General features: G+C 41.6%; 1 protein-coding gene across 1 annotated transcript; it reads left to right on the forward strand.

Moving 5' to 3' along the window:
- Positions 1-44,523: 44,523 nt before the first annotated feature.
- PGBD5 (piggyBac transposable element derived 5) lies at positions 44,524-119,293 on the forward strand. The gene is made up of 7 exons (XM_021527145.3): positions 44,524-45,161; positions 77,724-78,151; positions 86,052-86,186; positions 97,091-97,271; positions 103,968-104,165; positions 109,975-110,080; positions 111,568-119,293. The coding sequence occupies exons 1-7, from the start codon at positions 44,729-44,731 to the stop codon at positions 111,761-111,763; spliced, it is 1,677 nt and encodes a 558-aa protein (XP_021382820.1). The 5' UTR covers positions 44,524-44,728; the 3' UTR covers positions 111,764-119,293.
- Positions 119,294-121,896: the final 2,603 nt, after the last annotated feature.

The raw sequence follows: 121,896 nt of genomic DNA on the forward strand, positions 1-121,896 counted from the left end.
TACACATGTGAAGCCCTTGTAGCAGCACCACAACAGAGGAAATAATGAAAAAGGCTTAGATGTGCCATTATTGTATAAACCAATTAAGAGGAAAAATACACATCTGAAGATTTTAATAAATGTGTTTTAGGATGGCAAAGCACCTTCTGGCCAACATCCCCATGTAAGTGCCACCACTGCTGTGCCTTTTGCAATGCAAGTCTCAAGAATACCAAATGACTTAATGCTGTCATGAATTTTGCATCAAATTAGCAACCCCTACAATACCTGTTACAGATGTGTGTAGGACTTCTAGACCTCTCTTCAAGAAATCCTAGAGAGCGATTTCTATTTATGCAGTGCGCATGCCAGATACCAGACATACCCCAGCTGCTTCAGATTTGCTGTGCATGTATAGATCAGCTGTGCATCTGCTGTGCAAGGGACTTTGTCTGCTGCAGTCCAGGCAGGGGTTTGGTCAGGTCCACTGGCCTCAGACACATTCCTTTTGACTGGAATGCTACAAATTTCCTGACATACCCAGCCAATCTTCTCAAGCACCATCAGTTGTCTGACAGGGGATGCCTGTTTTCTAGAAAGTGCAGAAAAATAACCAGACTCTGCTTTTTTTCTAGGGCATAAAATGCAGGAAGGAAAAGAAGGCATGCCAATCAGGAAATGAATCTATGAGCAAGAATACAGAGATATTTTACTATGGTTTACATTGGTTTAGGCAACAATACTCTAAATACAGGCTAACCATTCCAGTCTGGGGAGTGGCACACGTTGCCGTTATTAATGAACGTTGTCATTTCAGTCTTCGGGTTTTTTTGCTCTTTCTGTTTTGAATACTATTATTTTTTGGTTTGTCTATAATATTTTCTATTTTAAAGTTTTGTCCTGGTTTCTAAGCTGTAGTCATGTGAATGTTTTTGTGCTTATTAAAGCCCAGGCACAACTGAAAGTGATAGTGGTAGTGTATTCAAGGTGACAATTTTGCAGTATGTGTTATAAAACAAACTCAGGCAGATTTTAACAAGGCTCAATGTATTAACCACCTTGGTACAACTCTTATGACTTCAGATGGATTGTCTGAATTGAATAAAAGTTTAGTTTCTTAGTGTACAAAAGGACATGCTGTGCCATGAGGCACAATCAGTCAATGGGTGCTGAACATAAGAGAGACATCTGTGCTTTTAAGGGACTAATCATTCACAGACACCATCCTCATAGCTCTCTTTTATCAGTGCTAGGGGCCAAGGACAGATACTACAAGATATGTTATCAGTTCCTTTGTGGGACTGTATCCTGATTTAAGGCCTTGGGGAGCTGAAACTTAAAATCTCAGCTCTGACATTAAGTTACTTTTTAATCAGAGACAATGTGCTTACTCTTTACATTTTTTAATGTACATTCCTGTTTATTTTAAAACATTATTCTGCACAGATAGAAACTTTAAGCTACATTATTTAAAAAATAGTCCTCAACTGAAAAAAAAAGAAATTAAATTTTAAAAACCCTAAAAATAATACTTCTAAACTTTATTTCAGTTAAGCTTACCCAAAGGCTCATAAAAATCATATTTGATTGGAATTAAGTTTGGCTGTTCTTACCAGGATGCTGTCAGGCTGCATCATTTTTTTCTGAGAAGAATTCTTAATCTTCATGCAGATGGGAAGTAACAATAAACACCATCTGCTGCAAATTAGGTTACTCTCTTAGCAACGAGTGAGATCAAGCTCTGTCTCAGCCTCCCATTTTCTCTGCTGAAGTACACACTGGTACTTCAACCTGTAACAGAGCAAATTATCAGAAACGAAGTGGAAATAAGAAATGAAAAATCTTTCTTACTCCCCTCCTGGCAAGATCCTTCCTGTCCCTGACAACCCCACAGTTTTATTGTTATATGCCAAAGGGGCCAAGATCTGCTCATCGGCCCATCTTCCTCTGGATCCTGCTTCTCCTGTGGGAGTGGGAGCAGCATCATGAAGTGCTGGCAATCTCTCATGACTGCTAGGTGCTGGGAGCCAGCCCAAGAAGTAAATAGGATCAGCAAGGGAGGGCAATGTTTCAGTTGAGGGTGGATTTAAAGCTGCCTGCTGTTGGCAGAGCTCTCAGGGAAGAGGGCCAGTGAGACACTGCCTGGCTTCCCCTGGCAGAGCCTGTTCCCTGACTCGGCTGCCCCATGGATGCCCTTCTCCTTCTCCCCAGCTCCACCCCAGGACTGCTCCATGATTACAGCGTGGCAACTTGTTAAGGACAGCAGGTGTCAAAGCAGACACTTCTCATTAACTTGGCATGACATCTCTCCAAACAAAGCTCTCCTGCACCAAGACAAGGTGATTTTGAAAGACAATGGTCTGGTTTTTTCCATTGTTTTATACTGTGTCTGATGAGCTTTCTCTATTGGCAATGTTCACAGCGTCTTGACCAGGTTCAGGCAGCTGTTAATTCAAGTGCTGTGCAGATCACTGATTCATATACTCTCTTAGAAGATAAAAATCCATGAACTTTAGAAATCATTTAAAGCATCTTTCTGATGCAACTATATAAGGAAATGTTATATTTGCCCTCAGATCACCAAAAATACACTTGTAGTTAAAGGACTCAAGTCTGACTCATCACCAGGGGAAAGTTCTCTTTGCTCCTTATTCAAGTATTTGTGGAAAAACTTGCACATCTTGACAGTTTCAAGAACTCATAGAAATAATGTTTGTGCCATTCTTTTTTTGTATTTGTCATGCCATGGTTTCCAGTTAATGCACAGGTAGGTGAGTGTCAGCATTAGTCACAGGGAACCAACCTTTTGTAATATGCTCAGAAAATTTTACTGGCTCTCTATTGGATTTGGTAAATTAACACTGGAGATGATCCTAAAGTTTTAAGATCCAGCTAAATACTAAAAGACATATAGAATATTCAGTTCTTCTATGATACATCTCCTGAGCATGTACAGATGTGCTTATCAGCTGGTGCTCCTGAGAAAGGTAGATGTTATGAGCACATGTGCCACACCATCCACATGGCCATGTGCTGGTCCTGCAGGCCAAGCACTACAAATCTAATCTACTGATGCTCTGAGGAAATATCCCTGTGTTCCAGACATACAATAGGCTAGTTTGAGCTAGTGAGAAATAATGCCAGCTGCCCAGAAATCATAGGTAAATGTGAGAGATCCCTTCATTCTACCCAAGAAAAAATTTTGATTGGAAATAGACCATACCTGAGACAGATGGCATCCTGAACTACACATAGGGTTGTGAGTCACTGCCTTTGTCTAATGCTATACAGATAGAGAGGGGGGAAAAAAACCCAAACCACAAGACCATGATTTTCAATCCTCATTCTGTCCTTAGGCTAGTTTTCTCAGACTCTCACTTGGGCTACCAAATAATTTACACACAGCAATAAATGATTGGACATGAGCTTATATTTTCTGTTGATTCCACCATTTTCTGCTTGTCCTCTGCCATCTAATCTTTACAAATGGCTCTTGTCAGGATGCTTGTGCAGCCAAGAGCCTTTGATAAAAAAAAGTTTTCCTCTGGCCTCAGCTGCAATATAGAAAGACATTGCAATTGCAGATGAAATTTTTCAATCAACTAGTTTTATGGAGATTCTGGTTTAGATAAATGACAACATTTTAAAATCCATGCTTGAGGCTTCTTATGAATCAGATCCCCATAAAATGGACAACATTCAGCATCTGAAAAGCAAGACAGGCACAATCGTGAGTCATTTATTTAAAAAGTAGGACATATCTGTGCTTTACCAGTGGTGTAATTATATGCACTGGGTTAAGAAATTTCTTTTTATTAAAAAGAATTTTTACCATGCACCCTCCCGAGATATAAGCATAAAAATTAGCAATAGAAATTACCTGATTGGTCATTAAGTCCATCCCTTCACAGCAGTATAATTGCTGTGCAATAAAGAACACAAATTGCTCCGATAAGCCTAAATTTGTCATGGGGAAGACTAAAGGCATGATATGATTTCTTTATACAGATTAAAAGGACTTGTCCTGATGGAGTGGTCACCATTTGTTATATAAGAAAATAAATCTTTGTGCCAGAAAGGCAATGCCCTTCCTGACTCAGTTCTTCAAATGCAAAAACTGCGTTTTCATCTTTTCCAATGTCTTTGAATATACAGCTCCAGTGAGACATGGAAAAGATGTGCAGTGGAGATTGATTACAAACAGGAGTGTTAAATATCTTTTGCTATGAGGAACAACTACCTCTCCCTTACTTATCAAGGTTACTGGCATTGTCAACTTTCTGACAAAATATGTGTGGTCCTATTCTGCAAATCTGTCATGAGGAGCACTGGATATTTGGAGTTTTTTGCTGGGGCTCCCCAGACCCACACTGAGCAGGATTCTGGGATGCAATATTACCTGTGGCCTTTCTCTAAACTGACAGAGCCAGCTACGCCTGAGTCACCCCACTGTGGGACAGCTGCCAGTGTGAGGGAAGCATTTATATCAACTGTGCTCAGTGCTCCCACACCTGCTCCTTGCTGGTAATTTTCATTAAAAGTCTCACAATGTAGCATTTTTTCCCTTGAGTTCTTCTTTCATTTCTCTTTGTCATAGCCAAGTGGCAGAGAGACAACTGTTTCTCAGTACTTGGGGCCACATACAGGGGATGAGGTGTATGTATTTGATTCACAATTAGAGAAATTAGGAGAACTTCTCAGACTGAGATCAGAGTTGCACACCTCCCGGATAGAAGGTGCAACCTGCACCCAACCTGCTTGGCTGACAGGTGTTTTTGAGAGTGTTCTCTGGGCTGCTGTCTTTAAAAACTCATGGCATTGAGGAAAGCCACATAACATATTGAATGTTACTTTGCATTTTAGCATACTTGCATCTCAGGTAAGGAGAGCAAGAGAGCAAAGATGTAGGTAGAAAAATAATGAAGGAGCCAGAGTGGTTTGATCTTACTAAATAATCCCATATACAGATGCTGCTAAGATGTCCAAGAGTGCTGTGTGAAGCATTTGAGGGAATGGAATCACAAGAAACAAACCTGGAAGAGTTCAGTACATCTGGAAATTCTGGATTGAACTCAAGGGAAGGAATAGTTCCTGCTTCAATTATGGGAGAAAGTCATGAGGAAAACAATGAGAAATTGGTTTTTTTCAAGGAAAAAAAATGTAATACTTTAAGCCTTTCTGAAGCTCACCTCTAAATTACTGCCTTCAAAATTCTTGGCAGTGCTGCGTCATCTGGTGCTCCGTGATGACAATTTCCCTCGCTGTGCACAGCTTGATTCTGCTTGACCAGGTCCCTTAGATCTACCTCCATTGCTTGATTGGTTTTGCACACCCCTGAAGTCTCATAAGCTGCATTTCACATGGCTGTAGTAAGTGATTCCCAACTGTGTATGTTGTCATCCACAGCAATGACATTGTTTGATAAAGAGAGAAAAGAGCCTGGGAGAATTTTCAAGGTAAAAGTACATTTTGAGTAGACAAAAATAGACTAAAGCCATCATCACACCTGCTTCTCTTCTCTAAAGTCCTGCAGATCACAGGCTCTAAGTGTCACACTCAGCAAGGACAGGAGAATACAGAAGAAAGAAACGAGTGCTATAGGCAGTATAAAAAAATACAAGGTTTAAATTTATTTCTGACTCATGGGCCCTAAACCATGATTATTTTGTACAAGTTGTGAGTTCAGCCGTGAAAGCACCTTGGGTCACCTTGCTACAAATAAAACTCATTGCTATTTTCTCCCATCATCTCATAAAGTATGGCAGGTGAAATTTCAGTTCTGCTCTGCTATTCCAGCTCTCTCATATTCTGCAACATCCATGTCCTAAAATGTTTTCTCTAATCCCCTCTTTAAATTAAAAATGTTTCTATAATTCAGGTTTTGGGGTTTTTTTTAAGATGATAGCAGTTGCTTGAGAAAGTCTGATTGACAGCTCAGCTGGCCCCACATTCTATCTTTGATGGTGTCTAAAAAAATAAGAATATTTATTAAATCCCTGAAAGAGACTCTACTGAAATCTTTCCCTAGATAACACTGGAAGGGACTCAGATGCCTCAAAGCAAATTAGCAGCCATAGATGTCAAAAAAGTATTTTCTTATGCCAAAAATTGATTGCAATATCCTCATTAAGTAAACAAAAGAACAAGACTTAGGCTTCCAGTTAGATCCAGCCTCAGCCAGATCCAGTGGCTATTTTAGCCTTGTGCTTATAAGAACCCTACCACATACCAGACCCTTCATTCTATCAAGCCAGCCCTCTGCAGCAGCCACTACTTGGAGAATTTAACTGAATATAATTGAAGATCCCTTTCCCTTGGAAGGAAAGACAGTTTGATATGCACTGTAGAACAAGTTAGTAGTGATGCTGAAGCAACAGATGTGTTCTTGTGGGCTGTGCTGGGTTCACAGCTCCCAGATCTCTTCTGCAGTGCCCCATGCCAACATTGAGCCCATGTTGGGATCAGCACTGCCCTGTAAATATCCTGGTGAGGCTTGGGAAGCAGGTACCATGTGGAGTGGCACATTGGAGGTGAGCGAAGAGAACATGGGGGAGGTGGAATGGAAAGGATGAAAACAGTAATGGGATGGACTCTTTCCATTTGGTAAAGGTAAATGTGTTTATTTTAGGACAACTTAGAGCTCTGAAACCAAGTTTGGCAGATGGCCCAGTTTTATTTCAGGCCAGTCTTTACAGCACACATTCACTCCTCACCAGAGAAGGAGGAGAATTTTCTTCAAAACATCTGAGCTGACAGGGCCAGCTGGAAGCAGATAGTGTGGAAAAGGGAAAGCAGACTTTGAACTGGTCTTCAACCAGCTTGGATGATGGCAATAATGTAATTTGTTCCTTCAACTCAGAGGCTTTGCAGAGAGCAGTATCTCATCAACATCCCAATTTATCTTTGTGACCCTAGGACAGAAATCTCTGCTTGCATTTTTTGCACTAACATCTCAGATTTTTGTTTGGTTTGTTTTGTTGTTGTTTTTAAAAGAGGGACAAATGCTCTAACAGCATTTGCTGTTTATTATCCTCCATCTCATTCAGATTATGGCTTGCAGCTTTTGCTCACTGGGGAAGTTTGCATAATAGTTTCAGTTCACTTGTTAACAGTAATTATTTTTTTCCAGTCTCTCTTTTGATGCAAGCTGAATAGCTTGGCCTTTAAGAGATGTAATTAGTGATTCCTGCAGTTTGCTGTGGAACGGGGCAATAGCATCATTAAATTCAAGATAAGTCTTAACTCGGTGTTTCAGACACTCACATAATGTGTTATGCAAGAAGGAGATAAAAGCTACACAATCCTGACCTTCAGAACTTTCCCCCAGTTATTTCTCCCCACAGCTTCAATGCAGAGAGGAAACACAGATTTCCCAATGCAGATGGAAGGACATCAGCTGCTCAGATAGCTCAGCTGGCATGTGGCTGGCTTGTGTGACATGGGATGAGGCTGCACAGCTCCCCCTCTCCCCCCACCCTTGGTCCGTGCAGCTAATGGAGTCTGGTATAACTTGTGCAGCAGCAAGGATGAGATGTGATCCTAACACAAGAGAAAGCAAATAAATAGTCCCAGCTTATTTGGATGAATTGTATCTAGAGAAGTCAGGCCATTCATTCAAGAGGTTTATAATTTACATGCATCCTCTCAGCTTGTTGATTGTCTTCTCTGAAAACCCATTTACTGTAACAACAACACTTGAAATTTTTTTAGCATTTACTCTCAGTAGATCTTAAAATTCTTAGTGTTATTTAAGTCTCATCTCACTCCTTTAAAGAAATCATGGTGATATTAATAGAAATAACTATTACTTACCTCATAGGGAAACCAAAGCATAGATATTGTAATGTTGTTTGTGTATGGCTGTGCATGAAGTAAATTATAGACCAAAGAACTGATCTCTGGTACCATGCAACTTTACCAATTCCCTACCTGCCCATTTTATTTCAGTAAAAAAGTAAATCAGTAAAAAATCCAATCACAATGAAAAATAGAATTTTATTTAGTAATATTAAAATCTACTGTTTAAAATATTATTTACTATTTTCATTTTATTCACACCCTTTCTTTGCAGATAACTAGAGATGATTTTAAAGCAACAGTTCCTGAAGTTTCTGTATAATCTCCTTTAAAAATCCTGGGTTTGGGACTGTCCTTTTCTCAAAGTCATATGGCAAACATCTGATTGAAATCCAAACTGCCATGAAGATTGATAGTAAACTACAACATAGGAGACAGGAACACGTTTTTAACAAATTTCAGTCCTATCCAAGACTGTTATGCAGAAGTGCATAACACTCAAGAAAATGGCAAGTACACTAAAACACATCACTGTTTTTTTTTCTTTCTGTCTTCCCTGACCTGAAAGCAATCATATAGCTGGCTGGGCATCTCCAGAGTTTCTTATCAAACCATCAGTTGTTCAAACTGATGCAAAGCCCACACAGTCATTCTTTGACTGTTCCCTCAAGTGAGGACATACAACATGTGTCCATTCTACAACCAGAAGTTTTAATAGGACTAATGCCTTGTCCCTCTGATATTCTCAGAAAGCAGAGAGAGAGGAGAATAGAAATGTTCTCTTCTTTCCTTATGTAGCCTTTTTTCACATATTTTTGTGTGGTGTATCTCTTGGTTACATACATATTGTGAAATGCAGTAACTGTCTCTTCCTGCCTTCCCTTTCATGTGTTTTCCAACAGTTTTTACTTCCTGTTCTTTCTGCTCTTCCATTCCAATTCTTCATTTTAACATTCCTAGGAGTCTATCCTAGATATCCCAATGGATTTTGGGACAGATTTAAAATACATTCTAACCAAGGGAAATCTCTCCATTTCTGCTGTAGATGGAAATAGCATATCAGGGACTGGCAGCTGGCATATCTGGTGTCTTCTTCCACAGCACATATCACACACTGGAATTTGGCAGCTCTGTACCATATGCTGATTTTTATCTTTGCAGAGATACAGTTCATTTGTGGGCCTTGTGCATGTTTCCTATTTTCTGAATTAGCCAGAGCTCTTTTAATTTTAACATCCAGACTGTCTAGTAAACATGTCTTATTACAGCAGTACCAGTATTCCCTTGAAGATAATATCCATTTCAATTTTTGCTTTTTTGGACAAGCTACATCTTGCCTAAAAACTAAAACCCAGAATCATTTATTTAAAAAGTTCTTTTACATTCAATTGATTTTTCTGTTGTATCTAATGTATGATGCTTTTAGTTCATTATTCTTGCTGTGGCCAGTAGGCAAGAGGAATTCCCCTAAAGCTTATTACCATTGGGATCAAGCCCAATGTTTTAGGATGATTTATGGAATACGCATGGCTGTACTCAAGTGACTGATCCTCTGTTTCTCTTCCCCACAGCTGCCTGTCCCACTGAAGAATGCACATTACTGGGATCTGTGATGTGAGAAGGACTGTGCAGTGTATCTCTTCCCAGCTTTGTTTTTGCCAAAAAGACAAAAAAGGTGAAAATCTCTGATTAGGTTGGGAGCAGAGACTGTTCTAGTGACATAGGTGAAGAGCAGCTCCACTTGCATTCCCAGGAAGATCAGCTACCAATAGATGATAATGAGTTCATTAGCATCCCCATTAGTGTCTGACAGCATGTGATTAAGCTGCAGAGAGCACAGTGTAGGAGCCAGCCAACAAGCTAGGAGGAAGCCACCCAAGCCAGTCTGAAGAATTCTGCCAGGAACAGAGCATTGGGAAATACCACTGAGGTGTCAATACAAGTCACAATGAAAGGGATTGGACATCCCACCAGATCTGAGGGAATGTGAAATGGTATTTGCCTTGTTCTCTACTTCCTCAATATCTTCTTTCACCACTTCCCTCAAAACCACAAACTTTTAATTGATTCCCAACATGAAGCAGTTCCATGTAAGAGCTCTGCTCATCTCTGGATGATAAAGGCCATGGTCTTTCATTGTCTCTTCTCCTTAAACCACAGTTTAATGACTAGCAGCTCTGAGCAGCATAGCAAGGCACAAATGCAGATAAAAGTTCAGGAAAGCAGAGCCCAGTATCACAGACAATGTAAGTGTGACTGACTTGTTGTTTTGGTGGTAGCTTTGGTCCTGTAGATGTTGAAAGCTGTCATACTACCCTGGGATCAGTACCTCACCTGAAACAGGTTTCTGTGTCCTTATAAAGACCTCTGTAAAATAACTGGATAGGGAGTTTTTGAAAGAACAGCTATGGGGATTATTAATCCATTAATTGCTAAGACATTTTCTTACACTTTTACTTTCTATTGTCTTAGCATAATTTTGTTACTACAAGAAAATGCTACCCAGTACTATTTCTTTTATTTTTTGCTCTCTTTCATGTAATAAACTGTGTTGCTGATGAAAAAACCATGTCTTCTTACCTATGATATAGATTCTGTGCATTAACTGTAAATCCTTACAGGTGGTAAGGACAATCTTTGACAACCAGAATAGAAAATGATCTAGACTTCATTCTGTTTCACAGAGAGGGAAAGGTGTATGATTGTTTGCCTTATAGTTCCTCTGTTTTCCAAGACCTAGCAAGGCTTCTCTCTTTGCATGGGAGATGGGTAAGAGCATCACTTTTGTGTGTTTCTGCCTTGAATGGCTACTCCATACCCAGGACTCAGCAGTGAGGAGGTGCAGAGGTTCAGATGCCACCAGCAGCTGCCTGGGCCAAGCCCACTTGCACAGGCACTTCCACCAGCCATGCTCTGCCCTGTCCAGTCGAGTAATCCCTCACAAAGCCACCTGGAAAAAGAGCTGAAGACCTATCAGAGCCCCTATCCTTCTTGTTACAAATTCCCATTCTTCTCAAAGGCAAAGAGCATAACCTTGCAAGTCAGCACACACACAGGCCCAAAAATCCAGAACTGTGGTTTCCCTTTAGGATAATGTAGCTGCTAAAACACCTCCTCCACAATTGCTAAAGATTGTATTCTATAAGTTATTTTGTGCTCACCTAGGGAAATATCTTCTCCATGCCTTGCCTATTGCAATGACTTTGCAATTTGTGTGAGGCCTAGGCTTTATTGATTTGAAGGATTTCTTACAGTATACTCACCTCTTTATTTTTAATGAAGTGGCCTAAGAAAATTCTGGCAGCTATGTTTTAGCCATTTTCCCCCCAGTGTGGCTTAGGCACTATTTTTCCTGTAGTTACACCTCTTTTATGAGCAGCATATATCATCAGTTGTATAGCACTGTATTGGGGATACAACCTTCAAAAATGTGAGAAAGAAGCCAATTACTGTAGAAAAGATTTTGGATAGGCAAAGAAAACTGCCTTCATATACCAAACTTAGCTGTCTTGACAAGACATTAATATTATGTTGGCAAACCCTTTCTTTTTTCTTTTAATCTGTATTTTTAGTTCAGAGGCTACACTGATTTTACAGAAGACTAATAATGAACTAATCCAATCCGTGTAAAATTAGGGCACAAAGTTACAAAGAAAAAGTAATGAAAAGGAGAAGAAACATGAAAAAACATATTGTGGCAGGGACTGAGTTCCTATCACTGCCTGTAAGTCTGCCTGACACTTCCCAGATAAGACTGCTTTCTGATGACTGTAATTATATAACTCTTTAGCTGTTTAGGATGAAACATGCCTTGCTGGGTGACTGCCACAAATAGATTTTTTTTTTTAAGCCAGTCAAATACTCAATAACAGAAAAGAAACCCCAGGGAACCTTTCTCTGATGTTCACCATCTGGAACAGCAAATTCCAGAATGGTATCTTACAAACCAGGGCCATCTACAAAAGCCTTCTATGGATTATCATATATGTTGCTATTGACATAAGCAAATAAAAAACCCTGCCTGCTTCTTTAACCTAGTTAGCAGTTGTCTGTCCCTGGAAACCTCAGTCTTATTCAGTGACATATCCATTTTAAAAACCCACCGTTTCTGTGATGGGATGTGACAACTTCTCAGTTTTGCAAGGCAGTGCACTACATCAGATCTAATTTTCTGAAACTGAGGACAGCAAAGGTGACCAGCTTTGCTGGTGATGAAGATGCGAGTCTAAACCACTCTATGTATTTTGATCCTTGCAAGAGGGAGCTGTGGTCAATGTTGTGAGCTGCAAATGCAGTGACACATCTTTTGGTGAGGAGGCAGACAGGCTTTGCATGTTAACTTCACAAGGTGACTGTTCCTTTGTGCTTTGAGAGCAGTACTCCAGAAGTGCTTTATGACTCCACCTGTCAATGGCTCAGATCCCAACTCTCCTGTGTAGAATTATGAGTTGTGTAAAAGCTGTCACTTTACCCTGAGCCTCTCTGTCTCTTTCCTCAGCCCTCAGTAAATGTGTGTTTGAGGCTCATTCTTGTCCATCAGTTCAGTCATGTCCACTCTTGGGTTGCTGTGAAGGATGGATGACTCCTCCTTCTGTAAATGCTGCCCAAATCCCTTAGCTTCAGCACCCTTAGCAGAAAGCAAATACCCAAAAATACCTTTCCCTGGGGTCTGTTATCAGTGATCTACTTTGGCTGGGTAACTTCAGGTCTGCAATTTATGACAGACTCAGACCTCATTTCCAGTGAACAGAAAGCGCCTGATGGACCAATCTGAGGCACACAGCCTAGAGAAAAGCCACAACAGTTTTAGGGACTGGTCCTCACTTCTCTGAAGTGTTTATGGGTGTCATGGTTTAACCCCAGCGTGCCACCAAGCCCCACACAGTCAGTCAGTCAGTCAGTCACTCACTCACTCACTCACTCGCTCACGCACTCACTCACTCACGCACTCATTCACGCACTCACTCACTTTTTCCCCCACCAGTGGAACTGGGGAGAGAACAGGAAGGGTAAAAGTGAAAAAACTCATGAGTTGAGATGAAGACAGTGTAATAGAAAAAGCAAAAGCCATGAATGCAAGCAAAGCAAAACAAGGAATTAATTCACTGCTTCCCATGGGCAGGCAGGTGTTCAGCCATCTCCTGGATCCCCCTCCTCATTGTTCCCCTACTTTATATACTGAGCATGATGCCATATGGTCTGGAATATCCCTTTGGTCAGTTAGGGTCACCTGTCCTGGCTGTGTCTCCTCTCAATCTCCCTTTCACCCCCAGCCTTCTTGACAGCATGGCAATATAAAAAGCAGAAAAGGCCTTGGCTCTGTGTAAGCCCTGCTCAGCAATAACAAAAACATCTCTCTATTATCAGTCCTGTGTTCTGCACAAATTCAAACACAGCTCTGTACTAGGTGCTGGGAAGAAAATTAACTCTACCACAGTCAAAACCAGATCAATGAATTATGTAAGTGAATAAAGGGCACACTGCCTTTGCAAGAGACACATCTCAGTTTTATTAGCAATGGTGGAAAACAGTCATGACATAAACAAACTCACTAAAGCCATACTTTTTCTAAGCATGACTTCTGAAGCTGAAGAGGTGCTGAGCTTTTCTTGCTTTCTTTTTGCATTCTCAAGGCATCCTTCTGCAACAATTGGAAGCCAAAAGACATCAGATTTGTCCTTGTGTGAAATAGAAAATATTCTTGAGTTCTGATATACTGGTCAAAGTCACATTTTTAATATAACTTGCAAAAGGTCATTGGTTGTATATATACCATTGCCAGTTCTACCAAATCAGCTAAACAAAGCTGAAAAATCAACTGGATTGTTGCTGGATTCAGAATGCTGGTCTATAAATATACCCCAAGCTGAAATTTTTGTTAGCAATAAGATTGGTAAATTGTCAGATTTTGAACAATTTCTGTAGCTCTTGCCTTCAGATCTTTATTTGATACTAAACTTTGGGAAATAAATTATTTTAAATAGATGGATTAAAACCATGAATCTGTTACTTTGATTGTCTGAATTTACCTGTCACATGCTTTTGCATTTTGTCAGATTTATTTATTATTATTATTATTATTATTATTATTATTATTATTATTATTCACTTGCAGACCTCATCAATTTCCAAGCTTCTGGTAGCATTGCTACCAGAAAAAGTTGTGGTGTGTCCTACCACTTGGGGTGAATAGAACTGAGCTGGATGTTGTTTTCATGAGAGGGTAGTTGATACAATTTCCAGACTGCAGAACTTCAGAGAGATGTTGTTCATTGTGATTCAGTAGTAAAGGGAAAGATTAACATTTCCATCTGACACGACACACACTACCATTCAAAGTCTCATTTCATGAACTTTCACTGCACCCTTTCAAAACACAGTGTACCAGACAATTTTAGAAATTAAAGCCAATGCCTTTACACAGACAGTTCCTCTTGCTGGATTAAAGACATGCATGCCTAATGCTGTGACTAACACTTCCCACCTTATGTCCTGAAATGCAGCATCCTGTTCGGATCATCTTTTGCTTCCTTTTTCTTCTCCATGGAGTTATATAAACAGCTTTTGTCTCTTATGGCAGTTTTGGCTCACTGCATTCAGAGCATGCCTGTGGCAACTACTACATGTAGCTCAGATTTCCTTCTGTTGCCATCTGCTTTCTACACCTGATACAAAGCCTGGCCTTTTAGCAAAATCATCACTGTGTGTGCTCTATTTTTCTCCATGAGAATCTGTTATTGTTCCTCGGAATTGCTAATCCCAATCACATCCATCAAGGACTTGGGGGTGCTGGTGGATGAGAGGCTCGACATGGCCCAGCAGTGTGTGCTTGCAGCCCAGAAAACCCAGCTGTACCCTGGGCTGCATCCAAAGCAGCATGGGCAGCAGGGCCAGGGAGGGGATTCTGCCCCTCTGCTCTGTTCTCATGAGTGCTCACCAGGTCTGGGATCCTCAGTGCAGCAAGAACGTGGGCCTGTTGGAGCAGGTCCCAGAGGGCAACAAAAACAATCCTAGAGATGGAGCATCTCTGCTATGGAGAAGAGCTGAGACAGCTGGGGTTGTTCAGCCTGGTGAAGAGAAGGCTCTGGGGATGCCATATAGCAGCCTGACAGTCCCTAGAGGTGGCCTACAAGAACCGTGGAGAGGGACTTTTCTGCAGGGTCTGTTGTGATAGACCAAGGGGCAAGGATTTTAAACTTAAAGACGGTCAACTTAAATTAGATATAAGGGAAACTTTTTACGATGTAGGTAGTAAAAGACACACAGATTCCCCAGAGGGCTGGTAGATGCCCCATATCTGGAAGCATTCAAGGTCAGATTGTATGTGGCTCTGAGCAGCCAGATCTAGTTGATGTCCCTGCTCATTGCAGGGGGGTTGGACTAGATGACCTTTAAAGGTCCCTTCAAACCCAAACTGTTCTATGATTCTATGTGACTTGTTTATTTAATGTCCTTCAGTTTATTTATAGCTAATTTGAAATCATGAGCAGCTCCTCCCTCATGCAGCAGAGTATTTGAGCATGGAAGCTGGTTCACAAAATTGCCCTGAGCAGGATGGTTCACAGAGGAGCTTTTCTTGACTCTGCATCCAAATATCTGGGCAACAGAAGATCTAAATAAGATTCCTCCTTCCCTAGACTTTTTTTTTTTTTTTTTTTTTTTTTTTTTTTTTTTGTGGTTCTGCACTAGACATGCAATTTCTGCGCTTAAAAATACCATTGTCTCTTTGGAGGCTACTTTAATTGTATACTGAAAGTACCTGAGCTGGAGATCGTGTTTACTTGTCTCCATTCTTGCATAAAGATGCTTTTTATCAACAGTTTCTGTACAACCTTTTTACTTTAATTACAAGAGGGCTATTGTACTAAGTCAGAATAAAGACAACTCTAACTTGACATCATAGCTCTCATACTGGTCAATACTAGCTACTTAGAAGAAGAAATTGAGAAAAATGGCAAATATGAAAGAATCTTTATTCTATTTATTGATGCATCAGCATCAAGTCCAGGTTTTTGGACTGGGAGGTTTTTTTCACCTTCAAAATTTAACTAGGCTTAAGTTAAATGTCCCATGGCCAAATTCCACATTAATGAATATATCTAGCAAGACTTTTTTTACCCATTCCTGCTTTTGTCTCCCTAACACCTATGCCAAAGAGTTACATGGTTTCACTACCTGCTGTGCAATAAAAAGCACTTATATTTTTATTATTTATATTTGCTACTGGCTATTTTGGCCTTGTACACCTTAATCTTTCATTATAAGAAGCAGTGAAGATCTGTTGTCCTTTTCCAAGCCATTATAATTTCATAAATGTTGATCCTCTTTTCCCTCAGTCATCTCTTTTCCAAGTTAAAATGCTCTGAGCTAGTTCCATAGCTTTGAACAGACTTTCTTTTGTCCACATCTTTTACGGAAAAAAAATATTTTCAGAAAAAGCGTAGGCACACTGTAATAATCCAATTAATGATGGTTTCTACTTGTGATTCCTGTTCTTTTTCCCCCCAATGTCAGTAGCTAAATTAGAGCTCATTCACTTGTATGTATACAGAGAAGTGTTGTTCCTGTATGTGATACACTGGTCTTTATGTTTTACCTGTTATTATATCTCACAGCTATTCAACATTGTGAAATCCCTCAGACACTTTTTGCAGTCAGCCTTAGAACTGATTTTACTAAACTATTTTTAATCATCACAAAAAGTTTTTTCACCTATACATACACTTTCCTTGTCTGTCTGTAACTACTTCCCAAGTCTGAGCACATTATCTTTGGGATTCTTAGTGGTAATTTCCCTTCTCTGTGAAAAGTGACCATTTGTTCATCTCTTCTTTTCCCTATGTCATTAGCAGATTTTAAATGCAAGAATGACTTATCTTCCATGCCATGACAACTATATTTGTCTAAGAGCTTTCCGTGAGAGCTCACTGAAAGCACAAAAAGGAGCAGTGCAGCAGCAGCAGCCTCTGAAAAATGGGGATTCAGATTACAGAAGCAAAGCATCTGGGTCAGCTGGAGGGAGATAGAGCTGCTGAAGGTCACGACAAAACAGATGCAGAAGTATTAAGGAAACCTAAAATGAGGTCTGTCTGAGAGAAAATCAGCTGGAGAGGCTAAATGATCGGCCCATATCAGGTCTTGCTCAGAAAGCTAATTCAGATTAAGCCATGCAATGTGAATGTGAAGAATTATATTAGAATCATGTCACAGAAAAAGAATTGGATTACTTGAGGGACATGCTGTATGTCTCATTCCTATTTGATTGTCATTTTATATCCAGATTAGTGCTGTGCTCTTTAAGACTTACTAGCATCTCATGACCTATCTGAGTACATTATGAACCTCTATTTAGAAGCAGTCATTCAAATAGCAGAACACAGAATTTCCTCTGGGTGACAGCTCCATGCCTAGACCAGTCTTCACGACCAAGCCTGCTAGCGTATATTGATGGTACTTTGTCCCAAAATTGCATATTAAAAACAGTTCCTCTTTCGGTGGCAATTAATTCAGAGGAGGAATAGCACTTGGGTCTGTCCCACAATAAATTTTGAGGAGCCAGAGCATGAAACTGGTTTTGCTTCAGTCTGTTAGTGATGAAAGGTGCCAGCAAAGATGCCAAAGATTGACTGGATAGGAGGGAAAACATCATTCACAGTCCACCAGCAAATGCATTTCCAATGGGCTTGCACTAATGACTGAAGACACATTTTTTTTGCTTAGTGAGATCTTTCACTCAGCCTACTTGATTTTGTCTTTATGCCACTGCTTACCTCTGATCCAGCAGATTTATACATTTCATCATTTTGAGAGAGAGATTGAAAAATTGTTTTGAAAAATATTAGGAGCTGCTTCTTCATTTCCCAGCCCTGGCTTGTTGTATGTGCTGCCTGTTTCCCAGCCTTGGCTTTTTGTATGTGCTGCATGCCCAGTCCATCTTTGTAAAGGTCCATGGAGCTTGTTGCCACCAAGTTGTCCTTCTCAGTAATAGAATTGTGGTATTTTATCAGATGTATTTTTATTCTCCAAACTTACATTTCCAACTGCTCCTTCTGCAGTGTTAACACATATTTTTAAAAAGGCAAGGAAACAAATATACTACATGATCTATTTGCAGCAAAGCAATGTCTGACTGGAAACTTGAGTTTATTAAAAAATGTACATGTTTTAGTTGACTGAGACAGGGCTTTAACCACATATCAGAAAATTCCTTCTGTATGCGTAGTTATGTGACTGACAGAATTACAGCGAAAAAGAGTTGGCATTTCTTTGTAGAGTTTTCTCATGTGTCATCACAGAAATGTACCTGGTTCACCACTGAAGGAATGTTTTTTCTGTGTAAAAAGACAGTGTTTGTTATGATATGCAGCTGTGCTGTGCTAGTGGAGGCTTTTGTTATGCTGTGCACAGAGCCAGAAACTCTTTCAGTTTGGATGACTTTAATTAAAATTTCAGATAACAAAGGCAGAAAAAAATTCTATGTCTGAGAAAATACAGCATGTGTCCGTGTGTCTTCTTCTCAGACTACTCCCAGAGGGGTATTAGCTTGAATAGTTAGACACTGGAAAGGTTAATTGTATTTCCAATGCAAAACCTTTGCCTTGAGCATCTTTGTCCCCATCTTTCCAATTTAGTAAACAGACATCCAGAAACCTCCTTGCCACGTTCTCTGCCTTTACCCAAACATATTTGCTGATCAGTTTTCATTGGGAATTTGATGACTGGAGTTGAAGATATCCATTCTGGGAATACCCTTTCATTCTCACCCATCACCCATTCATTCACAATTTCCAGACAATATCTTTGTGTTTGGGTGAGTGTGGGAGGGTGTGAATTAGTGAAGTAGGCAGAAGGTGAGAGAGTTAGACTAGCAGAGGGAAAAAGGCTGCTTGAAACAGTGACTATTTAAAGGGGGTAAATAATGTTGAGTTTAAGTGTTTGTTTGAAAAAAGGGGCAGAGAAAAGCAAAAATGCTTGAACTGAGAGAGAAAAGGGCAAAAAGAAAGCAAATGATCAGAGAGAATGAAAGAATAAAGCTGCAGGGGTAAAGTAATAGAAGGGGTGAAAACCTAGGAAAGTGGTATTTTAAAACCCTCAGTATTTTCGTGAGAAAACACTTTGGTTTTATGGCCATGCCTTACTGAATGAAGTTGGCTATGCTGCCAATTAGTTTCTGAGAGTTTACAACTTGTCCTCATTGTTCACTGCACTTTTCCTCTTGTCTCCACTGCAGTTTCATTTCAGGAGCACAGGTGTAAGTCTCTTTTCTCTTGCTGGAGTTCTGGGAACCATGACCTTCCACCAGCATCTCACTGGACAAGCATAAAAAGCTTCAGGGACCATCCAAGGCAGGACAGGCAGCAGCTGTCTTTAGACAGAGCTTCTTCAGCACCCACACATGTTCCTCAGAGTAATAACCCAGCTTATCAGGATCTAGATTCATCTTGGCAACTGCTCACACATTCTCACAATGGCATTGTCGCAGTCTGGGGCTTCAGAAAACATTCATTTCTCTATAGCCCTTTAAAAGGTGGAAATGTATAGTTTTTCAGAGGAGATGGTGTGCTTTCTGTAGCATTTTGAAGTAGTAGGGGGGAAGGCATCATTTTTCCTTGAAAATTATGGGCATTTTAATATTCATTTCAGTTGAAATCCATTTAGACACTTGAGTGTTGTTCCCAAAGACCACTCAGACAAAGATCTTCCCAAGGCCATAGGATGTTGTGCAGGACAACAGGAGCAGCAGTTTTGAAATATTTTTTTTTTGGCATAAGGAATAAAAATAAACTTTTAACCAAAGAAAGGAGAAACCTGAAAATTCTTTCACTTTTCCAGATGAAGAAAGCATAAGAACCCAATTCCAGAGCTCCCTGAAAGAAGTGGTGAGCTTCACATTTATTCTGCATGTTCCACAGTGGTGTCTTAGCTCTGTCTTTAATATGAAAGCAAGGTACCTTATGACTCATTTGTTTAGCATCTAAAAGCTCCTTAATTCCTCACACCCTGTAAAAAATCTGCAGTGAGACAACAGCAAAAAACCCTGTAATTTATATTAAAAAAAGGGGTAACAGTGTAGTAGTTTCCTTATGCATAAATACTTCAGTAAGAAACTCTGGAGAGCATTTTTATTAACAAGAAGAAAAGTAACAATAATAATGATGGCAAAAATGAAGAAATACATTTTCTTTATACAAAGGAAAATGTATCTAGAAATTTCCTTCCAACAGTGACATTCTTCTAGGGACATGCACTTATTGTGTTACATACGTATCTAATGAAATCTAGGCAACCATGCTCCAGTTTTAGATATCTGATATTTTTAATAAACTGCAAGAATAAAATCCATCTGTCAATAGCATGAAGGTCTTTCAGGGGCAGGTTTATTAATGTTTATTCCTGCCAATGAGCCCTTAGTCACATGAGGAATCCTAGTTAAATGAACCAGAGAATAATGTGAAACTTCTGCACCTCTACAGATAATTATACATAACTTAGTGAAGAAATCTTAGCAATATTTTCTTTGTTCCTTCTGTTATTGAAGGTGTGGCTAAGCAAAACATTTATAAGTCACATATACAGATTTGTAAACAGTGCCTGAAATTAAGGTTTTAAAGTCAATTTCTATTGTTTTTGATCCCATCGTAAACATGAATGTTAATTTAGTCCTTGTGTTGACTCCAGCTACTAAAATGGAATGCAGTCTGCTTATCAATAATGAAATGCTTTCAGTATCAGATTTGCATGGTACAATCCTGAGTCTACATTTTTCCTCTGGCTTTGAGCCCTTTAGAGTTCCCTTCATGATTCTAATGGTCAATATATGTTTTAGATTCTGCAGCCCTTAATCTAATTTTTCTTAATATTACTGTTGTTATTATTGCCAGATATCCTTTCTTCTTCAATGAGTTCCCCCACTGACAGAAAGAATGATGTGTCAGGTTTAAGAGAAAATTTCTGAAGTCCATGCTTATAGAATTATTCACATCTCTCTTCACTCCCTCTCACCCTTTCTTTTCTCAGATACAGGGGAGGTAAATGATTAATCATGAAGTTGATTGCTAAAAACAAAAATAACATCAGAATCCTTTGATTGTTTTTATTGTGCAGTAAATTCTTACATTTTAATGTTTTTTCAGTGCAAATCACATTCTGTTCAAAACTAACTGCCAATTTCTTTCTAGATTGGAACTGTGAGGTATTACACTGGGGATTTATTTTGATTCTGGGGTTTAGATACGTGCTTTTTCCTTCATTGATTTGCCCCTGGCATTTCAGGTACTTATCTCAGCAGAATCATTGACTTAGGCTAAGACAACCACAACAAGCAAATACAAAGATACACACCCACACAGCAATTTCTGCCTGGCATAGTACACGAATGACAAATGTTCTTTTGCCTGTATATTATGCCAATCACCTGTGTTCTACTTATCATAGTTTGAATGCTATCATCATTTTCCCTTTCATCAGGTAACTTTAACAACCTCTCCACTGCTGCAACAACAATTTAAGCATGAATGCTCACCTATCAGTGCTCAGACTCACTCTGAGCGAGCTAGTGCTCAGCAGAAGTGTGAGTGGGTATACAAGCATCAAAGACGATTTTTCTGGTAGCAGTTTTTCTCTGAGTCACATTCTACATGAATGATGAGAACACAGATTGAAAACCCCTCCTCTAACTTGATTCTGTATGTATTCTCTATTTTTCCAGCCTACAGTTGTAGGCAGACATCATTAGTGTCTACAGAGGAGGTCATAGCTCCAAATGATGCGAAATACAGTAGTTGGGAAGAGCATCTGAAGTTGTTTACTGTCTCTAAAGAGAGTATTCAAATGCTGTGACATCCACTCACCAGCACCTACAAAGGAACTAAATGAATATTAGATATTTATCTTGAAAACTAGGTCGAAATTTGTCCCAAATACCAGCTACTTAACCATGCTTGCATGCTTTCTTTTGAAGCATCCCTGGCAAGTAATAGGAAACACGATGAAAAAAAAAGAGATTTTGCCTTCTCATGTGCTTAGCCCATTACCTATTTTCAGGTCTGGGGACTATTCATCATCAGAATTTTGTTGCTCAAAGCCATCTTGATTTTGTATTTGAAAAACATTTGCAGATGAAGCAAAGAAGCCTGTTTCCTGCAGTGAACACTCCTCTCTGTGCTACTTTCTTGTTTTCTTCATGGTGATTTTTTTGTTTTTAGGGGGAAAGGCAGCATTTAGTTGAGTATCACTATAATGTTTTCTAAAAGCACTTTCCATGATTGAAGAGACCACTGCTGGATTCCTCACAAGCCAGCTTGGTAGCCTTGCAACAAGCTAAAAAAAAAAAAATAAAAGTAAGGTAATGAGAGAAATCTGCAAACTGAAATAATTCCCCACATTAATAAATATTTCAAGTCATCCCAGTAATGCTACAATTTTCTAAGAATACCCAGAACCTTTCATTAATGACCTCTGCTAATGCCTTTTACTGGCTGGAGTCGTTCCTCTCCGTCGCGCTAATAGCAGCATGACAGACAGGCAATAATGGCATCCTGGGGGCTGCAGCTCAGCCGGGTTCTTGCCGGGGACAGCGGGCTGGAGGAGCTGAGCCCTTCCCTTTGTGAGCGCCTGGCGTGGCTCTCAGCCAAGGATGGCTCTGCAGGGCTGGCCAGTGAAGGACTGGTGCCCACGGGACAATAGGGATGATCCAAAGAAGGGGAAAGCTGAGGCAGCCCAACTGCTGCTATGAATTATGTGGGGGACTGAGCACACCCATGGCAACTTCAGCAGCAGGGAAACAATGGGTGAAGGTTGTGAGAGCCCCTTTCTCCCCACCTCAGCTGCTGCAGTCAGGAATATTGTCCAACATCTATAGCTAGCATTTACCTTTGGTATTAATGTTGGGAGCAACATCTCCTAAGAACACAAGGGGCTAGGAGCAGAAGTTAGCTATGTAAGGTTAAAAACACATCCAGATTTTGGTAATCATGACCCAGTCATCATTTTGGTCCCTATATGCAGACCAAATATTCTGAACACTTCTCATGGAATATTTCTGATGCATTTTTCTGATATCTGTTGAAAATGTAGGTTTGCTCCTGGCCCCACAGAGTCCACTGAGGAGTGGAAACTGTCATCATCTAAGTGGGGAGGAAAAGGCTGCTGCCCTGTTTCATGCTCTGGGATACATTCATTTGAAGCAGATGTGGGGAGGGGAGGGCTGAGAGCTACAACAGCACCCTGAAAGGCCCCTGCCTGTCCCCAGGGCTGGCTGAGAGCCTGTCATCAGGGCCTCTTACACTGTAGGATCTTACTCTAGCACTGGCACAGAACTCACTGCAGGACCCAGCCTTATCTCTGCCCCTGGGAACACAGCTAACTAGTGTCATTTTTCAAAGTGCCTTGCCCAGTTTTCAATAACAACCCTCTGTGGGAGACTTTGGGACCGCCACTGACATTGGGGCTGACAGCTCCACCCAAAAATGCCCATACTGCCAGCCATTCCCAAGGTCAGCCATTCCCAAGCTACTGTTTTCCCAAGGAAACAGGGTCTAGATTAGGTTATGCACTGGATTGCCTGTGCATGGCCATTACAAGAGGGAGGTGATTCTTGGGATCAGGGCTTGAGCTGAACCTGAGCATAAATTGTATTAAGTCGGCAGATTGATGGGGAGCAACAGTGATCTCTGAATTCTTGTTTGAAGCAAAATTGCGTAAGCTCCCTCTGTGTGCCAGAAACAAACCTGACACTGTGATAGATGGGTAATGCAGTTGTTGACTCTCACAATTAAGAGGCAAATATTATGTGTCTATGTTAACAGAAGTTTTATAGATTTATAGTTATGTTTTACCCCCCCTTGCATTGTTATCATGGGGTGGCCTGGGTTCAGGACATTTGGGAGGGTCAGCTTGTTGCTGTGGCAGCACCTGACCTCCAGTCAAGATTTAAGGAAGTAAACTCCACCACTGGACAGTGAAGAAGGAGTTGATGGACAGAACTTTGAGAGGGGCTATGGGGTTAAAAGGCAAAACCACCATTGTGTGGACAAGCACATGGTGGGGAAAATCCTCTGCACCCAGCACTGTAATATTTTCTCTATTCAGTCTTCTGTTGTATTTTTATAAGGTTTTAATAAACCTTTTACAGTTTTTAGAAGTGACTACCATTTCTCACAACACCATTCCTAACATTATCCAGCACTATCTGTGTCATGCAGGAAATTATTGACAAACAACTCCAAGTTATGCAATACAAGTCCACCTGGTGTGCACCTCACACTGTAATACCATTCATCCATTCACAGTATCAGTGTCTTTTCAGATAGATGCCAAATTGTGGTTGCAGGGGTGTTTTTTTTCATAGGCTTCTGGTGTGAACATCTTTTCTTGAAACCTCTCATGAAAAAAATGTAAGTCTATAGCTCAGCATGATCAGTTTTCTTACAGTCCTAAAAATAGCTTAGAAGCAAAAAATTTTTCAGACCTAGTGAACTGAGTTTGTCCTCCATATTATCTTTAAATATACACAATTAAGGGAGAAGCTGAAGAAGCAAATTTAGAAAAATAGGACAGGTACTCTTAACAGACTCTTAACAGATGCCTGACATCAAACTGAGGTGAAATCAGCTCTGCCTGTGTATTGCATCTTGTAGGGAGGAAGAGATTTCTAAGCTTAAAATGACTGAAGGACATCTTTGCTTACTCTACACTGAATGACTTGGGTCCTTTTTCAAGTGGCAGTGGCCAGCTAAAGTGATAGGTAAGGAGCAATAAAGGTGTGCAATCAGAGATGCAGAGCTCACTCTCCTGGCTAGCACCTGATTCAAAACAAAGGGCCACATCTACAGATGATAAAACTAATTTCACTGTAACCTAAGGGCAACACTGGTCTGTTTGCTTACAGGACGTGGCCAACTGTGTTTCCCACACATTCTTGAGTAATGCACTGCAGGCTATCACAGACTACAACTTCCACTTCAGCTTTGACTTAGCACTTTATAGTATGCCACATCTGTACCTTTCAAAGAGAGGAACAAAAAGTCAATACAGGCAAAGTTCTGCTTAGCGAGTTTCAAATGTTCCACTTTTGGATATATTATCTAGAAAAAATACTACCTGTAAAACCCACTGAAGTGTTAAATTAAAGGATTTTTCTTCTTGATTTTGACTTTTGATAATGATTAATTGTTTTTCTTAAAATACCGCTCTTGATAAAGATTGTTACCATGCAACAACCTTGTCTGTAGTTTTCATAAAACATTGAGCTATAGCAGTCCCTCCACAGGGAAGTTTAAATGTTTAATAAATGCACATAAACTAACCTCACCACTTACCCAAAGAACAGAAGAGTAATTCTGTGTTTCCGGTTTTACGAAAAAGGACAGGATCCTGAATGTGCCAGTCAGTGGAAGGAGCAGCTCTGGTTGTGATTCCTGACTGTGCCCCTTCCTTCTGGAAGATGGGTTCCTTGCTATTTGTCTTCCTACATGCTGCTGTGATCCCAGGGATATTTGTCATCAAAAGAGGGATCGCCTTCATGTCTAGCATTTCACAGAATTGAGTGCCTGATCAGTCCAAATTTGGATTAACTTAAAATCATTAAAAATAGCTTTTTTTCATTTGGAATGTTTCCACTGAAAGCTATTGGCATTTTCTAAAAACTGATCGAAATTCACTTCCAAGTGGAATTGTTGCTTTAGTACTTAAGAGAGATATTTGGACTCAACCAGCTATAAAAAGGCAAGTTGTTCTCTGACCACTGCTGAGTAATTCATGCATCTAATTTCTAAATTGATTTCTCTTAAATTACATACAGCTGAAGAAGTCAGAGAGCCAAAGAAATTCTGTTTTAGTTTAAAATCAGAAAGTCAAATTGAGACGAGACTGAGAAATCAGATTTCAACACATCTCCCCCAACAAATCAGTTGATCTAAACTGTGCTTGCTTGAATTAAGTAAGAAAAATAAATTTCTAACATATAATGGAGTTCCTTAGAAACTTTGTATCAATGAAAATATATACATTTAGGTAAGGGACTTTGTGGAAGTAAGGTCTCCTAAAGAGTTCTCATGTCAAATTTACTCATTATTGAAAATGATAAAACTCTTTTGCATCAAAGGATCATGTTGGATGCCATCTGTGATGCATAATAATCAGCTTTGAATGAAGCTTTGGACAATCAAGGTAATTTTCAGCAAGCTGGTTTCTTAAGGAATAATGAAGATTCGTTCAAGACAAAACTTTTTACAGGAATGTGTCAGTTCTGACATATATTTTTACCCTTAAAGTTTTGAAATTGATAAAAACATTTCATTGAAAGTATTTTTCTAATTACAGCATATTTTTATTATGTTTAGAGAATTTCCCCATGTTGAAACACTTGTTTATTACTCAATGGTTTGAGAAATATAAGTATGAAAATTGTGTGGAAATATTTCAAAGGTTTTGAAAGAAAAAATTGGCAAAAATGAAATGTCTTTCTTCATTTTTTTTCTTTAAAAGCCCAAAGAAGTAAACAAGCAACCTCTAAAGCCCACCAAATTGCAGGATTTAACCTCTTGGTCTATAGATAAAGTAAGTTCTTTTATTTGTTTGCTTTTTCTTAAGAAATCTGAGTCAATATATCTGCATTTAACACAGAAGTTAGTTTCAAAACACTGATTAATATTAGTACTGTTCTTTTTTTTTTTTTTTTTTTCCAAAAGACTCTGATTAAGTTGTGAAAGAAACCAATGTTTTAAAGTTCAGCACCAGGAGGAAATTACAGATGGTGCATCAAGCCCATGAGAGCATCTCTAACAGAAGGGAATGGGCTTGTAATTATGAAAACACAATAAAGGTCTAAAAATTCCTGTATGAATTCCATAGGCTGTTCTCAGCCCTCCAGCAAAAATTAGCACCAGGGAAATTTCTGCAGCTGAAAGCCTCAAGCCCAGTCTCAAGTTCTATTCTTAAATGTTAACATCTGTAGTTATATTGTATAGTACTTCCAGAAGATCTCTCACTGAATAAATATGATCCATCAATAACATGTTATTTTTTAGGTTGACCTGCAGCCTCATCTTGATAATTAGAAGATGAGTTTGTGTCATTAAACCATTTTCTTTTCCAAGGTAGCATCAAGTCACGTCCACCCCCTTGTGCACATTGGCGCATTAAATCCCCATGAACTACTTATCATCATTTGCATCTCTCTTCTAGAAACAAAAGGTGGCCTGGGGCATGTTCTTCCATTGTTTTTTATTGGTTTAGCATTCTTGGTCCCAAGAATACTAACTTTTAAAATATAGACACATCAATGGCAAGTATAGATGACAGTGACATATGTGTTCCTGCTATGACCTTCATTTCTCTCAGCTTTAACACTATTTTTAGTCACAACTGAGCAGCTCCACTAGCATTGCAGGGGTAAGAAAGGCATAACTGAGACTGAAACAATCTTCATTTGTAACTGCCCTTCTCACCCTGGCACCTAATGAGAGTGTATTTTGTTTTCTATTTGTATTTGTATTCTCAGCATCTTCAGCAAGCAACACCTGCATGCAACTGTTTGCGTTGTTAGGAAGAGCAAGACGGCAAACACACAACACAGACTGTCCCTGCAGGTGGAAAGGACTTGCCTCTTCCCGAAGGACCTTGATCCAGCTGCAGCATCCTGCTAACTGCATTGATTTTCGAGCTGCCTCCTGGGTTTCAATAGGATCAGATAGGATCCTTCCACACTGCCCTTGTGCTGGGGCTTGATTTGGTTTCCTGAGAGCACAGGTATTCCCCACCTCCCTGGACTGTCCTCAGCAAGACGGATGATCCGTGCCTGCAATGACAGTGCAGTGACAAAATGGCCTCTCAACTCTCTCACTTTCTTTTGGATAATTTGTTACTTTCCTTGTCTGTTTAGCGATGCATTTTACAGTGGCAGCTGATTCTTTCAAGCTTAATAATGCACCCAAGCTGCTTTCTGACATTATCCCAACATAATCACCATAATTCCTTCTGTTTCCAATATAGGTCAAGTTCTCCCTGATTCAATAAAACACCATTTTAAAGTAAGCATCATTCATCTTAGGGTGCATTAGTCTGTTTCATTTTGGTAATTGGTCTCTAGAATTTTTTGTTTGCTCTTTCACATTTCCGTTCCGCCTTAATTTTCTAATCACCCTACGGATTATTAAAAAACTGAATCCCTGTGGAACATATGAAGAAATTTCTTTGCAGTTTAATTTTAATTCTTTCAGGATTCAGAATTCTTGGAGCTGAGCAAAGAAGTGAGTTCTGATTTTCAATTATAGGCATAGAAAAGAACAGGAAATAAAGGCTCTAGTTGCATTCAAATCTGAAATTGAATAGAAGTGGAACTAATTTTAAAAATAAATGGACTAACAGAGATGGTGTAGGGGGCACAGGGACTGGATAGTTTATCCTATGGCATATGATAACTTTTGGAAGGTGGAAAGCATCAGCAATGTTGGAGAGGGAAACAGACAACTGTAGGTGTAAGGGATTGTACTTTTCTTTATTATTAAATGTGTCTGCGCCCCGTCTCCAAAATGACAGATGTGCAAGTTAAAGTTATTTGCACTGGCACATTAAAAATAAATACTAACCCTTTTTTGTGACTATTAAGTGGCTTTAGCCTAGAAGAGGCCTCTCAGCCACAGCAGATGAGGGTCCTAAATGTAAAGACTTGTTTCTCAAGAAGCAGTTTTTCACAAAGTTCCAAATATTTGCGGAAAGAATGCTTGATAAAAATGGGCCTGATCTTCAGTATATTTTGGTGGGTAGTAAAAAGTTGCAAAAAGAGGTTGTATTTTGTATTAAAAACATAAAATTTGCTTAAAATAATAAAAGCCTAAATTCTGAATTTAAATTAGTTTATATGTTAAATACTTTATTCTGATTCTACTGAAACACTTATAAAGTCTAAACATAAAATATAAATATATTTAGTACCTGTACTGATAAACATAACATTTTATTAATATTTTAATGAGTCAAAATTATGTGAATGAAAACCATGCAACCTAAATTAAATTATCAAAACAAGACAAATGCAAGCTATTTATGTCCATTCCCTATTGAACATGTGAAAAAATTGGCATATTTCTGTGAAATATGGGGAGGGGAAAATCTCATTTTTAGGGAAAATGGGTATATAGATAATTTTGCAGCCACATTTCCAGCAGACATGTTTAAAAACCACTCTGGTTGAAAGTTTAGCTTATACAGTACAAACAGATGATATTGAAGGTAATCACAAGTAATTACTATACATTATTTATTCTTAGTTATGTGCCCAGTGCTCTTACAGCTCCATAGACCGAGCAGAAGGAGTGCTACCTTCCCAAGAGAGCAGATGGAAGACTTTGATATGTGACAAGCTTTCTACTCCTTCCAATAAAATAAATATAGAGCAGAGGTCTACCTTCTTATGTTCTGCGAACAACTGCCAAATAAAATTAATACAACCCCTGTCTGATTTGACATTTTTTGCTGGGTTGGCCTAGAAGATACTTTTGCCACACTGAAGAGCAGTTCAGGATGATGTGATTTCTTATACTGGTTAAGTCTTTGACATGACTTCTGGAGGAATCACGTCTTTTGAAGATAACAATTTTATGTAAGTGTGCTGTGATTTCCAAGTGTATCCATGTGGAAAAAAAGGCAAGCTCCTCAGTGTCAGGGACAGCAATTAGGGTTGTGAGTTCCTGGAACAGCAGCCACTAGCTTTTAGTTGACTTAGAAGATGACTGAAATCAGAATACGAGATGAAGATGCTGTGCAAGAGGTGATTTTAAAACTAGTCAAGACATGATTCAAATAACAAGTGAAGTGGAAACACAACTATCTTAAGGAGAAAAAAACGTTGAACTTTAGATTTTCCCTAGCATTTTATTTTATGCACTCCAATTCATGGAGGCCCAAGAGACTTCATAATTTCTTCACAGTCTCTGCCTTTGTAGGGGAGCTTCTGCAAGCATAACGGCCTCTTGATTTGGATCAAAGTCGGACCCCAGGCTAGAGGAGATGTAGGCAGACTTTTTCTGCTATTTTGCTGCCATTTGTAATAGTGTGCATGTGGTTAGTGCTCCAATCTATCAAAAAGTTTGTCTACAACACCTGTTAAATATGGAAGCTGGCTGGGTTACCAGGTCAGACTCATCCTACACAGATGTATATACACAGGGAGCAGAAATACTCAGGTTTGCTGGATGCTTTAGCCTGCACCAAACATCTCCCTTGGGTGCACAGTGTGGCTGCAGGGCTGGGCACACAGCAGCCCAGTGCAGCTGTCCTGCACGGAGCTCTGCTGAGGCCCAGGCATGTACTGCTGCACCAGTGCACACTGGCGCTTCTCAATGCTTAGGGACAAGATCCACCGAGTTCTCTTTACTGCTCTCACTACAGGGAAAGGGGGCAGATTGCCAGCAAGACACAATAAGTTTCCCTCTTGTAAGATTTTCTGTCTCTGGTGCCCAGAGGACACCATCAGAGGACTGCAAGGGCCATTCATTATCTCTGTGCGAGACCTCCAGTGAAGTAGTGGGACAAATCAGATGCTTTCCAAACCCTGGGGAAACATGCTATAATTCTTCATTTTTCTGGAAAACAGTGTGGTGTTTGCTGTTGTTTGGAAGAAACTACTTTTTTCTACTGTGACCTGTTTATATAAGAGGGCAGAATAAACCAGTTTCCAAAGATGCTGTTATTTTCTTCTGCGCTGGCACCCTTCCCCCATTTAAGTCTGTTTTTAATATGCTTTTTAAGTCTGCTAATGAGTACATTTATCACATTTCCCAAATATTCTTTTGTAATACACTGGTTTGACCATTCTGGAAATTCCTACATTATGCTAAACAATTATTTTAAGGCAAAAATATCTGGGGGGGAAAAAAAGACATTTATTGTAATAAAATTGTTCCTTTTTCTTCAGGCTTTCAAGCTATTTTTTTTCCTTAGATTGCAAAGTAATCAAGAGTAACTAACTGAAACCAAATCAATTATTTAATTAAAAATAATGAATGAGAAAAAATAAGATTTATAACTTGAGGGAGAAACCTTACAAACTTCATTCTGTCAAGTAACAATTTTTACTAAATTAATCAGTTTAAAACAGGTGAATTGAGACATTCTTGAGGTGAACAGGAGAATATAAATATCTCTTTAACCAATGGTCATCTCCTTGTAAGGGACTGAAAGGATTAAACTATTCAGATTGCATAAAGCAAAAGTATGCATCATAATCCCATAAAGGCAAGAAAGACTAATAATGTTTGAAGCACATGAATTTTCACATGAAATATTCTAAGACAGAACTGCTGGAAGCCTCTTAAGTCAACAATGGCTGTAAATTCATATATTACATGTAAATAACCTTGCTATCAACAAACACAGGGAAAATTTAAATCAAAATAATTATTTTCATCTTTTTACAATTTCAAAAATAACAGAAAGGGAACTGGGGACTTATCTTCTAGTTTTGCATTTGTTGTTCATGGTACTGTGTGCTTAATACAGGCAGCAGTGCAATAACCATTTATCCTACCAGCTGCTGACATTTGCTCCTTGCTTCCCTCATCTTCCTAAGCTGCACCTGGTCCCCTCTGATAACTGGTCCCTGGTGTAGTTGCGTGCTGAATAGCTACATCATTTCTTCTCTCACCTTTTTGTCTCCTCCTGTCTCGACTGAAGTGTCACCATTTGCACAATGGTGGCATTTCTATTATTTTCTGTCCTCATCAAGAATTACAATAAATGCTGTTATTCCTCATTGTTAATGTCTACTTCATCCAAACGTGAAAAGAGGAGTTGTATGGTCCACATCTTGGTCATCTCTTACTTCTCACTGCCACTTGGTTCTCTGTAGCTTCCTCTCATACAGCTGCCTGTTCTTTCTGAAGAAAAAGTTCTCATTACATATTTTCCTATGATTGTATGCACCCTTGTTTCCTTTTCCATGCTTTGTCTCTTTTTGCATGAGATTAAAGCACTTCAGTTCTGAAGTTCTCCACTTCATTATGCTTTGATCAGCAGCTATTATCCATTAAAGAGAAACTGCTTACTTTTCTGACTAACTCCAGAAAACAACAGATCACTATTCCAAAAACAAACAAAAAAAAAAGCAGAAGGCAAAAAATTAGTAAGAAAGGAGTAGAAAATAGAAACATCAATAAGTCTTTGCCAAAGTCTGCAATGCACTCACACCTAGAAAACTTAATGTATCTTTGATTAATCAATGTTTAAAAAGATATAGTAAAACTAGAACAAATACAAAATAAAATAAAATAACATTTTAAAAATATGTAAATGTATAAATTTATGATTACCACAGAGAAGATGAATGGGAAATAATTATTGACTTTTTCTCACAGTACAATAACTGAGTGACACCAAATGAAATGATCAGGTGACAGGTTAAAAAAAAGGAAATCCTTTGCAAGATGTTCATAAATTATGGAATTCATTGTCACAGCATGATGCAAATGGCCTTGAGAAAGCTGATAGAATAAGTTTGCTCAAAAAGGAAACAGAAAAGTGATTGGAAATAAAGCCTACCAGGACATTAGACAGAAAGGTATAGTTTCATCTGGTTTTGAAAATTCCTAAACATTTTCATTCTTATTTTGCTTCCTTCCCTCTTGCTGAGACTCCTTTTCTCTTCTTCTTGCCCTCCTGAAGGCCACCATTCCTACTGTAATACTCCCATGCCCTTCACACCTTTCATAGGAATTCCTGGGTATTGATTTGTCCTATAACCACATCATGATAAGACTTACACTTTTAGTGCATATGTCATAAATTGAACTGAAACATCAACTGGTTTTCCTAAGGTTTCATCCTTTTTTAGCATTTTCACACTGCTGAGAATACCTCCAGGAATGAAGAAATGTGACTATATCTTCCAGCTTCATAATATCATGCCTAATCTCGCAGGCTTTCTTGTGGTAGTAGAGATCAATATGAAAACAAAAATAGGAGAAAGAAATAAGAGCTGGATAGGTGCACTCTACATTCAACATTGATCAAGGGAATGACTTTTGCTTCTGAGTTAATGCAGAAAAGGTATGACAGTGATGGAGATATCTGAAATCCTGACCAGAAGAGCTTTTATGGGAACAAGACTCCATGCTCATGCCAGAGAGGGATGCTTCTGAGGAAAGGCACAAAAATATGGCCCAACATCTGTCTGGTGACAGGACATCCATGTGCTAACAGCATGGCATCTGGCACTCTCTGTCAAGCAGCCTGACACACCCATCACCCAGTGGCAGCACTGATCTCTCAATTACCATGATGGGTGCACACCCAGACACGCCGAGCAGGCTGCCACTGTTGGAACTGCTCATCCAGTTGGCAGCTGGCTCTCTGCTGTGTCTGAAGTGTCTTTCTGAAAGAATGTGGCAGAGCCTTTGTGAAGGAAAAATGGGCACAGATAAGGTGGATCTTGCTAGTGTCTCATGGGATCCAGGGTGCAAGCCTGCATTTCTGTGCTGCTTCCCATTCTGTGCACAAGGCAGAGGAGAGCACTGACAAATGGAGTTCTCCAACATGCTCAGTATCCATCCTATGGCCAGATAAGGCTAATAGGGCTGATTATTGAATCACTGTTACCGCCCCAGATTATCTGGCCTTATTTATTGATTGATCTCTGTACCTGCTGGAAATACATATCCTCATGAACAAGCAATCATTCACTGATGTGGCAAATTATAAATACATTTATGTGATTAAGAAATAGGCAGATTTTCCTTAATATATGAGTACATTGGTGCTCGTGGAGTCTCCCTCTCTGGAGATATTCCACACTCACCTGGATATGTTCCTGTGTCACCTGCTTGAGGTGATTCTGCCTTGGCACGGGGTTTAGACTGGATGATCTCCAGAGCTCCCTTCCAACCCTAACTATTCTGTGATTCCATTATTTTCCATAATCACAGAAATTCATATATATGCTCTTATTCCTAAAGAAGTGAATATATACAGTCAGTTATTTTGTAAGCAGTTTTTACTTATTATTTTCTCTCAGTGGAATCAATGTCTCTTTACTTAAACCACCAGCGAAAAGGTGTCCAGTACTGAATACATCTGTTTAACAAGCTTTGTAAGATAAATCTTGCAGAATATATATTTGGAAGTACATTTCCAAGACAGCTAAATGCTCAAGCTTTTCTTTTAGATTTCAGTGTGCTTTTGTGTATTTCAAGATGAAGGAGATTTAAGGGATTTGAGCTTGCTGAACCAGAAGAAAGGGGAGAGTGTTACAGCCAACAGCTGACAATTTGACCTCTGCTCATCTTTGTAGAGTCTCTGCTTGGAAATAAAAAAAGGAGTTCAAATTAAACAAAGATGGTTTAAAAGTATAAATCCAGATACTTTCATAATATGGTATATTTGGGGCTATGAAATGACTGAACATTCAAAAATAAGCCTAGTAAGTGTCCTTGAAAAAGAATTATATCAAATTATTAATCGACATTAAATAAAGTTGTTTCTGCTGCCTGCAGAAAATACCTACTTTACTAAGAAGATCAAGGCCCCACAGTAAGATAATTTACATATCAGTCTTTAAGTACTGCTAAGACTAATTGAACACACATACTCAGTGTGTTCCTGAGGTATCACCTTGTTAGTAGGTGCTGAAGTAGTTGAAGATATCCAGGATGCAAAAGTGGTTGGGAAGTTTTCCTGGAGAAGACATTTGTCAGACACCTTGCAGCAGTAACTGAGTGTCCTGGTTTGTAAGATTAGCTTGTATTCTATTTGCCATCTGTTGGAGGTTGGGTAGGTTTATTATCTCTTCCAAGAACAATGGTTTGCTCCGAAGAGGTAATCGTTTGTTAATGGGCTATTGACTGACTCACTGCAGGCCTGGTAATATTACACCATCCCATTGTGAGATGCTCCACCCAGAGGGGGAAGCCAAGCACTCTTTTATGGCATAAAGTGGTACCTTTTGGGAGACAGAGCAGCTCTCTCTTTGTGGGACTCCCAGAGAAGTGGCCCCTTCGCTGGATTCCCAGAGGAAGACCGGCCCAACTGCCACCAGATCTTCAGAGAAAACTATACCCTTCTAAAGATCACCACTGCAGCTGCAATTCATCAGCCACTGCAAGAGGAGCAACTATCATTTCAACCGGACTGCTACCAACACCCCGAATCCTCAGGTTGTGGACTTTATCACTAGTTCTGTTTGTACCAATTGCATTTGCCTTTTTAAATTGTTATTTAGTTTCTCCTAGTAAAGAATTGTTACTCCCATTCCCATATCTTTGCCTGAGAGCCTTTTAATTTAAAAATCCTGGTAATTCGGAGGGAGGGGGCTTACCTTCTCCATTGCACAGGAGGCTTTTGCCCTCCTTCACAGACTTCTGTCTTGTCAAACCAAGACACTGAGGATGGGAAGAAAACATGAACTGGATTCTGCCTTCTTTCTAGAAGGCTAAGACATGGGTTACATAGGAAAATGGAGCCCCAGGAATGACAGGTACAGAGTTACCCAGGGACATTGCTTGGTATTTCAGTGGCTGTTCAGACCATGCCTGTAATTGCAGTACAGCTTGAGAAGGAAGGCTGAGTCGACAGAGCAGTATGATTTCCCTTCTTTAATGGGTAAGGAATCACAGTCAAAAGAGAATGTTCCCTCTGCAATTGTATCAATCAACTAATAAGGATGACCAGAGGAGAAATCCATCCATGCAACATTTTTTTGAGTAATTACTATAAATCCAAAAACCTACAAGATATTTTTTGTGTCATCCAAGTCAGTCAGTTCCTGATTCCTCATTCCTCCACAAGCACACACCAGGGAGTAATATTAATTTGTGATTTTTTTCTTCTATATTTTGAGTATGGCAGGGGGAAGAGGATTTTTAAAAACCCCAACAAAACAAAAGAGAAAGAGTGAGCCACCATGGGAAAGGACTCCTAAAATGAAATATCCTACCAGGGAAACTTTACAAGGAAGATGAAGTGCATGAGCCTATGCTTAGCTGAATCAGTGCGAAAAATCCCCACTGGTCCTGATGAGACAGGTGGGCCAAATGGGAGACAAACTAATTCAAGGCTGTGTGTAAAGGAAATGCAGGGAACCAGTGTGTGTTCTCAGCCTACAGTCAGCAAAGGAAGCTCTCATCTATGAAAGCACATTTGCCAGATAATAGTTGTAAAAAATTGAGAAGATGAAGGGAAATGAAGCTGTTGTATAAATCAGGAGAACAACACCATATTTCCTTAAGTTGCTTATGCAATCTCCTCCAGGGACTTATCTTACATATAAAACATTTTGAAAAGGCAGGTGGACCAAGTGAGGAAAAGTTAAACAGACACTGCAGTGCACAAATGAACAGTTGGACAACAAGCAGCTGCAGTATTTTGTGTAATATCTATCTTAAGCTTCAATAACTCAGGTGGCATTCAAAAGTGTTTCTCTTTCTCTTTTATACTAGACTCCATGTTACAGACTAACTTTGAAAAAGTAATAATTAAGTACCTGACAAATATCAATGTCCCTCTAAAATTTAGTAAACTCTTTACCCACTGTGGTTTTTCATCTACTTCATGAAAATAAGCATACTAGGACATGACACATGAAGCAAATATAAATTTATAGTGTTAGCTGAATTTCCATGTACATTCTGCTGCATTCAGCAGACATAGCTTTGCAGAAAAAAAAAATCTCAGGAAAACTGTGCTCACCTAGCAGGATTTTTTTTTTTTTTTTTTTTTTTGCATATATATAAAAAAGAATATGAAAACAGTTGTTTTCTTTGTCCCTTTTTGGAGAAAGCAGACAATGGGGAAGGGTGATACCCTGATGTCATAGATGCCTATTCCAATCCAGGCCAATGTGTTCTGTCCGACTTTTGTAGATTTCTGATAGTTGGACAATGATCTAATGGAAAAACCATGGTAAATCTCTAGACAAACTACAACTTGAGCGTTTGACAAGTGACAGAATAAGCACAAAGACAGAATTGATCTCTACAAGTAGTCTCTGATGATTTAAGAAGAGCAATCCCCAAGCTGAGCCACTAGGAGACCTTCCAGGGTCTGAGAAATGGACTGCTCTGCCATGAAGCCTCAGTGAGCAGGAAGTAGCCCCCCCAATGTGGCACAAGGAGCTGTGTTAAACTGAGATACAACAAGAAACAGTGACTTTATAACTCTTATATGGGATTTAACCTCTAGGTTGGTACTGTCAGGAAGAAGATAGTGCAGTAGCTGGGGCATTGCCAGCAGCTCTCTGCAATGGTGATCCATTCAGTGATCCACCACGTGGCAATGCCACACCGCACATGGAAGAACAGCCTTCTGGCTCAAGGTTGCTACAGCTGGTCACCAGCACTGCTTTAAATATTCCTCTTGGACCACATCATCTCCCTGCAAAAAAAAAAAAAAAGGCTCAGAATAGGATTCCATCATGTAACTATGTTCTCACATTTGCTTAAGACAGTCGGAACAGGCTTTTTAAATAAAATGTTAAGCTTCATTTGAAATGTAATCAACCCAACACACAACAAGGTCACCGAACGATGAAGAAATATGGGAGTTTGTCGGGGCATGCCCATCTGAATGAAAGTAACAGTCATCAACCAAACCATCTGAGCTACACAAACAACAAAGGGAGAATGTAAATCTGATGTAAAAGCTGATTGGTATTATTTCTTTTGGTTTTGCAAAATTATTTTCAGCATTACTTAGAGGAAACTTCTAAAAATGCATTTCAATTAATAGTTTTTGCCATCTTGCAGTACCAAAAATTCTGATTTTTATCTTGACAGCACTCTTTGGAAATATTCCTCTTTTGAAACCTCACTGCATATTTGGAGAAAAACCAGCATGAAAATAAAGTAATTTCTGACTGAAGTTCACAAACATTTTTTTCCAGATGTATTTTAAATATCCTATTTCTAACAACATTACAGACTATTTAGAGACATCAGCTTCTGGAATTGGTAGCTTTCAGTGGTGCATCTCAGAATAGAAATTCCGAGTGTGATGAGCCAGCAGCCAGTTCCACGCCCTGAAAGGAACACTTGATGGGCCAAATCCTGAGAGCTGGGAAGTGTTTGTACATTTCATTTACTTCTGCAGTTGTTCAATTACTTTCAAGAGCAAAACCTACTTATTTTGTGATGGTTGAACATTCAGCCTTTGCTTGGAAAAAGAAATTATCTCCCATGGTGGGGGTAGATGTTAAACAGAAAGTTTTTTTGAGATTAACAATTATTTTTATTAATGAAAATAATCTGTCACTCTTCTTCCCTGCTCCCTCATGCATTTTCAGTGTTGCCCCCTTTTATGATCAAAGTTTGACTTCTGAAAGTCTTTTGCTACAGCTAATTGAGACCTGATCTATTTCATATTTGCACTGATTGAACAGAGTGGGTAAACTCTCCTAATTTAGTGGTGACTAACAGACATCTGCCACAGTCTATGACTAACATTACTCTGTTTTTGTGGGAAGATGTGATTCCATTTCAGATTCTTAAGAGATTCAAATCACCCTATAGAGAAGATATTTTGACTTTTTAGCCTTTTTTTTTCCCCTCTGGAAAGAAACTGAATCCCATAAAAAATGTGATGAAGAGGGCTGCTTTTAAGCAAAACAGAAATGAATCTGGTGTCTGATGAAATGTAACGGAGCATGAGTCTAAACTCACTTTGCTAACCTGTACTGCTTTGCAAGGACTAACTATTTCAGTAGGATTAAAATTAAATCTGGCAAGTTACTAGAACAAAAAAAAAAAAATAGGAAAGAAACAATCTCTTCTGAGAAGGTTTAGCACAGGTTATTGATGAGTTGGAGCCTTTTTAGATAAAACTAATCAATGCATCTTGGCAACTGCCAGATGAGGTACTGTATTTCCTGGTGGCTTTAAAGGGTATTTTAGAAAAACATGCTAGAAACCAGAATGCATTTCCCCATAGAAAAATAAAGTGATGGTAGATAATAAAGATAAACATCTCCAGAAACTGGTTTTGGGTACTATGGCTCATCTACCTACTCATGGGTTATGTTTTCTGTCTCCAAGAAGAGGCTTTCATAATATTGCATATTTGGGGCCTCTTTTCAATAACATCATATCCTAATTTTATTATATGATTATTCTAAACATTAATGGTTTCATAATAAAAATATGCATATTGTAATTTTAAATTTATCATTAATTATTAAATATTTATTATAGAAGATGAATGTTTGCACTATTTAATGATTTTACAACTTCTATGTTGGAAAGGTAAATTAACAAGCTGATACTCGGAAAGAATTAACACATTCTGCAGCTGAAGAACCCTCCAGTATGAGCTGCAATAACAGCATAATCTGTGGAGGAAATACACAGAATACCCATGCACCCAGGCAGGCACCTGACTTGGCAGCTGAGGCATCCTTCAAGAAAAATCTCAAGACAGCAAACTGGGGAATCTGCAGACCAGTGGTGATAAAGCAAGGATGGCCATCGCAAAACAAATACTATGCAAGACAGCAAACTAGGAACCAGTCTGGATAGAATCCCATTTGCTAGTCACTTCCTTCATATTTTTCCACAACATGGCTTTCCCTGAAAATCTTATTATGTTTTAACTGAGCTAATGAACAAATATAGGATAGGATCTGAAATTATAATTTACAGCAAACAGGGTTGTAGATGGTAGATATTCAGGTAGCTTTGCATGTGTGATTTGCATGATAAGGAGTGTTCTCTCAGACCTGACTGTGCGTTGTAGGTCACAAGGAACTAAGTTCCTGTCACTAGCTTTGGGCATCAAGCCCTGCAAACTTCATCATTCTGTAGTGTGCTTTAACAGAATTAACTAGCTAAACAAAGAGCCTCCAGATGGTTCCACACTATCAGTCCCACAGACTTTCTAGGTTTAGCTCCCACGATGATCAAAAGTTAAGCCTGAACTACAGTGCAGGGAACACAGGCTGTTGTAGAGCATTGGTTTATGGACTGCAGCCTTTAACAGTGCTCCCGAGGCTCTGCCTGACTGTGCGTGGGGTCAGCCTTTCTAAAAGTGCATTTCAAAACTGCATGGTTTTCAATGGAAAAGCAAGTGCAGCCCTACAGCGCTCTGATTTTTGAGTGACAGCACTGCTCTGCTCTGGCCAACTGCATTTAGCTTCTTCCACACCCCTACCACAGAGGAAGGAGGGGTTTTTGCAGACCATTGCAGAACACCTTATGGGCCCTCCATACATTATTGATTAAACAGCTGATTTTCCATGCATGATTTCCATGCATTTATCTCTCCCTTTGGAGCTTAGGTGAGTCTTGTTCATAATACAGCTTTTGCTAAAATGTACTGGGCATTGCATAAAATTTGGTTTCCAAACTGAAAATCAAAATTGGTCATCACTGAAGCACTGAAATTTCTCTCCTAAATATTAAATTGTCAGTGCACTTTAGCTCCAGTATTAGAAGAGTCAAAAATTATTTCTCCCTCTCATACAATAAGAAAAAAATTTTTTTCCGTTTCTCTCATGTGAAAACAGCAGCTTGCTTTATTCATTGAGTTCTGGGTTAACATTATACTTGGGAAATATTAAACATCAATCCAAGAAATACAGGGTTCAAACAATACAAAGCAGTTGGAAAACAGAAAGCAAAAAAGAAATACTAGACAAGCATTTTTATTGTATTCAACATGCCATGTGCTGTTGAATACTTGATGAATTTAAAAGAAGACAGCAACATTATCAATGCTACTTCCAACAGGAGACTTGCAGGGTGGATGGGAAAGAGCTCAACAAAATGTGTGGAGCAATGTATTACACAGAGCAGGACAGTGGCAGATCAATCCCTACTGAGCTGCTTTTCCCTGTGCCATGCAGCAAGACGGGGAACAGAAACCTTTGTGGAGGGTGTGCAGAGCCCTGTAACAGGACTGGCTGTGTTCTTACCTGCAAAGTAGGGACACCAAATGGCGATGTACTTGAGAACCAGACTGATGCATGACCTCTGCCAGGGATGGGACAGTCCCTCCCTACCCTCTTCTCAGGGGATTGGGAAGAAACAATCCACTGGCTCCAACTCAATATTGTTTTCAAGTCTTGATGAAGCTTTTCCCCAAATTTTTCTGAGGCCATGAAATAATGGAAGAGGGAACTGAAGCCTAGTGGCCTTACCCTGGATAAGCAACTTGACTCTGACTCTACAGGCTCCTTTTAGTGGGGCGTTGAGATGAAAGACAGTTTGAAATTCAGATTACAGGCTGCACTTTTGGAACAAAGGATTAGAAAATAATAATTTTGTAATCTGATTAAATATTATTCCATCTTGGTGTATTTGTGTTATAAAAGGACCAGGCACATACCACAGCTTGGGTCTACAAACTCTGTGAAATCAATAAGAAGTGAGGAAGCTTAGGTAGGAGACAGAAATGTCAATATTCTGTTGGATCTAGGCCAGAGTTTGACAGTGTAAATACGGTGGAAGATGGCACAAGAACCCTCCTCAAAGAGTTAACTATGAAAAATAAGTTACTGAGAACTGAGAAAGATTTCCCACTATCACAGGCTTAACCATGAAGATTATCAGGGTCAGAAGGAGTGCGCAGAAGGCGTCTTTGCTGTTGCAATAAAAACCAGAAAACTTCAAGGAGAATAACACCAAACATTTTCTCTGTAGACAAATTAAAAGTGGATCCACAGGTTGCCATGGCTACAAAAGTCCATTTACTCCAGTAGTGTTTTCTAGCAGCTAAACTCAAGTTTAAGTGATTCAGGAGAAAACACAGCTATGTTTATAATGTTCCATTAGGTTTATATAATTAGATCTTTCAACTGCAAACCACCCCTGGTGATGGTTTACTTGACTGTTCATAAAAACCCAGTGGACTTATGTAACCACTTTTAGAACCATCCATCATATCTCTGTGCTTCTGCAATCATTTGGGATCAAATGACTACTAGCATGTCATACATGGCAATTTTCATAATCCAGAATACTCATTTTGGATTAGAGTAATCCAATCAACAGCTTCTGTGGATGGTCAGAGGGGTACATATGAAAAGCTAAGTCTTAGACCATAAGGCAAGTCAAAACCTTAGGCATGCAGCCCTGTGTGGGAGCCTCTATACTTCTGCCTGAGAAAAGTAATCTTCCCATGCACGCATGAGAGACTAAAGCTGTTTCTCTGCTTGTGGGACAGGCAGAAGAGGGACTTGTCATTGTATAGACTATAGTGAAAGAGGGGAAATTTCCATCAACAAAACCTGCATGTGTGTGTGTGGCAGCAGACTCTATCATTAAAACATCGTGCTGGATTGGTAGATGAAAGGGTTAGTCCCGCCTCTCTCCATCAGTGCCATGCTCTCCTCCCAGAGCTCTTGTGTGCATCGCTCTCTTTAAAAAATGAAAATTGAAGTTTTGACCATTAGGTGGGAAGGTTCTGGCAGTGTGCATCAGCCAGCTGGGATGGGAGCCTGTTTTTGGCACAAAGCTCACACAAGTTGGGAGACATTGTCTTTGCTGGAACCAGCAGCTGGAGAGGGCTATGTGGGTTTCTTCAGTCTCTGGACAGTTCCCAACAATTCTTTTACTGGGAGCCCATTCTGAAAAACCTTCTCTTTCTGTCTTGGGCTTTGGAGCAGTTCTTCCAGCTGGTGTGTTTCATAGAAGAGAATTGGAAAATTCCAAGATATTTGAGACATGAATGGTGTCAATCCATGGACACTTCCATAGAACCTGGATGCTAAGGTGAATTCTACATCACCTGGATGTGATGAATCACCTCCATTCTTGTAAAAATCAAAAGTTTATTTCAATGTCCCTACTACAAAAAACATGGCAACATATTTAAAGTAGCATTTTTCAGTCTTAAAAACCATTATGTGAGGTCAACAAATCAACCTTTTTTTTTTTTTTTTTTTTTGTTTCATGAGAACAGCTATAAAACAGACAACATTTGTGAAGAAGAGTCTGTGGCTTTCTACATGCCAACCAAGCAAAGAGGATTCATGAGGTTCAAACTGATCACTCATCATTACCAGCAAGAAAGGTCCTCATGATATCAATCATGCCTTCCCATCACAATATTCTGAAGACACAGGGAGGCATGGATCAATTAAAAGGATAGCCTGCCCTACAGAGCTATGATTTCTGGTGACCAGTGAGATGAAATGAAGACAGTGCAATGCTCAACTCACAGGTTAAGTTGGCTGAGCTTGCAATTAAAACAAAAAGGTTGTATATAAACTGACAGATTTTTTTTAATATAATCAATAAGACAGTTTTGACATTTTTGAATGTAGAAATGAAACTTAAATCTCACCCTCAAAATACACTGGTCTTTCCTGTTTACTTAAGGATGCAGAAAATGGATTATTTTCTCTGGATTTGCCTGTATACATTATATAGAACTTTAAAGTTTTAATGAAGCTATTGCAATTTTAAAATATCTGAATAGAACAGCCCAGCTTTTATAATTTCCCATGTTGTGCTGGAGTCCTTGAGAATCATCAGAAGGTCATTAATCTTCCTTTTCTAAAAACAGAAACATTCAATGTTATAAAATTTGGTAAATCTGCAGCACTATCAGATCTTCAGACCAACCTGCACTGAAAGTTTGCATCAAAAATTGAAAACAATAAGCTGCACACCTCCCCCCCCTCCCCCCCCCCCCCCCCCCCACCCGAATCCAATAACAGTTTATTTTGAAAGCAGTGCTGTGAAAGGGCAGGCTTAGTAGCTGCTATTGCTCTTGACAAGGGAGGGAAGGACTGTCATCCTAATATGTGTTTGTACAGTAACCAGCACAGTGGGATGCCCAATAACAAATAATAAACCTTGATCAGAGATTTCAAACATTCCTGTAACATCAGAGAGACCATTCTGACTGCTGCACAGCCAGGGCCATCAGCTGCTGTATGAAATCCTTAGATTACTCCAGGGATACTTTGGAATCATGTTTAACTAACCCAGTCAGGGCACGGGTGTTTTCACTTCCATCGTTTTTCTTGTGCCATGATATGGTTATTTCACTCTGTACTCACTTGAGAAATCAAAGCACGGGGTGGAGGCGCTGAGCCCCACACCTGCAGAGAGCCGGACAGACAGGAGCATGTGTATGCCCCCTAAGGCCGGTAAAAGTCTCCATGGAGCCCAGACCGGGTGTAGGACCTGCCAGGCGCCAGGTGTCCCACAGCCCTGTGCTCCAGCACCTTCCCCAGTTTCCTTCCAGGGCTGCCCTGGCCCTGGAGCTGTATGTCCTGCTTTGGGGCAGCGACATGACAGCCCCCGCTGCTCACGCTGTCCTGCATGACGAGCAGTGTGGCCCCGGGCACGCTGTCGGGGCTCGGACCCGGCGGGTTAACACCCCGGAGCCTTTCTCCGCAGCCGCGGGAGCCCTTCAGCCCGTCCCCGCCCGGCGGGACCCGCAGGCACCGCGGCCAGCGCTCCTGCCGCCGTCCTGCGCCGCTTCAGCACCGCAGCGGCGAACAGCTCCGGCCGGGGCCGGGGGCCGGAATGGGGGCTGGGACCAAGGGCCAGGGCCAGGGCCAGGGCCGGGGCCAGGACGGGGAGCTGGAGCGGCGCTGGGCTTAGAGACCCCCTCCCGGCGTCGGGGCGCAGCGCCGGCCCCGCGGCAGCCGGCGCTGTGGTTTTAAATGGGCGGAGCGGAGGCGGGCGGGGGGCGGGCGGGGGCGGGCCGCGCCGGCCCGTGGCGCCCATATAACCCCACCTCCCGAGCGCGGAGTGCCGCGGCAATTGGCTGGATGTGGTACTTGGAGATGTTGAGCTGGCTCCTTCCCCCCATGTCCCTGCACACACACAGGGGCGGGTGGTGCGGGCGGGAGCGGGAGGCAGGGCTCAGCCCCGGTGGTGGCGGCGGTGGGGCTTCCCCGACTCGCTGCCTGCCCGCCGCCGTGCCCGAGCCGCTCCTGCTGCTGGGCTGCTGCCTGCGGCCGCAGGACCCGGCCGAGCCGGGCCGAGGGGAGCGCGGGCGGCTGCTGGCGGCGGCCGAGATGATGGCGGAGGGCGGCGGCGGGCCGGCGCGCAGGAAGGCGCTATCGCTGCTGGAGGCGGCCCGATCCCGCTACGAGAGCCTGCAGATCTCCGACGACGTCTTCGGGGAGTCGGGCCAGGACAGCAGCGGGAACCCGTTCTACAGCACCTCGGCCGACTCGCGCTCCGCCGCCTCTTCCCAGGACGAGGACGACGACGAGGAAGAGCAGGGGCGCCTGGCGGTGTCGAGCCCGCGGAGCAGGGCGGCCCGGCGCCGCGCTCCCCGGGCGGCGGCCACCCCGGCGGAGCGGCGGCGGCAGCGGCAGGTCTGCGGCGGCGGCGCCGTCCCGGGCGGCCCCGGCCCCATGGAGGAGGAGGAGGAGGAAGCGGAGAGTGGGGGATGGACCCGGTCGCTGCGAGACGTCCCACCCCCTCATTTCAAGGATGCCAGCGGTACGAGGAGAGCGGGCTGCCGGGGGCGGCGGGCCCGGGCGGCCGTGGGGATGCTGGCGTGGGGTGCCCGGAGCGCGGCCCCCAGGGTCGGGTCTCGGCTCAGCCACGGGAGAGAAACCCGTACACGGCCCCGGCTGCCGCTTGGGCTGCTGCCCGGCGCCGGGCCTCGCGGGGGGACCAGGGCAGGTGCCTCCTGCCCGGGAGCGGCCCCGCTCTCCGGGCGCCGGTGGCGGAGAGCCCGGCCGAGGCGGCGAGCGGGAGAGCGAGGAGAGGCCGCGTGTGCTTAGTCACAGGCGTCCCCTCCCCGGCGGGGCTGTGGCGGTGCCCCGAGCGCCGGCAGCGCAGGTTCCCCGCGGAACGAGGCCGGGCGCTGCCCCGAGCAGGGTGGGTGTCCGCGCCCCCGCCGTGGCTCCGCTCCGGTGTGCCCCGGCTCCTCGTCCCCACTGACAGGCGGGGAAAGCCGCTGGTCTTGGAAAGGGCGCTGCGGGCCACCTGCCCTGCACCGTGCACTAGGGCTCTGGGATTGGAACTGGGATTCCCTCTGGCTGCAGGGTTTTCTATGCAGCCGTCCCTCAACTTAACCCTCCTTGCGTGGCTTTTGGCCAGAGGGAATACCAGGAGAGTGGCGAAATGACACAGCGCGACCTACAGCAGCAGTGCACAGCACGGAGATCTCCGAGGAGTGGCTTGTGTGGCAAGTTACACCGCTGGCTTGCCAAGGGAGCCATTATAACCTATAATAGATCTGCAGGCCTCGACAGCCAAGTTGACCGTGTAGCAGAGCAGCAAGGCATTGCAAGAACAGGTTATGAAAAGCTGGGATGTGAAATTCAACATGTGCATCTCAGCATAGGATCAGATGATTGCTGTCAATTGAGTTGACAGTTTGCCTGTCCTAAGGTTGCTTGTCTTTTCTTTTTTTCAGTAGTGTGTAATTCCTTCATTTGGCTGTTAAAAGTAAATGCTAAAGAGTGCTGCTGCACTCAGTGTAGTGTGCTGAAATTTGTGCCGTGGGGTAGGCAGGAACCTGTCTGAGGAAGCAGCTTTGGATGGTTCGGAAGGAAGGTGGAGCTAGCACTGGAGCCCAGAGAAAGTTCAGTTGTGCTTCTGACAAGTGTGCAAATAGGAGCTATGTTTGCTTCTATAAATAGCTGAACTGTGTAAAATGTTTAAAAATCACTGCTATGTGTCTCTGTAAAAACTTCTGAGTTCTAGTGAAGATTGTTATTCATAAGCATATCTAAGATGATGTTCTGGACTATAAGCTTCATGATGTGATGATATTTCAGCATTTATTATAATTTAGTTTATCTGCCTTTGATGGCTTATTACTTCATATTATTGCTTTATAGTAATATTCTTTTTAGCACAGGCAGAACTGAGATTAGTGCTTTAATACTTTTAATTCCTTTGAAAAGGAATTGAGTTGATGACCTGTTAATTCAGGAATTCATATTTCCTTTGAAACAAAGGAGTCAGATTTATGGTTGACAGTGCAGAGGTCTCTTGAGGAAGGTGTATGGATATTGCTGTGAATATTTCCTCCCACTAATAGATGCAGAAGAGGTTACTTCTGCCCTTTAGTTGTGCTGATAATGATGAGAATGATAGATGCTGCGTGCTCTTCATAGAATGGTGATTTGGTTTGGCAGAAGTTCAGGTAGTGTCATGATTCGATATGTGGGAAACATGTACCATCTGTGATATTTTTATTTTTGACTACTCAAATTCCAGGCTGTGGAAACTACTGCATTGTATGTAACTGGGCTCTTATAAATCTAGTTTGTACATTGACTGGCTTTAGGCCTTGGAGATATCATCAGAATCATGCTAAATGTACTCGTGCTGGTACCATTGTTGCTTCATTGGACAGCATTCTGGCACAAAAGTTTGTATCTATACTTGTTGAGGAAAAGGTCTCCACTGAGGTGCCTTGTAGTGACATCATGTCTTTCAGCCCCTTATGGATTACAAGAAAGAAATACAGGGTAAGATAGAGCACCAAGAAAACTGTATTTTCAGTTCAAGTATGTTGGATGTAAGATCCTTTCTTTCTAGGTTTGGAGATTAAAAGGAATAGGTTTACATGAGACTGAGATAAAAGTTACTTTTGGTTAGCACCAAAACTTTAGAGCATGGCCTTTTGGTCAAAATCTCTCAATGTTTGCTTAGGGGCAAGTACTTGACATCATCTGATGCCAGGAGACAAATATCTCATGAGACTTCAGCTTCATTGATGCTGGAGATAAATTCTTGAATCTGACTAGGGTCAAACCTGGTGTTAAGCCCTTTGGTTTGGGAGCCTGCCCCTTCATGAAAGGGAGTGTGTGGAGGAGGAGGACAAAGTTTGGGTTAGTTGTTGAGTGAGCTAAAGCTCCCAAGAGAAAAGTGAGCCACATATAAAGCTTGTGGTCTTTTTAACTACAAGTAGAAAACACTATCACTTCCCTTTTTTCTTTTGAATAGATTGCATACTACTGCCTTTGCCTTCCCAGCCTCAATATTAAACTAATGTCTTTAAAAAGCATATCCATCCCTGGAATTAATGTTGAGCACACAGGCTAACTGATAATTCATTGCAGAAATACACTCAAGACCCAAATGTGCTGGGAGCTGCTGGCAGTGTGTCGAGTATGTCCTCAGTATGCAGCATGTATGTGTGGTGATGCTGCCTTGCTTGTGTGCAGGTTTTGGCAAACTGGGAGAGGTCTGGCTTGACTTCTGTGCCAGGAGGTAAGTGACTGGCATAGCTATGCAACACAGTGCTCTTTGTGTCCCAGATTTGGTTTTCTGCCTCTTCTTCAGGAATCTCCACTTTGTGTTGTTCCTGATGCATTTAATAAAAATAGTGAGTGCTTACATTCCCTGGGAAGAATAAAAAAAGCCCTGTAATGTGAATAGCTTTAGGTGACTTCTTTTGTTGAAATCCAAAGTAGCTGTTAACTTTAACACAGAGGTCAGAACAGATGGCTTGCTGCCACTTTGTGTTATTTCCTCTTAAACTATTTTGCAAATCACTCTTTTAGTGGGTGAGAGAATTCTCAACCATATGATTTGATACCCTGATTTTTAAACTGGTAACTTGTGGAACTGTGTAGTTCTAATGAAATCAGGTTGAGGAAACAAGTGTCTGTTACAAACATTGAGGCGGTAATATAAGTTTGTCCTGGGTTGTAAGATAAGCTTGTATTCCATTTGCCATCTGTCGAAGGCGAACCGGTTGGACAGGTTTTTTGTTATCTCTCTCAGAGACAATGGTTTGTGTATACACCTTTGACTGATTCAATGAAAGGCTGAAAAAAATGTAACGCCGTGAGGGGTCCCACCCAGAGGGGGGAAGCAGCTCTCTCACTCTCTCTTCGCGGGATTCCGAGAGAAGCAGCTCTCCCTCTTCTTCGCGGGACTCCGAGAGAAGCAGCTCTCTCTCTCTTCTTCGCGGGACTCCGAGAGAAGCAGCTCTCTCTCTCTTCTTCGCGGGACTCCGAGAGAAGCAGCTCTCTCTCTCTGCGCGGGATTCCCGGGGAAAGCAGCTCTCGCTCTCTCTCTCTTCGGCGGCACTCGCAGCGAAGCAGCCGGCGCGCGCAGAGGCGACGGCAGCGGAGCTCAGAGGCAACCCCGGCGCAGAGGAAGACCGGCCCCCACTGCCACCAGATCTTCAGAGGAAAATTATACCCTTCTAAAGATCACCACTTCAGCTGCAACTCATCAACTATTGCAAGGGAAAGCAATTGTCCCAGCAAAACCTGATACTGGCATTCCTCAGGTTCTAGACTTTTTCTTTCACTAGTTTTGTTTGTACCGATTGCATTTTCCCTTTTAAATTGTTGTCTAGTTTTCTCCTAGTAAAGAATTGTTACTCCCACTCCCATATCTTTGCCTGAGAGCCTTTTAATTTAAAGATCCTCGTAATTCAGAGGGAGGGGGGTTTGCCGTTCTCCATTGCACAGGAGGCTTTGCCCTCTTTCACAGACTCCTGTCTTGTCTAACCAAGGCAGAATTTGGCGCATCAACGTGAGGCCCGAGGGCATTGAGAGGGAAAAAGGATTAACAGTTCTTAAGTAATTTGGTTTTGTTGTGTGTAAAAACATCTTCAGCATCACCATGTGGTCTAGTTTACCTTGGTTTGGGTGGCATGTGATCGTAGCTATACTTTTCCCATTTGCAGACCCTTATCTAAAAATGGGTCCTATGACTAAGGCTACGGTGTCTGTTATCAAGTTTGGCTTCTGGGTTAATTGGGTGAGGAATTCATGGATCTTTAATTTCCTCTGGAAGGCAGGTACATGGATTCATAGCTATCACACGTTAACTGTATGTTTTTGGGGTTACTTTAATAACGGTACCTACTGCGAGGAAATAGCACCTGGGCAAACTTTCTCTCAACCTTTTAACCATCTTTTTGGGTCTGTTCCACCAGTTCTCAAAGGGTTAAGATCCTTTATAAGTGCTAATGATACCATACAATGGGTGGTGTTGCTGATAGTCCTGTTATATTTAGCATTCAGAGATAAGGGAAGATTAACCTGGATAACTACCCTCACACCTACACCACAGACTCGAGATGCTGCTGCTCCAGAGCCTGACCCTGCCCCACAGCCCACCTCAGAAATGAACCGCCCAGATTGGGTGAGGGTTCTGGTTAAGGAGATACGAGAGATGCTGAAGGAGTGCATTTCCCCAGCTGGTGAGAAACCGGCCCTTTGCCTTGAGGAGGGACAGTCTAATAGTACAGCTGTGGAACCCACTAATGTTACAACTGTCCAGGTTCCAGCTGAACCACAAGGGCAGTCACGGTCAGCAGCAGTGGCCCCGGTAGAAACAAGGAAGTCTAAGGTGAAAGCAGAGCACCCTGCAGATAGGGACAGGAATGGAGGAACCTCACAACCCACAGGGGAGCCAGAGATTGCTATCATCACCGAGTCCCTGACGTACGAAAGTCTTCGCAATCTGCATAAAGACATTGTGCGACGAGGGCGTGAGGCTTATGCTACCTGGCTACTCCGGGTTTGGGATCTTATGGGTACAGGCGTGCAGCTGGACGGTGGTGAGGCAAGGAACTTGGGACCCTTGACCCAGGACTCGGGTATAAATCAGGTTTTTGTAAGGGAACCAGGGTCCCTTTCTCTCTGGGAGCGGCTCTTAATGAGTGTCAGGGAGAGGTTTATCCACAGAGAGAGAATGCAAGAGCACCATCATAGAATGCGCTGGAAGACCCTCGAGGAAGGGATCCAACAGCTGAGAGAAGTGGCAGTATTGGAGGTACTCTTTGGGAGGGATGGACGACACAATAATGACCCTGACAAGGTCAGGTGTACGGGACAAATGCTGTGGAGTCTGGCAAATCTTGGGCCATCTCAATACGCCACCTTCATTGCAACGATCAATGCTGACACCCACCGGGAGACAATAGGTTCTGTTGCCAACAAACTTAGGAATTATGAGAGTATGATTAATGGCCCAATGCAGGCTCATATCTCAGCTGTGATTAAGGAGTTTAAAGAGGAGATGAGGGAGGAGATAAGGAAGGTTAATACAGCACCCGTGAGAGTCACAGGCCCCAGAATCAGCACCCAACAATCCCCAGCTAGAGAGAGAGGGTACACCCCAAGGGCTAATCTGTGGTTCTTCCTGCGTGACCATGGGGAAGACATGGGGAGGTGGGATGGGAAACCCACCTCTGTCCTGGCAGCACGGGTCCGTCAACTCAAGGAGGGAAACTCTAACCGGGGGAGTTCCACCAAAGTGAAGGTAGCCTCAACCTCCCGTGACCAAGCTTGTGGGTACGATCTGTCAGACCCCCTTGAAGGGACCTCTAGTATGTATGCCCAGGGAAGGAATGATAACCAGTGTTAGAGGGGCCCTGTCTCTAGCCAGGGAGAGGCACGGGAAAACCGGATCTTCTGGACAGTGTGGATCCGATGGCCTGGCACATCAGAGCCACAAAAATATGATGCTTTAGTTGATACTGGTGCACAGTGTACTCTGATACCATCGGGACATGTGGGGGCAGAGCCTGTTTCCATTGCTGGTGTGACAGGGGGATCACAACAATTGACTCTGGTGGAAGCTGAGGTGAGCCTGACTGGGAAGGAGTGGAAGAAACACCCTATAGTGACTGGCCCAGATGCTCCGTGTATCCTAGGTATAGACTTCCTCCGGAACGGATATTACAAAGACCCAAAGGGACTCAGGTGGGCTTTTGGAATAGCCGCTGTAGAGGCAGAAGACATTAAGCAATTGAACACCTTGCCTGGACTGTCAGAAAACCCCTCTGCAGTAGGACTCCTAAGGGTGGAAGAACAACGCGTGCCAATTGCGACCTCGACAGTGCACCGCCGGCAGTATCGGACGGATCGAGATGCCGTGATCCCCATCCACAAAATGATTCGGGAGCTGGAGAGCCAAGGGGTGGTCAGCAAAACCCACTCACCCTTCAACAGCCCCATCTGGCCTGTGCGCAAATCTGACAAAGAATGGAGATTGACTGTGGACTATCGTGGCTTAAATGAAGTGACTCCACCGCTGAGCGCTGCTGTGCCGGACATGCTGGAACTCCAGTACGAGCTGGAGTCCAAGGCAGCAAAGTGGTATGCCACCATTGATATTGCTAATGCGTTTTTCTCCATTCCTCTGGCAGCAGAATGCAGGCCTCAGTTTGCTTTCACCTGGAGGGGCGTGCAGTACACCTGGAACCGACTGCCCCAGGGGTGGAAACACAGCCCCACCATCTGCCATGGACTGATCCAGGCTGCACTAGAAAAGGGTGAGGCTCCAGAACACCTGCAATACATTGATGACATCATTGTGTGGGGGAGCACAGCGGCAGAAGTGTTTGAGAAAGGTGAGAGGATCATCCAGATACTACTAGAAGCTGGCTTTGCCGTCAAGAAGAGCAAAGTCAAGGGACCTGCCCGAGAGATCCAGTTCCTGGGAGTGAAATGGCAAGATGGACGGCGCCAGATTCCCACTGAGGTCATCAACAAGATCACAGCTATGTCCCCACCAACCAGCAAAAAGGAAACACAAGCTTTCCTGGGTGCCATAGGTTTCTGGAGAATGCACATTCCTGAGTATAGCCAGATTGTGAGCCCTCTTTATCTGGTTACCCGAAAGAAGAATGATTTCCACTGGGGCCCTGAGCAGCAACAAGCCTTCACCCAGATCAAGCAGGAGATCGCTCATGCTGTAGCCCTTGGCCCAGTCAGAACGGGACCAGAGGTCAAGAATGTGCTCTACTCTGCAGCCGGGAACCATGGGTTGTCTTGGAGCCTTTGGCAGAAAGTGCCTGGGGAGACTCGAGGCCGACCACTGGGATTCTGGAGCCGAAGTTACAGAGGGTCTGAAGCCAACTACACTCCCACAGAGAAGGAAATCTTGGCTGCCTTTGAAGGAGTTCAAGCAGCCTCGGAAGTAATTGGCACAGAAACACAACTCCTCCTGGCACCCCGACTACCGGTGCTGGGGTGGATGTTTAAAGGAAAGGTTCCTACTACCCACCATGCCACTGACGCCACATGGAGCAAATGGATTGCCCTCATCACTCAACGCGCCCGTATTGGAAACCTGAATCGCCCTGGGATTTTGGAGATAATTACGAACTGGCCAGAAGGTGAAAACTTTGGTCTCACTGATGATGAGGAGCAGGTACAAGTGGCAAGGGCTGAAGAAGCTCCACCATACAACCAACTACCAGCAGAGGAGACCTGCTACGCTCTTTTCACTGACGGTTCCTGTCGCATCGTAGGGATGAACCGGAAGTGGAAAGCAGCCGTATGGAGCCCCACACGCCAAGTTGCACAAGCTACCGAAGGAGAAGGTGGATCGAGCCAACTCGCTGAACTCAAGGCCGTTCAGCTGGCTCTGGACATTGCTGAAAGGGAAAAGTGGCCAAAGCTCTACCTTTATACTGATTCATGGATGGTAGCCAATGCTCTGTGGGGCTGGCTGGGAAGGTGGAGAAAGGCCAACTGGCAACGTAGAGGAAAGCCAATCTGGGCTGCTGATATATGGAAAGACATTGCCTCTCGGGTGGAAAAGCTGACGGTGAAAGTCCGTCATGTAGATGCCCATGTCCCCAAAAGTCGGGCTAATGAGGAGCACCGGAACAACGAGCAGGTAGATCAGGCAGCAAAAATAGAGGTGTCAAAGATAGACTTAGATTGGCACCATAAGGGGGAGTTGTTCCTGGCTCGATGGGCTCATGATGCCTCAGGTCATCAGGGCAGAGATGCCACCTACAAGTGGGCACGAGACCGAGGGGTGGATCTAACCATGGACAGTGTTTCCCAGGTTATCCATGACTGTGAGACGTGTGCTGCCATCAAACAGGCCAAGAGGGTGAAGCCCCTATGGTATGGTGGGCGGTGGTCCAAGTACAAGTATGGGGAGGCCTGGCAGATTGACTACATCACACTGCCCCAGACACGCCAAGGCAAGCGCTACGTGCTGACCATGGTAGAAGCCACCACTGGATGGCTGGAGACTTTCCCTGTACCTCATGCCACTGCCCGGAACACCATCTTAGGCTTGGAAAAACAAGTCCTGTGGAGACACGGCACCCCTGAGAGAATTGAGTCTGACAACGGCACCCATTTCAAGAACAGCCTTATCAACACCTGGGCCAGAGAACATGGTATCGAATGGATATATCATATTCCCTATCATGCTCCAGCTGCCGGCAAAGTTGAACGGTGCAACGGACTCCTTAAGACTACCCTGAAGGCACTCGGTGGGGGAACATTTAGAAACTGGGAAATTAACCTGGCAAAAGCAACCTGGATGGTCAACACCCGGGGGTCTGTCAATCGAGCTGGCCCTGCTCAGTCAGAACCCTTACACGCAGTAGATGGAGATAAGGTCCCTGTAGTACATATGAAAGGTATTTTAGGGAAAACTGTTTGGATTAATCCCACCTCAGGCAAAGACCAACCCATTCGTGGGATTGTCTTTGCTCAAGGACCTGGTTACACTTGGTGGGTAATGCAGGAAGATGGGGAGACCCGCTGTGTACCACAGGGAAACTTAGTCTTAAGAGAGAACTGGGTGTAAGATTTCATGGTGTGCAGATGGAAATAGAATAAGGGGTGGATAATGTCCTGGGTTGTAAGATAAGCTTGTATTCCATTTGCCATCTGTCGAAGGCGAACCGGTTGGACAGGTTTTTTGTTATCTCTCTCAGAGACAATGGTTTGTGTATACACCTTTGACTGATTCAATGAAAGGCTGAAAAAAATGTAACGCCGTGAGGGGTCCCACCCAGAGGGGGGAAGCAGCTCTCTCACTCTCTCTTCGCGGGATTCCGAGAGAAGCAGCTCTCCCTCTTCTTCGCGGGACTCCGAGAGAAGCAGCTCTCTCTCTCTTCTTCGCGGGACTCCGAGAGAAGCAGCTCTCTCTCTCTTCTTCGCGGGACTCCGAGAGAAGCAGCTCTCTCTCTCTGCGCGGGATTCCCGGGGAAAGCAGCTCTCGCTCTCTCTCTCTTCGGCGGCACTCGCAGCGAAGCAGCCGGCGCGCGCAGAGGCGACGGCAGCGGAGCTCAGAGGCAACCCCGGCGCAGAGGAAGACCGGCCCCCACTGCCACCAGATCTTCAGAGGAAAATTATACCCTTCTAAAGATCACCACTTCAGCTGCAACTCATCAACTATTGCAAGGGAAAGCAATTGTCCCAGCAAAACCTGATACTGGCATTCCTCAGGTTCTAGACTTTTTCTTTCACTAGTTTTGTTTGTACCGATTGCATTTTCCCTTTTAAATTGTTGTCTAGTTTTCTCCTAGTAAAGAATTGTTACTCCCACTCCCATATCTTTGCCTGAGAGCCTTTTAATTTAAAGATCCTCGTAATTCAGAGGGAGGGGGGTTTGCCGTTCTCCATTGCACAGGAGGCTTTGCCCTCTTTCACAGACTCCTGTCTTGTCTAACCAAGGCAAAGTTCTGAGGTACTGGGATGTGGTTAATGGATATGAGGTCCTGGGGAAGTTGCTGAAATGCTTTTCCTCCACAAAGAGCACCTGGCTACAGCAGGTCCATGGGTAGGTCAACATGTATGTTTAAAAAGATGTCATCCATGATCAAATGCTGGATCCAAGCTTTTTGACCTAGTTGTAGAGTGCAGAAAGAATAAGAGAACAAATTGCTGATAGGATAGGGGAAGCAAAATTGAAAAGGAGAGAGAGAGAGCAAGCAACTACTATTACAAGCCAGTAATTGCCAGTAACTCAACATAAGCCCTTAATTTCTGGTCACTCCTACCTCAGACTTAATTGGTGTGCTCTTCCTTTCTTTAGGAGTGGGGTGGCTCTGAGTGGTTCTTTCCCTTGTTAGCTCAGTAATCTTGCCAGGAACTGTTGTGTAATACATAGAGGTATTGCTTCTGCTCTTGGTTCTTTGGAGGTGTGAATATCCTGGTATTGCTGCAGCTGGATGTTCCTGATTTGGGGTAGCTGGGATTTTCTTCCTAGGATCCAATGTGTCTTATATCCATGTAGTTCAGTAACCAGAAAATTTGACCTCAGATGTAAGAGCACTTCTTACTGTTAGGATGCTATGTTAGACTTGTGTTTTAAGGTGGCAGCAATAGCAGGAAAAATCTAACCAGAAGTTAATGTTTAAATCCTCAAAGATAGAGGCAATTAGTGCTACTATGCCTTCATTTTCTCTGCCCTCCAAACCCTGTTCTTAAGCCTAGACCTAAGGACAAAATAATGTTCCTTGCTGAAAGAGCATAGAAAAGTTGCATTTAGACAGTGAAAATAGCTTTTATGAATTTTCAGAGCGTTTCTCTGAAACAGCATGCCATAAGTTGCCATCTTTGAAGAACATGCTACTGTATAACAGAATGCTCTCAGGAAGAAGCTGCTAAGACCATGTTTAGCAATCTTGTCACCTTGAAGAAGTTTAAGCAAATATTTAATGTAGTTTCTAGTATTTTCTGTTCCCAAGAGTATGGACAGTCAGATGGGAGGGCAGCATTCCAGCTGCAAGGAGCTGCGCCATAAAAGAGGGCCATGTACATGATACCACCTAACAGTGCAGGAGCTCTTGGTTCAAATCATGAATAGAATCTGAAGGCTTTCGTCTTACTACATTGATGTTGATATTTAAAAGTTCTAGAGTAAGAAAAGCATGAAAGCTATATAGTCACTTATGCCAGATTCTGCTTCAGAAATATCTGGCCCAAATTCTCTAAGTGGGTAAAGTGATGCTGATATGCTTTGTTCTTATTTATGTCATCAGAGAACTTAGCTACTTTAGACTTACATAACCATGGAAAATATTGGGAAAGAATGCATATTTATATAATCTGTTCTTGCATTCTATGTAGAAGTTACTTATAATGACAGTATCACAACATTTTCTGGAAGATATGATAAATACATCTCAAAGATGTACATTACTACTTTGCAAAGCCTTTATAGGATGACTTAGTCTTGAAGTTTTGCTAAATAAGTGAATTGTGCAAAGGCTTAATATCTCATACATCTTACAAAATCAAGATATGCTTTTCAGGAGGTTTTAATGGCTTTAGAACACATTTTCCTGCTTCCATTGTCACTGAAGAGAGCAAAGTGCATATGACAGCCGTATTGATTAAAAAAATTAGTGCAACTTAGCTATCTTGCCATGTTCTTTGCCTCTTTTGCTCATACCTCTGCATTTGGGTAATAACCTGGTATTTAGATATACTTTACAGGAAAAAAGAACTGGCACTGTTTTTTCTCTGCTTTTATAAAGAGAATCTGTTTTAGTCAGTACTTGAGACAGGAAAGTCTGTAAGCACTGCAGATTAAGGTCTTCTCCATAGACACTTGCCTAGCCTTTTACAGAGAAAAAGCATATTTGCTCCTAGACTTTTTACTGCATAAAATGAGTGTTTTCTCCTTGAAGCTACTGATGGGGTCATTTAAAGTAGATCAGTTCCTACAGCTACTAATGTCCTTTAGTCAACATCTCAGAAACAGGACAGCAATACATGTCTGGTATACATGTCAGTATACCTTTAAGCCAGCTTAGAGAGGAAATCAGCCTGTCTGCGTAGTCTAATGAGGATGCTAATGGTGGAGTTGACTCACAAACTCTGCATTGACTGCTAGGTCACAGGAGGCTGTCCTGGATGCCCTAGATTTAAAAGAAACTGGAAGTGTCTCTTACATGTTAGTGTTAATATAAGAGTTTTGCTTCCCTCCTATGCTGAAGCTTCAAAAATTTTGGAGTAGATGGATATAGCAGCTTGGAAATAAAAGGTATTTCTAAAAGGGAAGGTAATCATGGATACAGTTACACATCCTGACTAGAGGTAATAATCACTGAAATACCTCATTCTTTCCAGTACTGCCAAAAATTGGGCATTTTATTAGAAAACAGAACAGATGAACTGAAAAGGAATGCATGGCTAAGACAAATGCATGAGGATACTAGCATGTGGCATCTGAGTTCCTTGTAGCAAGACATTGTTACTGCTACCTTATCCAAGCTCCCCCTTCATATTCTTTCAAGAACAGGATGTTAACCTGTCAGTGGCTCTGTGTGAAAATGAATGAACTCATACCTGAGAAGGTAATTTAAAAATTGAGGCAGAATTCCTTGATTGACAGACTGCAGGATAATAGGCTTGGAAAGTTCCACAGCTGATTTTGTCTGTATAAATTACTCTTGGAATATGTCCTTATTTTCTGTGAAAACAACTGGTATTCATGTGACATGGTAGAAAACATGCTTTTGATTCTGCTTTCTTGGATAACATGGGGGATTCACATGACCTGTGTTGACAAGCCATATCTGGTGTTAAGGACAAAGAACAAAACCAAGCAACTTCTATTAAGAAAGCAATACAAAGTTGTAACTATGCACCTGAAAACTGGGCAAGTTGAAATGTAGTCAATGAGGCACACTGTAAAGATGCCAAAATAGTGTTGGAGCGGGATACACAGGAAACATGAAAGAAGAATACTTTGTATGTGTCTCTATGGATGGGGACAATTAGCTGTGTGTTGGACAGGAAGATTATTGGACGGACATAAAAGATACTGTAAACCCATCAGTGGGCACAAATGAAGGTGTTATTTCTAGTGAAAGAAAAGCAGAAAAAGATTTAAAGCAACTGCTGTTATAACTGTGATTCTGATTACATATGGCAGAGAGGTGGGGTGTGTATGAAAGAGTAAAGTCAAGCAAAAAATGATAATATTTTTCTTTTTTAAAATTACTTACAAAATTCGCTGTTGTGGAAAGTCTGCTTTTCCAGTGCATGTAGCCATCTCTGCCTTTTTTGGAAAGGTAGATGGTAGTTAACTTCTGAGTAGGGAGCACTTGTAGGTGTACAGTGCTAGGGGTCAGCATGTAGCTGTGAGCTTGTGACTCTTCCCATTGATGTCATGGTGCTGTCTGCTGCTGGCTGCACCCTATTGACAGAGGGCTTGGACAATGGTAATCTTGTCAGTTCATGTCCAGGAAAACTACGTGCCCTGGAAGAGGCTACATATATTGAAACTTACACATTCAGATTCACAGAATCATTAAGGTTGGAAAAGACCTTTAAGATCATGAAGTCCAACTGTCAACCCAGCACCACCACAATGTTCACGACTAAACCACATTCTCAAGTGCCATATTCATAGGTGTTTTGAATGCTTATAGGATGGTGATTCCACCTCTTCCCTGGGGAAGAGGTGGTCAGCCCTCTCCAGAGGGCAGGGTGGTGTTTCATAAACCATGTGCTGCAGCAGCCAACTGAGCAGCAGAACCTTTGGTTTGGGGCAAGGATGATCTTGAAAAATGTAGGATGCTCTTACATCTGAATTGCTGGATGTGTTGAATTATGGATATAAATACCTACGTGGATATAAATTCTCATTTAGCCTTTCAAAGGGCTTCTAGCCTTCTGGATTCTATTTTTGAAAAGATCACTAGATGAGAAGACCTCCTTAAACTGAAGTCTTTCTCATTTTTTGGCAATTGTAGTTATTCCTTAGCCATAAACATGTCCTTTTATGTAGTTAGTGGTTGTTTTGAGATGAAGAAAAATTAAATCTTTGAAGGTTTATACTTGGAGATCTACATTAGTTCCCTCTTGTCACTGACTGTGAGATTAAAAGAAATTAAGCTCTGAGATTTGGACTGTGTTTGAGTGATCTGTAGCTTTTTCATGGTCCTAACATTGTTTCAAGTAGTTTAATTTTTTTTTTCTTTTAAGGGTTTGTCTTCAAGTGTATCAGAAACCTTCCCCCTTGGAAAAAGAGTGATGGGTTTTAGGGTAGATGACATCTTGGTCTTTCTACTTGATGAGGTTGTAGTTGATGAATAAAGAATAACCTCTCAAAAAAGGCCTTTCTTCATCTGATTCTGTTCTACAGGGTAATGACTCAAACTGACCTCAGAGATGGTCTAAGAGATTGTCCAAATTCTACAGCAGCCCCTTGACACTGTGCCCTGGAGTCTGTCAGAGCCAGGGCCATCCTGCCACCCAGCCAGGACAGCTGCAGCCGAGGGCACTGAGGCGTCCTTGGGCACTGGGGTGGCGGGTGAGGCTGGCTCAGGATGTGGGCCCACGGCAGGGCAGGGCTGTGCCGAGCTGCAGCCTGGCCTAGCTGGGCTGGAGGCTGATGGCCCTGGGCAGGTGTCATGGAGCACTGGGCCAGGAGGGCCAGGCAAGGCCAGTCAGGCATGCTGGTGACCCTGGGGCACTGCCAGCAGCTCCTTGAAACAAGCTCCTTGGCAAAAGCCATGACTTTCTGTATGGTTCTTCCACAAAAAAAGCATTGGGAAGGAATTTGTCAGTCTCAGTTGAGCCATTCATTCCAGCTCACTTCCCAGTGGCTGTGGATTCTCCCTACCCTGTCCCTACAGGCTGTTGGTAGCCAGCCCTCCTGTCAGCCATGGAGAGCCTGGCTGCTGCCACAGTGGAGTGGCACTGGGAGTCACAGCGTGGCTGGGAGATAGTGTGTCTTGCCATTACCTTTTTTTCATGGGTGTCCTGCAAGTTGTTTTGGTTTAGATTACCTTCAGTGCTTTTGTCTTGGGTATGAAACAAACCTGCAGGGTTTTTGGTGCATGGAGCAGTTGTGGAAAGCTAAGAATCAGCTGATCCTTGTGGGGGCCCCCCATGGCCACTGTGTTCCCTGACATTTTACTGCAGTGAACTGGAAGCAAATTATTGGGCTGGGAACCATCTCTGCAGTACTGACTCTGAGTTTCACGTTGTGCTTTGCATTACACTGCATCTGTTGTAACAAACCTTACAGACATTAAAATACATAGTGGCAAAAAGCAGGCAGATGAAGAAATATCTGATTGGATAAATACCATCTAATCCTCATCAGGTATTTTCACTAAAATTGTTATTACTGAAAATGCCTGTTTCTCTCTGTTTGAATTGGATAGGTGTGACCTGGCATCTCCAAAACTGTGTAGCATAAAGATCTGTCAAAAGCTTAAATATTTGGATGGGACATTTTTACTTTATTTAATTTAACTTAATTTTACTTTTTATTTTTAATTAATAGGAACCTGAAAGCGCATTGCCGAAAGGAGCTGGATTTCTTGAATTTGTTTATTAAACCTTTAGATAACATGAAGTTGGGAGTGATTCCATGTACACTGAAGAGCAAGCTGAGAATTTCCAAGGTTGTTGATAGTCTGAAATAGTCTGGTGCAGGAAACAAAATGGCATGGTGCAAGAGGGGAATGCTTAGTGTGAAGGCAGCACTAACAGCAGAAGTGGAAAATGGAGGGGAAGAACTGTCTAGGTAGAAAGGGAACTGGTGGTTGAAACTGAGCACCAGACAAATGTGACTCAATGTCATGCTGTTGTGAAAAGACAAACATTGAAATGGAGTGTACAAGACTTGAAATGAGACTGTTTTGCCACTTAAGAGAGAGCATCTGGGTTGCCAGCCCAGGTGAGAAGCACATAGTTAAATATGAAGAGAAAGGACAGAAGCAGAAAATCTACTAACTGGGCCACCTTTTAGTATTCTGGTTTTAAGCCAAAGGGCCATATGGGTAAGTAAAAGAGCTATTATAGGAAAGGGAATTATCTGCCTTACCTGCTCTGAAAACTAAATATGAGGACTAATGGGTATAAATTGATGGATAATTGAATAAGACTTGATAGAAACTCTCAGACAGTGCAGTGGTGCAGAAGACAAGTGTGTCACTGAAAACCTAAGAACAAGTGTCATTAACCTGTTGTATCTGGTGTAACAGACTGACAGTATGTGTGCTGAATGGAGATAGAGGCCTTGGACTAAAGGACTTCCTAAGGTCCCTTCCAGCACTCTTTTCCTGTGTTTTAGATTGGCTAAGATAAACTAGCAAGCTGCTTAGTGTCAAGTTAAATGCTGGAGTGTTATGCAAAGGTCTTGCTGCTTGCATCTTCCATGTTAACTTTTGGAGTGGGGAGAAGGCTGTGCAGCTTGTGGGGAAGAGCTGTGTGGTTGCAGAAGGCTGCCTGATCTGTTTAGGTGAAACTCCCTCCTTCCCTTTGTCCCAAAAAGTGGCCCAAGCAGATTTGATGGTTACTTAGTGTTGTTTCTGCACTCACCTTCTATGGTAATGAGCTGTGTGTCCATGAATCTTGTATCTCTACTCACATGACTTACATTGAGACTTGTTTATGTTCAAAGCACTAATCTGCTTTTGTTAGGGATGTCTGCTGTGACACTACCCAAAGATTTGTGAGATTAGCAGTGCTGCACTCTGGAGGCAGTCCATCCCCTGTGGTGCCTGAGTTTGTAGTTGCTTCTGTTCATGACAATTCTTGAGGTATAAAGAACTTCCTTGCAACTGAATCCCAAACCAGCCCTCTATGTAGACCATAAGGATAGACACATGGAAGGAAAGTTCAGGTCTGGAAGAGGCTCAGCTAAGTGATGGTGCAGACACCTGCAATAATTGATGATGTAACAAGTGTCCTGGCAAGAAAGAACAACAGAATATCTACTCCTTGTTTTTTTCAGTTCATGAACTGGGCATCAGAAGGTTGTTCCTTCACTTTTTTGTGAGCATTGCAAAATTGTTTCATCTTCAAAGACTACTTTTTGGCACTTACATCTTCTTTTTTTCTGCTATTTACCTCAAGTATATTTAAAGAGATTTGCTGTTGAGCTTTCTTGTGTTTTTTTTTTCTTCTCTAGCTATTTCTTTTTCTCTTTTTTCTTCATTTTTTCTCCCAAGGCTAAAAATAAGAAAGCATCATATTTCTTCACAGCATTGCAAGAATACACCTACTTCTAGTAGTGATTCTCAGCCTTTTCCTGTGTAGGATCAACTCTTTGTTGACAAATTGCACAGGTGTCCAAGTAAGGTCTTACAGTTCCTTGTTCAAAGGTACTAGTATGTCACTATCTCCACTAAAGATAAACAATAAACTACTTTGTGTTATCCAAAAAGTGACTGTTCTAGAAGTCAGTTGTGTATCATTTTTTCTGCAGAATAAGAGATTGTGTCTGATTTCAACAGATAATTAGAGAAGAAAATTTCAATATGGGTATTTAAGATTTATTTTGGCCAATAAATTCAGGTACTATCTAGTAGGATGATCAGCCCAGTATTTTCCGATAGTGTTTTGGGCATAAAAATGGATCTAATTCCATGTCCTGGTAAAAAAAATGAAATAATGCCTTTCCTAAAATCACCTTCCTTCATCCAGAGAGCTTCTTTCTCAGTCAAGAATCTGGGTAAGGAGGACACACTAACACTCTTACTCATCTGTGCTGCTGCCAATTCACAAGTATCTAGCTAGAAACAGAACAGATAAATTCAACTTTCCTGTAAGTAATATCTTAGAAGCTGATGCACTAAAAATGGTTTTAATGTGACCTGTCTATGATACAAATGTCTGCATTTCTCTTCATGTCTTTTATTAGTCTTTCCTTAAAATCTATTCAGTGTTTAAAGTATTGGGGATCAGAGTAACAAGTTACAGTCACCAAGGCTCTTATTTCTTTTAGGAGGTCTTTGTTTTCCCACCTTAACATGTTACCTTGAACTTGGATTCACTTAGGTTCTTCTTATGGGACTCCTCGTATTTGAGGATTAGAAACAAAAATATATACTAAACTGCAAGATTCAAATTTTTTTCTGTCTTTGTTGCAGGTATTTCAGTTTCTGGTGTCCTGTCCTCAGACTCTTGAAACTTACTCTGTTATGAACCTCATTAGTTGCCTTGAGAATGAAGCCAAAATCCTTATCCTAACAGGTCAAACATACCTGGGTTATCATGAATCTCTGTCATGAAAATTGCTGTCTTCACTTTCTCCTTCTTCCCCTTCATCTCCCTTTATTTTATTGAAGAGCATTTTGGATCTTTCTATACAGGGCATGGCTATTTCTGGTTAAGAGGGGTGTGAGTTCAGCCAGCAGTACCAAAACCTGTAATCCCACTAGACTCAGGTAAATTCAAAATGCATTGAACTCTGTTAAGTGCAAATAGTAGTGCAGACACCTAATTGCTTTATGGGGACAGATGGTGGGCATAAAATAGTAAGCTATGGGTATTTTTGAGTTGGTGCTGTCAAAGTGGGTATTGAATATGAAATGGTTCTAGAAATATGAAATGGACGATGCTGTTGATGCGATGCTGTTGTTGAGATTATACTAGTTTTTAACTCTTTTTTTTTGTCTACTAGTTATCTCTCCCTGAATCAATGAAAAGAAACTAGGTGAGCATTAGTTTTTTTCTAAAAGTAGCCACTTGTATCGTATGATGAAGCAGAAATGTTTGAGATCATTTTATGGACATGTATTGCAGGAGAGTGAGTGAGATGTTAAAATAAAAACTGTGCCTTTTCTTCAGGTCTTTCGCTGAAAGGTTGACTCAGAAGGGGTCCGAGTACTGCCCTAGAGCAGCTTGACATGGAGCAGTGCACTGTCAATTGTCCTAACGTCAGCTTTCTTCCTAAGATAAAAGGGTGATGGGGTTCTTTGTCTTAAGCTGAAATGAGTAGCTAAAGGGAGAATCCTTCAGCACAATACTTTAATCGGAAAAAGTGCAAGAAATATGTCTAACAAATGCTGCTCAAAACTTTACTTTTAAGCTTTCAGTTTCTACTGAATCCTTTTAATCTGTACTATAACCTCTTTCTAACCTGCCCTTCTGTGCTGAAGCATTTATTTTCTCTAATGTTTAAAATCTCCTGTCATAAAAATTAATGTTTCTCTTATATCTTAACATAGATTCTACCAATACTTCCCATTTTAACATCTTGTTCTTAGTCATTATGAAACTTCCTTTTTTTTATTCTCTGGGCTCTGCTGGATACTATGTCTCCACTGTTCTTGTTAAAATTGCAGGCAGTTAAGGGCAGGAGTTAGTCAGATTTTGCTTCTTAGTAAGCCAGGCTTTGTGCAATTTGCTCTGCCCCATGTCCATTCTTTTGGGACGAGAAGGTAAAGTGAAATATCTTTGAGATATTGAGTTCCTACGTAACTTACAGGAAGATAGCTGGTGGGGTGACAGCCTTTTCAATTGCCCTTGCTGAAAGATGGCTCACTTAAGTTCAATCTTTATTAGTCAGCACATTTGTAGTGAGAAGTGCCTGTAGGCTCCAACAGCATCTCCTGTGATGAAAAAGCAGGTTGATGGTGAGATGTGAGGTCATGTGAAACCAGATTCTGCCTGTTCTTGCTTCATAGTGTCGCATAAAGATAATAGCTGGTACTTCTAACATAACAAAATTATGGCCAGGTGCTCTTGACCACATTGCTCACCCAACTTGCTACAGCTGATGCTCCAGATCTGCTTTTGTGGATGATACAATATGTGAACTGTCACACCCACCACAGCATCTAACGTAGCATTAAAAAGCTGTCAGGAATGCAGCATGCAGCTCCAACAAGATCTGAGTTCAGATCTGATAGTTCATATGGATTTAGTTATCCCATGATTATTCAGTTCAGATCTGATAGTTCACATTGGTTTGGTTATCCATGATTATTCAGCCTTTATTTTTGAGTGAAGGTTTCACTTCAGGAGTGTCAGCTGCCCCTGCATGGAGTTGAATTAGCATTTTATTGTGTCTGAGTTGTGAATGCATCTGTGCTCTTGCTGCCTAACAGAAGAGACTAGTGCAGTTTTAGAGGCTAATGCCCTGAGTAATGGGCCCAATTCTTTATAGCAAGCATTTAAGGAATATTCTCCCTTCTTGATCACCTGTATTGGCAGGAGTGGGGATTATGTTTCCTGTGTCTAGTTCTTCACTCACTTTGTGATGTGTACCCTGTAGTCCCTTATTTGCCTGACATTGGTTCTAGAGGCCGGAGGATGTGACCAAAATCAAGTGATAGTTTCTATAAAGAAAGCAAAATGTTACAGTTTCTATAAGCAGTTCTGGTGTAGTTTTCCTTTTCCTCTAAGGCTAGCTGAACTTAGTGGTCTGCATATTGGTGGATCTTGAATGCTTCCTAAAGAAAGGAGACAAAGATTTATTCTAAGTTTTGCTTTCTTTGACTATTGCTGTAGAGAGTCATTGTTAGCCACCTTGTTTGTAATTTAGAAGAGGGAGGAGAATGTAAGCTAATTTTTAAACTCATGTAAAAAGGCTTTTCTAAGCAGAGTTTTAAGCACCTCTTTTGCTGTGTCTTCAAGTACTCCATGCTACACTTGCCAATATTCATTCTTTTGCAGTTATTTCTGTGTTTTATTATGGACTGCATCACTTGACATTATAATATTTATATAGTTAAATCATTTGTTTGGAGCAGTCCTAGGCTAGAAGAAAGATGCTTAATCTCACTTCAAAAATATGCACTTCAGGGTAGTGTTGCACTGATGCATAAGAATAATTTGATCACCATAGTTTAAAGTTAAGTATCTGCCTCAAAATGTTTCTGCTGAGCTGGAGTGAAAAGACCCTAGAAGATGTTACTATTGTTAAACTGTAGCCTCAAAAATTTCTTAAAAGACAACCCTTTTGATGTTTATTGAAAGTATTACCTGTTTGCTTCATATTGTCACAACAGCAGAAAGTTTCGTATCAGATCTGAGTGGTAGGAACTAAAATTAAATCCCTTGATCGAAAGGAAAAATCCATGCTTCCTGAAGAACATGAGTTCCAATTTGCTTGCTAAGGTTTGCAAAGAGTGAGCAAAATCTGGTGGTCATAAGGCCCAGGAGGGAGGACAAAGTGGCTGCAGGATAGACTACAAAAGATTTTCATAGTAAAAAGACATTCCCCTTTTTTCCTGCCGTGACACATATCGCAGCCTCAGTCTTGCTTTTAGGATTAATAATTTGCATGGCTGACTGCAAGATGAGTATCTGCTCTGGAAACCTATTTCCGCTAGAGAAAAACACAAGGCTCTTACACATCCTTTTGATTTGCAAGTGACACAAATTGAAATTCAAAGGGGAGTGTCAAGGGATGTAAATGTAATGCATTATTCTTTGAATCCAGATGTGCATATAAGTATATGCATAGATGGTACTACCTTAGTGATATGTGACATATGACTTGAATGATATGTATTTCTTGAATACATGAGAAGTGTTATACCAATGCAGAAGGACCTCTGACTGATACCACCACTCCCCTGTTCTTACAAGATGGTTTTCTTAAAGGACAAAGGGAAATTACTCCTTTTTATATTGGTATAAAACCTACAAGTAGATCAGCTGAAGCTTATAGGATTTGAGCACACATTCATCTCTCTGCTAAAAAGAGAACTGTATCTGCTAGGCTGCTTTAGTCCTGAATGCAGCTAATGGAGACCTCTAGGGCAGTGTTCCCCAATAATTTTTGATCATCCACCCCTATCAGTGGAAGTTTTTTCAACAGATACCCCAATCTATGTATATTTATTTATTTATAGATTATATACCTGCACTACTGTGCTAATATACTACGTACATTATAAAACATACACAAAACCAGAATTTAAACCAGGATGAGCTAAAAATTAAATTAACACTGTTTAATTTTTTAAATTTTTTATTTGTTAACAACAGAGAAAAATGTTTTCTTCCTGCAGCCCAGTAGATTGTCTTGTGCAGCACCCCATGTTGGAAGGCACTGTGCTAATGCCTATGAAAGGATCTTGATAAAGGTTCATGTATGACCAAGCAGATGGTACCTGGATCTTGGCAAGGAGGACTGTGGTAATTTGTGTCCAGCTCTGCCAAACTGCTTCAGTTCAGGCCCAGAAAGAGAATTTCTGTGAAGTGGTTTGAATCCTGCTGCCAGGGATTCTACCAGACCCAGATGTAGCTGTGATGAAAAGCTGTATGTTCACCTGCTTTCTCTGTCTTCTCTCTTCTCCCCAAATAAATAACATTCTAGCTTGCTTAGTAGGCTTGGAGTTTTCTCAGACAGGGGTATAAAAACTCCAGGCCTGGTTTTGCTACTAATAATCTGAAGACTTTTTTTACCCCCTACTAAAAACATCAATGAGGGTTATAGAATCTAGCCCTTAAAGGAAGCACATAAAAAATTCTTGATGTGGAAGGTAAAATGCTACCTATTCAGGGCTATTCATAGTGAGCAGGAAAGGAGCTGTATCAAAGGTGATGGAAGAAGCTGATGGAGTTTCACAGTAGATCTCTTAATTTTATGAGGCAGTCAACATAAAGAATTAATGGAAATAAATGTTGTTTAAATGAGAGCTTTGTGAATATAGTAATAAATGGCTGAGGAACTGGAAGGGCCATGTAAAGGAACAAATCTGTCTATAATATAAAACCAACTTTAGCAGCTAGGTCCAGAAAGCTTAGGAAGTGGGAGGCTCCCCTTTTATTTTTTTTTTTATTTTTTAATGTGAACACAGCATGAAGGTCTTTGAAAATCTCTGCTGTATGAAATCTCTCTTGCTGCTAGGTCCGAGATGAGAAATACAAGCTACTTTCTCCTTTTACAACCTAAACTATGTTCTTACAGTGATTAATTTTTATGAGATCTTTCAGCTTTTAATTGGTTCATATGAAGAAGTGTGGACAAGCTGACCTGTAAGTGTAGCTGTGATCTGGTGCTCTGGAAGGCTATTAGGATGCAATGCCTGTCTGGTGACCTCCAGTCTTTTCCCTGCCAGGTCTCAGGATATAGCACGCTAAGCCTGTGTTTGAAGAGGTGGACTTTGGCTCCAGAGCAACAAAGCATTTTACCTGAAAGGCTGTGGAGGAAAGTACACAGTGCTTTCCTTTGCAAACCTAGTTCTGTAGCCTGATTCCTGCTGCACTTGTGTCCGCCAGCCGTGCAGCATGGCATGGGCTGCGGTGGGAGCTGCTGGGAGCTGAGCAGCTCTGCAGGCTGCACACAGTAGCTGGGCTGAGGTTGTGGCAGTGGTGCTGTGTTGCTGAGGGGCTGCTGCTCAGAGTGGGCAGTGCTGTGCCACTAAGGATCCCACTCTGACTCTATGTGCTGTTTAGCCCTGAGTTGTGTTTCTGGCTTGCTCTCTGCAGATGCAGCTCCCTGAAAACCTTTCCGGGGGTACAGTGGCTTGTAAACACATTTGTGTCACCCTGAAGTTAACACAGGCAATACAAGTAATAAATCCCCTCTTTTCTACAGGGGAATGCCTTTTTTTTTCACTCTTAATTGCTGAAGAAGTGCACTGACTTCTTAAAACTGGCAAGTTGTGGGTTTATAAGAGTTATTAGGAAGCCTAAGCACTTGGAGTGCTGTGGAATGTGTCATGTATCCTGCATGTGGTAAGAGGATCAGGCATGTTGATGTACATGGTATATAGAAGTAATCTACTGAACTTTTCAGCTGCTTGCCTATTTTGAGTTGAGATGTTGAGACAGTGTTCAGCGCTGGTCACTTCTCAGGGCAGGCAGAGCCTGTAAAGGAGTCCTGACCCTAGCAAGGATTGCAAATATGTGACCTCCACTTTGCATCTTAGGTGTCCTAAGAAAATATTAAGACTTTCATCTGCCTCTAAGCCTAATGCACCAGCAAAGAATATGTGGCTTGTCCCAGTATTTTTGACGGTGCTGGGGAAGAACATGGAGAATATAAAGCAAGGGAATTACAAATTTAAAAGTAGGTGTAAGTGCAGATGCAATATGGAGTGATGAGAGCACCTTTGCCTCTTAATCTGGGGTGATGACAGCAGGGAAGACTTTTCTTACTGGGCAGTTGATAAAACTCACCTAGAAATGCAAGTGCACTCTTTCCTACAGAGAGCAGTAAAATCCAAGGGAGGCTGGTACAACCTAAAAGAAACAGGTTTGTAAAAGCCTGAATATTATCCCCATACTCCTGTCGCGAGCCTCCTTGGCAGATTCCAGATTTTGAGCTCTTCTAGCAGACCTGCAGCATCATCCTACTGATCACCCTCTCCCAAATAGGTGCTGCAGTAGGTGCTCACATTGGTTTGTGAGAAGTAGCATTGAATACTTTGGGGACTATGTGCTTACTCTAACAAATACTCCTTTTCTTCTCCAGGAAGAGCCTGTTGCTGCAGGGAAGCAATTGCAGAGACCAGTACTGTACCTAAGCTTATGTGAGATGGAGATGAATCATTAGGAGGTTCTGTACTGAAAATAATGTTTGTGCATTATAAGGTTGTCTCCAATCCTTTACTGAACTGTCTGGATTTCTGATTGCTGTATTCTTTTATTTTATTTTTTTTTTTCATAAATAACTAATTGTTGTACAAAACAGAAAGCCATTTCTTTGTGAGCCTTGGTCAAAAACTGGAGTTTCATTTTTCAATGACATATGTGTGTGTTGTATGTAAAAGGCAGGAGTTGATGTGAAGGCTTTCAGCATCTCCTTAGTTGGGTCATTTATATGGACTTATTGACTTATATTTACAAAAGATAAATTAAATATTCCAATGATTTGCTTGGAAAATATATCAGGCTATTTTCCCTCCTTCAAACACAAAAGCCCTTCCTTTCAAGGCAGCATCCTCACATCAAATATTGCTGATGCTTAAGATGGATTTTTATTTTAAATTTCTGGAAAGGAGCAAGTTGCATGGGAGTAATGATATTTGTGACCAGTGTGTACTAGAACAGACCAGGAGCCTGGGAAAGAAAGATGAGATGGTGGGATTGCACCTGCAAGAGTTACCAGAGCAGGAGAGGAGCTCCCCCATGGAACCATCCCAAAGCGGTCTTCTGGGATTTAGCTATCAAGGTCACCCTGCTGGTAATGGGAGTTGTGCTAACATAAAACTATCCATGCTGCTTTGTATAGTTATTTCATAAATGTGCACAGCTGTGCCCACAGACAGATGTGTAGCTGCTACATGACCTTCTAAAAGCTGTATTACAGGTGGTGTATGAAATCAGCACATTGATGGTCATCTCTAATCTGCTAGATGTGCCCAGTGTCAGCTGGGCTGCCAGGAGCAGTGCAGTAAAACATTAATAGAAAACTACAGTGGCAAAAGAGCGCAGTGGACTATCAGCTGTGGAAGCTGCTGGAGCAGGAATTCCCCTGAGGAGGAGCATATGCAGTCCCACAGCTAAGTAATGTGCAAAGAATTATGTAAAGTGATACAATACAGTATTACTTCAGCATTGACTCTGCTGCTTTAGGGTCTTTGGCTTTTGGAAATTATTTTAACCCTAAGACCTTGTTTTGGGAGGTTCTGTTGGATTTTGGGAAAATGGTGATTGGTCGATTGCAAGATCTCACCACAGAAATTAAGTATATAATTAAAGGTATCAACATCAGCTGCAGAGGGCTGTTTATTCTTTGTACTTGTCACAGCTTGAAAGCTTTGTAGCTTTAAAACATTATGGTAGACACAAAGAAATACTCTCTTAATTAAACAGTTTTTTGCCATGGCTTAAATCTCTAGCAAGGCACACTTCCATGGAAGACTGCCACAACATGTCTGGCATGTTCTCATTCTCGGACCAGTGCTGTTGGTGGCACAACATACATTTGATCAATGAAAAAGGTGTAAGACCTGCATGCTTGGTCTCTTGAAAATGTCTCAAAATTTAGTTGTTCTTCAACAGTGTTTTATCACACAAGGTAATCTACTGAGTGATGGCCAAAATTATTTACCCTCGGTATCCCAGTCTTGATGCCCCGTTGAAGTTCTTCATCTTTTGCAGGCTGAGCTGCCAGCACATGGCAGTATGAAGGAGGAATGGGCAGGGTGCCTTCATTATCACTCCAGGCTTTGGGAGGTCACTATCTCATGAGGGGAGGAGACTGTCTTGTGCTTGGTTGAACCTGACCCATGCCAGGTTGGCCTACTACACTTGATGCTCGAAGGTTTTGCTATAATGCTTTAAAAAGCTGAATGACAGTCTGGATTCAGTACACAGCATGGAAACAAGCTGAATTGCAGGAAGTTCCTTAGTTTGGTAAATACTTCATTAATTTTACTGTTTGTTTTTCTAAATAAGCTCTCTATTTCATTTATCACTACTCAGTGCTGCTTGCTGGGGAAGCCAGGGACTCATAGGACCAGAGTCTGCACGGAGCACCTCTGTTCTGGTTTTCAGTCCACTTTCATTTGTCCTTGGATTGCTTCTAGACACAGCTCTTAATGCTCTCTATGGATAAAAGTCAGACTGCAGTCTGTGGATCCCTTTATTGCTGACGCTGTGAAGAAAACAATCCTCTTTAATGCCGGGGAGGGAAGGGAAAGCAGCCTTTCAGAGGAGCTGTTTGGAACAATTTTTTGACTACGGTTATTATGTGCAGACATGGAGGCATTGTCAAAGGCTTACTTATAAGGTTGGAAGAGTGCAAGCAAATCACACTTTACTAAATAGCTTGGAATAGACTTACTGAAACTAAATGTAGAGCAGAAGTGTGGCTACTGAGAGCCCATGCAAGGTGCAAAGTAAGTTTCTGTAAAGGTGACCTTGTAAAAACTTAGCCAGAAGCATGGGCTGCTGAGAGTGAGCCCTTATAGTCTACAAAAAGTACCATCTTTGAAAGGACTATGTCCAGTTTCTTCTTTCTAAGCCAAGAGTGCCTGCCTGGGAGTTGTTGACTTTTTAAATTGCCTCCTCCTAAGTTGGTTCTCATCTCTAAGCAATTCCACAGTATGGATCATATTTTCAAAATTTATTTTGAATTCTTGTGCAAGACAGTCCCTAAAGGAAGCTTTGTCTATGAAAATAACAGATGCAGGCATCTACTCACCCAAAATACTGGTCAGAATCACAGCTGATATAAATTAGGATAATGCCTTTGACTTAGCAAAGTAGGCTTGCCACTGAAGCTTTGGTAGCTTTTTCTAATGAAGATGAACAAAAGCATGCAGCATAATATCCTAAAAACCTGGATACTTGCTGGCCAGTTCCTACAGGACAGCAGTCTCTGAAATAAACTGGAATAAAACTTAGAAAAGAATTACGTGAACTTACTTCAAGCTGTCTTGACAGGCTTGTCATAATGCTGTCAAACCAGCTATGGTTTGAGGATGGTCTGATGTACATTTCCAGGCCATTAAGAATAGAGCTGATATGAAGACTGATGCTCTGGCAAGCCGGATAATCTCCAGTGCTTCTAAAGGTTACATGAGGAAACCTAGTGTGAACAGAAATTCTGAAAAATGTTAACTGGGGAAATACTAAAACACCATTTTTTTGTTTTCTTGCATTTTTTATTTTTTAGCTCTTTATAATGCACCCTACACATTGAAAAAGATGAGAAATTGTTTTAACTGTCATATTTCATTAATTGACACCTTCCATAAAGATGTCATGATTTTTTTGATGGATGAGTATTTTCTGACAAAAGGCTTCTGTCAGCATCTTTTTATGTTCTCTAAATAAGACTCAAAAATCATGTTGTGCACTTTTGCAAAGGTAACTTGTCAGGAATATAAAACAGTCTCTAATTGCTTGGACTTAGGAAAAAGGAATTAATTGACTTTTTAAACCTTGGTTTTTGAAGGCTGTGCCATATGTTGGAGGAGAAAGTACTTCCCAACGGCCAAAAAAAAAAAGTTTCTGGATTGATTTTGCTTAGGTATGTATATTATACACTTAATGTGCTATTCTCATGGGTGGCTATAAATGGTTAGATTTTTCCTCAAAGAAGATAATAAAATTACTTCTAAATTTGTGAACTGATACTTCTGTCACTCCTGTTTCTGATTTGGGAGTACTGGGGTCTGCTAAGCTATTAATGAAGTTGCATTAATTTCAAAGTCAGCTGTGATAGCTCTACACAAGTCTTTTTTACAAACCATGAAATTTGGGTTATTATATGTAGGGTAACACCTGGGCCTGTCAGAATAATGGGATATTTTATTATGGACCTCGATTGTAGTTTGAATGAGAGCAGAATCTTTTGCACAGCAAAGCAAAAGAACTTTATTTTACTGCATTTTCTCCTTACATATCTGATTTATCCTGCCCAAAATAAAAATGCTTTTGGCCTTCTTAAGATTTGTATGCTATGTTGTAAGCACTGATAGGTTTCAGTATGTTTTGAAACTTTTCGTCTTTTGTCCATCCTTTATTCTGAGTCTGTGAACTCTGAGCTACTAAATTACAGGTTGGTACTCAGAACAGAAAAAATGGGAAAGGATACATGAACCTTTTAAAAATGCTCTCAAAATATTAATTCTGCAAACCAGTTAAGTAAGGAAAAAGCATTGCATTCACTTGGGATTCTTATTTTTTTCCTAATGTGTTGCTCAGCGAGGAAGACTAGAAAGTGATATTGAGCAGGGGGAAGAACATGACCAGTGGGGTCCATCCAAGAGAGTAGACCAGAGATTGTAGGACAACATGCAGGGGCTGCCTGAAGTTCCACCTGAACTTTTTCATAAACTGTTCTGGGTGTTCTGCAGTGGGTATGTTTGCTGAGAAGTTGAGTGTGCAGCCTGCTCTCCTGCTAGACATCAGAGGCAGCGAGGCAGCTGCAGTTTGCCCTGAGCCGAGTTGAGCCAAAACGGGCTCTGCAATGCACACGCTCCAAGGCCAAGCTGCCAGCTTTTGCTTCACAGTCGGATCGCCAGTACAGACACACAAATGGCTTTTCATGCTTCGTTTTTTCATTCATTTTGAGACTATTCTTACAAACGGAGATGTCTCTTTGTGGGAGACATTCCTTCTGAGTGCAAAAGAGAAAATGGAACCAACTAGTCAAAATAACAGTAATGACTTGCAAGGTGGTTGCTGTGGATTGCGCAAGCAAGTACTTGCTGGCAGACAGAGTGAGAAGGAAGAAGAGCTTCTGTGTGTAGGTTGTATCATAACAGAAGTTGTTTTTTTTCCACATCCTGCAAGGTCACTTGGAGCAAGCCCAAAGTTCTGGTGCTGGAGTATGTGCTGCCCAATCAGAGGTTACTCAGTAGAGCTCTGTCCCTGTCCTGTCTGTGCATGGAAAACTGGGTCTGGCTGCATGTTCAGACACTCCAAGAATGCTTTTGCACTTTGTCACTGTCATTTGTATTGGAAACCTGACTGGCTTTTAAAGAAACTCTATGAAAGTAAATATATTCTCCATGCAAACACTCTATAGCAGAGGAGAGAGAAAAATCTGAATTTTACAGTCGTAATTGTATAATCATTCTGAGAATGGACAACTAGGCAAAGCCATTCTTTCATTTGTCTGAGTAAAGCTTTGAAAGCTAAACAGTGCATGTATGAAACACTGAACTCTTCATATCAGTATTTTCTAGGTAAGTGCCATTTAAGTCAATGTAAAAATCCTTTAAAAGTACAAATTAGCTATTTAAGTTCCTTATGCAGACAGTTGGCTCTCTCTATGGGATATATTTGTGTATTTAGAAAGTCACATTTAAATATTTTAGACTGGTTATTAACTATGCAAAACTCAATGTTAAAAAATTCACTTATTTTCCTACTGAAATTCAATGTTGCTCTTGTTATATTGCATATCAGTAAATTATGAATCAGTTGTGCTCACTGTGCCAATAAAGGCTGTTTTTAAGACAATGAGATTATACAGGGGCTTTCATAATTTTATTTAATCAACAATTATGTTGATGTTTGACTCAGAAAGTGATTCAGCTTGCTTTTTAAGAGCTGTGTGGGTTCTGCATGACCAATGAGATACAAAGCTTGTATATTTATTTCAGGAAGGAGAGGAGGTAGCAGGTTCTCTGTGTCTGGAGCAGGACTGCTGGGTAAGGAAGGATTATTGTATCCCATATACCTGGCAGGTTTCCATTATCACTTTTCAAGGTAAACTTGTGCAGTTGCTGAAAATTTAATTACACTAAAATCACATTTTTTTTTGCTTCTGACTGCTCTTACCTCTCTGAAGATGGAGTCCAGCATGTACCTATTGTCCATATCCAAGAGTCTCAAAATTAACATATTTCCCTTTGTAAGACTTAATGTTTTATGAATTCTTGTTCGTTGTAGACAAGGTTTATAATATTACCCTTACACCCCGCATCTGCTTCTGAAGCCAGAAAAAAACTATCTAAGCTTTCTTTATGTGCTACCTGGAAGATTTCCTGAGCACTGGAGTTGAGTTCAATAGTTAATCAAGATTTCATACATAACTAGGAATACACTCTGTTCCATGTGTTGGTATCAAAAAACCATACCTACCATAGAATATAAAAACTTGATTAAGTTATGGGGAAGAATGAAGATACAGAATCATGCATAGATCATCTTTGTGAGTTCTAACAGTCAAGCCAGTGCTAGCAGAAAATAAACCTCCTGATCAAAAAAAGAAAACATTTGTTAAGCAGCTTTATTATTGCACTAGCACTTAAGGTGAAGTAAATATATTTATTCTAGCCCCAAAGTTTTCACCCGATAATGAAAATATTTTATCATTTAAACTGAAATTTTCTCTTCTGTCTTTACCAAAACATGGTTTGTGTGATGCTCTTTCTTCTGGTCTTACAATATAGAGGAATGTGCTTTCAGCTGGAAGTTCCTCAATCTCACAAATTAGAATTTGAAACTAATCTTTAAATAGATGGGTTTTTTTTCCCAATGCACTTATTAAAAAATAAGTCCAGTTTTTTTTGGCATTCTTTGCAATCTGAAGGTTTACTGTTTCAAAGTCTTGATGCTATTTTTGCTGTCCTTCTAGTAGCTTGAGTTCACCAGAGTACACCCAAACATTAAGGCTTATTAGTAAGGCCAACCACAGTGTTTGTGTAATCCCTTGTAGTTCTGTTTCATGGAAAAATTCTGCAAGCTGTAATTGTTGCTGTAACTAGGAATGCAAACTGAGATACAATGGTACTGGAGAACGCAACCTGAGCAATGTGCTAGTGGATCATTGCAGAGCCAGGCTGTGGAATGGTCAATCTTATGCTCTGATGCATCTGGGAGAGCTGATGCTGAGATCCAGACAGCCCTGTAGTGCAAGAAAACCTTGCTCTTGTTGGGCAGAACTCCAAATGAGAAGCTGCATGCCTTCTTTTGATTAGGAGGACTGTTTCAGACAATCCCAGGGCTGAAGGCTGCTGAACTAAGGTGCAGTATTTCTTGGATCCAGCTCTTGGTTTGAGATTATACTCGTGACATTGTCTTTATCACAGGGGTGTAGAGCTGCTTTTAAGTGCTCCCTTGTCTGCTGGGTTTGAAGAGGCTGCTCCTCTCAGGGTATTGGTTTTCACTGCTTCTGTAGAACATAGAATGTTCCCCACCCTTACCTGGTAACTAAAACACTACCATGAGATGCAAGCATGAAAACTACTACTTTTAGAATGGAGCTTGGTTAGTTTGCAGGAGGGATTAGAGGGGAGTGGGCTCTAAATACTGGTGTCTGCATCCCTGGTATTGTGGGTTTGATGTTCCTAATTCAGTTTAGTGTAATCTGGTGTCTGACTGGCTGACCTTGTAACACTCATACAGTGCTGCCAGCCCTTAGAGCCTCCTTTTATCACCCTCCTCTTATGGAGTAGTTGAAACTGGCAGAGAAAGGTGCAAGATCAGTGAAATGCTAGAGTAATTGCAGCATGGGGCTGCAAGGCTTATTACATTATGGGAGGAAGAGGAGCAATGCATGCATTACAATGCTAAAAATATTTCCTGTGATGTGGGACAGTGATACTAGCCATATGGTAGCTGTGATTTGTTCTGGTAATGTGTTTTCTTGGGGATATCAGAGTGCAAGATAAAACTCTAATGTGGTGGCAGAGGCACAAAACTCAAAAACACATAGACCTTTATATGACTCCGTGTGGAGCAGGGTCAGATATGAAAGTCATGGAATTATGACAATGCATTAGAGGTGCAGGAGAAAAGGTGGGATCAAGTTATAGAGCTTAGGAATTATGTCATCTGGGATGAGGGCAATGCTGTCTCTGGAGGACTCACATTGTCTTTCTGTGCTGTTTGGAGGAAGGCACTGCTTTGACATGCATATGGACAAATGAAAGACTATCCAGAAAGAGTTCAAAGTTGCTAAGGACAAAAGTTGCAGATATTGTGTAAGTGGAGAAATAAAATGCCTGCTTGTCTCACTGCAAAGGCCTGCATGCTGCAAAGTAATGAGCGCGCAGAGCAGAGGGAGGAACATTTCATAGTGTATAGTATCATACAGGAGGGAGAATATGGGGGAGGGGAAGTTTCTTGATGAAGTCCGTCAGGCAATGGGTACATGCCATCATTCACATGAGAAAAATTAATCATTCTTTTAATTTCTGGTGTTGGACGTGCCTTGTGGTTATCAGGAGTGTGCCTATCTTTCCTTCTTTTATCCTAGGTCCAACACGAAAAATGCCCCTGACTGCCAGTGCCATGGACTTTTTTCAGCTCTTTGTTCCTGACAATGTACTAAAGAATATGGTGGTCCAAACCAATATGTATGCAAAGAAATACCAGGAGAGGTTTGGTAGTGACGACGCCTGGATTGATGTCACCTTGACAGAAATGAAGGCCTTCTTAGGCTACATGATATCAACCAGCATCCACCACTGTGAGTCTGTTCTCAGCATCTGGAGCAGCGGCTTCTACAGCAACAAGAGCATTGCACTTATCATGACACAATCAAGGTTTGAGAAGATTCTGAAGTACTTCCACATTGTGGCCTTCCGCTCGAGCCAGACAACGCATAGCCTCTACAAAATCCAGCCTTTTCTGGACTCTCTGCAGAATGGCTTCGACTCCGCTTTCAGACCTTCGCAAGCCCAGGTAAGAGTTAAGCTGTTGGAGGGAACATCTGCCCTGTGCACTCTGGTTGTCTCACGGGGACAGAAAGTGCACAGCACAGCTGCCTGGGGAAAGCTGGGGCTTCCCAGTGTGCAGCTGTGCTGCAGTGCCTCCATGAAGCAAGAGAGGGAGCAGCACTGTCCTGTGCAAGTGCTCATCAGTGTCAGTGCCAGCATCAAACAGGTTTCAGTGGTGCTCTCTGAGCTGGAGCTGTTTGCTTTAGTGACCTAAACAAGCCTGGGCACTTCTCAGTGAGGCTGGCCACCAGTAGGTTTTGCTGTCCTGAGGATGGGAGGTTGCAGGTTGTGCAAGGGTAGAAAGGGCAGAGCTGGTGCAGCTGGGCTGGAGGGAACCAGGCTGAGTTGGATGGAGGAGTTTGAGAGTGACTGTCCCTGATCTTAGCAGTAGGTGCTTGCTGTATGGTCCAGTAACCCTGCTGCTTCTTCAGGACTGGAAGGAGGGACAGGTGAAAATCTTTTAATATTCATCATAATCTATTTAAACTATGCTCAATACAAATTATCTGCTTTTGAAGCTGTTGCTACTGGTCGTGTTCAGAAATCTGGAAAGAAAAAGGAATATGCATGAAATACGTTACTGCTTGATACAACTTTTCAATCAGTTCTCTATTTCCAGAATATAAATATTTCACTTAGGCATTTGGAAAGGGTGTTGTGTCCATAGTCCTCTTTTTCTTCCTCTTTCCCCTCTGAAGCATCCCATTTTTGCCCACTTCACAAAACTAATAAAGGCATAGATGCTACACATCCATTGAAGTGTGCCTAAAATAAATGGTAGGTGATCACAGTTTATTTTATAGACAATAAAAATCATACCTATATAACCTATATAACAGCTGCCTAAAAAGCTGTTAAGGAGGAGGAGGAGGGAGGAGTGCTCTCACTAAGCTATGCAAGGTATGTTTCCATTAAGACAAAACAGTCAGTGAAAAACATGGAACTGTTGGGACTGAGCTCCCTCAAAGATATGAAATCTAATCCTTATGGCTGCTGACTTCAATGGGCAGAAGATAAAGGCTTCAGAAATTGATCACTGTGTCTAATGCAAATGCTTATAATGATGTGCTGTGGCACATGCTGTGAGTACAAATCCATTAAAGGATAAGATTTTATTTGCATGTATATCTCTTCTCCCATTTCCCATCCTGAGCAAAGCTTGAAAATTGAATTGACAAAATCTAAGCACCCTGTTTGCAGTGGCAAAACATCTAAATCTTCACAAGCAAAATGTATTATTATCCTGAGCTTGGTAAGGAGATGCTACATAGAAAAAAATAAGGGGGAAGAAGTAGAAACAGCCCAGTTTTCTTCCTTCCTCCTCCACTTCTCTGTTCCTTTGTCAGTGTTTACGTCAGAGATTTCTATGCAGCATGTTTCAGTGATACTGAGTGGAACAAAAAGCACTAAAATAAAGCTTCAAAAATAACTCTGTGAGAAAGGATAAGGTTTTGAATCTGTTGTTAAAAATACCCTAGTGTACCTCCAGTTGGCTTCTGGGGGGTGTTCCAGGCTTCCTTCTGAATGGAGCCTTGTGTGTGACATCCTCCTGGGTGCCATCAGTCAGGGCAGCACACTACCTGTCTCAAGAGATGAGGACCCCATCTGCTCAAAACAGTAGGAAAGACGTCTCCCTGCAGATTGTCTTGAATGCAGACTGCAGTAAACATGAAACCCAGAATGCCCAGTGAGAAATACCAGAAATAATTAAAAATAATAAACCAGTTGCACATAAACAAATGGAAAGATGAGCGGAAAGAACCACTTAGATGGGATTTTGGAAGTTCTGCCTCTGAAAGCCAATTGGAGAGGGGGCCCAGGTTTCTGTGATTAGTGATACCTGAAATCCCAAGTTCAGAATGGATTTGTTGCTTAAGGTATCTTAAACATGAAAGTTGTGGTGCCTGTGTGGCTTGTTGCTGACCCACCCACCATCTCTCCTACACACCAGCTTTATGTTACCTTGTAAGTGGCATCAAACAGCTAAATCACAGTTCCTGTTGAATGTAGCAGGGCTGTTTGGGCTTATGGGTAGGCTTGTTACTGATTTTTTCCTCTGGCAGTGTGGACTCACAGAACACAGATTAGGAAGATGCCATGTTTAACTCACCCCTATGGACAGAGCAGGGACAATCTACATCCATCAAGTAGTACAATATCTGCCTTCACAGTTATTTCTTCTACAGAGTTGATATTTTCTTTTTTGAGAGCTAGAAAAGATTCTTCAAGTGTAACTTCAGTCAGAAAATACTTAGGAGTTTTTATCTTGTCTGTGACACCTCCCCCTGCCCAAATGTGCCTGCAAAAATACCACAGTTGCTATGAAAGGAAACAGGGAGAAAAAACTATGCCGGTATACCAAAACAAAGAAAACAATCTAGTGAATTATAATTATTTTGCTAAATATACTGAGCAAACAAAAGGAAATAATTACTCTCCAGCTTATGAAGGAATTGCAAGTCCAGAACATTTTAATTGTGTATCAGCAATGCTAGCTGTAGTTTCTGAAGTCAAAAATACGGTGTTCTGACCTAGATTGGTAAAAAAAAATGACAGGAATATTCTGTGCATCTTATCCCTCCTTGACATCATCTGTATAAATGAACACTACCTCTACCTGAGCAACAAGAGGTGATTTGGGTGTGTTCTTGTAAGCAGTGTTATTTCTTTGCTACTTAGCTTTGTAGCTGTGCTACTGTCTGCAAGCCTGAAGGAAGGGAGGATGCCCTCCCTGCACTCGGGAGGTACAGAGCAACAAATTCAAGGGTACTTACCTGCCAAGGATATACACTGAATTCCAGAAACCAGAGGAGTTCAGGGAAAATAATATCACTGCTCAAATATCCTTCTGTGCCTGCTGAGTATTTATATGCTCGTCAGCAGGATATGGCTAGACAGTATTGCTGTCTCTGTCTGTCCCTGAGAGAGGTGTGGGAGAGATGAGGAGCATAACTCCAGGTTCTTTCTGCTTCCCTCTCCCTCTAAAGTACCTTCTCTTTGGTGTTTTGGAACCAAACAGTTTTGCATCTACCCAGTGAAATATCAGCTGGTAACAGTCACCTGCTCTCCAGCAGGAATGAATTCCCTGGCAAAAAGAGAGAAATGAGTCCAACCTCTTGCTCCAAGAGCACAGTGCTCAACTTTGACCAGTTACTGGGCAGCTTCTTTGTGTTTCACTATTGGTATCATAGGGTACAGCTAAGGAGTTTCACCATAGCTCTTCCTAACCAGCTCACAGCTTTAGATGACAGCCTCTTTGAAAACACAGAGGGGCAAAACCAGGCTGGTCAACTTGCTTTTCTGTCCTCATGCTTTAATGTTCATTTGATATTGGGTATTTTCAAATCATAAGACTTTGCTTGTGCTGTACCTCTATATTTCAATTTTCCTGTTCTCAAAATGATTCTTTAGGAGTTGAGGGTGCTGATCCCAAATGAGAATCATTCTGTCTTAGCATTTCTGTGAGTGTGACACAAATACATAAATCTGCAAAGAACGCTGGCCAAGTATAAGGCATTGAGCAAGAGAAAGACAGACAGAGGAGCATTAAGAATATTGAGTAGCAAGGTAAATTTCTGATGTCCTGTAGCTCTTGGCCAGTTGATCCTTTCGTGAAGCCAGATTTTAGGGAGAGTTTGGCAACAGAAAATGATGACAATTCATTGCTATTTTTAAATTACCTAATGGTAATGGAGTTCTGTAAGAACTGACTTTTTGTTTTTTAAGAGGATTGATTGATGACTGAACAAATGGGCAGAGGAGTATGGAATCATGGCTCCACTGGGGGTCAGAGTTAACCTTTGAATGATGGCAAAGAGGATCTGTAAAGTTTGAATTTGAAAATGAGAAGAGAAAGAATCTGTCTGATATACGGGAGAAGTACTATGAGAGAGAAATAAAGAAAAATGATGTGGTCAGTGTGATGGATTAGGAAAATGGCTTTCCAGCAGCAGTCTGTAGGAGAAGTAAAACTGTTGCAGGATGGTTGTGGGTTTTTGATGTAAACTTGTCTGGGTGGGTGGGTTGTTACTCTAAAATGAGTGCCATTTTAGAGCTCTTACTCAGAAAGCATGGAAAATACAGGCATTGCCTGGCTGAGGAGATTCTGGAAGTAGGAGGTAAAGACTGACATTCAAATTCACTAGCCAGTGATATCTGTAGTAATACAGGAGGAGTGGGACATCTACAATGACCAAGAAAGGAAATACTGAGGGGTTCTTAAAGGAAGGGAGATGTTCTCAAATGCAGCATAACGGAATCAGAACTGGCAGCTAGATATGCAAGCAGAGATGTCAGACACCAGCAAGAGAATTTAGATTAGACAGGAGGAGCTTTGGAGCAGAGAGGCAGAAGCACGAGCTAGTCTTGCAGGAGGAATGACCGACATGCATCCAGACACAGTTACCAAGGGGCCTCTGCAACTGGATGGTATCCAAAAGCCTGAGACAAGGCAAGGTGAAGCAGCTTCTCCAGGAGACAGGAGAAGAGAGGAGGGTGAAGGCTGAAGAGACAGCCTGTGTTGTGGACAGCCATGGAGCTCAGGGGGAGATGTTTCCTGGATCTGTTGGGTCGATATCTAAGTATATGGAGTCCAGGAGTTCCAAGTACAAAAGACTTAGTGATTCAGGGCTTTGTCTACAAGCCTGTTTGGATTCTGGTGAGAGAGGATGGGTGGAATTTTGGGTGGAATTTTTCCTGGATCTGTTGGGTCGATATCTAAGTATATGGAGTCCAGGAGTTCCAAGTACAAAAGACTTAGTGATTCAGGGCTTTGTCTACAAGCCTGTTTGGATTCTGGTGAGAGAGGATGGGTGGAATTTTGGTGTGGAAAGAGCATTGGAAATGGTCTAAAATGGAGAAGACAGAAACGCGCTCCTGACAGTGGCTGCTCTGTTCTGTGAGTGAAAGATATTGTGAGACAGAGCAATTGATGGAATCCCATCTTGGAATCTTGCCTTTGCAACACTTAGAGTGAAAATACATATTGAGGGGAGAACAAAGAGTGAAAGTATGGCAGGTAGGTCTATCAGGGATAAGGATTACTATAAAGAAGGAAAGGAAAGGGATAGCAGTGGGGGAACAAAGCAACTAGATGATGAGCTTCTGAGATCTGAACAGAACTGGGAATTTGAGAGAAGAAAATTGATATTTCTATGAAGAAATCCACAAACTATCTTACATCATAGGAAGTCAGAACAGGAAGTGGGGAGTACTTGGGGAGTGAGAAAAAGATGGTGAAGAGGCGGCCAGGAATACATGTAGGAGTAATTAAGCCTGAAAGTAGGTTTTTATCAAGGAAGATGAGAAGCAGGAAAGAATATGCCATGGGGGCGGTAAGCTCACTCCTGTAAAAGTGTGTATTGCAGCAGCAGCAAGAATGGGGAATACTGAGGGAGCAAATATACCTTTGCATGAGGATTTGGCAAATAGATGGATTTGAGATTACAGGAAAAGCAGGGAGACTGAGAATACAGGAGGGTGAGCAAACTAATGGATTGGGATGGGCCAGTAGCAACAGGGCTAACTTTCGTCCTAAAACCACTGTGTCAGTGCCAGGGGCAGGCACAGCCCATACAGTGCCTTGCTTGAAAAATTCTTTACAGCTGTTGAAGCAGTGGTTGCATGTGGAGGAGTGAAAACCCCTTGTCCCCTACGCTCTGAAGGAAGCTCTAGGATTTTTAGTTCATTTTCCTTGCCTGTCCACATTTTGTCTCTGCAACGATAGCAAATCTTTCTCTAATCTGTTCACAGTTTTATTCCCTCTTCACAAAAGTTGACTTGGAATTTACAGAGAAATTACTTAAATTCAGTACAGAGGAACGAAGGAGGGAAGGCAGGGCTGAGCATGGGCAGGAAGAAAAGGAAGATGGAGAGAGGTTTTAAATATTCAGATTTTCTTTCTAGATGTATGGCTGACAGGCCTTACTGTGTCATAGAAGGCAGAAGGAGTGTCAAGGGTAAACAGGATGCAGTAGAGCTGCTGCAAGGAGCTGTGGTGCAGAGGGAAAGAAGCTAATGACAGAGGGTAGAAGATGTCCTAAGGTGATGCTTATACAGCCTTTTCTTTCTGCTGCTCTCCATCCTACAGCAGGGAAGATTATAACAGTGGAACCACACCACTCAATGGGATCTAGCTGGTAAGAGAGCCTTTCCAGAAGCTGAGAAATTCTTAGCTATGTATCCAACCCTATCCCAAAGGATGTGCTCCTTCCCTCTGCACTTGAGAAGCAGAAAGGCAAAAGCGAATGAGGACAAGTTTAATATTTGCAAAATGCTGTTCAGAATCCTCTGGGGCAGAAGCAGGAAATGCCCCAGATGGCCTTTAGATAGGAAGGGTTCTGTTCTGAACCTTGAGGGAGGAAGATGTGGCTTCAGTGGGGAAACAGGGCAGCTGCAGCTGGAAGAACAAATAGCTTTGTGTACAGCTCTCCTTGCTCGCATCTGCATTTTGGTGTATAATTTGAACATTTCACAAGAGTGCTTTCAGATGGTCCTGTGAATGTTTCATGAGTCGTTAAGAAGTGGAGTGCGTACAAATGACAGTGTGCAGCCATCACTGCAGGGGGGCGGCACATGTGCCTATTTTGGGCTGCCAGAGTGATGTTCAGCAAGCATCTTGTGTTCAGGAGACCAGCAGCTGCTCATCTCTGGTGCTTAACTGCTCATCCACCACATCTCTCTGACAAGCATCACTCCTAGGTGTAGTGCAGCTTTGTTCTCATTTCTGCCACTGACTTTGCAGATGTGCACAAAAGTAGCACACATGCATGTGTGGAAAGGCTTTGGCTGAGGGTGGGAGCCTTTGCATACCTGTATCTGAGCCTGTCTCCTGGAGGGATGGTCACTGGAAAAGAACAGACTCCTTTAAATTATAACCCGTCTGACTCTTTTGCATGTCTTTACAAGGACATGAATTATGGCCTGCTGGGACTGCTTTCCCTGCATATACAAAGAGGGGAGCCTGCAATGACTTGCTCTGATTTCGATGTACATGTCTGAGTTTGGTCAGCATTCATCAGCTGAGACCTTTCAACAGTTTGCAAGTCTGTAATTTCACAAGTGGCTTGCTAGACAATTTGCACATTGTGCAGTCAGGTATGTGTATGTTATGCACAGCTGCCTGTGAGCTGTGGGGAGCTACTAGTGCTTTTCTATAGGTGAGTTCCACAGTGAACTGCTTACATCATCTAGATGCAGAATGCAGAAGCTGCTTCACTATCATAGGTCCTCATTACTTGCTCCAGTCTGCCTTATCTTTACTACTCCTGCCTCTGGTGGTTTATCCTTGTCTCCTTTTGTCAACTTTTCAGCTCCTGAGGCAAGACAGACTTCCCTAAAGCTGCTGCTGCTAGGAAAAATATTTTCTGTCTCTTTACCACCTCCTTAAGTGGCAGCAGAAAGCATCTTTTTCTCCCTTACCTTCTCTCTCTTTATTATGTGTTTTCCTTTGCTATAACCAAGGAATGTACTTTACAATGAATTGTAAGGGATGTTTGGGTGGAAGACATTCTGCCAAACAATATGAAGCTTATGAAGAAGCATGGTAAAATGCTTCTAAAAATCCACGCTCCCTGCCCCATGCCCTGTATCATTTTGGAGGGATGTTGAACTCTAGCGGATAGCAAGAAATGAGAGCTGTGCCTTGCAGTGTTTGCAAATTACGTGTAAAGCAGCTACCCATAATGGAGTGTGATTGGTCAGGCTTTATTTTTTGTTGGATGGTAGCATCAAACAAAAGTGGGTTTGCTTCCTTGGGGTGATGCACATATGCACAGTGCAGGGGTTGTATTTCCTTGAAAGCAATTAAAGCACCTTTTTTTTAGCAAACATGTATTCTGTTTCTTTCCCTGCCTCTTTTCTTGCAGGTGCTACATGAGCCCCTGATAGATGAGGATCCTGTTTTCATTGCGACCTGTACAGAGAGGGAGCTGCGCAAGAGGAAAAAGAGGAAATTCAGTCTTTGGGTTCGGCAGTGCTCATCCACTGGTTTCATCTGCCAGGTGGGTTTTACCTCTTCAAATGTCTTCATTCAGTTCCAGCAGGCCCTTAAATGTACAGTAGGACCAAAGGTAGCAGTCACTTCACTTGGTTACCTAGCCAGGGGCTGCAGTCTGAATGCAGGAGGCCTCTGACTCCGGCGGATACAAAACGTGACGGACAGTGATGACAAGTTCCTCATGCTTTGTTTGCTGTATGGTTTAACTGAGAGCTTCTGTCTCTAATACTGTCCATATGGCTGCCAGCCTTCAGCTAATTACATTGAAATGCAGTTAAAAGGTCTGTCTGTTTGTATATCCTAAGTTTATCTAAATATCTTGGTACTGTGACTTGTCATTTTTAATGAGTCAGATTTTCTCTCTTATAACACTGCACCTGTGATAGCCAGTGGTGTTCAATAGACTAAATCAATATGGTACCAAGATGTCAATTTTTCTGTGAGAAACATATTAGCGGAGGCCCCTATTACACATCTTTTCACACATCTACCTCTCAGTCAAAGAAATAAAATCTGATGTGGCTTCAAGGTGAGATGTCAGCTGGAGTGAGAGACATGTTAAAGGGTTTGTTTGTATTGTTGTAAGGCATTGGGGACATCTTCTCAAATTCTCAGATTCCCCAAATAGCTGATGTATTTTGAGAGCCTTGAAAAATCTGGTCATTTATTTTGATGCTTAGAGGTGAGGGGGCAGATGTTTTCCAGTATTTCTTTCTCCCAAGAGCTCCTGTGAAAGCGTTGCATCCCACATGTTCCAGAGAGGTAGGATGTGCGCCCTGCTTGCTAAGGCTGAATACATGTCAGAACAGGGCCTGTGGATTTGCTGCAGTTGAACATTTTTTCAGAGCAGGATTAGGCTGGTGAATCATCATAACTGTTTGAGCAGCTGTGCAGGAAAAGAGGCTCACTGGGAGCAGGGGTTTGTATTTTCAGCAATGTTGTTCACTCTGAGAAGAAATTTAGGATCCTACCTCTTCCATCTAAGTTTTAAAGAAGCTATTTTTTCTGATACAAAATAGACTCACCTTGTGAAGCATGCTTGGAAGTTTCTGGTCTCAAAGCTCTTGGAAAGTCATTTGCTATACAGAGGCAGTGTCTTTGATCTCCAAGGAGAACTTCACCAGTCCTACATGCAGTTGATTATTGGAGCATATTTAGTACAGCAAGCACAAAGTCTGCTCAGCTCTTGCCACGCTCCCCTCAGCCAACTGCCACAAAACTAAGTCTTCAGACATGCCAGAGGTTTCAGATTCTGAGATATAATTATGTTGCACCTCCTGTCCTGTCCACTGAGAGATGAAATTAATGGAATGTCAAATTAAACAGAATAGATATTCAGCACCACCCTAATCCTCCCACTCCCTTAATGAATTAGATGCTCATGCTTCACTTGCATCCGGATGACGTCCAGGATTATTTTACCAGCTGCCTTCTATTTTCATTCCTTGACTTGGCTGTCATTATCAACATGCTGAAATGACTGGGTGGAAGGGACCTTAGTGAAGAAGAATATACCTTCATGCTAAAATGGAAAAACCTGATTTGGGGAGGATGGGCAACTTCAATTTTGATACGATTGAAATGCTATGTTCACACTTACAAGCCATTTTTCAGAATCCAAAACACCTCTTTGGTGCCTACTTGGTGTATTTAGAGTATTAAATAGGTTTTGATTTCTTTCCTCTGTTAAACAAAGGAAGAGAATTGATCTAAATCAGAAATAAATCCAATGTTTTCTCCTTTGTGTAAACACATCTCTTGTGAAGAAAGGACTTGTTGCTTGATAGTTAAGGACTGACTTGTCTATCACTTGCCAACTGTTGGAAAAAACCTTCAAAATATGCATATTCTCTATAATACTGTCTGAGTGAATTTCCTCCCTCACTGCTTCTACATGATGACATTGTCCTTTTATTCAAGATAAATAGGGCTATCAACACTTCATAAATCAGGATAAATTGGTTTCAAAAATTGGAATACTATGTATCTATAAAAAGCTAGGCCCACACAGAAGAGAGGAGAGACCTAAGTATGACTGGTTTTCAGGGACAGAAGGAACCTCAAGAGGTCTGTGATGCTCCTGGCCATAAACAATGTCCTCCAATCCTGAATTATAAGCCTGGTGTTAAAAAAAAAATCCATCTGAGGAGACATATTAATTTTCCCAGTGTTCTGCTTTTCCTAGGGTCAAAAGGATTGGTTGGATTTTCCTAATGAAAAATGGATATGCCACATGCTGAGTTACTGTGTGAACTCTGGTTGACAGCTCACAGGTGAATTGTTAATGTTAGGAGTTTCAGCTGTTTGTCTCCTCAAATTCCTGTTCCTGCTTGTTCTTGTGAACAAAACTTTGAATCAAATTTTTGGATATGAATAAACACTCTTTTTTGATGGCTCATAATTTACTTTTTTAAGGAAATAGTGTTTCGTTAAAAATCTAGCCCAATAAGCCATTCATGGAACAAAAAATGGCATAAAGCTCAAGTGCTGCTTGTGGACATAAGGTGCATAATCTTATATATTCATAATATAAATAATGTATGAGTATTAGACTACTTTTCTGTTGTCTGTACTCCAGATAACTTCACTGCACCCTGCCAGTTAATTGTTTTAAGATGGATGCACAATTTTAGATTATATCTCTGCTTCAGAAAATCTCAAGCAGAGAATCTTGTTGCAGTGAATAGATTTGTTGGCTGAGCATTTCTTCACAGTCAGCTGGCCAAGTGGGAACATGTAGGAAGGACACATTATTCAAACAATGTAGATATATGTCTGCCGCAGTTGGGAACATGAACAAAACCTCTCGAAGGGCTCCAGGAGAGCTGACTTTGGCAAAGTAGATGGCAAAACTGCCCTGGTACTGTTGCCTTTTTCATCTGCCCTTGACATCAAGGTAGCAACAGCTGCTGTGGGATAGGGCTTGGGCCTTTTCATTTCTTTCTCTCTAGTTCAGGGGGGACAACAAACACAGCTTACAGGATTTCAGGTGTCCCTCTCTGCTCCATCTTCTCTTTGTTTTTCTTGTTTCTTTCCAATCTATTTCCCTGCATACTACTTAGCACTTCTGTTTCCCTACTTACCACAGAGGCATTTTTAAAACCAATATTTTAATGTCTTGATTGCAGTTTAAATTATTGAATTAGCTTAGAAGTCTTTCTTGTAGTATTTGCTTAGAGTATATTTAAATAGTAAGTCATACTATTTAAATCAAAACCCCAGCTGTGTCAGGTTTTTTTTGTGAGTTCTTGTTTCTTTCTTTTTCTCGGAAAATCTGGAACACTTGATTATAAAAATGGTTCATAGATATGATTGGTAGGACTATTTCTCATTTTAGATATAGTAATATTGCTCATCAAAAAATTATGAAAAAGATACCAGGGCTAGGTGGGACATATGCTCTCTCTTTGTACTTCTTGTGTGGCTCAAAAGGAATGAACATGGTTATGAGTAACTGTGACTAAGTGATGCATAGTCCTTGCACAGCTTCTGCAGAAGAAGGTTTTCTGATAATTTTGCAGGAGAAGGAAGCACAGGATGCTGGTGAACCCCAGCACATGGAGAGCTAGCAGAACAAGGTATTCCCATAGTGCTTCATCCTGAAGCACAGACCCATAGCCCAAATGTAACCCTCAGACAGTCCCTGACCCAAAGAGCCATCAATTAACAAGATGAAAGACAGTACATAAATGGTAGAGAGTACTGCAAAGGGACAGTCAGGCAATATTAATCACTCTGATAGGCAGTAATGGAATTAACTCATCAACATTATTTGCTTAAAAGGCTGGTATCGTGGTGAGGAAGAAATTACTTTATGGATGTTTATATCCTTTCCTATTCAGTGAGATGAATTGTATTTTCTGAGGCGATACTGGAGACTTTTCCCTTCCCAAACCTCCTCCCTGCCCCTGAATATATGGGCTCTGCACTTGCTTTTATTCCCTGGCAGAAAATTCTTGCAATAATGCATTTCATTTTCACTAATATCCCTGTGAAATATGTTATTCAGGTTTATGAAGTCCTTTAGGTCCTTGGGCTGGGACTGACTTTGAGTTTCCATCTTCCACTGCTTCCCATGAAGTGATGAGTCAGAATAGAGTAAGGAAAAGTACTGTGTCTCTGCATCTTGAGTCTTTTCATGGTCCTGAAGAAACACTGATTTGCATGACAGCATGTTTAAAGAGTGAAACCTGGATCAGGGTAGCCCCTGCCTGAGAGTGTGAGAAAAGGCCCTCCCGAAAGAGCAGCAGCCTCAGTGAAGGGAGATGTCTGAGGCTGCTCCACAGATCAGTGGTAGAGCTCTCAATGGCAGCAGAAAAACCCCAAACAATGTAAACACCATGCTTCTATAGTATATGCTGTAGTTCATGTCAGACAGGGTAGCTACAGCCAGCTTGAATACTTCATAACCCTATTGATTTTACAGAGTAAGAACTTCCAGAATTTAGAGAAACTGAGATCATGCCCCAAAGAATTTATAATTTCACAACACCACATAAGTGCATTCAGTCAATGGGAAAGGGAGGGGTAAATAAACCTGGAGTCAGTTTTGTTTTCAAGGTCAGAGTTGCAGGAGAGTTAGCCATCTGTGCACTTGTTTGATAAGCTGCTCAGAAATGTTGGTGTTTCAGCCTATTTAAGTTCTGTTTAGAGATTAGTCTGAGCCCTTGCATTTCTTTAAACAGGGCCCTGATAATTCCTTTATTGGTAGAACAGTTGCATCTGGAACACACAGATGTAGCGGCTGCTTTGAGGAGATTCTCAAGGTCAGGCTTTGTCTGTGAGGGGATCCCAGGAAATCTGATCACCTTCCTTTGGCAGCCACTGGTGACTGGAAAATCCTATCTACTTTCTTCCTCTGGCTCCCACCCAGCTCTTTCTGTTTAATGCATGTGGTTCTGTAATGTCAGCATGTGAGAATCCCAGATCTCAGTTAAAAGTCAATTATCCTCTTGCTCACCAGTGTTATTGGGAAAGGTATTTTTGCAGATGTGTGATGGGCCAGTTCTATTCATTTTTATGGACTTTGCAATCTTACCTTTTTTCTAAATGAAAAGGAAACCTAAATGTGGTCTAATGCAAAGATCACTCACAGTTTGCATACAGTCTTAGTGTCTATTTTCAAGTGTGCGTGAAAGTTATTTTTTAGTTCCTATCTGAGCTGCTTGGAGTTTATGACAATAAAACTACCTGTACAGTTGTGTCCCTTCTACAGCTGTTCTCTGTGCAACTCTGCTCGGGGAAGGACACTAAAAGCACCAGAGCCTTCTGTTTTGTGCACTTAATAGGTTTGCCATAGGAATACTCCTCATGGATCCCATCCCTTTGTGCTGGGCGCAATAGCAGAACTAAAAAAAATCCCTGCCCTAGAAAGTTTAGGATCTAAATGCAAGAGGCTTAAGCTACCAACAGCAAATCTCTTTAGTTCAGACACATTTTGGCTGCCCAGAGGATTCTGGAAGCAGGCTGAGTGCAGCAGTATTTCTTAGCTAGTGCACATGGCAGAGATCGGGGACTAACACAGTTCTACGTGCCCATATACACCCTACTCCTGGTGAGCCTGCACAGGCAGTCATCAGCCTTGTGGTTCCTCCTTGGAAATGAGCTGGTCCTTGATGTCACTGATTTGTCATCACTTGCTTTTGTCTTAAGATTGTATGCCCTTTTTATGTATTTTCCTCCTTGAGCTGCTGTGTGTTATCCTCTCAACAGTTACAGCACTTCTGATAGTTTATACTGCTCTTACCTTGCATCACTTATATACCTTCCCACTTACACACCTTCTCACAGCTCAACTGTAATTTTCATAGAAAAAACAAGCCAATATTGTGCAATTGTGTGGCACCAGAGTGAAACCTCAGTCATGGACTTGAGCTGGGCTGCCAGTTACACAGAGGGAGCCTGGGAAAGTAGCATTAAGAAGAAACAGGACCAATGCATTGATTAGCAATTGCCTTGTGGGAATTGCATCCTTTCTAGGAAAGGTTTTGAAGAGCAAAAGTAAAGAGCTCTGCTGAGATGGTGGTGATTTCCAAACAGGCAGGAGAAGGGCAGCATGGAAAGAGGCAAATGTGGGCTTGTGTGACATTGATTGGGGTGGATGCTTGGCTTCACGGGGCAAGTGTGAACAGGAATCACTATACTGACATAGTAGGAGGAGATCAATAAGGAAGCCTAGATCATAAAGGTCTGTCTTCATTTTCCAGTCCCATTTCCTTTTGATGCTGCAAAGAAGAGGGAACTGGCAGAAGGCTGACGTGGTCAAAGCAAAGGGTTAGGGAAGTGATCTGAGGAGTGAAGCACTGTCTGGATGTCAAGATACATTGCAGCAAGGCCAAAGTAAAGAAGGATTATTGCAGTAATTAGGAGGAAAGCCAGACAGTTCTTAGGTATTTAAAATAATAGGAAAATATTTACATGGAGCTGTTAGAAAAAATAAATCTGCCTGATCTAGATGTGACTGCCTGGGAGAAGGCACAGAGCAAAATCTGCATTTATTGATCCATGAGTTGTTGATCTGCCATGCAGGTAAGATGTTCTAGGGCCCTCAGTGACAAAGAAATAACAAGAAATAATGGAAAGAAAAGCAAAGAAAAGCCATATTGTACAGGCAATGTCAACTCTACCAGCATCTTTTTGCCAGTCTCAAAAATATCTTTTTAGAAACTTTGAAGAACATGTGCAGGCAGAACATGTATTTATCGCTCCACAGCACAAAGATGTTAGCTGCTTCTGTGAGTGTTAATGCAGATTGAAATAATTCTAAATGGAATGCAGAGGGGGAAAAGAAGGGGACCAAGTAAAGAGCTTTGTAAGGAACACCAGAAACTAGCTGGGAAGAGGTTGGGAAAACTGTTATGTTCTTGCATACCCTTTAAAAAATAGCCTTTAGAGTAGCAGGAAGAGAATGAAGAGAGGCTCAAAGAAATGAAAAGATCTGGTCTCAGTCAAAGCACCACTGCTGGTGCCAATATCTGCTAGACAAGAGCTGTCTGGGAAGACATCATTAAAGAAGGAGAGAGTATGAACTGCAGCAGATTTAGGATGGAACTGGAGAGGAGAATCTTCCAGCAGTGTTGGTAATGATGTTAAAGGTGATAATGGTGTTAATGGTCTTAAAGCAGTTAAAGGTGAGTGTTGGTTTTAGGATGAGAGGGGAAGACCAGCTGAGGTGGGATCTAGAAAGTAGTGCTAGGAATGTGCAGTTGTAGGTTAGCTGTAAATCCTGTAGGAAAAACAAACAAGTTATTTTTTCAATAGCTATTGAGGATCAAAAAATCATGACTACTTTGCTATCTTGCTTTTATAACTGCCATCTAAAAACATGTCTTCTGTTTTGTGGTTGTTTAGGATCTGCCCTTTGTGAAATATTTTTGCACAATATATTTTTCAAAATATTCCTTCTGTTGATTACTACCTCTGCCCTTTTTTTTGTTGCTTCCAAATGTAATCTATTTCATTTGAGAGTTGTACCCTGGGGTGCTTCAATTATGTATGAAGATGGAGTATTTGGGATGGGCTATTCACAAGGGCTTTCAATATGCCATCTGAGCTTTAAATATGAGCAGAATTGCCAATATTTCAGTTTCTAGGGCATATTCTCTTAAATGTGCAGTCAAGATGTATCTTTTGTTCCCAAGTGTTCAGTTTTTTACTCAGTTTCTGTGAGACCTTATGAATTTTCCACAAGAAGGTAATGAAAACATACTGGAAAGTGTCTGGTGCAGTAGAGCAACCCCAGATATGATAGGAGGCACAACTGAGCATGTCACTGTTCTGATGAGCTACAAATATTCAACAAATAATTGAGGAATTAATAGAAAAAGCACTGCATGTTAAGTATCTTCAGCCCAAAGTCACCTCCTAAGATGATGTCACATCTATACAGATTATCCCAATTGGTGCTGTAGATCAAATGTATCAGTAGCCATTAGAAAAGATAGACAGCGAAAGAGATCTCTGCAGATATTGCAGAAGTGCTGCTTGGGCTGTCCTGCACAGAAGCAGAGGATGTTTGCTGCCAGCAGCTCCCACCTGTTATCCAGCAACACTTGTTGAGCCTGTACTTCTGATGATATCTTGCTGTTGGTGCACATGGAAAGAACACAAAATTCTAATGTCCCAGGGCAAACCAGAAGGTCTAGTGAATGGTTTAACAAACATTTTGGGGGAGCAGTTTCTGACTGTGCCTATGAATGTCTAGCAGCCAATTTCTGGCAATTGGTGCTTTTTTTGCAGATTGCTGATTATTAAATAACACTTCTAATGCATTACAGAAAGGCAGGGAATGCTGTGGGCTTCAGCTGGTAGGATCTTAATGGATTGAGGTAGAATGAAATCAGCTGGATGAGGGAAAATGAAGGCTATATATGGGATCATAGGCATTTGCAAAGATGTTTGAAGCCATGCCTTTGCCAGTTATCTTTACACAGTTACTGTTCCACAACAGCCTTTATGCCTTCCAACACTGTGCTGCTGTCACCCATCATCCCAATAAAGCTGGGCGTGATAAAGCTTTGAATGATGTTTCTCCAAAATAAGAAATACTGTGCCAAGAAAAAAGGCTGGTTTTGGATAGGTAAGGAAGTGCCCAAGGAGAAAGAATATTTAATATTGGAGGAGGAGGAAAAGTTCAGCAGTGGGTAGACAGACATTTGAGTAACGGCCACTGGGGAGGTGAACAGAGCAAGGGGGCAGCCAGATGCACAGGGAATTGTGCTAACAAAACCTGTGAAGTGTCTAGCATCTTCAAAGTAATGGTACCTCAGTGGCCAGTTGTATGGTGGGCATGCTCTTTGAAGGAGCTGCTTGCAGAGACAAACCAGCCCACAGTGAGGGACCAGCTGGCACACCAGCAGTGCCAGAGGACTGTCCCTTGGAGAGGCAGCAACAAGGAACACGGAGCAAGCATGCAGCAGGAGAGACTCTAGGATTTACTGGATATGGGGAGGTAAGGTGAAAGACACTTTTATAGACTTAGAGATATTCCTGCTTTGTTTTCAGCTCATCTAATCAAGGTCAAAGCTAATCTGTCTGTCTTCTGTCTCCACTGCCCTGTCTTTAGATTTTGAGGGTTTGATGTGTGGTCTCTGTGCTGACATACTAGTAACCTAATCTTAATTTTGTCACCAGTAACCACGAAATACCTTTGCTGTAAATTTGGAACAATCTGTTTTTTGAATGCTTCAAAGCCAGTGGAAACTGGCTCTCTGGAGCCCTGATTAATAACCTAAATGACTTATTGTAATTAGCTAGTCCTCAGTCTTAGACCTGCAGAAAGCACAAATTTGACAGCTATCAAAAATGAGTGGAGCAGCATCAGGGAGTCTGCAAACATTGCTGCCTTGTCCTCATCTGGGAGTTGTTTCTGACAATAAAACTGGGTTTAATTTTTTTTTTTTTTTTTTTTTTTTTTTTTTTAGATAAGTGGTGTATTTAAGACTTCCTGTTAATATACACTCTACTTCTTGGAATTAATGTGCATTTGTCCTTGCACCAACTTTGTTGTCAGCATGTCAGTTCCTTCAAAACACAAATTATGTCTAAATTCCCAGAAATTTCATATGTAACACATTCTGTTGAGGTCTATTCCATGATGCATGAATTGCTAGGGAATATTACATAGAATACCAGTGCTGGGAGATGTACCATTTACAGCAGGGAAATGCTATATAATTGAATTTTGTTCTTCTCTAAGATCATTGAGTTACAAATTCCTGGGACCACTAGTGCAAACATGAGCATTTTTGTTCTCTTAGGACTGCTACGAATTTTCATTTGTAACAGTGTCTGTTGGTAAGAGAAATAAGCTATACAGAAAAGTAATGGTGCATGTTTTGCATGGTTGTACTCTCAAACAAATTTAACAAAGTTGTTGTGGATATATCAAAACCATGGCAAAATTACTTTTCCCTGCCTCGAATACTGAATAAGTTTCAGTTTTTTCTTTGACAGGTAAAATTTTCTGTAATTCATAAAAGATTTTAGTATTTTAGAGCCAAAGTCATGAAGGTAGGCCTGGGAAAGTTCTTCTGAAAATTTACATTTGTTTGGGTATTTAAATCTTTGCAAGTTCCATGGTATTACATTAGTATTTGAGTAACAGAGTACAGTGTTCACTTCTTTCTATTTCCCTTTCCAGCATTTTATTTCTGCTAGCTCTTGGAACAAGATGAAGGTTGGATGCCTACTTGGCTATATTAAATGTTGAACTAGGGTGAAAGTTGTGCGTCTAAAACACTGTCAGTGAAATAAAATAGAAGGCTTGCATACAAATGAAGGGTTACACATTTTCTCCCTCTGCATGATTCAAACTGTTTTGGTGGCTTGCTTCCAAATCAGGATCTATGTAAAGGATCTAAGTGTGCCTGGGGTGTTTGATCAAGGTGTTCTGGCTGGTTGGGTGTGCATTTTGTTCATTTATGGAGGTGCACACACACCACTGTCACAACCTGACAGTTACTGCAAATGGGAAATAAATCCGAATATTAACGTAGTGAAGGTAGTAGGCCATTTCCTTCTGGTCATCTTACACTGGTTTTTCTTGAAACTGAATTTCCCATGCTCTCCTTTTGCTGGCAGCGATGAAGCCTATGCAGATTCAGTGCATGTAATCCCAGTTATGACTGGAGTCTTCCTGCCAAGCAAACAATCTTCAAACTGCAGAACAGTGACAGGAGCCTCAGAAGTGAAGTGAAGGATGCTATATTTATCAGTAGCTGTGCCGCTAACCTGAATTGGTTTAAAAGCAACAGGCCCTTGAGAGGGACTTTAATTAGCCTTTATAACAAGTGTCTGCTGCCTTCTCTGCTTGTCTCAAGTTGAGCTGTGCAGGTATGTTGGGAATTGCATCTGCTGTCTCTGGATTCCTTATAACCTTCTGACTTTTCTTACCATTTCTCATTTAAGATTTATGTCCATCTCAAAGAAGGGAGTGGTGCTGATGGGTTGGATGCTTTGAAGAACAAACCACAGCTTCACAGCATGGTGGCCAAAAGCCTTTGTCAAAATGCCTCTGGGAAGAACTACATCATCTTCACAGGCCCAAGCATTACCAGCCTGAACCTCTTTGAAGAATTTGAGAAGCAAGGTGTGTATTGGATGACTCATTGGGTTTTAATAGCAACAGACCTAGGGGCCTCATGCTAATGAATTAAATAAAATTCTGAAAGTCTTCACTGATATTTCAATTCCTTGTATAGATAAGTTGTTCATGGCTAAGAAAACTTCTCATTCATGAGATGGTACTATGCAGAAGACTTTATAAGTTGCTTTTTAAATTTTCAAAATTAGGATGTAAAAACAATTTTAATAAGGTTATTTAAAGTGCTTGCTTTTGTTCTTTGACTTAGAAATGTGAGGTCAAATCTCCTATGTGACCTGGGGGACTTTTCAAGGAATTTCCTATCTGCTCGTAATTTTTCTGTTCCTGTTGTGAAAGATGAGGGATGCAATGAATCCTTAGAGATGTGCCTTAGAAGTCTTTTTTGATTTAATATCTGTTAAAGATGTGTTTTCTCTACAGGACATTTTATGCCTTTGCAAAAGCTCTAGAAAAGTTTGGTTTCTTGTGTTTTGAGGGATTTTTGCCAGTATCAACATACCCTGATAGGACAGATTTTAGTTTTGAAAGCATAATAAAACTCTCCATTGGCAAAAACACACATATCAGCAAAATGTCCATTGATACAGCTCTCCCAAGCAAGTCTCTTGCTACTGCAAAGAGCAATCCCAGGTCATCCTTTCTGTCAAATGCCCCCTCACTCTGAGCATGGAAAACCACATGTTGCTTTGCTTTCAGTGAAGCTGAGTACTTGTGACTCCCTCCAGTTACAGGATCCTGCACTCTTGCCATCTGTTCTAAGTAGGTTCATGTCACTGTGGTCTTGTTCTTCAGTCAGCACAGCCTTTCAGAGTGATGTGGTGCATCGAATAGATCCTTCCCAGCAATGAGGCTGGAGCTGCCATCATGCATCACAGCTATAAGGCCATTTGCTGACACACCACTGCTGTCCAAGTTGGGGTTTTTTTGTCATTGCAGAAAATTAAACCCACGCAAACCATTATATTAATGAAACATGGCCCAAAGCAGGGGGAGAGTCTGAGAGTTGAGACAATATGTTAATTCTCATTTAAAATGAGAACATCAGTGAGCTGCACCAGTGCTGTAGTTTAGCACTACAGACTGTGCTGGCACTGAGGACTGCATCTCTTATCTCCTACTTTAATTCAGGCAAGCTGGAAGCTCTCTGGCTACAGTGGAATATCTGCATAGCTCATAAAAGAGCCATGGTTTCTCAAATGCTGTGAACAGTCAAACAGGAATGGAGTAGAGCATATTTATAGTGCACTGGAGTTTTTCTGTAAGCAGAGACCTATCTTTGTTAGATGGCTTTTCTCAGCTGATTATAAGCATTACATTTTTAAGGCTACCAAACCAATGATGCAAAATGTGAGTTTAAAAAAAAATGCAGAGCTTAACACAAATGCTCTTTGTACCTGAGATGAAATGTTAAGGTTTCAATGTAAAGACTGATAGCTTGACTGAGTTCATCCTCTGTGCTCAGAGGATAAAGATGATCTGGCATGATCCATTTGCTCAGTAACCCTAGTAAAAAAGATACATGGCTACTAAACCAGCTGAATGTTTATTACTTGCAGATAATTCAAACTGTTCACAGAGTTGAATTATTCATAGGCTTTACACTGCACAGATCATTCAAATTAATGGTTTCTAGCAAGTAAATTCAGTAATGTCTTTTAAAAATATGTAATTTTGACTTAGTATCTGATCAAATATGCTAATGCAACACTGAGATTTCATTCTGGTTCATGATTTGTTATGTAGCTTCATGAGACTTCATAATCTCTGACAGCTGCCTCCAAAATTAAATTTCAGATCTGGTACACACTATCACCTTCCTAGGGGTGAAGGTATTAGGTGGGTAGGGGGTAGACACTAAGAGAGCATGTTTATTGACTTTGCAATATAGCATGGCACTCCTACATAAAAAAGATCATGGGGAGAATAGTTTTTCTGTTTAATAAGGCAATGGGATTGTCTACATTTGCCATGAGCTGCTAGGGACTAGCAAAGACGTTTTGCAAGGCAATGCTGAGCTGGAAGGACTGTGAGACACTGGAAAAGGTGAGATGCTTGAGATGTCAAGCTGTGGTGAAGTCAGTAAGAGCCTTGGAGGAGATGGTGTTTATTGACTCTGCTGCAGAGCAGATTGTGTACTGCCAGCACCTGCTGGGATCCTGCTGCATTAGCAGTACATTTGGGGAGAGGCAAGCAAAGAAGCCTGGACTGGATACAGAGATCTCTCCTGATCTACCACAGTCTCCTTCAGCAATGAAGTCAATGTTGGGGTTTTTTGGTGTGTGACACTTTTTTGGTGTATGATTTCAGCCAAACCTGAACAGAGCAACGCCATGACCAGAAAACATCATGAGAGCTTGTTGAAAAGCATCTATGCTCAGGTGCTCATGACAGATCAAGACCAATTCTTAAATTGATAAATTTACTTTTTTTTGTTCAAGAAGATTCCATTTCTGGGCCTAAAGCAGGAGCAGTGGTAGAAAGATCCTATTGAGAGCCAAAACCAAAAGGAAATTGATATTGATCTTAACTGCTTTATTTTGTTTGAGGGTTTTGTGACTATCGACAGAGAAACAGGGAAAGATTTAAATAAGTTCATGCTTGGAAGCCATAAACTTTTTGGGAACAAGAAAGTTTTAAGGCAGCTGAAGGCAATTCTAGAAAATCTGGAAAGTCACTCACTAAAACTCTATTAGATCCTTTCAAAATTCTTGATGGAAAGGATTGGGATCTTGGTAACCATCATGCTGAACCTGAGTCAACAGCATGCCCTGGCAGCCAAGCTGGTCTACACTGTCCCGGGCTGTGTTAACAGGAGTGTAGCCTGTAGATCACAGGAGGTGATTATTGTCTCGTGGTCTAGACAACACATCCCCAGTACAAGAATACTCTGTATACAAATATACTCTGCTATGGGAAGGGAACTGTTTTTGTTCAGGTTGAGAAGAGGTTTTGGGGGGACACAACAGCAGCCTTATGCTAACCTAAAATGCGAATGGAGCTGACTCTTTACAGTGGTGCATTGTGAAAGGACAAAAAATAACAGATTTAGGCTGAAACAAAAGATGCTCATACTAGATGCAGGATTTTTCCTGAGGGCAGTGAAGGAGGATGCCCAGACAGGTTGTGCAGTATCTGTCCTTGGAAGTTTACAAGCTCAGAGAAGATAAAGCACTGAATGGCACTGTCTGGCCTCAGAGCTCACTCATTTCTATCAGGAGGTGGGACTGGAGACCTCCTGAGTTGTTTTTCAGCCTGAACTGTTCTTTAATCCATAGGACCCTGTGATCTTATAAAAAAAAATTTTGTAAAATCTTAACTATCATTCACTTTTCCTCACCCTAGCCCACACATGCATTATTGTTAAAGACAATAATTTTCTCTATTTATTGAGAGCCTGCAGTGTAGCACCTTCACTGTACCACAGTAGACAATAGTGTGCCTTGTAATATAAAGGGATATCAGTGAACATAATTCTAAGACTTATGTGAAGATACCAAGAATGGGGAAAATTTCAGAAAATAAGACAGCACTTTGATAGTTTTCAAAGTCAAAACCCTGAATAGACCTTTTTTTTCAGGGGACATACAAAGAATTTCTTTCACTGGCCTCTGAATAGAACTGGAAACCTGCACTGAAATGCCCCAGATTCTCTGTTCTGTGAGCAGACAGCTGTCACTGCTCTTTGCTTTGATATTCATTCATAGTCACATCCCTTGTTAACTCTCTAAGCATTAGTATTGTCCTTTATAGAGGACAAAACTTCCTAAAGCCCTATGTTCTGTGCTTCCCTTAAACATATGATCCCTGAAAGTCTCTTTTGCATGTTCTGAACCAGCAGGAGCAGCTGGCTCTGTTCTGCAGAGGGGCTGGTGCTGGCAAAGCTGCAAGAACTGCCAGCCTGATTGACCAGGCATTCCCACAAGGTTTGCAGGATCCTGCAACTCCAGCACGTTGACTAAATCAAGCTCACTTCTGCTCCCCATAGCCACCCCACTGTGGTTTCCTAACTCTAACTTGACCTAGTGTTGCATGCAGAATAAATGATTTCAGAATGTGTATTTTTGCCTGAATTAGCTGGAGCCTGATGGCCTTTGTGAACTGTACTAGTGAAGATGTGGTGAAACAGGCTTCAGCACAAGCTCTCTGGAGGTTGGAGACTCTGGGAATGAGTTTTGGGTGACTGTACCACATTTCTTCTTTGCTAAACTATCTCAGATGTATTCATTTATATTGCACTTACAGTTTAAGAAGACCAGAGAACAGACTGTTTCAACTGACTCCTGTGTGTGCAGAAAACACCTGTTGTAATTCTGATTTAATTACACACAAAAATTTCATTGAGCCATATGGGTGTAATTTTTATTGCTTCTATTGCTATAGTAACTAGGTGGTTTTAAAAACCTCTGCAGCAGATTAAGAGTTTCACCCATGATGACAGATGCTAGTAAATCTGCAGAAGTGCTGCACTTTTCTGGGCTGTACAGCAGGAAGGCTACATGATGTGTAGAGAGAAAATGGTTCCCATTTTTCTACATGAGGAGGGGAACACCTGCTGGAAGATTTCTGCAGGCTTATTGCTACAATAAAAGGAAAGGCTACAACTAATTATTATGGGATCTCAAAGATGGCTGTTGCTGTTTTGAAGTTTTAGCCCAATATTGTAGTTACTAGCTTAGTTTTATTCCATTGCAGCCTCCTGGAAAACATACCACATTTCAATGAATAATAAACTCTGGGCAGTTAAAAAAATTCTTCTCAGGTTTGCTTGTTATCAAAGCAAATTTGACTAGAAGAAAGCTTTATAAATGTTTGCTATGTTAATGGCATAGTCTTCAGGTAGGTGACCTACACTGTTTGGGTACCTCTTAGCAACAGCAGAAATTTTTTAAAAGAAAAATAAAAAATCAGCTTTCCATTGGAGGTGCAGTTTCCTCTATAATGCTTATAAGCCTGTTGTCATCAGGCTTTTCTCATTTTCTTTTCTGGAAGGAACTTACAGATTTCCAGGGTCTGATTCATTCATTAGAAATAACTTGTGGAGTGCAGGTTTCTCCCTTGAGAATGAAGTTTTCCCATTGCTATGTTGGTTGACCTTCTTCTCTCATCTGTGTCTTAAATTTCTGATGGAAGAGCTGTAGCTTCTTGTCAATCAGCCCACAGCAACTGGACCAATGCATGAATATATGCAATTAATTTATTAGTATTCCTGTAGTGTCTGTGAGCTGTTGAGGGGATGTTCAGCATATCGATCACTATAGGCAAGGACAAAGGCTGCACGTGCGCCCAAGAGCTTAGGTGCTTTCAGAAAGACAGAGACAGAAGAGCCACATAAATGGAAATCCAGGAACAGAGGTAACATGTTTATGGAAACATAAGAACAGAGATACCATGTTTAGGGGAAGCCAGACACTGCATTCTGACTTTGTATTTTCACTGTAAGGATATAATGCAAAATTCAACATGATGAAAAATTTGATCAAGCAAACTTAGCTGACAGATGAGCTTTAAACCACCACAAGATGTGCACAGATGTCACCTGCTTCCATGCCCACTGTTTTTTCCTACTCAAATAGGTTAACACAAAACTGAGGGAGACCATGGAAATTTCCATCCAAGATTTCTTTGAGTCAGTGAACAATTTGATCAAGAAGATCTGCTTCTCTTGGACTAACAGAAACAGGCTGTTAGTATTTCACAGCCTAATGAAAAATTCAAGCATTGTTATTAACGTTGTTTTCAAACCTTTTTTGTGCCTGCCTGGCTGTATTGAGATGCATTTTGTTGTGTTAAATTTTATTCATCGCCTCTCACATATGAAAAGGCCAAGAAGCTGTGAGCAACAGACTGTGTCTCCTGCCTCTAGTGTCTTTGCAGGACAAGATAAGGGCTTACTTTAGTGCCCTAAAATCAGGCAGTTTTCACTGAATTTCAGTTTTCACTGAAATTTCCATCTTCTCCATCCTTCTTGTTTTTCCTTTTTTTTAAATCAACCAGTGGTTTCAGTAGTTTTTAGCTGCTTAATCAGCATTTCCTTAGCAAAGCAGATGATGCAGGTGCAAGGAGTATTGAGCTAAAAATCAAGAACGTGTCAGCACAGTGAAGCAGTAGATTAAACTGTTGTGACTAAAAGCATCATAGGAGTCATGTAGGAGAATTTATTTCAGTTACCATCTGAGATGTTATAACATCTAATAATATAGTATGTTATATTATAACATCTGAGATGCTATAGCTTTCCCTACCTCCCTGCTCCCTCCAAAATTTATTCTTTCAGTTAAGCAGCCAAATCTCTCTCAGATCAGAAATTCTGATTTGTCCCATAATGCATATCATCACTGGGGAATTTTTGAGACCAGTTTTAAACATGTTGTAATGTTAAATGCAGATTGTAGGTGTTAACACTAGGAAAATACCCTGAATTATTTTCCCTGTTGTTTCATCGTGACAATGCAGGAGGTCTCAATATATTTCAGCAAGAGATCAGGCTTTCTTGCACTTGTTTGTAGGACACAAATCTTTGGTATTACAGAAAAAAAAAAAGAACAGATAGCTGACATATCTGTTGAACTAGAACGTTGTAGGGCAAGTTCTTTCAGAGGTCTTTCAGGCTTGCTCTGCTAGTTTTGCTCTCTAGGTCCATGCAATGGCTTGCTAATAGGGAATGTGTTTGTTCACATGCAGAGATTTACTGCTGTGGGTTGCTGAGCACCAGGAAGAGTGACTGCACAGGCCTACCTCCATCCATGCTGAACAATTCTGTAACTCCACAGTCCAGAGGACAGTACAGAATAAGAATGAAGGGAAATATGTCACTGATTTGCTGGTACAATAAAGGGTACTTTCGTTTTCTGACCAATGCCTATTCTCCAGTTCAACAAGGTAAGCAATATTCCTACTTCTCATCTCAAAAGTGCACATGCTTTATGTCACAAGCCAGTCACTGAGATTGATAATAAGCCTGAACAAAGAGTTTGATTATAACTGATCATACAACCTAGATAAACAGTAGCTGTAGTGATAACTTCCCTTTTGTATCTTCATACAGCTATTCTTTCTTTCCCATACAAGGGTTAAAAAGTCTACTGCTAATGCAGCCTCCTTGCCTGAGCTGGTAGAGGCACTATCCTTTCAGGTATAAAGATTATATCTTTGCTGATGGTCAGAGAATGGAAGATAATTACTGCATAAGACAATATTAGCCCCATTTGCAAAGCATCTTGTAGGATTGCTGCAACAGAAAAATTAATAAATGTCGTGATGTACTTTGAACTCCAAGCAGATCCTACAATTAATTTTTCTTATCTAGTAAAAACTTAGTCACAAACAAGTATCTTTTTTGCCAGGACTAGATATGATTAAGGTTTCCTGCTGTATGTTAAATTGATACAGTGGCAATCAATGAAAAGAAACCAAAACAGATAATTTGGATAGTTCAAATAATTACAGAGAGCTTCTTGTTACTGAAGTATTTTCCTTTTTGAAAGTATGAAATGGTTTTAAGAACATTTGGAAACTTCTGTAAAATGCAATGATTAAAACTTCTTGAAATTGGTTTTTCAATGAGAATGTTGTTTCAGTTTCTTAGAATTTTTATAATTCAGATTGATATATACTGCCAGAGACAAATGAGTATAACATAAACAGTTAAATACAAAGCCACCTATTCAAAGGCATCTTCTACACTAATTTTCTGAATCCCAAGCAACTCTCACATGTGTTTACAGATTATAGAAGCAAAGCTAAGGCCTCGAATTACTGTATGGTAAGCTGAGAAAGCTGACTTAGTGTGTTGTTCAGTGCCTTGCCAGAAGGCTCATTGCCTTAGCAAAGCATGGCTGATCCTGAGGAATTTGTGCTGGGCGTCCCAGCAGAGTGAGGACTTGGTGATTCAGATGGACTGATGTTGAGCACAAATGCTGAAAACATTTATGAGAAGTATGACACTCAGACACTCTGCTAAAGCCAGTCTCTGAGGTAATGTAGCTCCCCATGAGGGGCTTTCACCATCAGGATTTGTGCTGTTTTCCTTGTTTTTCTTGCTGGCTTTAGATCATTCAGCAGCACTAACTAGACAATACTTATCACTACAAACTACTACTTGTTTTTTATAGACTAGTGTGGAGCATTTGGTTATAATTAATAAATATTAGGAAAATACTCTGTTTGTAAACATCAGTGTTAACTGCCCTTTTAAAAAGAGGAGCAAAAGCAGACTGTGCTGGCAGCATCCTTTAAAAGCAGGACATAGAGGTGTGAGCTGTTGTGCTTGTGATTGACCTTGGGTCTGTTTTGGCATAGCTGGGATTGTAGGTGGTGTGTGTGAGGTATTTATGATTATGACCTTTGTGGGTGATGGACAAGGCTTCCCCAACTCATTGCTTACCAAATGCTGGCTGGGACAGTTGACACAGTTCACTGTGAAACAGAGCAGAAAACAGAGACTGGCTTTTCAAAGAGTGATGCTGGGCAAAGAGTCTCTAGCAGGGACATGGGAACAGATGGAAGCTTGGTGGGAAGGCAAGAGACCAGATTGCTTGCCTCTGATTTGGCATCGCTAAAGTCAGTGCAGCAAAGATAGTTTAAACCAACTCAAGAGAAGCTGGCCCAGCTTAGTTTCCTCTAAGGTATATAGAAGAGAAAGAGGAGAAATCTGTGCTGCTTGAGGCAGGCCTGTAGCACAAATGTGCTCAGCCCATATTACATGGGAGAGGAGGTAGTTAAATGGGGCTAAAACCCACACGGGGTAGTTGAACAGAGACCAGTGCCAGTGGGATTGTCTGGTGATGCACAGTGCGTTTGCACTTGGCTGAGTGTAAGTGTGCGTGGGCTGGATGAGGCCATGAAGATAAAACCTTAAAAACAGTAGGCAAGAGATGGTCAGCAGAGTACTTAGGATGAGAAAAGAGGTGGACATAGCTAATAATTAACTACTTATTGCAATTTAAAGGGCAGTCAAGAAGGTAAATCTTGCCTGTACTTGGAGTGCAAATCCCACCCAAGCCAGAGGCACCAGGAGGGCAGTACACTTGTCAGAGCAGATCTGTGAATACTATTTTTAGATGTAGCAGGTTATTTATTACGGGTGTTTTAAACCAGCATGTCATGACATATTATCTCAGATACTCAAGGATGGATCTAATTCCTTTGGTCTTGAAAACATATTCTGCTTACTCTGCTATCAGGTATGTAGTTTCTGTCTAGAACAAAATCCAGTTGGATTTTTAATTGCTTTTAAGCTTTAATTTTTCTTTGTGCTTGTATTACAGAAGAAGTGAGAATTCAAAAGAGATAGGGACACCCAGAGATTAAAAAGTTAACTTATTCTAAAGCAGGTCATATATGTGCTAGTCCTAATTTCCCCATCTGTGGGACAAGGCTGCATTTTGGTTTTTCACTGTAGGTCTGATGCCCACTTCCTCAGCATCGCCATTATTGTGTTCTAGAAATAATTGCAATCTTTTCTACCTATCATATGTAGCAGGATGGAGCAGGCAGCAACCTCACTTGCTGCCCAGTAGGATGCCCAGAATAACATCTTCAGCAAAAAACTGTTGAACCCAAGATCTTTTTAAGTACCTTCTTTCTGAGAAGAATTTCCACAGGTGCTCTTCACCAACTAGCTCTACTTAAAAGCTAAACAGTCAATAACTAAGCACAGAAAACAGAGCTTGGGCCACATATGCAAGGAATAAGGAATAAAGAGCTACAGATGGCATGTTAGCACCTCAGAAGTGACTTGTGAGAAGATGATGTAGAGCCATCACAATTGTATGAAGCAGTTGTATGAGTCTCTGTGTGGTTCTTTCTCTGGGAGAAGCTGGAGTGACAGGTGACTGATGACAGTCAAGTTTTCTGAAAAAATCAGCTTGTGAGATTGGCCCAGAATTGGAAAATCTGGGGAAAGAGGCATGATGTTAAAAAGCATGTTTCAGAACAGATGAACTTAGGGTTTCAACTTACCATTTCCATGTGAGATTGGGCATGGGGCTGGAGGACCCCAATGAGAAGACCTCGATCATCAGACCTTGTACAACATTGAATGTCGGCAATTCCGATAAAGAGCTGTAAGAAATCGAAGTCCTGATAAAAAGCCAGATAGCACTTGGATCCTGCAATGCACCTTCTTTTATACTGTTATGAAATCTCAGGGTTTGACAAGATGGATGCAAGTGCTAGTATTAGTGGGACTCCCATTTTTAAAAAAGCATTATTCTAGATAGGTGTAGGATAAGTGTTTTCAGGAAACAAACACATGTAAACCTTTGTCTTTTGGCTTGCTTCATTTGAGGTAATATTTCTCAAGCTTTGCTCCACAAGCATACAGCTTAAAAATTTAAATTAAAAAGAAGAAAGGCTTAAAAGACTGCCAAACCCAAGAGGTGATGCCTTTCTATGGTGACAGAATAGAGGCCGGCAGTCAGCACCCGTTCCAGCATGGAAGCAAAGGCAGGCTGTGGCTGCAGTGCAGGTGGTGTGTTCCCTGGAGTGCTGCCAGGAATGGGAACACAGCACTGCTGGGGGAGGACCAGGAGGGGAAATGGCTCATCGGATGTGCCGATGAGTCAGCTGGCTCAGGACCATGTGCCACAGAGACCTGCAGCTAGGAATGACCCAGCTCTGCCAGTTGTCTTCCCTGGGAAGGTGGGCTATGGCTACAAAACAAGCCTAGGAAGGGCTAAAAATAGTATGCCTATACAGTTATTTATAGACTCAAAACAGGGGAAAGTTATGGGGAATAGAAAGTAATAGGGAGTATATGGTTCTGCCACCACAATGCATTCCTTTAAAGATTATGAATACAAAATAAATCACAAAGGAAATACAAATTCTCCAAAGGAAGAGAAGGGGAAGAAAGAGAAGAGAGCAAGAGGAGAAAGAAGGTGATTTTTTTGTTTTGTATAACACTTATATCAGGAACATACTTACCTTTCCCTGACTTGCCCTGATGAGATGGCAAGTGATTCTGCAGCACTAATGCAGCAGGCTGGTGGTGTATCACTTCTTTTTATCTCATGCTGGCCAGATTTGTGTAGGACTCATTAAAAGAATCAAAACCACACTACAGTAATTACATACATGTAATGAAGAATTTTTTTTTTTGTTGTTCTTTTCCCTCCACTCCTTGGGCTACATTTACACCCAGCTTGAGGAGGCAGAGGTGAAAGGAGAGTGTATTGAACAATTCAGAGGTAATATAATTTTAAAAATCAGACTTTAACACCCCAAATAAATTTCTGCATGGCTCAGCTGTAACATGACATTTAGTATGTCACATACTAGCTTCAAAATAGAGCCTGCCAGCTAGGACAGCACAGGGGGCTTGACAGAGATAATGGATGCAATGAGACTTCCAGCTGGAGGAATGAAATGGTGAAGTCTGTAATCAAAACGTGAGTAGCATTTAAGGGCTGATTGTAAAAGAGTTGGCAGAAGGAAGGTGAAGAAAATTTTCCTGAAAGCTTGAGAAATGAGAAAGCCGAGGATTGTTCTCATACTGAAATGATGCTGAGAAAGAATGCGACCACGCCTGTGCTTCTCTAGACCTGGAGAAAACAGTGTTGTACCTGAGAGAAAGGAGCCTCGCTGGGCAGTGTGCCGTAGCCATGGAGTAAGTGGTGCTCCATACCCTGGAGAGCCACAATTGAAACCTGTGGGGGCATAAGGTCAAAAGTTAGGGAACAGATTCCTATGCTCTAAGTTTGTTTTACCCACCCTTCCTTCCTACAGGGAGCTTTCTGTGGGAGCAGTACATCAGAAAAGAGCTAGGGGAGTAGAAGGACACTGGACTTACAAATACTGCTGTAGTGTTGGAGAAGGCCAGGTCAAAGATAGACGACATGAAGGAATAGGGCCCATTTCTGGAGTAACCTGGTCTAGCACCTGTATGTGCAAAGACTGGTTGGTAGAAGGCTGCAGGGTGATGCCTGTTGACTTTCCACAGATTTGTGCAGTAGGCAGGATGGCCATCCCCCATGATGAGCTGAATTACCAAGCCAGCTGACCAGGTAGGACAGGAAGCAGCACTTGCAGGCAGAAAAATGTGTGCTCAGCTCCAGTGAGCAACCTATGGGTACTTCTGAGCTCTGGCTCCCCACAGCAGGAACAAGACTGCTTTTATTTCTAAGAGACTGCAGTCACCCACCAGCTTCTCTTCTGTCTGCACTGAGATCAGCCAGTTGGCTCCTTCTTACTGTATTTTCTTCTCTGTGTCAATTGGCACCCAGTGAAGAGAAGGGGATGTTGCTCTTAGCCCCCATGGGTGGAGATAAGCAAAGGATTTAATTTCAAAGGACTAATTTGGGATCTCTAGAATTCAAAGCATATAACAGCAAGTCACTACTCTACAGGTGACCACAACTGGAGAGATTCATACTGTCTGTAGGTGGCTACTGTGGGACTACAGGAATGTGTGGGTTCCTTTGAATGTATTGTAAAGATGTTTGTGTCTAACAGCTTTTCATTTCCAACTGAAAAATGATACCTCTTCTTCCCCTTCCACTAGTTCAATGTAGTAGTTCAATCTTTGGGAAAAGAAATCAAGTTAGCATCTCCATTACAGATCATTTTCCAGCCTTAGGGGGAAAACTGTAAATAATGTTTATTTTATAAGCCAAATATAGAAAACATATTTTTCAATTGCTAGAATTACAATGTCAATTAAAAACTGTTATGTTTCTAATTGATGCAGGAGTTATAATTAAGAGAAAAAGTGGAGAAATTCCATGCCCACTGGCAGTTGAAGCCTTTGCTGCTCACCTTAGCTATATCTGCAAATATGATGATAAATACAGCAAGTAAGTAAGATGTGCATGTTTGTGTGTACTTCTTTCACACCTTCTCTTTTGCTGCAATGTTTGAATTGTTCATGTTGAGCTGCATCTGAGAGCCCAGTGCTGCTTTCACTGAGTTTCTGACAGAACTTCTGTTTAAATCAAAGATCAGATGCTGGCTCTGCACAAAGCAAGGACTGCATTGCTGGTATTGGTTTTGCTCTATCTACCCATCCATCAGACAAAAAAAAAAAAAAAAAAAAAGAAATTTTGAGGCACAGGTCCTTTGCATGTTATAAATGACTTTTAAGAAGTGATGGGAAGATGAGCTAGCAGACTGATAGAGAATTCAACAAGGCTCTACCAGACCCAAAAGTCTCACAGTCTAGCTCAGCTCTCCACTTCTAGCAGTAGATGATGTTTAGTTTATAATCTGTCCTGGTGATATTTGCATCACCTGGAGCCATAAGAAAAAAAGACATTCAGTTCTACATGTAAAGCTTATCTACACGATGAGAGAGTAGAATGTAGAACTTCTGGGTCCTGAATTCCAGTTGGTGTCCTCAGTGTTAGCTCTTAATGTAGCAGGGAGGAACAGCAGGGAGTAAGAATAGCACTAGTGAAGCTTGGCTGTGGGAATAGCAATGAGGTACAGAAGATTTCAAGAACTAGAAATTGAGAAGAGTGTAAAAGCAGCACAGATTTTTCAAGCCAGTTCTGGGCAAGGGAGCAAGAATTCAGTAGAATATATAAAAGAGGAGGAGGTGGTCAATGGAAAATGATATTGGGATCTGGTTTGAGGAAATCAATGTGGTTAAAAGCTGGGGTAGTGGATTTAAACGGTTACTAAAAAAAATGGAAGTAGGAAAATAGGAGAATAGGAAATCTTATGACTGAAGAGAGAATATTCTGGCAGTCCTAGAATTAGTCAGAACCTAAATATAAAGATGTCAGTCCTCTCTAGTTCTGCCTTGTGGTCCACCTACCAGCAGTGTACGCTCTCACTCTACCCCCACATCCTCCCACCTTCTGTTGACAGCAGCAGCAATCATCCTTTGCTCACAATAAACCTGAGGAGAAGCATCAGCAAGCTTCCCAAAACTGTAATGTAATGTGACTGAGGCTTTTTTTTTAGTTACAAATTGAAGGGATTCAGACCTACATCTCCTGTCACAAGGATATTTGTCATGGGTGAGCTCAAGGAATGCTTATTGGTACTCTTATTTACATTGAATGATACAGAGGTGAGATTATTGCAGAAGTTTGCTTCTGAGCGCAAGGAGGTCTGCTCTTTTACATACTACCAGAAATGTCCAAAATTGTGCAAATTTGATGTTAACGTCTGTCAAATACATAGTATGAAATTTCTTTAAACAATACTTGAACCAGGCGTTAAGTCCCATATCTGCTTCTCCTTTGGGACTGCAGGATCTTTGTCTGGGGTGATTTCTTGCATCCCAGCTGCAATTGTTTGGCTGAACAGTGTTTTTCCCTCCTTTCTTGACTTTTAGGTATTTCATTTCTCACAAACCAAACAAGACCTGGCAACAAGTGTTCTGGTTTGCCATCAGCATCGCTATAAATAATGCCTACATCCTCTACAAAATGTCAGAGGCCTACCATGTGACAAGGTACAGCCGTGCACAGTTTGGTGAAAGACTTGTAAAGGAGCTTCTGGGCTTGGAGGACACCTCACCCACCCATTGATGCTTTGCTCTTGGTGGCGTAGGCAGGGGCCGGAGGGAAAGCAGAAGATACCACACCTGGAACGACAAAGCAAGGAACTTGTGACACCACCAGTGCTGTCATCCAAAAATGCCAAGTGATGCCACTAGAGAGGTGCAAACTTTGTTCCTAGTATCAGCTGGATGTAAACATCTCATGCAGAAAGTGCCACTGAAAAAGCTGACACAAAATTGCATATGTGAATGCCCTGTGGGAATCCGTATACCGAAAATAGACTTAAACTAGCCATCATCTCAATGCTATTTGTTGAACAGGGTCACCTTGTAAAGTTCCTCTTGGGCCAGGAGCTTGTCAGAAGCTGGCACAGCTCAGCAGTCCTAGATGGGCATTTCAGGAAACTCTACACCTTCCTTGGAGTTACTAAATTCCGGGACAAGCCCCGTGAGGCTGTAGCTGAGCGCGGCTGCCGCCCCACGTTCCGCGAGGCATCGCTGCAGCAGCCCAGCGCAGCAACCCTGCAGCAGGCATCTTGACAAACACCACCCTCGCAGGCAGGCAGCCAGGAACTGAGGACCAGTCATGATTTTTTCCTTCTGTGTTTTTTTTTCCCTTTGTTTTTATTAATGTAACATCAGACAGTTTGATCCCAGTTAGAACACAGGAAAATTAGGAGAAACCAAGTACATTAGTGAATTTAAAATTACAAATATGCTACACTGATTTTCTTTTTTAACCATGATGAAGCATTTTTTTACACAAACAGTGATTAATATTGTAAGTATTAATTACTATTAATTACTGTAATTAACAGTGAGTAAGCCAGTAAGTAATACTGCCTCACGTCTTAACTGCCACGGTCAGTGTACAGGTGAGAGATCAAAATATATCAACTATATTTTTTCTTGATTTCAACTGTATCTTAAATGTTGCTTTAAAAGCTAATATAATGGACTGTTAAAGTTTTAAGAACAATAATTTCTTGCTTTTTCTTTACTAATTGTCAAGACCTTTTTGGTCCACTTTAGAATTTTGTTTGGCACACAGTTGGCAGAAAAAAAAGTCACTAATAGCCAAGTGTTTCCCATTATCACTGTGGGGTGTTCTGTAGGAATTCTTTTTGGTAGAGTTCAGGGCTTGTCACAGTAGTTGTAATTAAGCAGATTACATGTTTAGCAAAGTAACGTAGCATTGTGTCTTAGAAAATGAAAGACGTCCAGTTGCAACCAATCTTAAACCTTGCTAAAACAGAGCAGGCCCAAAGAATTCTTCTGGTCTGAGTGACACTGTAGAGGACAAGCATCATTGTGAGCTGGTGGTCCAGGCCATGTTTCGGTGCTGGTGGAATCTGAAAGCCACTGGAGTTTCAGAAAACAATGCCAAGAGAGAGAGGTATGATTGAAATGAGGGAATCAATACTGAGGGGAGCTACTACCCTGCCCTCTACACTTTATTGATTTCAGTCCACAACTCAATAATCAAAAAACTCTATATTCTGAAGGTTAGCAGTGATGGGCACAAACAGAATTGCATTAACTTACAGGGCAGAAAACTATGTTGATTAGAGGATCCCAAGCCTGAAAAGTTTTCTCCCAAAGAATGACTCAAATTTATTCAAGAGGAATGGAGTAAATGATTGATTTATCAGTGTAAATCTTATGAGGTTACATGTATCTGACAAGAGACAGTAGAGGGTAATCAACATAAATGTGGAAACTCCTCAGATTTCATCATTCTGTAACATACAAATGCATAGCATGTAAATAATAGCAGAGGAAGAATCCAGCAGGGGTTAGTAAAGGAATGACTAGCCCATGGAGTATCCTTGCACTGACACCTTTCTATTTCCACCAAAGTCTTACTGTTGGCATAGACCTAGAGGCAAATCTCACCTGGGTGCAGGGAGAGAAGGGGATGGCTGACTCCATGGTGGTTCTGCTTGTGCTACAGCCTGGAGCCTGTCCCACACACCCTGCTCTGGCTGCCAGCTGCACAATGAACAGCAGCAGGATTCCTAAGCATCCTTTTAACTTCTCAGTCCACAAGGTTTCCACCCAGGAAACATGGGAGAAAGGACAAAATTTTGTTTGAGTTTGTACTGCTCTAGCCCTTGACAATGCCAAGCTGCACAGGAACCCAAGAATCAGTTCAAAATTCCTTGACCCTGTAGAGAACTGAGACCACCGCTCTTCAGATTGTGTTTTGATAGCTGATTCTTGTCAGTCTTCTAAGTATTCAAAGGAAGACAGCAGCTAGCCTGAAGCATGAAAAAATGAATGTTCAGCAATATAAACCTACAGGTCTGGGTTTTTTTCAGGAAATTTCACAGAGTGTTCTTATTGCTCCCTACTTCAGACAATGCCTGTCTATATTGGATCAGGAAGTGTAGCTACTAGCTCATTATATCCCATAAATTTATATGGTAGTTAAAACTGTGGCAGTAAGGAAAAGTTTGGCTGGAACTTTACTGTTGGGATGGCTTAAATGAAAATCCAGCTTCCTTACATTCCCGTGCCATGCTGGGCTATGTGCAGGATACCCATGTTTCCAGCAGACATGGTATGGTTTCCAAGACCACCTTGAAGCCACCAGGCATTTCTGAGGAGTAGGCAGACCACTGTCCAGCTACATTGTAGGCCCCTGGGATAAATCTGGAGCCCTTGGCAAATTGTTACATAACTGTGTGTACTTAAAGACCTGGACCTAGGCCATCCCATACAGAAAATGCCTTTTCTTTTTTTGGATGACTGCAGGCCTGAGGCCTTGAAATATTTAATTTTTCACCAATGTATGCAGTTAATTATGCAGATTACTTGAGCTCAAATCATGAGATCCTAGCTTTTTGCCTCAGGGACTGGGTCCTGAGTAGTTTTCCCTAGAATTGGTGTTGACGGGGGATTACACAGTGGCTGACTATTACAGGGAAGATGCTTTAGTCTCCTTTGTAAAGGAGAAAAATGAAAACAAAGTTATAGCTTTGCAATGAATTTAATTTTCTTAGCCTTAAACATTCCTCATCATTTGGAACTGTTGTTCTTACCATGCACAAACATTCCATAAGTAAGCAAAAATATTTATATATATTTGTATGTACAAAATATCTGAATTTTGGCTCTCGAAGCACCAAAGTGTAGTCTGTATCTACAGATGACTCTTCCCCCTCATCTTTTCCTGTTATTGACTGGAAGTGGATAGGGTTGGGGAAAGTTAAGATTTTTCCTTGTTGAAAAAGCATCTTGCACTTTTTCTGTTACTACAACTGAGGCAAAGTAATTAAGGAAGATATAGGATAATTTTTAAAAAGCTAAAGTTTGTCAACTGCAGCTCAGCCTGTGCAGGATTATTTCCTTTACTGAAAACTGGCTTACTTAGATTTGGTTCCTACCTGCTTGTAACATTAAAGCTTCTCCCTAATTAAAGAGGGGAAAAAAGTCTCAAAGTAGTGCAAGGATGCTCATTATAGTGCGTGTGTGTCTAATTGTGCAATAGCTTGTGAAATTATAGTTTGAGTGGTTTGTAGCCTTAAGACAATCTGGGTAAGAGATCTAAGAACTTAGCAGTAGGTAAAATGCAGTTGAAATGCCAACCAAGTCACAGAGGAATGTCTAAACTTTTTCAGGAAAAAAAGAAGTTTGACACTGAAGTAGTGAAAGGAGCACAGCACAGCTCCTTTCTCTCCTGCTGAATTGAATTTTCACTGACGTGTACTTCTAAAAACTGATAATTACTTGTTCATGGTATGCAAACTTTGTTTCAAAGAACTGAGACCATCAGTAAGACCATCATACCCACAACCTTCTATGCACAGTACTTTCAGGAAATGTCTGTCATGCTATGATCCATTCTTGGAAAACATTTATTCTCCCAGTGTGTGATACCACACTTGCCAGAGCTTAGAAGCCACTGGGAAGTGGTTTCCACTGTTGTCTCCATTGAAAAATGCTTCAAGGGCTTGCAGGAATTCTGCCATGTTTTACTTCAGACCATCTGTACACTTGACAATAGGGCACAATTTAAAAAAATCTCATCTCCATTTTCTGTTTCTATTCTAGAGAAAATTGAATTTAGCAACTCAAAAAACAGCATTCCTGTTCTTTACCTCCAAATGTATTTCTGTGGTCTTTTTTTTTTTTTTCTGAAGATGTTACTTTCCTTCTAACAGTTATTTGGAAGTCTGTCTTGAGCTAGTGAGTAGTGAAAGAAGCCTCCTCTATCTCATTCTTCCATGCCTTACTCCCCTTGTGGTAGAGTTGATTCCACTGACAAGGGGGGATTGGGGGATTATGCTGCTCTGATATTTCTGTGCATTTCTGTTACTTTACAAGCAAGGATTGCAAAGTGCTGGAACAACCTCAGCATTTGTGAGACATTATTAGCTTATCAAAGCTTTTCCTTTCCTACCAGACACCAAGGCACGGCACAGATAACAGGGGTCATGAAACTGTAAAGTGGAGTTTGCACTCCTGCTGATTAAGGCTGTGTTCTATGTTTTCAGTGACTTGGTTCTTGTTCAGAAGCACTTTTCCTAACAAGAAATGAAAGTATGCCAAATATCATTTTCCCCTAAGAAAGGGCTGTGGGACTTAGCACAGGTTCCTTCATGCAGGCTGGCATGAGTTAAAACCAAATTGCACTAAAGGTAAGAGAAAATTTGATAAAACATAGGAGCCCAACAAGACTAGAGGAACTTAAAAGAGATATATGGAAAATCTGAAGCTCTGCAATAGTCTAGTAAACAGTGTGAAATTCAGACAAGTAATTACTGAGTTAAGAAAATGCACTGAGGCTTAGATGGAATATGAAGTCTTCCATCCACCTCTGTTACGGAGTTTGCCATGGCACGTCCTTCACACTTGGATTGATGTAAGATTGGTTGTTTGTAAAACAACCTCATCTCAGTCTGGCTGAGAAGAACATTGAAGTGTCAAAGGCCTGCTCACAGTTTCACAAGGGCAAGGAACTCTAAGCTCAAAACAGGTATGTATTTGGCCTGCTGTTAACTCAGATACTTGCACCAACACATCACATCACATCATCTACTCAAAAGCAAGCCTGCCATCAGTGCTACTTGATATATATTCATTCTTGTTGCAATTATTCCTAAACTTACCTTTGTTAACAAAAGCATCATGAACTCTTAGAAGCACTTCTGTATCATCACCTCACTGTTGGCAAACAGTTGAGAACAGCTGTGCTTTGCAAAAAGGATCTCTTCCTCTGAGTGACAACTTTGTCTCTCTGGAAATCTAGCCCTGGAGAAACTTCCTGCTGCCCCACACTTTCTTTTTCTTCCCTCATTCCTTGCATTTAGAACACATCCAAAGCATTCTGCAGGTTCTTGGTCAGTCTTGAAGAGCTGACAACACAGAGTTGTCCCTTCAGTTTACTTCTGTAGCATTGCTTTGCTGGTCCTTTCTGCTATTTTGCAGATCTCAGATTAAACAGGGTATTGTTTCTGCAGGCTGTTCTGATTGCAATCACTGTGAAGGTGTCGTCTGCTTTGCCCCAGTAGTGCTGTCCCAGCAGGTTTGGATGGACCCCGAAGAGGTTTCAGCAGCACCAAACCCACTGCTCCAGCTGGCATGGCTGTAATATTCCTCAGCTCTGCACTGCTGTCATAGAGAGACCTTTGACAGGATCTGGGGATTTTCTTTGTGTTTTGCTTTGTTTTTGAAGCCCTTTCACTCTGATGGATTTGGTGAACAGCTGTTAGGTATCACTAAAAGGCCTTAAGTGGTAAATCCCTTTTGTATCACTCTTTCCTAGTAATAATTGCTTGTATTGGATGTCAGGGTGGTCCACGTGATGTGTAGTGCAAAAACCTTACCCAGGAAAGCATCATTTGCTGTACCTGAACAACCTTGGATGCCTGGGCACCCTGGGTGAGGAGCCCAGCGGGAGAAGAGTGTCATGCTGTCCTGTAGCACCATGATGTGCAGGACCTGACTGGGAAAAAAGGCTGGGGAGACACAAGATCACAATTTGCAATTGAAGTTCCTTGGACAAGCAGACTTCATAGTCAAGCTGGTCTCAGAAGTTTTTCTAAGAAAGGGAAAATTCTAGGCCTATGCAGTTTGCTCACAGCCCTTGCAACTCTGTTTTTAAAATAAACATTCTGGAAAATGCTTTCACACTTCAGTGTGCTCTGGCCTTCAGAGCGTTTTGACCTATTTCCACTAGTTCCCCCAAAAATCTTAGAAATTTAAAAGCAAAGCACAGTGCACTAGGTTCAGCTGTCCAGAACCCCCAACCCACTTGTGTCAAAGTAACTTTGTGGTCTTGTTCTCAAATAATCTGTGTCAAGGCATTTGCAAAATGTGACTGCTGAACAATTTGCATGTCTCTGTGAAACATAGTTGCTCATTTGATGGAAAACAGTTTGCAGGTCTCTCTGACTTATTCTGCAATCTGGATTTTTCTTCTAGATATAAACCAAATATTTGCCTGGCATTTCAGTATTGAACTAAAAAAATAGCTTGATCCCATGTTTTGGGGGTGCTATCAGAGATAACAAAACTCAGGTTTATGCCAGCGATTAATCTGATCTTGTGAAGGTGTGGCTAATCAGCATGGTCTGATACAAGGAGGAGCTCAAGGGCAACAGTGTGTGTGAGAAGGCAGAGGAAAGTTCAGAGGATGGGCACACGGAGGGAGAGGAGCCAGGTGTTCCCTTCTAACTCTCATCATTCCAGCATGTATACCCCCCTCTCCTGCTGCCTTTGAATTAAAAGAAAAGGCTGATGTTTAACATAACCAGTCTGCACAGCTGATTGAGTAACACAAACCCTGCTTTAGCTACATCCCTGGCTTCACTCCATGCTTTTCCTTAGGCTATACATGTCCAGTAGTCATCAGCCTTGGAGTCACAGCACTGCTGCATGTCAGCACAGCATGGAAGCTACAGACTGTGGAAGCACCACAGTAGAAACAGGAACAATGGGGATTCCGGAGAAGGAATCTCCCCACTGACATTTTGTTTTCATTTATTTTTCAATGTGTGCAACTTACATTCCATCGAATGCAGTGACAGTTCCAATTGCAAAGATGGGCCTTAGCTGGCTGAGTGCTTTCAAGACCACTGGACTGTGCTCACACCATCAGCAACTGTGGTTCTGTTGCAAAGTTCCATATTCTTTATAATTGTAAAGATTTCTGTTGAAAGCATAAATTACAGAGGTAAAATATACACTGCAAGTTACTTGTTTTTTTTTTTTTTTTTTAAATCTTCTCAGACCAATTTTATAACAGCCAAGTCTTTCAGGAAATGCAGGTGTGTGACCTCTTCACAGCAAGAGACACACAGCTGTGTTTCTGCATGGGACAGGGAACTATTTTTGTGACACCAGTTCTGTTCTACACAAAGGCACGCTTGCAATAAATTTTTACAAATTTTGTACACCATAAGCTGAATTCCAAGTTCCAAAAATGTGAAGTGTGGCAACAATAACAAAATTGATTTATAGTATCACTCTGATATCTTGTCATGTGATTTTATTTCTTCAACAAAGTTTGTTTACAATCAACAACTTTGAAATACAGTCAGATATATTACCCGTTGCTTGTCCTGTCTTGTTCTTTACTGAAATATGTGGAGAAGATGTTTGGTTATGCTCTGGGTGCCTAAGTGAAAGAATGTAGAGAATATACTGCAAGATAAGTTACAGGTTCACACTCTAAGACCATCAGAATCATAAATCCACCATCTCTATCCAGCCACTGGGGACAAAGGCATTTTCTTTAGAAAGAATTGACTTGAAAAAGCCTTTCAGTGTAACCTGCATAAAGGCATAGGAAAGAGCACCACTGTCCCTGCCACCATGCTTTCCTGACCCCAACAAGCAATGCTTCCCAGCCACCTCAGGGCAGAGCAGGGTGGACACAAGGGCAGGGAGATCTGTCCCAGCTCTCAAATATCTCTGCTGAACAGAACCAGAACAGAACCAGCCCTTTGTCCTCGCTGCTCTGGCTCTTCCTGGCAAGCATTGTCTGTACCACCAGTGGTACCCACCAAACCCATGACCTGCATGCCAAATGAGTGGCATTTGCTGGCAAAACCAGACACGTGTGATCTGCAGATGGCTGCTGTTTCACAGCTCCAAGTCAGCAAGTTGCTAGGACCTGATATAAACCTTATTCCACAAGGTAGCAGAAGTCTTGCAGGAGAACACACAGGTGGGGTCACAGTCAGTCTTTGCCAACAGCCACAATAAAGATGTCCCCCATGCCTTGGGCTGTGTCCCTCATTTCCCCGTGGCTGCAGAGGCTCCACTGGGACCAGGCTGCCCAGCATTCCAAGAGTGTGGGTGTGGCTCAGCACTGACCTCTGGCCAGGATCTGTCCAACTGCCATGTCTGATTTGCTCAGGGTGTTTCTTCATAGCACTTTGTGTTTTCTGCATGAAGAAATTCAGTTTGCACAGAGGCTGTGCTAAGAAAAAGCCAGAATTCCAGGGAAAACAAAACATTAACAGAAGCAACAAGCAACAAGGCCCTTGACCTGTTTGATGTCTTTATGGAACCAGCCACTAAGAGACTATTTTTCTGAAGTTGCTTAGCATCACAAAAAGAGGGGCAAGAGATTCTGGCTGTTCAACCCAGCTAGGATCTCAGAAACCTTTTCAAAATGTAAGTAGTTGCATTGGCAGCCTTTAATGCTGGTTTGAAAGACAGTCTGGCCCCAATAAGCAAGACTCCTTTTTTCCTTTGCTGTGTGTTTTTTGCACCATAGAAGTCCCTGCTGAGCAGCAGGGGAGGAACTCAGGAGTTTCTGCTGTGAGATGCCACATCCACGCTGAAGAAGCAATCGAACCACTGTGCATGCCTGCAGCTCGGAGTGGAGGCTGGCCCATCCAAAGGGGTGCAGGGGCTGGAAATGTGTAGGTGCATCATCAGGGTGATGGATCAGCATGACCATGCCCTGGCTCAGGGCAGGGCTCCCCCTGGACAGGAACAGCCATGTACGGGTGCCTCCCTACATCGCTCCCTAGGCACACACAGCAGGAGGGACCTGGGGAGAGGATTACAAGCCCCTGCAGCGAGACAAGAGCAGCTACATGCCAGATGAGATGTGCAGCTGTGCCATACACCAAATGAGGATTTCTCCTTGTTCCCTGTCATGGCTGGAGAGCCGCCCCCAGCAGCACAGCACTTTGTTCCCTGGATGTGCCATGACCAGAGCTAATGCTGTGCCTGATCAGGCCACACCATCAGAGGTACAATAAGCAATGCAAATCATCTTTAACACACTAGTTGAATAAAAGAAGGAATTTAATTTATGAAATTATGAATCCCAGGATCTGATTGACCCAGACACACACGTTACCTTGGCGCTGTCATTTATAACATTGCCATCCATTCAGATCAGGCCAGGGCTTCCAGTAACTCAATCTCCTGTGAAATTATTCTCAGGAGAATTTACAATTAATTCCAACAACATGGTCTTTATTAATGAAGCCAAACTTAATGTGCCCTTTTGCAGTTTTTTCCAATATCCTATTCCACTTGTCCCTCTGCCTCCAGAGAGGAACAGAGAGAATAAAACTGCCACCTCACAGACACTGCAGAGGACACCCCCAGCTGTCACCAAGTCAAAGCACAGACTCTCCTAAAGCACCCTCACCCGAGATTTGGAAAAGCACTTTACAGGCAGTAATGAATCAGACCCCTGCAAAGCAAAGCCATCTCCTCTCCCTTCAGAGACAGTCTCCTTGCGGCAGTTTCCTTAGATTAAAGCACAGTCAAGAGTTTTGTCTTTGGGAATGCCAGTTTAAGAAATCAGTACACAAAAGGTGATGGGAATTGAGAAGCCAGAAACCTGTCTCACTTCTCTGATATTCCCACTTCCCCAGGTGAAGGCTTGGGCAGGGTTCCTCAGAAACACCTGCACCAGCAATACTGGCATTGGATTCATGTATCTTACCAAAACTTTTTTCAGATTATATTTCCTGTCACAGGTTTTGCCTGGGAATCTGCTGTCTGTCCTTCATCAAAGAAGTGAGAGCAGCAGTAATGGAGGTTCTCAGATTCACATGGAATTGACAATCCACAAACCTGGATGAGAATCAGCTCCCCTGAGCAGACGGACTCACCTCCCACAGTGCAGCCCTGCACTGGCCTGGAGGCAGCTGGTACCAACTTCAGTGTGAACACACTGTGGTG

This window comes from Lonchura striata, chromosome 3, assembly GCF_046129695.1.
Source record: "Lonchura striata isolate bLonStr1 chromosome 3, bLonStr1.mat, whole genome shotgun sequence".
Lineage (NCBI taxonomy): Eukaryota > Metazoa > Chordata > Aves > Passeriformes > Estrildidae > Lonchura > Lonchura striata.

What these genes read in the sequence shown, in the direction of transcription:
- PGBD5 (XM_021527145.3), top strand. Translation starts at nt 44,729, where the DNA reads ATGATGGCGGAGGGCGGCGGCGGGCCGGCGCGCAGGAAGGCGCTATCG. An exon ending in TGAAGAATTTGAGAAGCAAG is followed by an intron (nt 97,272 to 103,967) that starts GTGTGTATTGGA and finishes GTTCACATGCAG; the next exon opens with AGATTTACTGCTGTGGGTTG. An exon ending in TATGATGATAAATACAGCAA is followed by an intron (nt 110,081 to 111,567) that starts GTAAGTAAGATG and finishes CTTGACTTTTAG; the next exon opens with GTATTTCATTTCTCACAAAC.